The sequence below is a fragment of the Cupressus sempervirens genome, chromosome 1 (genome assembly GCF_028749045.1).
Source record: "Cupressus sempervirens isolate cs-2001-9-10 chromosome 1, ASM2874904v1, whole genome shotgun sequence".
NCBI classification, from domain to species: domain Eukaryota; kingdom Viridiplantae; phylum Streptophyta; class Pinopsida; order Cupressales; family Cupressaceae; genus Cupressus; species Cupressus sempervirens.
In genome coordinates this window covers 334,731,965-334,876,143 of record NC_143118.1, presented here as the reverse complement: position 1 = coordinate 334,876,143, position 144,179 = coordinate 334,731,965, and the positions used below count along the sequence as shown (strand labels likewise).

At 35.8% G+C, this 144,179-nt stretch overlaps 2 long non-coding RNA genes across 3 annotated transcripts; both read left to right on the top strand.

The window, feature by feature from the left end:
• The first annotated feature begins 54,776 nt into the window (after window positions 1-54,776).
• Window positions 54,777-55,426, top strand: LOC149577555 (uncharacterized). 2 transcript variants are annotated; one of them, XR_016353238.1, is made up of 2 exons: window positions 54,777-54,990; window positions 55,137-55,426. It is a non-coding gene; the product is annotated as an uncharacterized LOC149577555 (long non-coding RNA). The 2 variants fall into 2 exon arrangements; XR_016353255.1 differs by having other exon boundaries at window positions 55,129-55,426.
• Window positions 55,427-62,907: 7,481 nt separating this feature from the next.
• LOC149577554 (uncharacterized) lies at window positions 62,908-118,543 on the top strand. Its single transcript, XR_016353222.1, has 3 exons — window positions 62,908-63,053; window positions 63,435-63,586; window positions 118,234-118,543. It is a non-coding gene; the product is annotated as an uncharacterized LOC149577554 (long non-coding RNA).
• The last annotated feature ends 25,636 nt before the right edge of the window (window positions 118,544-144,179 follow it).

The following is a 144,179-nucleotide window of genomic DNA, read 5'->3' as shown; positions in this document are numbered from 1 at the left end:
AGGTTCTCAAATCAGGGTGAACCCTAGGAGAATCAATGTGGTCCATTAAAGAAATTTGAGATTCCAAATCATAAAACCCTATGAATGACTCATCAACCATGTTGGTTTGTTTGGCATAAATATGTATGACACAACTAAAAGAGAATCTCATTCATATTCATTAGATTCAATGCTTTGATCATGTGCCATAAGGTGAGCAATGTTCCTTCTGATTCTATCTCTATTAGGATCCTCTGCATTTGACTTGTCAAACTCTAGTTGCGTAGACATGGAAGCCTCAACATTATGATCATTGTTTAGTTCATCTTCACCCCAAAGAATGGAGTTAGAAGACACAAAGTCCCCATCTTCAAGAGTTGTAGTAGTGATAGGTTGAATTTTAGCTTCCGAGTCACTAGTAGTTGAAGATTCTTGATCATAAATAGCTAGATTGTCATCAACAACCTATCCCAAACTAGTAGTCTCCTTACTTTTGCATTCATTGGTGTAACTCGTGGGTTTAGTAAGAGCATATTTACTATATGTCAAAGGTCCATATCCTTAATAACCCATCTTTCTCAGGAACTCATAACCTTTTACGTATCTCTTAGGATAAATATGAGTGGTAAGAGTAACCTTTTAGTTGTCTCTTCTTCCCTATATATCAAATCATTAATAGCTTGGTCTTCCTTTTCATCTTCTAGGGGAACTAGGGACTGGACAAAAGTGCCATAGATAGTCATAGTTGACGATGAAGGTTTCATGTTTTCATATGGTTTCCCATAGGACTAGAAGTGTAGCAATAGAGTCAAAAGTGTATTCCCCATATCAATATTCATCACATTAAGCTTATTCTCACAACTAGGAAGCATAGTTATAGCCTCACTAGCAGTAATATTATTTGGAACCAAGGATTCAACAATAGTAAGTGTGTCGATTGGCATAACATTATCTCCTAGAATAGAAATTGTCGTACTGTTGAAAGAGAGCTTGATACATTGGTAATAAGCAGACAATATATCCTACATGTGATGTATCCAAGACTTTCCTAGAAATTTTTTATATGCAAGTGGAATATCAAGAACTTGGAACACAACATCTTTCTCAACAGGACCAACTTAAATGGGTAGCATAATTAAACCTTTGGAAGAGCATTCAACTTCACCATAAACCTTGATAGTAATCTTTTGTTTAAGGTTGATGGAAAACTCAAAAACACCCAACTATTGAACAACATTGAAGGAAATGATATTCAACATTACACTGTTTTCTATTAACACACATCTAACTTGGGTACGATAGATTTGAACTTTAGTATGGAGTGCAAGGTTATGTGGATGACTAAGTGCTTTATCATCTTCTTCATGAAATGTTAGGTAATGTGGAGTGAACATATGATTGACCATAGCTTGGAACTTATCTGCATCAATGTTAGTAGGGACACTAGTCGTACATATTGCTTTCTTTAAGATATCCTTATGCAAAGGGGTAACTCTAGCAACTCAAGGATGGGAATCTATGTAGGGGTATGTTGCAATTGATCAACAGGATCATAAGTGGACTTAGCGGTAGTAGAAATTTTCTTGAATGAGGAAGACCCCACTTGCTTAGCATGAGCTTGTTTGGAAGTATTTGTACCCGTAAGGAAAACCTTGGGTTCACTCCTAGTAATGATGTTTAGTCTTTCATTATGAGAGGACTTGGAGTTGTATTCCTAATCATGATTTTAGGCTTATGTTCATTAGCATGTTTCATTTGGGAGGAACCAAGACCCCTCAATTATATAACCTTAGTTCTTTCATCATCAATGTCATAGTTAGGCTCCTCATCATGTAAATGCTCTCATCAATGGGTTCAATCATGCCAATAACATTTTCTACGTTGGTGTACATATAATTGAGCTTAGCATTATTATTCTTCTTATTTTCATTTGATGTCTTCCCTTGCTTGTACTTAGGGAGGGGTTCCTTGAAATCCCTATGAGCAGAGTTTTTAACTAGCCCATCAACACCAACATTTTCTTTCCCAATAAGATCTTGTATAATGTCTTTAAGATTGAGACAATTGCCAATATTGTGACCTTTGTTCCTATGATAATTATAGTAGTGATATTCTCTCCACCAAGGAAGCTTAACAATGAGATCATAAGGTCTTTAATTGACTAGTAATAAAATGATCTTGTTAGCAAGCAATGTTTTTAGGATCACCCCGTAGGAATCATCCAAAAGAGTGATATGGTATTTGTGCTTACATGACTGTGTAAACTTAGGCTTGTTGGAATCATCGGCCTTTGTAGCCTCTAGTTGTTTAGTAGCTAGAATAGCACTAGCCAAGTTGAAGATAGGCTCTTTGGTTTTAGGAACATCAACTACCATGTCATTAACAACATACTTGTTTTTGTTCTAAGGTTTGCCTTTATCTTTTCCATTCCCATTGTCATTAGCTTTATCCTTGTTCAATATTATCTCCCCCTTCTTAACATCAACATCCTCTATGTGATACACACTCTCAATCATATCATTAAAAATGAGAAGCACTTTTTTTCTAAGATCATAATGTAGCTCGGGTGCAAGAGTGCAAACAAAGATGTCAATCTTTTCATTTTTAGGAAATTGTTGAGGATATCTAGATTGCAAATTTCTTCATCTTTGTGAATAAGTGACAAAAGGTTCTCCTTTTTTTTGTTTGATGTTGTAGTCCAACATAGTAATAGGATGTTGTATGTTATAAGAATAATATTGCATGAAATTTTGCACAAGCTCATTAAAATATTTAAGAGGAGGAGTAATCTTAGTAAACAATTCCATAGCCTACCCATTCAAACTCATTAGGAAAAGTCTCATAATATATGTGTCTTCATGCATGAAATCCATAGTAAGAGCATATAATTTCTTGACATAATCATGTAGATTCCCATTGCCATCATATTTTTCATATTTATGGATCTTGACATCTCATGGAAAAGGCATCATGTAGACACCCTTTTCAAAAGGAAGCACACATATGGATTCAATGAGTGAAGACTTAGGCTTCTCTTTTTCCTTGTTCATGCATGCAAACTTGTTTCTAAGTCTTGGAATTACTTCTTCAAGATATTAGTTTTAGTAGGTTCTCTCTTTTGAATGATCCTTTGAATATCAAAGTCATGGGGCATTTTCCATCCTCTAGAAGCCAAGTATGTGAAATATTGATCCTCATTTTGCTCTAAGGCTTTAAGTGCAAGTTTTTGAAGGTACTCATCTTGTTGGAACTTTATGAGGTCATAGTGAGTAATCTTATTGTCTACCTCCTTCCCATGTTGTGGTCTATGTGAAGGTTTTCCATGGTGGGAATTTCTAGGAAGAGACATATAGCCCTCAATATGAGACCTTGGAGTTCTAGGAGAGGTATTGTTGTCATTGTTCCCAAAAGTTACACAAGGATTGCTATATGTAGCGTTAGCATGTTAATATTCAAAGATATTAGTGTAATGATTTCCAAAGCCATGAGCATTAGCATTATGAGCATAGTCTTCCTCAAACACACTAGCATTCATCCTAGTGGCCACTTCTATTTCTTGTTCTAGTCTTGCTTGTTCATCTTAGTAAGCTTTCTTCTCTCTTTCCATTTATTCTTGTATAAATGAAAAGAACTTGTCTAAGTGTTAGTTTATTTATTTTTGATTCATAGTGAAAGACACACTATTTTCAACCCTAGGGGTATCAAGTGGAGTATCCTAGAAACTACTAAGGTCACTAAGAGGATCGTACAAAGCAAAAGATTTGCCTTCCTCTACTTCGTCAAAAATAGGTTTAGCCTCAAAATGTTGCTTACATGGATGCCTAGTTGGAGAGGTATTTCTTCAAAGCTAAAAGAAGGATGGCTTCCTTGACCAAGTTGGAACCTAGTTGTAATTGACATGTGAAAGATGGTTTTTAGCCAGTAAGATAACACAAAGCACTTGGAGTTCAAATTTAGAAAATCAAGATGTTCACTTGTCAAAGAGAGGTAGCGACGAGAGTGACTTGTAAAGCAAAGTGTCCAAGCATCTTATGACACTAGTGACTCAAGTCAAGAGCTAGGAAAGAATCCAAATAACAAGTAGATAGAGTAAATAGAGTGACAAATGAACAATCCTTCAAATCAAGTATGTAACCAAGAAGCTTAGGAGATCATTTTTAGCCTAAAACATAGCCAAATATGTAGATTTCAGACTAGAGAGGCGAGGTGATCAAGTATAGACTTCCATAAATCAGCCTAAAACACAGTCAAGGTCAAACTAAGAAAGTACAGAGACAAGGCAACAAAATTTAGGAAGAAGAACAATAATAGGACAACCAAGAATTTTGTATGATAGTTTCAAGGAAATAGTATGATAGTTTTAGATAGTATGCCAATTTTCAAATGATAGTATGACAAAAGTGTAGATAGTAGTATGATACAGTCTAAAAGGTAGTACGATAATATGTAGGGACCAAAAGTACTGTACAACACTTCTCATAACAATACTACAATGATTGACCAGTAGAGACAATTTGTGACTTTTGTAACTATAAGACCTATGTTTGATTGAGTTTTTCGATCAATTTGTGCAACATGACTATGATAGTAGAGCTTGTTGTAATGTTTGATAGAAATGTAGCAATTTTGAAAGAAATTTGTGATACAAACACATGTCTTCAAGCAATTGGACAAGGGACAAAGCAACCTTGCCAATAGAAACACTTGGGAAATTTTTGAAAGCAAAAATCTCTATGAAACTATTGTGTGTGTATGTTCAAATGATTTCTATGGGTTTAGCACACTCAAAAATACATTAAAGAAGTATCTACCTAAAGGACACTACTCATTACTCAATACCTTGGCCCACAACTTGATGCTTTCTTGCCTAACACAAAGTGGTTGCCCACAATAGATATTGGTTTTGTCATAGATGGGTTACCCACATCTAAATGAACACATATGGCGAGTCAAATTTTGGGGTGATTTGATTAGTCCACTAAGATTGATCCTTGCACCAAGATATTGAGCAGAAAAAATAGGGCTACCTCTAAATCCTAAGGTTTCTAGCAAGGCTTTTGTTCATAACACCCCTCTTGCACCTAATATGGGAAAGAGGCCTTGCAACCACAAGAGTACCTTAAGCATACTCATCTAGTGATTTCCTCATGCTCACAATCCCATAAATAATCTCAGTAAGTGAAGTCAAGTATTATGCTTTCTAAGGCTTTCACCTTTGTCTAGAAGTTTTGATTATAGTGGGTCAAATCAACTGGGGTTTGCTTGTTTCCAATTCGGTTTGTTCATATTAGTATTTTTCCACCAATATAAAACCCTCAAAGGTAAAATCCCACTAGTGAGATATAAAAAAGTGGATCCGCACTAAGGACGTCAATATTTTTGATTCACCAAGAAGGCAAAGAGAAAACTCTCCTATTCCCCAATGCTTCCCCCAAACATGCCAGGAAAATTAATTAAGACCACTAAAGAATGGAATATGACACCCACTTTCTTGAACCAATGATGAGTCAAGATTTTTTATTTACCAAGAAGGTAAAGATCATACTCTCCTATCAACAATGGATTAACCTTACTAATGGGTTTTAATGTGCCTATAAAAATGAAAGCAACTAGTAGATGAAAAAACTTGAAATGAAATGAAGACACATAAAAATCATTATATTTATTTTTGGTTGGGAAACCCTACAAAAAGTGTTAGTAGCCTTTTTATTTGTGATTTTCCTTAGTAAGGCAAGCAATTAGATAGACCCCTACAAAACAAACAAGGTTAGGGCATCAAAATGAACAAGGAAATTCAAAAAAACCCTACAAAACCATTGTTAGGACTTATTAGAAAGCCAATAAACTTGAGAGTGAAAGCTTGGAAGTACAAAAATATAATCTAAAAGCCAAAATGTACAAGTGAAATAGATAGAATGATACTTCTAGCTAACACAATGTCGTATGATACTTCCCAATATACCCACACAATACTTCTACCCAATACGACACTATGTATTTCAAAAGCATGACAATTTCCAGAAAGAAGAATGAAAAAGTATAGAACACCAGTACGATAATTAAATTGGCCCTCTATCATATCCTAATGTAGAAACTATCATATGATCACAAAGAAATTATCGTACAATACTTTTGGCTGCAAAAATAAAATGAGAACCTAAAAGTGCAAAAAAAAACAAAAACTAGAAAAAAAAGTTAAATAAAGATGTCCAACACAACAAGGGGTGCAAAAAATGTATACCAAAAATAGGGTACACTTCTGTAAACCATTACTTAAGAGAACCCATGGAAGAGGGAGTCTCCAGAAATGTCTTATAGCTTTCTATCTATGACATGCACAAGTTATGAGATGGTGGTTCTCAAATGAACCTAGCTAAAGCAACCCTTGCAAGGTACACCATAGAATGTAAGATTCAAAGAGTAGAGGCAAGGATGCCAATATCAATGAATCAAGATGAATGAAATGCAAATGCAAGATATTCTAAATGAAATGTAAGAGTAACCTAACAAATATATTAAGAGTTACAAAACAACCTAATTAAGCTATGTGATCTAAGCTAGAGTATAAAGGAAATCTAAGCTACAAAGTATGCCATGATGCAAGAAAAATGAAGACTAAGCTAGAATGCAAGATTTCGCCAAGTGCCCCAAAATCACCAAGAAAATCTGTAGCATAACAATAGCATGAGTGTGTAAGAGATGAGATAGTGAGGAGAGAGTCTCCTTTTAAACAAAAATGGATGGTAGAGATTAAGAGGAAAAATCAAGGGTGAAGAATGAGCATTGAATGATCCATGTACACAAGAATCTCATCTAAGCAAGATCAATGGTGGTGCTTAAGAGGCAAAAGATGTGTGGAGGAGAATAAATATTCCACCTAGCTTCAAAAGTGTGCACCTCATGTGAGACAAAAATGCCTTTTCTTTTATTTTTAAAATAAGAATAATGTTATTTATGTACACACTTAAGATGGGTGAGACTTTGGTGACTTTATTTAATTTAAAGGGAGCAAGTTCTTTTAATTAAATAAAAGACTAAGGATAAAACAATCAAAACATAGGTTATAATTGAATAAATAGAAAAGTGATGATTTGATCAAAGATAAGCAATGGATAAATTAAGAAAAAATACTACAAAGGAGGCTCATACTATAGATGACCAATTTTGGGTGATTACATTTGTCCCTCTTTAAATAATGCATGATTGATCTAGTAACACATTATGTCAAAGAATGAAGAAGCCAAGATAGTAGCTAATAGAGAGATCTGACTCCAAAGAATGAAAATCAAAGACATGGTTGATCCTAAATACACAATCGATAAGCAACAGGACTAAACATTAGGAGAAAGATAAAACAAGAGAAAATGGAAAGGTCAAGGATATGCCCTAGAAAGATAGGTAGATCAATATAAAACATAAAGGTCAAGAATATGATCCTAAGAAAGGGAGCTCATGGTCTAGATGACCATTTTTGGGTGATTATAGTATTAAGCTAAGAGGGTAAGTCTACTACATGCTTTAGTTGAAAGTTGAACAATGTAAATAAGAAGTATTGTATTTATGATGAGGAGTTCTATGCAATAGTTTAGGCATTAAAGAAATGAAGGAATAATTTGTTGCCAAAATAATTTATTTTGTATACTAATCATCAATCATTACAACACCTAAAAGTCTAGGGTAAATTGAATCAAAGGCACTTGAAATGGCTAGAATTCTTGCAGAGTTATACATTTATATTGAAATGTAGAAGTGGAAGATCCAATAGGGTTGCAGATGCATTTAAAGTAGGAGGAAAATTTTATTGACAAATATGTAGGTTGAGGTGGTTGGGTTTAATGAACTCAAGACTTTGCACCCTAAGGATCCTAACTTTGTGGAGGCTTGGAAGTCTTGCAAGGAACCTGTTACCCTAGACAGGACCAAGTGGTTGGATTAAATGATCCAAGATGGTATGTTATTCAAAGGTAGTTAAACCATTCCTTCCAAGGAGTTCCATAAGGGAGAACTTGATCAAAGAGAAACATAGTGGAGGAATGGTATAACACTTTGGTTGTGATAAGACCATTTTTATTGTTAGTGAACATCATTTTTTGCCTAAGTTGTTGCAAGACTGTCTCAGACAACTAAAGGAGTCAATCAAAATACTGGACTCTATACACCATTGTCTATCCCATCAAGGCCTTGGGAAGACATAAGTATGGATTTTGTTCTTGGGTTGCCAAAGACACAAAGGGTTAATGATTTAGTATTTGTGGTGGTTGACAGGTTTTCCAAGATGGCACATTCCATTCCTTGCCACAAGTGCCATGATGTAGTATATATTGCATTTTATTTTTTCAGAGAGGTGGCAAGGTTACATGTTATCCCAAAGAGTATTGTTTCATACAGAGATACAAAGTTTGTTGGGTATTTCTAGAGAACCTCGTGGAAGAAGTTGAAGACAAAATTGAAGTTCAGGTATGCCCATCACCCACAAATTGATGGACAAACTAAAGTGGTGAATAGAGGTTTGGGTGATTTGTTGAGGTGTTTAGTAGGGGATAAGTCCAAGGGATGGGATTTAATTATACCATAGGCTGAATTTTATAATAATTATGTGAACATGAGTACTGGTAGGTCACCATTCCAAATTATGTATGGGAATAGTGGGTTAGGCCATACTAATAGTTCCCACATTTCATCACGAAGAAATATGATGAAAAGTGAGAATTTCATTTTTAAGAGGTTTTGAAAATCTAACCTTCGAATGAAACCCCCCTAGGGCTTCATTCAAATCCTTAGGACTAGCAGTTTTGTTCAAAGCCCCTTGTGCCAACCAACATGTAGTGCTTTGAACGAAGCCTCTATTGCCACTAGAAAATGCTATAAATTCTGATTTTTCAACTTTTTATCTCATTTTTACTATGGCAAGTAGGTGGACTAGGGGCTTAGAGTGAAGTACGTGATGTCTTAGCTTGCATCAACATCCTAATCTAGAATTTTTGACCTCCTCCAAGCATCCAACATACCAGGTATGTACATTTTCTTCCTTTTTTGTATTTTTAATGAATATTTAACTATTTTTAATAAACATTTAATTATTTTTAATGAATATTTAGTTGTTTTTAATGAATACTTAGTTATTTTTAATGAGCATTTAGTTATTTTTTAATATATCTTAATTAATTTTATGTTTACACGTGCTCTTAGTTTTATTTACATAGATGAGCATTTTTTGATTATATTTGATAGTTTTGAATACATCAATAGTTAGAAAATATTCAAAAAAAAAAGTTAAAACTGTAGTTGGAAAAAAAATAGGTTTAGAAAATAAAAACACCAGGTAGATAGAAAAAAAAAAAAAAAAAAAAAAGGACTAAGTAGATAGAAAACAAAAAGGGATGCAACACTAGATGGAAAACAAAAAAAAAAACAAAAACCTAGGATGTCTAGAAAACAATTTAAAACAATCATCTCCCCTCAATTTTTCTCTCTCCTCTCTCTCTCTCTCTCTCTCCTCTTCTTAATTTCTCTCTCCTCACTTTTTCTCTCCTCTCTCTCTCTCTCTCTCTCTCTCTCTCTCTCTCTCTCTCTCTCTCTCTCTCTCTCTCTGTGTTTACTTTCTCTCCTTGTTTTCTCTCTCATCTCTCTCTCCCATCACTCTATTGTCTTTCTCTCCCCTCATTCTCTCTTCACCTTCTCTCTTTTTCTCTCTCCTCATTCTCTCCTCTCTCTCCCCTCCTTCTCTATCTCTCTCTCTCTCTCACATGTATTTAATTTGTATATATTTGTTTAAATGTTTTAGATATTTAGATGTGAAATTCAATATTCATTTTTTAGATGTATGTATTTAATTTATTTGTTATATATTCATGTATAATTAATTAATTTTGATGCACACATGTGTAGGATTATTTTAATTTATAAGATTTAATAAGACCTATTAACACCTTTTAGTTCACCTAATATGACCTATTAACACCTATTAACATCTAATACATGACCTGTTATGAAATAACACTGAACTAATAACACATAAATTCCTGACCTAATAGGACCTATTGTGACCCCTTAAGATCTTAGATTACTAATAGGACCTAATATGACCCCTTAAAACCTTACATTACTAATAAGACCTAATAGGACATATTATGACTTCTTAAGACCTTAGATTACTAATAAGACCTAATATGACCCTTTAGGACCTTAGATTACTAACATGACCTATCATGACCCCTTAAGACCTTAGATTACTAATAGGACCTATCATGAGCCCTTAAGACCTTAGATTACTAATATTACCTAATATGAGCCATTAGACCTTAGATTTCTAATAGGACTTATCATGACCCCTTAAGACCTTAGATTACTAATAAGACCTAATATGAGCCATTAAGATCTTAGATTTCTAATAGGACCTATTATGACCCCTTAAGACCTTAGATTACTAATAGGATGTAATAGTTCACATATTAGTTTTTATCCAATACATGTTCTTGTACTTGACTCTCTCTCTCTCTCTCTCTCTCTCTCTCTCTCTCTCTCTCTCTCTCTCTCTCTCTCTCTATATATATATATATATATATATATATAGAGAGAGAGAGAGAGAGAGAGAGAGAGTATGTACACACAGACATAGACACACACACACACACACACACACACACACACACACACACACACACACACACACACACACACACACACACACACACACACACACACACACACACACACACATATATATATAGAGAGAGAGAGAGTCATGTACTTAATTTTAAGTTAACATTTATTTTCCATATGTTACCCATAAATGGAATTGGATGATAGAGATTATGTACCCAGGATCATGAACAACCTATGGATCAAGGATAGGATCATGGAAAACCTTAGCCTAAGGATCAAGGATATGGAGAGGGTCAGGGACATGGGCATGAGAATGATCAGGGGTAGTGACAAGGATAGGGATAGGGTTAGGGAAATGGACAACATGTTAATGTATCCCCTATCCACCCTTGCACTCCTGATTTGATGGGTATATTCCAGATTTCCACCTCATAAATTCAATGACTCAAATCATCGATTGACAAATCTCATGATCATCTATACAAAGATATTTTTCAGTATATGTTGACTAGTCTTTAGGATCTTATTGATCAACTTAGATCATAGCCAACATTCACACCATAGTCTATAGATAGGATTCTTGTAGAGCTTAGAGCAGAGGTCTCAGGTGATATGTCCATAAAGCATGTTCAGAGCTTAGTTCCTAATGAGACTATTAAATGAGAGGTCTTTCCATTTCATAAGGGGAAAGCCAAGGTTGGGGGATATCAAGTTACTAAATCTGTTGTACCACAAATCACTTGTATGATTTACCCTCGATTCCTAGCAACACATGGTCATTATCCTAATAATAACCAAATACCATTATGGTTTGCCCAATAGTTATATGCAAAGATCTATTTGGGACACTACATCAACTATTTAGATCTTCCAGGATATTATGGTCAGGGACACATCAGAGTTTATGATTCTAATGAGTACCATCAAGTTGATCATGTTGCACTTGGTCATCATGCATTGGTGGGTGAGAGGACTCTATTAGCGACACCATTGATGGTAACTACTACAAATAGAGTTTTCATTGCTTCTCAGATAGAAGCAATTGATCAGATAGGACACATTGTAGCTACAACCAGCAACATTACATATGAGACTCTCGGTAGATATATTATGAGTAGACCTAGTCAACGTAGATCATCTTCAAAGGCATCATCTAGTACTACACAACCCATTGATGAGGTCTATAGAGTCACACGTCTTCCTACCCCAAGAGATATATATGGCCTTAAAGGAGAGAAGAGACATATAGATATGACATTGTATCCTCTAGATGATCTTTTATAGGCAAATTCATACATTGTTGATGTGTAGAGGATACCTTTACATGATGTCATTAAGGTGATTAGACTTTCACATAGGCCTATATTTTGAGTGACTCATGACATGCCATAAAATCATGCACATCAAATGACACAACACTTTGCACATGACTTTGGCATCGACAACTCTACAGAGGACTTTAATGCTCAACAGTCTAGCCCAAAGCACTCTACACAACATTCAGATGTACAAAAATCTATTGCAACTCCACCTTAAGGGATCTTATGAGTTGGAGGTATTTCTATTACTACTAATAGACTAGATGTTCTTGATGAAAAAATACAAGATTTGAGTCAAATTCATGTTTCCACTAAGATAGGATCATATATGGACATGTCATTTCATCCTATTGACTCTACACCACTTCCATCCCAACTTGTTACTCCTTTGCAGTCTTCATTATTACAGAGGATTGAGATGATTGGAGATGGATTTTATGCTGATGACACCTTAGTATGTGTCACTGATGACCCTCCTACTCCTTAGACCCAAGTATCTCTTTTAAACTTCTTTTTTACAATAACAAATTTCTATACACAAGCATATATATTCATGTGATGATATTTTCAAATGAATTATATATTTTGTAGGCACAAGTAGCAAAGCATAGTTCTTCCAATGTGGGCTCTGATCATGGTGGGAATAGAGATGTTATTGATGTGACACCTACTACTCATGGGGGTGCAAATCTGATGAATGCAACACTCACTAGTGTCAAGGTGATTTTTAAATAGGCTTTTAAATTAATTTGTACACATGTACTTGAGTCAATGTATTTAAATTTGTATAAATATTTTAAATTAGTTGCCATATATACATACATGTAAAACCAATATTTTGTATGATATTCATAATGATTAGCTCTAACCCTATGTCTGAGAACATCTTTAGTATTTGATGAAGGATGAGCATTATCATTCCAAAATGATATTATCGAAGTACCAAATTTTTTATTCTATCATCAATTCTATCACAACGAGGAGATTTACAATAAATTTCCCAATTTCCTTCCAAAGTGCTATCATCAAAAACCATTCTACTCTTAACATATTTTGATATTATTTTTCTACTAAAACCAATCTATGATAAAACTAGAGATATTTGTCTATTTCAGGGTATAGTGCTAAAAAAAAGGGATATCAACATAACTCTTCTAGTTATGGTCTTATCTTTACATTGACTTGTCTTCCCTACAAAGTTCAAACCTTTCTTAACATTTTCAATAATATCACTTTGCATGTTAGAAAATTTTCTCTTTTTGATGTTGTGCCTACACCTTACAATTTTAATGGCTCTTGATTTAATTTTTTCCCTAAAAGAACATGAGAAATTACTTGGGCTTTTTCTGTTGAAATTAAGTCAAGTTTGTTATTATTGACAACACTTATTCAGATTCTAAATGGTTACCGACTTCATTGAATAGTCTATAGTGTTTGCCATGTAATTTTGTAGCCACCAAGCTTTACAATTCCTACCAAGCATTCTAGTGGTTACTGAGTAAATTCAGGTAGTGAGAAGTCTTACAATTCTTATTGAGCAGTTCAGTGGTTACCAAGCTTCATAATTTCTATTGAGCTATCAGTTCATGTGAAGTGAAGTTAGTGTTAACCGAGCAATGAAATGATTAGTGTTTACCAAGTGCAGGCATGGTAAACATGGAATTTAGTTTCTACCGAGTGACACTGTATCTACCAAGCTGCCAGTGTAGACTGAGTTTGAGAATACTTTGAGATGATTAGTATGGACCGAGCTTCCACTTCTACCAAATGCATGAGGATGCTGAGTAATGACACTAGTGGACATCGTGTATCAGAACTTTACCAAGTCAATCTTCAGAACCTAAGTGTCTTCATTTGAGCTGACTTTTTAATATTGGTGTTAACTTGTATATTGGCCAAATTTGTAATTTTGTAAATTGGATTGATACATATCTATAATGTATTGTATCATATCCATGTGTATGCAAGTGTATAAATTGAGACAATGTGAATGGAATGTAAGCATGCGAATGTGAATCAACAACATACAAAGTATATTGTAAGGCCATATCAAGGAGCAATAGAGCCATATCTATTACATAAAGGTGATTAGTACTTCAAAGAATCTCTATCAACAAATTATTTGTGAGTCAAAGATCCACTATTTCATTCTACTAGGTGTACCAGTTCAAAATCCTCTAACAAGGTAGACTTAATTGTCTTTTGATAAATCTTTTCACCAAGTGCATACTTTGTTGTATGTTTGTAAAACCTTTAACAAGGTGGACTTGGCAATCCTAATTGCTCCTAATAGGGTAGATCATTAGAAGTGATCATTGTAAGCCTTAACATGCCAACTTTATGCTACGGTATTGAAGTTTTGTGGGTATCATCCCCACCCCAGTTTTACTTTCTATTCAGAGGGTTTTTGGGTCACCAAATATTGTGTTCAAAGTGTTTTATGCTTTCAGTTTCTCATGCATGTAGTAGATTAGATCTATAAATGATAATTGGATTATGCTATTAAGTTCTAAATTTGTTAAAAGTTTTGAGGTTATTAATTCACCCCTCCCCTCTTAGTAACCTGACATAGTCTTGAATATTTCCAACAATTGGTATCAGAGCATTGTGGTTCTTAGGATAAAGCTTGATAGCTTGAGGAAAGATCAAGGACAATGAAGATATTCAAATTGACAAAGCAATTGAAAATGAAAAGCTAGATTTGGAAATGGTCATTGCGCAACTCAAGAAAGCTAAGGAGCAACTTTCCCAATCCCTGAAAAGAAGGAAGAAACTTGCAAATCAAATGAATGATCACTAGTACATTTAAGAAAAGATTGAAGATCTTTTTCCTTCAAGCAGTTCAGATGAAGCAAACAATGCAATCAAAGAACTCTTACAGAAGAATGGTTCCCTACAAGAAGAAGTAAGGAAATTAAAAAGAGAACAAGAAATTTAGTCAATCAGATTGTGTGGAATCTTAGAATAGAGAAATAAGGCCAAAGAAGACTTGGATGGAAGGAAAATTGAAATTCAAAATCAATCCTTTTAGCATGAAGATCTTATAGATAAAATCTCGAATGCAAATGAATAAATCATGAGTCTGAGGTCTAAAAATGAAAGAATAAGAAATGATCTGAACTTCGAAAGACAAATCAATGAAAGAATAAGAAGTGAACAGAGATCTAAAAAGAAAATCAGTAAAATTTTTTTAAATGACCTAAACACTGAAAAGCAAGTCAATGAGAGAATGATGAAATCCCAAGCAAACATAAATCAATTGAATCAACAAAATGAGCAGAATCTCTATACACAAAAAGGTAAAGTAGGAATTGGATACAAAGAAGTTCGAACAAGGTACTCAAAGGAATCAAAGACACACTTGCAATCACTATGGTAAGATAGGTCATACATCAAAAAAATGTTGGAGTAATGGAAAAGAAAAATTCAATGGTAAATGTTACAATTGTAATCAACATGGTCACAAGGCTAATGAATGTAAAGAGAAACCAAAATTTGAATGCAAATGTCACAAATGCAAGAAACAAGGTCACAAGGCATCAAATTGCAGAACCAAGTCATTCAATCCAGCAGAGCAAATTGTGAAAGCAATATTTGGTTGGAACTATAACACCTAGTGCAGATGTCATTACTGTGGAAAATATGGACACATTGGCATGAACTTTGTTAAAGATCATACAAGGAAAAGAGATACCACCATAAGATGTTTCACTTGTATAGAACTTGGTCATCTAGCCAAGAATTGCATGAATACAGGTAGAGTTGAAGATGAAAAGAAAGCAAAAGTAGATAACATCAAAAAGAAAATGATGCAGCAATGGATTCCTAAATCCACTGAGGAAGCTAGTTCAAGCGATGATGGTCATGTCACTCAAGATGTGGGTGACTCCACCATTTCCAACTAGATTTCTAAGTAAGAACTGGAACTACGTTATCATGATCACATCCAAACAGTTCCAAAATTGAAAGAAAGCAAAGATCCAAAATAATATTCAAGATACAAGTGGATCACAGAAGATCAGTATTAGTTATCATCGAGTAAGGTTGGGTCATGGACTCTATTGAGCAAGGTTGGGAGTAACTAATGTTTGGTTACCAAGTTATGAAGTATTCACCAAGCGATCCAAATAGATAGTGGATGATAGTCTGTCACACATAATGATGTCATCATAGCTACTTTTGTACCAAGTGTTAATGACAAATTCTTATAAAAAAGGTAGCAAATTAAATTCATTTTTCACCAAAATCTTAAAGTGTTATTGCAATCAAGCAATTTTGAGAAAAATTTGCAATAATTTTTTTGAAGTTTTCCATAACCTACCGTGTAACCATGGCAACATCAAGTAGTAGTAGCAAGGCAAAGAAAGGGTTAGAAATGTTGGTCTGAGGAGTCAAATGGAAATCACCAGATTTCAAACTTATACCAGCAATTGCGGAAACCCTCGATCCAAATGGAGCACAATCGCAGTTCCCTCCTAAGGTACTACTCATTAAAGATATCCAAACTCATTTTAAGTGTGCAATTCAAGAAAATAGAACCCTAGAAATGGATGAAGCCCTAGGTGAACTGTGTGTGAATGGTGTTCTTAAACCCGAGCATAAGCACTTAGAAGATAAGGGTTTAACCCACATTCCCCACCTGCCTCAAAATTTCCAAATCAAATGGATCAGATACATCCTAAGCCGAGTTCATAGTGGTTAGTTATGGCTTGAGCAACCAGTTTTAATCACTAAGAAGATGATTCATTATATCACCGGCCTTCCTATGCTTTCCAAAGCCAAAGCTACTAAAACCCTAGGTCGGGTGGAGTTGGAAAAGAAAACCCTAGCTAAGTGGGATGGAAGAGGCATGAATATTAGTAGTGTAAAAAATGCAGAACTGAAATTCGGCATACATGTGATAGCTTATAAAACCTACAGTTCTAGTTGTCTAAATAATGTGTCATGTGAAGCAGTAGACTTGGCATTCAAAGTCGTAAAGAACAATCTATCATATGATCTTGTAGACTTGTTATTGAAACAGTTTAACAAAAATATGGAAAGTATAAGGACATCCAAGAACAATCCTTGCAAATTCGGTTCATTTTTTACATGTCTATTTTTCTATGTTCAAAATTTTTTCCCTTCTAAAGGTGCAGTCGTATGGAGAAAGGATATGCCTATTTTGTATTAGATTAATGAGTATACTATAGAAATGGGTGAGAATTTTGTCAGTATAATGGATAACTACTTTGATGTCTTCAAGGAGAAAATGAATAACAGATTTAGGATTCTTAGAAAATTGGTTGAAGATTACAAGGATGATATTTGTTTCATGGCAGACGGTGACAAAGTCTACATTCAGGAAGTTATACCAAGAGTTGTGTGGATAAAACCTCTTCCCTATGAAGTGAACATCGATGAAGCAAAAGACATAATTGAAGCCTTGATAAACAAACTTGTTGATCGAAAGGTACCACACTTTGGAATATATGATGAGGCCAAGGCAAGAATAGAGCTTGCAATCATGCCTCCATAGGTGGTTAACAAAGGGAAGAAGAGAATAGCAAAACTCAAATCCAACACACCTCTTTTGTTGACCGAAGGTAAAGGAGAAGATGATGATGATGATGTAGAGGATGAAGAAGAATTAAAAAAGGAAGAAGAACCAATGAAGAAGAAAGGCAAGGTGATCATCACCAAGCCACCCAATCCATCCACTGCAGTATTTACTAGGAGATCCAGAAAGAAAGGGAGTGAAGTTGTGTTTAGTAAGCCTCCTCTCACCTTCCAGGAAAGACTAAAACAAATGGAAGAAGGTGTAGGCTTAACCAACTTCAAATTATTAAAGTATGAGACTAAGACAGAGGCTGAGAAGAAGTAAGTTGAAGAATTGGTACTGACCAAGATGGGCAAAGGGAAGTATTCCCCTGATCAGGTAGCATCTCAGATTTCTAATGATCTATTAGAGAGATTGAAGCCAAGATGGGACTTAGCCATGCAAACAAAAAAAGTTATCTATGAACAAACCCTAAGGCAATTGTTACTGAGCATTACTAATGCTGAGGTAAAAGAGTCTATGAAGAAAAATGAAGACAAGATGGCTCTTAGATTCAATACTTATTTAATTTTGTTAAAAGATATAGAGCATGTAGTCAAGAATGCTACAGGTATGTGGAAGAATGTTTATCACTTGCATAAACAAAGTGACTTTCCAGTAGAAGTCAAGGATGATGGAAATGATGATGAGGAAGAAGGAACAAGCTTTGAGGCAATACAGTTTGACAATGAAGAAATTGAAGAAGATAAAGAGGAAGAAGCTACTAAGGAAGATAAAGAAGATGATGAGGAGACTAATCCTATAAGGATAATAGCTAAAGTCATTGCCTCACTTCCTCATTCTCTAGGCAAATCAACAGCTACATCAAGTTCAGAGATAGCTTCAAGAGGAAGAACCTACTAAGGAAGATAAAGAAGCTGATGAGGAGACTAATCCTATAAGGATAATAGCTAAATTCATTGCCTCACTTCCTCATTCTCTAGGAAAATCAACAGCTACATCAAGTTCGGAGACAGATTCAACAAGTTTGATTGTGACCACAACAAGTACATCAAATGTCCAATCACTCTTTGCTCCCTCAGAGTTTAGTGTATCACTAATGAAAGTGTCTACCACTTCATCTACCGAGTTGTAGCCTACCTCTTCTTCAGTTCCCAAGTCAGCATCAATAGTGAGTACAACATGTTCTACAATTTTGTGTTCTTTAGCAATAAGTACAGTTTCGAGCTCTACAATTTTGGATTCTACAATTTTGTCTTCTACATCTTTGGATACATCTATAAGTATATCAGTTTTGGATTTAGTAAACATTCCAGTCAGTATTCCATCTGTTGGTACTATATCAGTTTTTACTGCTAGTCCTACTATCTCTACTATTATTTCCATTATGAATTCTAACGCAGTATGTACAAAGGCAGTTGAACCCAAGGCTCAACCATGTATGAGACTTTTGAGTGGAAAGGAGATAGAGAAGGATATTGATCTAGATGAGGAGATTGAGATTCCAAAGTTAGATTTTGATAATGCTGCTATAGACCAATTGCAATTAGCTAGTCAACTCCTCCATAAGCAAACAATACAAAAGAAATTGAGAGAGGAAAGAGATAGAGAATATAAAATCATAGAAAGTGCTAAGAATATCTTGATTGAGGTGATAGGTGTTGAAGTTGATACTTCTCAACACATATTGTTTCAATTAGAAGAGGCAGTTCAAAAGTTCAATGAGGACTCTAGTGGTCAAGAGAAATTGATGGAGAAAATAGAAAAGAAATTTGATAACAAGGTGCTTGAGCACATTTCTCAGCAAATTGCTATTCAAAAAGTGGAGCTTTCCTCAATTTTGACCATCTTGAAAACTCTTGCACAAATGTAACATCACTTTTTGGAAAATTATGCAATGTTACCAAGTTCATAAAGGAAATAAAGAGAAAACTGACAAAGATTGATGGTGATCTAAAGGCTAGTGAATAGTAGTTGAAACTTGACCCGAGTTCAAGCTCTACACATCATATGAAAATTAGATTTGTGTTAGAGATGCAGGCAAAATTATTGAGAGAAGAAGCAAGGATCTAGTCTTCACTGATAGATAGTTAGAATATGATCCTTCCCATCATGGACACAATGTAGAAGCACATTGTTCACTCAAAAACATTGATCCATGACAACAACTTCTCAATTGCAGATCACATGATAGAACTTTTTGCATAAGAGTACATTGCTTTAGATACATGCAAAGTTTTGCAAGAGAATTGGGATAAGACTCTAGCACTAATACTTAAGGTACATTCTAAGTTTCTTTCTTACATTGGTGTCTCTATGTAAATAAGTTTTGAATACATCTTTGGCATTATTTTCAAAAAGAGGGAGAAACAGTACACATGATGGAGAAATAGAGTATATATGAGAAACAACAAGTATATATACTTAGTATGTATATTGTATGGGGGAGAATCATGCAAAGCAAAGCAAAGGAAAGGAAAGTATACATGATCAAGAAATAGAGAATATATGAGAGACAACATGTATATATACTTAGTATGTATATTGTATGGGCGAGAATCATGCAAAGCAAAGGAAAGGAAAGTATATACTTACAAAGATAAATTTTAAAAAATCTCAAAAACAATATACCAGTACCGAGCCAATATCACCCTGTAATGTATATAAGTTTTGGTTGATAAGTGTTTTTGTCACTAATGCCAAAGGGGGAGATTTTTGATATTAACTCAAGTTTTTTATTAGTGACAACACTTATTCAGATTTTGTATGGTTATTGAGCTCATTGAATAGTCTACAATGTTTGCCATGTAATTTTGCAGCCACCAAGATTTACAGTTCCTACCGATCATTCCAGTGGTTACCAAGTAAATTCAGATAGTGAGAAGTCTTACAATTCTTACAGAGTAGTTCAGTGCTTACCAAGCTTCATAGTTTCTACCGAGCTATCAGTTCATGCGAAGCGAAGTTAGTGTTAACCAAGCGATGAAATGATTAGTGTTTACCAAGTGTAGGCATGGTAAATATGGAATTTAGTTTCTAGCGAGTGACACTGTATCTACTGAGTCACCAGTGTAGACCGAGTTCAAGACTACTCTAAGATGATTAGTATGGACCAAGCTTCCATTTCTACTAAATGCATAATGATGACAATGGACGTCATGTATCAGAACTTCACCAAGTCAGTCTTCAAAACCTGAGTGTCTTCATTTGAGTCGACTTTGTCATATTGGTGTTAACTTGTATATTGGCCAACTTTGTAATTTTGTAAATTGGATTTATATATATATATATATATATATATATATATATATATATATATATATATATATATATATATATATATATATATATATATATATATATATATATATATATATATATATATATATATATATATATATATATATATATATATGTAATGTATTATATCATATCCATGTGTATGTAAGTGTGTAAATTGAGACAATGTGAATGGAATGTAAGCATGCAAATGTGAATTGTAAGGCCATATCAAGGAGCAGCAGAGCCATATCTATCACATAAAGGTGATCAATACTTCAAAGAATCTCTATCAGCAAATCAGTTGTAAGCCAGAGATCCACTATTTCATTCTAATAGGTGAACTAGTTCAAAATCCTCTAACAAAGTAGACTTAATAGTCTTTTGATAAATCTCTTCACCGAGTGCATACTTTGTTGTATGTTTGTAAAACCTCTAACAAGGTGGACCTAGCAATCCTAATTGCTCCTAACAGGGTAGATCATCAGAAGTGATCATTGTAAGCCTTAACAAGCCAACTTTATGCTGCAGTATTGAAGTTTTGTGGGTATCATCCCCACCCCAGTTTTACTTTCTATTTGGAAGGTTTCTAGGTCACCAAATATTGTGTTCAAAGTGTTTTATGCTTTCAGTTTCTCATGCATCCAGTAGATTAGATCTATAAATGATAATTGGATTATGCTATTAAGTTTTAAATTTGTTAAAAGTTTTGAGGTTACTGATTCACCCCTCCCCTCTTAGTAACTTGGCATAGTCTTGAATATTTCCAACATTTTTCAAGTGTTTTAAAATCATCAAATTTACTTGTTATTTATTTTTCTATCTTATTCAAGGCTCTCTTTTTGGAAAGACTTCACAATTTAATATTGTACCATCTGAAAATGGATGCACTTGCCTTTTTAAGACCTTTTAAACTCCCTCTCCATAATGCCTTATTTGGACCATGGATGTGCCTATGCTCGATCTCATTTTCTCCTCTTTTCTTCCTCTTTCCATCATGTTTCTCCTAGTATCTGCTTGAGCTTCTTGTGGCTCCCTTGACCTGACCTTTAGGACGAGGTCAACCTAGACTAGACTAGGTCAACCTAGGATGACCTAGTCCTCCCAAGTTGATATAGTGCCTAGTGATTTTGCATCTCGGGGCCCGAAAGACCTTAGGGGTTTAATTAATTTTATTTTTCTCTCTCATCGGCTTGTATTGTTTTTTGGCCTAAAGACTCATATATAAGAAGACTTGGAGGCTTCATTTTCATATATCTTTCAATCCAAGCTCTCATTTATCTAATCTCTTACTCTCAAGTGAAGGTTTCTACCTTTTTCATTCAAGGATTTCAAGTATTCAAGATTAATCAAGCATTCAAACAATGAGATTTCTATCTAGCATTGAAGGATTCTTTGCGAGCATTTGCTCTTCAAGATATAGCTTATTGTTGGCCATCAAGGGAGGAGATCTACATTTAAGCATTCACCATTTTCTTTATTGATGTACATTTATATCCATGACATCATGATGGGATTATGGTAGATCCATTACAAAGTGTGGTGATACCCTACATTCCTAGTTCGTGATCTATAGTACATTTACATACAAAATCCTTATTGACAAGGGTTTCAAGCAAGGTGACTCCTAAAATTTATCTTGTCTTTTAGTAATTTAGATTCACATTTATCAATTATGGTTAATTCCTTAACCTAAGGATTGATAAGGACAAGCCCTCATCAAACCCCAACCACAAAACCCTTCTTTTTTGTGTTTATTTATGGGATACCAATTGGAGCTTATTGATTTGGAGCCTACTTTTTGGGAGCTTTATGGAGAAGTCAATTGCAGGTCACCAAACTATGTCAACCTAGTAGAACAACATCCTTCCAAATTGACCTAGTTCTTTGGTGCCCTTTTCTAGAGAATTTATGGGTTTTATCCCTTTCGTCATTTTATTTTGAGATTTGTGGACAAATATTTACAAAGAGTTTTGATCTATGAGTTCTAGAGCTAAAATACATCTTCCTCTACACATTTCAAGGTGATTATTTCATATTTTATTTCTTTTCATATTTTTACCCTAGATCTATATTTTAATAGCGCTAATTGTATACGCATCATCTAATTTTACATTATTGAAGCAATTAGTTCAATTTCACATCCACACATCCTTATCAAGGGCCAAAGAGTACATTTCCTTGTATCACATTCTCTTTACAATTAGCACCCTTATTCCTTCGGATTCTAACTAAAGTAATTTGGATCATAAGTAGAATAATATTTTAAAATTCCCCTCTTTCCCTTCCATACATATTTGAATGGCATAGTGACCTAGAATTAGGGAGACCTATAATAATATTAAAGTGCCTCCCTTTTCCCCCTAAACATTTTGGTGACGCTAACATGAACTCTTTCTTTTTTAATGTTATATTGCTTCTTTTATTAGGTGCTTACCTTCTTTTGGTGAACCCGACATTGTCAACTCTTTCTTTTGTGGTGTTAGATTGCTCCTCTTCATTTTATTGGGTGTTTACCTTCTTTTTGGTGAACCCCCTTTTTCTTTCCCCTTTTAATCATAGAGTTAGATTTGGCTAGCTTGTGTGTGGTTAGATATCTTTATTACATTTGCATGGTTATATCTCATTAGGTTTTCCTTTTGTTCCTCTTTTATGATCTTAATTACACAAAGTCCAACCTATAACATTCCTATTAGGTAAAGTTGTAGACTCATGGGCTCCTTTGATCATGATTCCTCTTTTCTTCCTAGGACTCATGATGACACTCAAATTTTTACTCACGAACTTAATCCTATAACGGATCATAACTCTTCTCACTCATCCCATGATGATGATGATGCTTTAAGAGTTCCTCCTTCACAAGTTGATAAGTGTTCTAATTAATTTGATAAATTGGAAACTTGGCTCACTCAATAAAATTAGAATCTCGATAGTGTTGCTACTATTGAATCTCTTAAAAAGCTTGTTAATAACCATGATAATAACCTTATAGGGCGAGGGCCTTAGCTCAGTTGGCTAAATCTTCCCTGTTGTAGGGGGTTGGTCATGGGTTCTAGTCTCCTCCGTCCTCGTGGTACCGGTGGGTGTGTCGCGCCAACGCTACTGGTCACGTTAAAAAGTTTACCAGGTGCACTGCAATTTATAGGGGGGACCGTGTTGCACCGATTCCTGTAGTCTAAAAAAAAAAAAAAAAAAACCATGATAATAACCTTTCTATCTTATGTAGTATATCTCACCTTAATAATACTCGTGTTAAGTCTTTAATGGAATATGCTCAAGTGTTAGGATATCCTCCTCCTTCTGTAACCGTTGAACCTACTATTTTCATTTCTATCACTCTTTCTAACATACCAACATATGTTCTCCCACTTATGACTATTTCTACACAAGTTTCCACTCCTTTAAGTGTTGGTCTCCCTAGCCTTTCACCTCCCATGAGTGTTCCCCCTACTTCCATTGCTTCTTCTTTACGCTCATATAATTTGGTTCCTTTTACTTGTTTGAACCCTTTACTTGTTCCTTCTAATCCTCTATCAACATCCTTACATATTCCTTTCACTTCTCATAACTCTCCTAATACATCTAGCATACCTATGCCTACTAGCATTTGTTCCAATCTTACCATTAGTACCCTAGTTCAAACTATCATTGCTTTACAACAACAACTCTCTCAATTAACTCAATCTAAGTACGATATTCCTACATGTGATGTTGCTCATCCCCTTTCCTTAGATATCCTTTATGTTGTTATTCCACAACATGTTGAGGTACCTTATCTTGGGACTTATAATGGTAAGGGAGATCCCATAATTCATGTTAAAACCTTCCACACTATATGTAGTTATCTTTCTCATGACTATATACTTATGGATAAATTATTTCTGCATACTTTTAGGGATAGAGCCTTGCAAAGGTATTTCTCTCTACCTCCTTATTCTATTTAGTCTTTTCAAACTCTTGCTAATAATTTTATTCAACAATTTTAGAATAATATTGGTCCACAAATTTATTTAACTAATTTAATGCATTGTAAGTAAAATTTTAAAGAGAAAGTTATAGAATTTATTGGCTGATTTAAACATTTGTATGCTCAGATTTCTTATCATGTCCCTGATCATGATATTGAACATATCTTTATTTCTAATTTACAAAAAAGATATTAGGGATAAGATTATCCTTACTAAGTATACTTCCTTTTCACAACTATGTGAAGTGCTTCACCATTACCAGTTACAAGTGAGTCAACTCACGAGCTCTACTCCAATGGCTCCTATTTCTAATGATAAGAGTGATGCCACAAAAAATTCAAACAAGTTATCTAAACCTAACAATTTCATCCAAAAAAAATCTATAAATATAGTTATTGATCAAGTGACTACTACATTTAGAGGTACGACTACTTTTTCCTCTGTATATCATTCTAATCATTAGTACTCTCAATTATTTGAACCTTTGTCTAAGGTGATGACTAAATTCATGCTTGAGTTCTTAATCTTCCTCCTATTCATCCTATTGATCCTAGTAAACCACTACCTAAGTCTTTTGATTCAATTTTTTTTTGTTAATATCATCATTAACTAGGTCATAATACTCAAAAGTATTATGGTTTGAAGAATGATATTTAGGAGCTAATTGATTCTAAAGCTATATCTATTGATGCACAAGTTAATAATATGAATAAATATGTTGTGTTGCCTAATCAAAATTTTCAAATTTATACTAATCCTTTACCTTCACACTCAACGAGTTTTATTAATCAACCTTATTAATTTGATCACCATACTAATTATGATGAGAGGATACAAGAAGAAAATCATGTGGTTAATCATGTTGAATTAGCACCTCAACCTCAATTTTTTTGCCTGCTTGAATCTAAACCGACACCTACTATTATTGTTAGTATGTCTAATATGTTTAAAGCACCTAATGGTTCTCTTTACATTACTGCTAGAGTTTCTCATATTTCTTCTCATGGTACTTTGGTTGATCCTTCCTCTACCATGAATGTTATCACCTAAGAACACTTTTTAATAAATGATTGCATGGAGACACTTATGATTCAATTGTTGTATAGATTCAAGCTTGTAATGGATTTCTTTATCATCCTCAAGGTTCTATCACTTTACTTATTAATCTATTAGGGAAAGTTGTTTATACTACATTTTTTGTTGTTCCTACTTTTGATCTATTCAAAGTTAAGCTTGGTATTCCATGGCTTTCTTCGATGCAAGTTGTAGCTTCTCCTATTCATAAATGCCTTAAATTTCCTCATGGTGGAGACATTATTACTATTAATCATTATCTTTATAAACTATCACGTCCTAGAGATTGTGTTGAGTTTTATATTTATTGGCCATCTCATCCTAAAAAAATGCATACTCATTCTGATCATCTTTATAGAAACTATCAACAACACAAAGTAGCCAAGATCATGAAACTTAGTCTATCTAAGGGTTATTCTCATGTGCCTGTCTTTCCAACTTCATTTGCTCTTACCTTCTACATATATTCCCTCAACTACTATATCTGAACCGGTTGATGATCCTTCTTTGGAACCTATTGTGGTTGACCCTAATCCTTCTACTATATCTTATAAGACTATTCGTAATCAACATGCCCATCAACATCACAAGAATTGTCAAGATAAAGCTAAGATTAAAGATTGTTCTCTTACTTTTCAACCTACATTTTCATCTCAACCTTTACCTTCCTTTGATCAAACCATGCATGAGTCTTTGGAGGAAGATAAACAAGGTAATACTTTGCATATGGATAACCATGATGATTCTATTCATATTTTAGATTCTATTACGCTTGATATTGATGATACTTTAGATGATGAACATGTTAGTAGTGATAAAGAATTAATAAATATGAATAATTATTTTCCTAACATGCTTTCTATGTAGCTTACAATCACTCTTAGTAATGAACATAATGACTTCTAAAGTCCTTGCTTAGAGTTGGCTATGTTTCCTACTGTGATGGATGTTGTTCCTCTTGCGGGTTGCCTTCCTTCCCCTAGCATTTCAAACCAAGATTAGGGGAGGGCGGGGGAGGGGGAGTGGTAGAAAAATGCTTGATGTGGACTTCATTTACCATGATAGTCTTTGTGTTCTTGTGTTGTGTTTTCATTATATGTCTTATTTTGATTGCTTTAGATGATCCTTTTTTCTTCATTGAGCTCAAGAGGATTGGTACACCTCACAATAGGTGTATGATAATCATGCCCAAGGCCTTACTTAGGAATAGTTTATTCAATCTAAAGATTACTTCCCCCACCATGAGGTGCATTTATTTTGTCAACCCAGGGAAATATACTTGAAATGGTTAGCACGGTATGTGCACTAGGTTTCTTAAGGAGTCATTATGCTTATGTTTCAGGAAAGAAAAATGCAAAGAAAGAACCTACACTAGTGTTGCAGGAAAGTAACACACTTAACTCTTTACTTAAATGAATGCTAGAAATACAACTATACACTAACTTATATTTCAACTCAGACCATCCACTATAACTGCTCTTGCAGATGTTGCAGGAACACTCACAAAGTATGATGCTACAAGAAGTAACTTATAACCTCTACCTAAAATACTAGAAATGCTAGAAGTAAATCTAAACTACTCTAATTTAATCCACCTCTCAAGTGGCCCCCCTTGTTTGGCTTCTACTAATCTACTAACATACAATGTAAACCAAGAATTTCTTCATTATATTTCAAAACTCCTTACATAAGAACAATTCATAAAACTGTAAAACAACTCACTACATGAGTCAACAATGTTTTTCCATAAACTTTCTCTAACACCAAAATTTTCGATCCAATCCCTATAAATAGAGGATCGACACTTATTCTAAAACAAGAAAGAAAACAAGCTGACTACAAATCTACCAGAGAAGAAGAAGGAAATATAATAGCTCACGGTACAAGTAATAAAGTTTGGATAACCAATTCAACACAATAGTAAATGCAAAGGGAGTATAGTAACACTTCATCCTTGCATTCTTGGAATAATAGCTCCTCCTTTGTAACAGTTGTGTCTCCTGGTACCATTATGATTCTTCCATTGCGGCTAGGCTTTAATACTTCTCCTTGAATGCTATCGACCATCCTCCAGCTTCTTCCCTAACAAGTTAGATATGATGCAAAAATATTTTCAAATAAGCATAATCAAATTAAATTCAAATATTAGAACACACATTCTGATGTTTATATGAAATATTGCATTATATGTATAATAGTGGCAAAATATGACATAACTATCTACCCATGGGTTAATGGTTATATTTGGACTTTATCATATGTTAAACTAAGCATAAGTTCACAAATGTCTTGGTAGTATTAAAATTAACATAAAATATAATTAGCCTCATCATCTGCCCCCTACTAAGTTTAATTCTTGCCCTCAAGCATTGCATCTTTTGGCCATTAATCAGAAGTCTCCAACTTCAGTCCTCTCTCACTTGTTACTCCTAAAGGTGTAGTACAATCCTCTTATTCTTTCCCATACTTCCCTTCTATGATCCTCCTACAACCTATCAAGTCATTCAGAGTTGATGTCATACAAGGGCCAAAGGAGCATAGGTGGTTGCATTGTTAATGGACACCAAAGTTTTGGTATAGTCCGCCTTCCTAGCTATATGTATTTTTGAAGCTCGATGAAGGGCTACCTCTAGGTTGATAGGACTATGTGGCTCTAATCTTCTAACTTCTTAGGTAACCTGCCCCATCTACTTTTAACACCAGCCATGGCTCTTTGAAAGAAAAAATAAGGCATGGTATCTATTCTGTACATACCTTTATTCTAGCCTCAAAGACTTTCTTTCTCATCTCCTTGTGAACATCTCCATAGGTTAACCTGAACCAATCCCTAAGATTTTCTTCTAGTTTATTGCTCTTTGATCTTAATGGTAGGGATTTTGTTCTCTCCTCATCTTTGTAATTGTTCAATTGCCTATCATAATTGGTCTAATTATGTACCTAGGACATTAGGGCCCTAAGGTGTATATCCCCTATGCAAAGTAAAGGATTCCATTGAGTTTCTATAGGGATACTGAAATTGTGCACATTCAATTCACAGAGTAAATTTTACTACCATGATGAAAGAATTTGGTACAAACCATAGAATTCCAGAGCTGACCTGAATTTTGTATTTATATCTCTAAGGATCATCATGAGCTAGAATAAAAGGAATTTTTCTTTTAAACAAATGTTATAGATCCTAGGTGGTGGCCTACAAGTCATTATTTGATCAGCCAATTTAAGGGCATGATCCATCTTTTGCTTCTATTTTTCCAATTGGTCTTTTAAGTCTGTGATTTCTTCACCTTGGTCTATTATTACCTTCTTCATTTCCTTTTTCTCCTCTTTCGATAGGGTTTTTGTTAACACATGTTTATTATATAACTGAAAAAGAAGCATTTGTAAGGTAACTGGGCCACTTTCCTCTTCCTAGTTATTTTTCTTCCTTTGTTCCCTCCATGACTGTTCCAAGAAATTTATAAACCATGTTTACTTATAGGGTACTAGGGCAATTTTTGAACAAGCTAACTGATGTGTTATTAGGGCTTTTTCTTCTTTATGGCCTAGAATATCCTATTGACTTGATAGGGGATTATTTTGGCATTCATTCCTCTCAACCTTACATTCCTCATCAGGGTTTTGAGGAATGTCTGGAATTTCAGGTTGATTGGGGGAATCATCTGGGACAACTTGTACTGGGGATTCTTCATTAGATGGTTTAGGTGAAGTGGACTGGGTTTCTATAGACACTTTAGGAGTTTTCCCTCTCATTCTAGGGTGTCTTCACATAGGGGTTTCTTTAGGCACCATAGCCTTTTTCCTACTAACCCTTTTCGGTGTCTCTACTATAGGAATCAACCTTGTTTTCTTTTGCTTTGAGACTGTAGGGTTTCATTTTTCTACTGCCGGAGCTGAGGTTTCTTCTTGTAACTTCCATTTTCTCTTTGCTTGGGTAGAGGTAGGTACATTTCTCATTTGAGCAAGTAAAGGCACATTTTCTTGCACATTTTCAATTTTCATACCTTGGGTGCTTTGCTTAGTAGTTGTGTCAATGGGGATTGCATTATCTTCGCTGGGCTATTCATTAGGGGCATTATGAGGTTGTAGGGTTTTATGTTGGAAAAATTATATCCATGATATGAGAGAGGCATCCCTAAGAGATCTCTCTATGAGCAATTTGATTAGGGCATGGTGAGTAACAGAGTTGTCCTTCCCTTTATGGGTTTCCTTAGCACTAATGCATAACATATTGTATAAGAAATTGGGGACATTCACTGGAAAATTATGCCTTACATAACTAAGTAACTTAAAATGATGTGCATGCAAATATGAAAATCTTCCTTCATAGGCAAAATACTTGATAAAATGTATGGCCAACTCATTGTACGATAGGAGAAGAGACATTTATTTGCATCCTTGCTTAGTAATATCTTATGGAGGGTCACTTGGTATGAAAAACTAGGCCTTAGTTGATCTAGCATCATGTGCATTGGGGTAATGTTCTTCTACTGCTGGTTGCCTAGTTACTTCCACTATCCACTCCTCTATGGCAACAATTGATAATCCCCATACTGTTGCTTCACCTTCCTCAAATGTATGTATAAATTCAGTAACTGCTTCTTCATCAAACTCTATTAGTTTCAAGAAATATTTTAGCCAGCCACATGCATTAAATCTTCTTACTACTTCTACATCAGAAAGTAAAACACTATGTTCCACTGGTTGTTGTTGCTATAACTGTCCTCCTATTTGTGCTTACTAATTTCAACCTTTGCTCTGTTTGCACAATTACCTTCTTCCCTTCTATGAATTCAGACTCTCTCTTTTTTCTTTTTTCTGTTAAACCATGGACCCTTTTCACATTCTTTTATGTGAATTTCCATCATGAAAAATATCTCATGAGCAATAATAATGTGGTTTTAATGGAAATAAATCATAGATATGTGAAAATCGCTTCAAAAATTAATTTGGGTCACATCTTAGTCTGATAATGAGGAATTATTCGGGAACAAGGGTATGACACTTGACACTTGTGTACTATGGCAAATGGATTTTAATCAAACAAAGAGAGAGTAAAAATTTGAGGATCTTTAATGAATAAATATAAATTTCATTGAGAATTAGTAACCTTCCCTTCCCCCTATGAAACATGGACAAGTGTCCTCACTTGTCATACTTGGCACGAGGTACATAACTGACATAATGCTGCAACAATATATTTAATGCAGTAATAGATATAACCAATAAAATTTATGTGCTAAAAATGAATAAAATTTGAAAAGCTTATACCTACCAATTTGATCATTGCATATCCCAGATAAGGGTGGTGAGAGTCGAAGGTCAGCAATGACAACATACATCATCGAACTCATCGTGTTATTGAAAGCATTGTAAAATGATGACATGGAAGATGGGTGGGTGGTAGAGAAAGAAATGAGATGAGTTGAAAAAGAGGAAATTAGAAAGTGAACGAAGAATTTGAACTTTATGTGGACATAAAGTTTTTATTATGGGCATGCTCGAAGGAATTCTTATTGAAGAGCTGCAAGTAGAAGGTCAACACCTTCTACTGCAGGAAGTGTTATCTGTTGTGTGTTTGAAATCAGCTATTGAAATTGCTGCAGGAAGTCTTCTTTTGTTTAGGGCTATTTATACAATTTTAGTTGATGTCCGTTGACTAATAACTTGAAGTGTACTGGATCAATTGTGTTTAACTGGACAACTCCATTTTCAAATACATAGCTTATTTCATAGGGACCTAGCCATCGTGTATGTAGCTTGCCTGGTATGTCTTTAAATCTAGAATCATAAAGCAATGCCCAGTCACCAATTTGAAATTGCTTACTCTTAATGTGGGAGTTGTGCCATTGTTTTCTTTGCTTCTGTATGATTTATGTGTGTTTTAGGGCAGACTTGCACATTTCACCCAAAGAATTAAGATGCAATAAGCGCTCTCTGTGTGTTGCAGGAAGATCAATGTTTAACACTAGTGTTGTTTCTTAAATTTTTTTGTTCAAACTCAATATGTAGCATTGTTGTTTTTCCATATAACAATTCAAATGGTGTGAATCCTATGGTAGTCTTCCATGTTGTTCGGTATGCCTAGACAACTTCTAGTAGTTTGTTGCTCTAGTCTCTACAATGCAAATGAATTTTCTTTTTCAAGATGGCTTCTATTTCCCATTTTGTAACTTTTGCTTGTCCATTAGTTTGAGGGTGATATGGGCTTGATTTTTGGTGTCTGATATTACATTCCTTCATGAGCTTTGTGATCAGATTGGAAGTGAATTGAGCACCCTGGTCAGTAACAAGTTCTTTGGGTATGCCATATCGAGTAAAGATTTCTTCATATAGAAATTCAACAACTTTATGGTCATAGGCATGCTTCATGGCTTTGACTTTGACCCATTTTGTCAAGTAGTCAGTGCATACAAGGATATATGATTTCCCATTGGATGGATGATCTATTGGAACAATGAATTCCATGCCCCACTTGTCAAATGCTGTTAACACCATTTGTGGATTGAGAGGCATTTCATCTATTTTTGTTGGTCGGCCCATCCTTTGACATTTATCACACTTTCATGTATAACTGGTTGCATCCTTATGAAGTGTAGGCTAATATTAACTAGTTGTTAAAATATTCAATGTTGTTCTTTTTGTTGCAAAGTACCCTCCACATGGTTCATTATGACATGCATGTAGAATGTCATATGTCTCATCTTCTCTCACACATCTCCTCATAACTTGATTAGGTCTAGTATAAAATAGTATGTTATCAATCCAAGAGAAATGAAAGCTTTTCTCTACAAGCAACCTCTTTTCCTTGTAAGAGAAATGTGTTCGCATTTTATTAGCTGCAATGTAATTAGCAATTTTTGCATACCATGGGGTTTGAACAACAATATGAAATAAATGCTCATCTGGAAATGTATCATCTATCAAAGTAGTATCTTCTTCATCATGGTGGATTCTGTATAGATAATCAACTACCACATTTTCTTTTCTAGGTTTGTCAATGATTGTGATATCAAATTCCTACAAAAGAAGCAACCATCTCACTAACCTACCTATAATAACAGGTTTATTCATGAGATACTTAATTCTTGCATGGTAAATATGAAGGAATATGGGATAACTAGTTATGTAATGCTAGAATTTGTTTAGAGCATAAACTATTGCTAACAGTTCTTTTTCAGTCAATGTATAGTTTAACTTTGGTCCATGAAGGCTCTTACTGATATAGTAGATTGTATTTTCAAGATGTTGAGATTTTTGTCCTAGGACTACACCTATGGCATAGTCAGAAGTATCTGCATGTATTTGAAAGGGCAAAGTCCAATCAGGACCCCTAAGTATTGGTGCAGTTGTCAACAGTGACTTGAGCTCCTAGAAGGAGTCATCACATTCCTTTGTCTAGGCAAATTCAGCCTCTTTGGTACGCAAAGTATAAAGAGGACTAGCTATTTGACTAAAATTCTTGATAAACCTCCTATAATAGCCAGCATGTCCTAGGAAAGATCTAACTTCCTTTTTCTTGGTGGGAGTAGGAAGTGTGAGAATTACCTGTACTTTCACAGGGTCTACTTGGATTCCAGCTTTAGAGATAAAATATTCTAATACCACACCTTCCTACATCATTAGAAAGCATTTCTCATTGTTGAGAGACAAGTTGTGCTCCTCACATCAGATTAGTACTTTCTCTGAGTTCTTCAAAGCTTCCTCAAATGTGACACCAAATGTAGTAAAGTCGTCCATGTATATCTCCATGCAATCATGCGATATGTTAGCAAAGATGCTGATTACAACTCTCTAGAAAGTAGCAGGTGCATTGCATAAGCCAAATTGTAATATAGAATAGGAAAAGGTACCCCAAGGAAATGTAAATGTGGTCTTCTCTTGATCTTCTAGAGCAATACTTATATGATTGTATCCACTGTATCCATCTAGAAATGAGAAGTATTTCTTTCTAGCCAAAGTATCCAAAACCTGATCAATAAAGGGTAAAGGAAAGTGATCCTTCTTTGTGGCATTATTTAATTCTTTGTAGTCTACACATATCCACCACTTTCCTCCTTTATTAGGTACAATAACTAATGGTGATACCCATTTTCTATCAAAGATTGGATAGATGAATCCAGCATCCAAAAACTTATGTAACTCAGTCTTAACTATTTGACTCAATGCTAGATTTATTCTCCTTTGGCTGACAGAGTGGCAAGCTTCCATTATTGATGTATATCCTATGGGTGCAGAGTTTAGGGCTCAATCCTACCATATCCTTATAATCCCAAGCAAAGGGTTTTTCATGCTGATTGAGGAGCTTGGTTAACAATTCCAATTGTGATAGGGACAACTTGTTTGCATAGAGATTATGACCAAGGGAAAGTTCCATAGTAGTTGTTAATTCTACCATTGACACTTTTGGTACTAGACGTGTAGCTACTTCACTTGGTAGTAATTGGTCAATAGTTTCAAGGTTTACTGGGTAGACACAATTTTCATAGGTACATAGCTTTAAGACAGAACTTTCAAAAATATCTTTGGCCACTATACTAAGAATGCTCTGTACTACATCATCTTCTTCCTACATTTTAAGAAAATATTGCCTATGAAACATCATGAGCTGAGCTACATAATTCAATTCTTCCTCTTCATCTCCTAAATCTGGCCAAATAAGTTCTCCTAAGTCTGGTTGGGGTTAGGCAGGTGGATATAGCTCTAGCTTTCTTATGGTTTGACCATTTGAAATTGTCATACTGCCTAATTTGCAACTAATTTGAGCATCAGTGGTGGCTAACCAAGGTCTCCCTAATATGATAGGATAACCATCAAGTTTTACTTTAGGTGATAAGATAAGAAAATCAGTAGGGTATTCACATGAATCTAAAGTCACTATCACATCTTCTATGAGACCATCTGGAGTGACAGTTGAACTATCTACAAGTTGTAACACTATGGGTGTTGTTATTAAGCCATCCATATGTAACCTATGCATTGTATCTTTACTCATAACATTTATTGTTTCTCCTAGATCAACTAAAGCATTTTTCATAGCCTGTCCATTTATGATCAGATTAACTACTAGACTACCAGGATTTGAATACTTTGGTATCACTACCTTTCCTAACATGATATCTGCTAATTGTCCAACAACATGGATTTTTTGAGGATCTTTCTTCTTTCACCTCGACTTCTTAAGGCATACTTCCTTAATAGCTTTTCCGTAAAGAGGGACATCTTTGATAGCTTGGAACAAAGGAATTTGGATATGCATGTTTTTCAACTGCTCAACAATGTCAAATGTCTCTTCCTCTTGGGATATAGATTTCTCTTTATTTAGCCTATGTGGAAAGGGAGGATTCACGGTGGTATAGTCAGTAGTCCTATTGGGTACATCAGTTGGCAGGTTGATATTTGGAAATGTAGCTTCTAGAAGATGTGTTGTAGGATTGTCTACAACTTCCATGATAATAGGGTATTCTATTGTAGGCAAAGTTGTACCCAATCTCAAATGGATATTAGACACCTAGAGTGAATATGTAGGGCACTGTTGAGTATATGTAGTGTACATTTTCTATTGTTATTGCTTGTTGTTTGGATTTGGCTGAGACTAAGAAGGCAATTGGGTAGGCTTAGGCTTAGTATTATTTGCTATAGGAGGTGGCATTATTGCAAGTTGTTGGATTGGAGGCAGTAGTTGTGGGTTACCAGGATTTTGGTTAGGCCATTATGGAGGTCCCCTCCATTGGTTATTTTGCTGCCAATTTCCTTGGTGGTTGCCATTGATTCTACTGATTTTGCCATTGGTTCTTTTTCTGGTTAGGCCATTGGTGTAGTGCCTACCCCTACGTTACATTTTTCTATCATTGCCAAACTCCTTTAGGTCAATTTTATGTTTGATGATTAGTGACATTATTTTGAGATTATCAAATATTGTTTCAGATTCAGTTTTTATATGATGAGATCACTTAGTACTTTATATTTCATGATGATTATTCAATGTTTTTAGATATTGATGATGAATAGTTAGATGGTTTATTGTGGATACTTACCCCATACTGCATGTGTATGGTGTGCATGTTGTTTTCTTTATGTATGGCATTTCTGATGTGGTTAAGGAAGGGAGTCATAGTCACCTACTAGTCAAAATCTACACGATGCACCACTTCCTGCCATTGCCTATTTAGCTTAGAATGTATTGTGTATGTACATGCATGGATTTTATGCAGGTTGCAAGTACCAGGTATCGACTTCCCTGAATTGCCAGGATGAGCATACCCTATCACATTATCTCAATGGTAAGAGAGGGGAGATAAATTCTCAAGTCCAAATCCCAGCCTTTTAAGCCATTTGTCCCAATTGAAAATTAGGGCAAGTATCTGAGTCAATTAACCCTTTTGGTTTGATTTTGTATCTGTTTTGCTATGATGGGTTTTTGTATTTTACTTTATGAGTCTTTGGTGTATTTTCTATTAATTAAGTCTAATTAAAAGATTTAATTTAATGGAAAATTAATACGATATTTTAATATTTATTTTATTTAATTGATTGGGAAATTAATTAAATAAAAGAATTAAATTTGGAGATGAAAGTTATAAGTTTAAATTTGGAACGTGATGATATTTATTTAATTTAATAATAATATATTTAGAGTTCATTTTTAAATAAATGCTAAATAATATTATTATTTAAGTTAATAAATATTTTATCAATTAAGTTTCGAAAATAAATTTAAAAGTGGAAAAGAAATTAATTTATTAAAAATTTCATGATAAGTGCATGAGATTTAAAATTAATAAATTAAATTAAAAATAGTAAAGTGAATATTAAATAAAGTAATGTGTATTATTTATCCACATAGGAGTATGCAAACTCTTGTGAGTTGTCATGTTGACAACATAGGAGTTTGCACTCTAATCATGCACATGTTGTCTACACTTAGGAGTTAGCACATTATTTGAGCACATGGTGTCTACAACATTCTAAACACCTCATCATGTTTATCTTCTTATCGTGGAAGATATGTGCTTAGTTTTCATGCTTATCTCCTAGTTCTTTCTAGACACATTCTAGATGCATCTTAGAGGCCTTTATATACAGGCTCTCCTAGTGTGCATGGACATCCTCATATGCTTCTACAAGCACTCCTAGTCACTTGGGGGGGGTTCGGTTCTTGGAGGAATTGCAAATGTTGGAGAAGGAAGGAATTTTTGGAGAGGAGAAGGTTTTAAGAGGAGGAGCTTCTCTACAATTTTATGAGGCGTAGCGAATTAGCATCAATGTCCAGGTAGGCACTCGTGATTATTTCACATATTTTATTATGCTCTTTCTCTTCCTGTCTTCATCATGTCTTTTATGTGTGTATGAATAATTCTCTATGAATGAATCTTCAATTTTGTAATTCGGGCATGCATATTGTTTCATCCAGTTATGGGAATTAAAAATATATTGCAATCTTCCCTTAGTAGAGTCAAAATTTGGAAATTGATTTGGGTTTGGGTTCAAATTAAAATAGAATCTTACTAGTATGCATTAGTTTTATATGATTTATTAACTAATCTAATTTAATTTAATTTAATTAAGATTAGTTAATAGTAGAAGAAGTGTAATTAATTATTAGTCAGTTTAAGTAAATGGATTTTTAAATGAGGGCAAATTAAAAGAAAAAAGATATTAATAAGTGTTCAGTGGAATTAAATAATTGAATTATTAATGAGATTGATTTTACTTAAAACAATGAAGATTATTTTAAATAAATGATTGTCCTTGAAGTGTTTTAAGGAAATTGTAAACTAATTATTTGAAAGTTGATAAGTATTATTCTAATAATTTGAATAATGGGAGATGCTTCTTGGAATTATTCGTAACATTGATTTTTAGTGAAATAATGCGAATGATTTTATCTAAAAGTCAATGGGAACTAGTTCAATGATTTAAATAAGTATCTTTTGATTATTTTAGAATTTTTTTTTAAAATAATGGAGGGATAATTCTATGTTTTATTCGAAGAGATAAATAGTTGACTTGTAGATTAAATGATGAATCTTATACTCTTGAAATATACTTGAAACGAAATCTGAAACCTCATATTTGGCTTAACCATGTGATTGCAAAAGTAAACCAAAACATGTGTCTGTATCTTGTTTCTCTATTCTTTATGTGTTTTGGAGTTTGGGGTTTTGTCCTAAACCTGACCAGTCTTAGGTTATTACCAGAGGCTTGGGAGTTATGCGAATGTGATGGCATGTTGATGTTTTTATTTACTGATTGTTATTGCTTTTCCGTCTTCTTGTGTGAAGCTGAGGTGTATGTATTTGAGATACTTCACTTAACCATTTTTGAGTCATTGATCAGTTATACTTGGGTTACTTTGTAGTCGCCTTAATGGGATTGAAGTGTTTGATGTAATTCTTGATGATGTCATGTTGTGACATGTTTTGACTTGACCATTTTGGAGTCTTCGATCAGTATTACTTTGAGATACTTTTTGGTTGCTCATTAAGAACCGATGGATATTATGATTATCATTAGATGCTTTTTAGTTGCTTGTGGAGAACTGATGTGATTATTTCGATTATCTTTATGATGCTTTCCATTTGCGTGTATAGGGCTGAGCTGATTTTACGATTTGTGATTTCATGAGCCTAGGGTAGGTTATCTACTTGTAGTGTTGGGAAGTGGCTTGCAATGGGGGCCGGGGCCCTAAGTGGTTGTCAGGGTAACTCATTGTAGGTTTTTTTAATAAGTGAAAACATTACACTAAATGGGGATTAAAATGAACCTAATAAGATAATTGTATGTTCTCGCCCATGCCTCGAGTGCTAGTATAGGCTAGAATGGGAGTAGAGAGAACGCTTGGTTGCGACCTTGCATTCTGTAGTATGCCTCGTCAGTATAAGAGGATACTAGTGGCCACATAGGGATCACTAGGGGGTCGGGGTCTATTGAGAAACTACCGGGGTAACTCTAGCGTGATTCGTGTGATGACACTTTCCTGCTTACATAGTAAGTTTTCTACGTGTCTTTGTGTGCTTCTGGGAATTAGATGTCATTCTGTGTTAGAACCTTGAGTTAGTGTACTTTTAGGTTTCCTGGACTTAGAGAGTTCTTGTGTTATGTGATTTGTTATCTTGTGTTATGTGATTTGATATCTTGTTTGGGTCTTGAGACTATCTCCTCCAGTGCTTTCTTTGTTGGCATTTACCTTCATTCTGTTCTTGGATGTTATATCTTATGATGGATGTTATTTACTGGCATGTTTCTTTATATTGATGATTAGCATGTGATAAATGATGTTATCTACTTTGTAGGATCATCTTATGCTTTATTCTTGCATGTTAGATTTCTTTATGCATATGTTGTAGCATAGCATGTTAGATTTCTTTCTGCATATGTTGTAGTATGTCTTAGGAGTGACATCCCTATTATGATAATGCCAATGATCTCTTCGGTGACTTGGGTGTTACGTGCAAAGGGATGGCTAGGGCCCACGATGGTCTAATGATGCTATTGATGGTTGGGAGGAACCACACACTTAGTTAGTTGTGTTTTATGATAGATGGTTATCTTTTATAATGGTTGTTATATCTTTATTGATGGATGGATGTATCATGTATGTTTATGGTTTCATTTACTTTATTGCACTTGTATCATGGATTCGATAAGGATGATGTATCTTTATTTTTACATATGTATATTCTTTTAAGCTTTTCATACCCTGTGACATGTACAGTGGATGATTGAGCATTTCGAATTTAGTTGCCAAGAGGCATTCAGAAAAAAAAAGTATATTACGGACATTGGACTTTTTAAATTATTCTTTAATGTGGATATGGTAGTTGTTAGAATTAGTATTAATTAGATTAAATGTGACTCAATGTCTTGGGATCCTTAAGGAATGTAACCTATTATGTATGCTTATGTATGCTTTAGTTGTATGTATGTTATTGCTTCTGCTACTATGTGTTTGATATGAATGGTTTATCTTTCATGTAAAAAAAAATTGTTTGGCAAACTTAGTAAAATTTAGGTTAATTCTTTTGGATCCCTTGGTGGGGCGTTATAATTGGTTGTTTTGTTGGTTTCTCCACTAGTTATTTTGCTAGTTTTTCTAGGAAGGTTGGGAGTATTGAGAAGGATTCTGATAGCTTTGGTTTTGCCACTGACTATTGTAAGGATTTGAAAATTGTAAAGGATCTTGAGGCATACCTTGTCTTGAAGCCCTGGTTAATGTTGAGCAACAAAGAACACTTGATTGTTGTTCCCGTCTATCTTCATGTACCTTGTTGGCAAATGTTCATTCTCTAGGTTGGCTACTAGTTTACATGTGTAGTCTTGCTTTTGTTTATGACAGTGAGGATAGTACTCCACCAATCATGATTTTACTTTTGCATGCTTCTTCTTTGCAGTCATTGTGTCGAGATGTGTAGCGACATCATTTATGATGTCTTTCTTGAAATCTAAGAGTAGATTAGATATCTCAAGCTTTGAAATACCCTGACTAATCCCTTTAGTAGTTGTGGACTGATATCCTCTACCTTTCTTCATAGTTGACCTTGAGTAGTTAAGACAGATTTTCTTGAGGTCATCCCAAGAAGATTGGTATACATCACCGCCAACCATCAGGTCTAGTGCTTCCAAATAATTATCATTTACCCCTCTCAAGAAGACTAGTTTCTATGAATCCTCTACCAGTACATGTTGGGGGTTCTTCTACATTGTGTATAAAAAATGTGAAGCATAGTCTTCTAATGTTTTGTCCTTCTTTTGTGATATTCTAAAAATGTCATCTCCCCTTGGATCACTCCCCTTGCAGTAATCTTTGTGTTTTTCATGAAACAGAGTTTGCATTTCATCCCAGGTACCTGCTACATTGGTTGCTAAGCCCATGAACCATTGTAAGGCTGATTCTTTCAATGTTGCTAGAAACAACTTGAGCTTGTGGGCATCATTATTATAGTCAAAACTACGATAGAGTATGTCAAGCTCAAACAAGAAATTATCAAGATCCTCAGTTACAAGGCCATAAAACTTTGGAAGAGTAGTTGTGGGTATATTTTTGAGATTAGCATTGGTTATGAGGCTTGGGAGAGGAAATGGAAAAGTAGGGTGTGCCATTACTAGAGGTATTTGATTATGGGGTTGCTGCTAAAAAGGAGCATTGGCTACGAGATTATTAACAATAGGTGGATTTGGACTAGAGCTATCAAGAAAGCTAGCCAAGATTCTAGCAAAAGGCTAAAGACCACTTGTGTCCAAAGGTTTTGCTCTAGAGGAAGATCTTGCAAGGAAATCAGGGCTTGTATCCTCAAAAGGCAACTCAACTTCTTCTTCAATTTTGTCATTCAAATTAACAGACTCTCATGGAAGAAGTCTACCATATTCATCTCATTGTCTTCCTCTTTGATGCATGTAATTGAATTCTTCACACTTGAGAAGAAACTTTTTAGGACTCCAAATTTTCAAAAGCTTAACTAAAAAAACTATGACCCAAAAAGATGTTCCTAGCTTGACACCATCCTCAACAATGACGCCAAAAATGGTCCGCCTCACAATAGGTGTGTGATAATCATGCCCAAGGCCTTACATAGAAATAGTTTATTCAATCTAAGGATTACTTTCGCCACCATGAGGTGCATTTAGTTTGTCAACCCAAGGACGTATACTTGAAATGGTTGGCATAGTATGTGCACTGGGTTTCTTAAAGAGTCATTATGCTTATGCTACAAGAAAGTAAAATGCAAAGAAAGAATCTACACTAGTGCTGCAGGAAAGTAACACACTTAACTCTTTACTAAAATGAATGCTGGAAATACAACTATACACTAACTTATATTTCAACTCAGATCATCCACTATATCTGTTCTTGCAAATGTTGTAGGAACACTCACAAAGTATGATGCTGCGAGAAGTAAATTATAACATGTACCTTAAATACTAGAAATATTGGAAGTATATCTACACTACTTTAATTTAATCCACCTCCCAAGTGGGCCCCCTTGGTTGGCTTCTTCTAATCTACTAACATAGAATGTAAACCAAGAATTACTTCATTATGTTCCAAAACTCCTTACATAAGAACATTACATAAAACTACAAAAAAACTCACTACATGAGTCAACAATGTTTTTCCATAAACTTTTCTCTAACACCAAAACTGTCGATCCAATCCCTATAAATAGAGGATCAACACTTATTCTAAAATAGAAAAGAAAACAAACTGACTACAAATCTGCTAGAGAAGAAGAAGGAAATATAACAACTCATGGTACAAGCAATAAAGTTAGGATAACCAATTCAACACAATAGTAAACATAGAGGGAATATAGCAAAACTTCATCCCTGCATTCCTGGAATAATAGCTCCTCCTTTGTAGCAGTCGTGTCTCTTGGTACCATTATGATCCTTCCATTGCGGCTAGGCTTTAATGCTCCTCCTTGAATGTTGTCAACCATCCTCCAACTTCTTCCCTAACAAGTTAGTTATGATGCATAAATATTTGCTAATAAGCATAATCAAATTAAATCCAAATATTAAAACACACATTTCGATGGTTATATGAAATACTGCATTATATGTATAATATTGGCAAAATATGACATATCTATCTACCCATGGGTTAATGGTTCTATTTGGACTTTATCATAAGTTAAACTAAGCATAAGTTCACAAATGTCTTGGTAGTATTAAAACAAAGTATTAAAATTAACATAAAATAGAGGCAATAATTAGCCTCATCAAGGATAAAGTAATCACCCTGTCATATACATTCTTATATTTGTATCTCTTTCTTCTATATGTTGTATTTGTCCTATTGTTTGTACTTGAGTGATCTTGTATAATCTTCTTTGTTGGTTATGATATGGTAGCATCAATTCTTTTTGATCTACATGTTATTGGCCCAAAAAGACTCTTTTTTGTAACTCTTGCGTGCCTTTTCCTCCTTTGTGTCATAATTCTACTTCCTTTGGGGAATGATGATATTTTCATACTTAATATAATATTGCATGTTATCATATGATCTTACGGACCCCAAAAGTTAGTAGATCCCTTCGTGCTCTCTCTTTTGTTATGTGCTCATTTCACTTGGAATGTTTTTCTTCTTGGGGGCATCTCATAGTGAAAATGTTATTTTGTGGATGCATGTATGCTTTTGTTAAAACTATTGCTCCCGTTAAGGTGTTTCCAATCACTTTAATGTAGGGGAATACACTTTGTTCATCCTTTGAACATGGAATACAAATATGGATTATGTGTACAACTTGGAGTACTTCAACCTTTAGCACTTGGTAATATTTCTAAGGTATACCCAAATCTATGCATTATTATTTCATGTTTACCCTCTCTCGCTCTTTCATTCTAATATAGGAACTATTGATAGTTCTTGGGGGCTTGGTCTCTTGTTGGATCTCTCTCTAAACTATTGATAGTTAGGGAGGCCCGATCCTTATTTTTGGACCCTTCTTTTGACTACTAATAGTCTCAGAAACCTAGTCTTTTTTTTTATCCCTTAAGGACACACACATTCTTTTTCTTGGATTTCTTTTTATTCTTCTTTTTGGGAAATGGAGTTACCTTGAAGTTGAATCCCTTGATGGACTAACTAGCATACCACACACACTTACTGTTCCATTTGATTCATCTTCGATGAGTTAAGTAGCATGCCACACACACTTGCTATACTATTCAACACCAACCCCTTTGGCAGAGACCTTGCTCCCCATTTTTCTTTTCCTTGTGTGGTTCACAATAAGGCACACAAACCTTATTGAGCAAGTAACTACACCCCTTTTTTCATAGCGCTTATCTCTCTTATTATGAATTTGGATGTGATAAAGACTCAATTTTCTTTGGGGCTTGATGATTTCTTTTCCTCCTAAATCATGATAAGATTTGCTCTTTTGCTTTTGATCTAATTTACCATGAGTTTGAGGAAACTAATACTCCTACTAAAGTAGGGGCTAAATGTACTATCTGAAAATGGATGCACTTGCCTTTTTAAGACCTTTTAGATCCTTCTCCATAATGCCTTCTTTAGATCATCGATGTGCCTATGCTTGATCTCTTTTTCTCCTCTTTTCTTCGTCCTTCCATACTATTTCTCCTAGTATTTTCTTGAGCTTCTTGTGGCTCCCCTAATCTAACCTCTGGGACTATGTCAACTAGGTCAATGCAAGTTCACCTAGTTGTTGGGCCCATTTGTCGTTGCACCAAAAGCCATGACTATTAGTGAACATGGAACACCACATAATTAACCACCTGTGGGCAAGGAAGCGCATCACATCACCCAAAAATCTCCCCCTCGATGCACATACTAGGTGCTTACATGAGTCAGGAAGGCACCGAGGAGATTTGAACCCATGACTAGGCCAAAACCAGGCTCTGATACCAATTGTTGGGCCCATTTTCCATTGCACCAAAAGCCATGACTGTTAGTGAACATGGAACACCACATAATTAACCACCTGTGGGCAGGGGAGCGCGTTGCATCACCCAACACTAGTCCTCTCAACTAGACCTAGTCTTTGATGATTTTGGGCTTGAGGCCGGAAAGACCTTGGGGGTTTAATTAATTTTATTTTTCTCTCCTATCGGCTTGAATTATTTTCCTGCCTGAAAACTCATATATAAGAAGACTTGGAGGCTTCATTATCATATATCATTCAATTTATGATCTCCTTTATCCAAGATCTTGTTCTCAAATGAAGATTTCTACCTTTTTCATTCAAGGAGTTCAACAAGTATTCAAGATTAATCAAGCATTCAAATAAGGAGATTTTTATCTAGCAATGAAGGATCCTTTGTGAGCATTTCCTCTTCAAGATCTAGCTTATCATTGGACATCAAGGGAGGAGATTTACATTAAAGAATTCATCATATTCTTCATTCATGCACATTTATATCCATGACACCATGATGAGATTATGGTAGATCCATTGCAAAGTGTGGAGATACCCTACATTCCTAGTTCAAGATCTACAATACATTTACATACAAAATCCTAATTGACAAGGGTTTCAAGCAAGGTGAATCTTGACATTTATGTTTTCTTTTAGTCATTTACATTTACTTTTCACAATTATGGTTAATTCCTTAACCTAGGGCTTGACCAAGGTAAGCCCTCATCAAACCCCAACCACAAAACCCTTTTTCTTTGTTTTTTTGCAGGATACTAGCTATAGCTTATAGGTTTGGAACCTACTTTTTGGGAGCTTTCTAGAGAAGTTAGTTGCAGGTTACTGGACTATGTCAACTTACTGGAATGATGTCCTTTTTAGTTGACCTAGTCCTTCAGTGCCTTTTTTTAGAGAGATTTTTGGGTTTGTCCCTTTCATCATTTTATTCTAGATCTACAAATGAATATTTAGAAAGAGTTCAAATTTTCTAGTTTTGGAGCTAAAATACATCTTCCTCCATGCATTTCATGGTGAGACTTTCATATTTTATTTACTTTCATATCTTTACCCTAGATCTATATATTAGTTGTGCTAATTGTATACATATAGCATCTAAATTTACATTATTTAAGAAATTAGTTCAATTTCACATCCACACATCCTTATCAAGGGCCAAAGAGTACATTTCCTTGTATTGCATTTCCCTTTACAATTTGAATTTAGTATTAGCACCGTTCTACCTTTGTGTTCTAGCTAATCTAATTTAAATTATAAGTGGAATCAATATTTGGGAATTCCCCTTTTTCCCTTCCATACATGTTTGAATGGCTTAGTGGCCCAGAATTAGGGAGACCTACAGTCCTATTAAAGTGCCTCCCTTTTCCCCCTAAACAAATATTAGCAAGTAATTTCAATTTATCCACATCCATTAAAAGTAAATGTTCCGAGTTTATATGAGTGATATTTTACTTTACACTTGTAGCTAGTTTTATGTGGTCATCTATACCAATTTGAAAAACTGATCCTAACCCTTATCTAATTTCTATTGGTTCATGTCTTGAATTGTCATGTCCCAAACCTTCTCCAACATCTATTTTCTCATCTTGTTATTGATTGTTGTCAGCTACGTGCATATAAATGAATGGAATTAGAACATAATTTAGAAAATTGAAAATATACACATATGGATTAACATGTACATACCTTCTTTCTTTCGGTAACAATTTGCTATCATTTTTTCATGATTTCTTTATTCTACACCAGGTGATATATTTCTTGCAGATTTAATTTGTCTTAATTTCTTTTGTCCCATCTTCGGTGTTCACAAAACTATCAAAATATTTCAAATTATCTTTGAAACAAAAAAAAATCTTATTATTTACAAGTCTTCTTCCTATTTATTTGAATTCAACAAAATTCTTGGAGATTTCCTTGAATTACTTTTGAAAATAAAAATAAAATATTATTTATATCAATAATAATAATAATAATAATAATAATAATAAATTGTTGGTTGACAGGGCTTCGTACAAAGCCCCCTTGGGCCTAGTATTGTGCGGTAGGGGCTTCACACAAATCACATTAGGCAAAATGTGGTTGACATGGGCTTCAGTTGAAGCCCCCTTGGCCACAATATGGTGGGACAAGAAACCATCAGAAAGTGGCCTAGGGGGCTTTGAATGAAGCCCCTTGGATGACTAGGAGAGCACATGGGGAGGTTTGTGGGAAGAGGCTTCGCACAAAGCCTTCCCATGGGCTTCACTCTAAGCTCCTTGCGTGCGAAGCCACCAAAAATGAAGATTTTAATACAATCCCTTAATGTTCTATCAAATTTTTCCCTTCTGAGGGGTCAAACAAGGGCTAAATAGGTCCATATTCTGAAATTAAATATACAAGATTATTGTACTCTTAACAATATTTCCAATGACTATACTTTTAGTATATATTATTTTCACCATGATGTTTTATTTTTGGTTTTATTAAATATAGGTTTTTTGGCCATTTTACAAATCTCAGTTTGAAGCTTTGAAAAAAGTAGAAAATGAGAGAATTTTTTTTTCAAAACTATTTATTTTACCTTTCTAGCAAAATAAGGAAAACTTCATTTTGATTTATATAAGTCAAATTGTATCAATTAAAATCAACCTATGCCTAAATTATCGTTAATGTCACTTTACCATTGAATAAAATCTATATTTATTAATGAAATTGAATGAAACCAACTAGAGTTGCTAGGTATTGACGTTAACATTCTAGCATTGAAAGAATTTTGTCATAATCATATTTTTAAAAAAATGTCCTGTTGATCAAATGAGACATCATTCTTTGAAAATGTTGATTTTTCCTATAAACCACTTCTTGAAAGAGAAGGAAAAATGGACATCAATTAACATCAAAGAAAAAGTATTTTTAGAAACTAGAAGGAAACTAAAAATCACTAGTTTACATCATCTTCAAATTCTTTATGATTTTTTAGTAATATGCATCCGAAAGTGAAGTTTTTTTTTAAAATATTTGTTTCAATGTTAAACTTCACCAAATAGTGGGAAATAGTATTGTAGGACCGCACATTAGTCCAAGGACTGCACTAGAGTTGAGGAAGCTAGAGCAAGGAGGCATGAATAGTAATGAGGTAGAATACTTTGTTGAACATGTCAAGAACCTACATGACGAAGTGCATGAGCATATCACTAGGATGATCATGCAATATAATGTTAGGGATGATCAAAAGAGGAGACATAAGGAGTTCCAAGTTGGGGATTAGGTTGTGGTGTACTTGAGAAAAGAATAGTTTCTAGTGGGCACCTATAACAAGTTGAAGATGAAGAAATTTGGTCCCAACAAGATTTTTAAGAAACATAATTTGGAGAATGCATATGAGGTAGAGTTGCCAGATGGAGTCCATATCTCCCCTATTTTCAATATTGCAGATTTAATAGAATATCATGAAGATAGTATAGAGGAGGGGTTGGTACTTAGCCATGTCGAATTCCTACCTCTAAGAAGGACGAGATTGAAGAAATTCGAGATAGTTGTATATGAAGGAGTACTCAAAACATGCAATATGAGGAGTACCTAGTGAAGTGGAAAGGAAGATCGGTGGAAGATTCAACTTGATTATCCAAGGCAAAGGTTGACCATTCAGGTTTTTCTCAACCAACTGAGAAGTGTTTGAATCACTTTTCAACTTATGTTGGGTGTTTGATGCAAGAGCATCCAGTTATGTAAGGGCAATATTGTATCATCCAAAAATATGCCTAATGATAGATTATGTTTAATGTTTTTGTATTTATGAATACCCATTTGGGCCAAATAGAGATTCCAACTCTCATAATTCTATTATTACTTTTTTGGGTTAGTCTTTTTGTGCACCGTAAGATACACGCAAGTGTAGAAAATGGGTTATTTTGTTATAGAGCCATAATAATGAAGAGTTAGAGGGTTTAAGTTGGACGGGATGTCGTACTTGAAATTTCTAGTGCTCCATAAAAAGAACCGAGTCAAAAGGTTTCATGGTTTGAAAGATTATATTTTAAGTTGCCTGGAGACCTAAAAATTCTTCAAAGCCCAGTTTGAGGCACTAAACATCTTCCTACTATTGAAACAATTGATTAATTATGTATTGTCTTTGATGTTACACAAAATGTCATATCATCATCAGTCAGTGTATGCCGAGCTCACTAGGGCATTGAAGACAGTTTTCTGTGTTTACCGAGCATTCCAGAGTTTGCTTAGTTTAGAAGTTAGTATCTAATAAGTTCGCTTAGGCGCGAAAGGAAAGTCTATGGAAGATGAGTGTTAACCAAGCTCACTTGGTTAATGAAGGAAATGTTGGATGGAACCAGTGTTAACCAAGCTCACTTTGTTACTAAAGGAACTTTGCAAATATGTAGTATTGACCGAGTTCACTTGGTTAACACAAGAAAATCATTTCGGAGTTAGTGTCTACTGAGTAGGGTCGACTAACAAAGGATTTTCTTATTTTGGCATATTAAGTTCAATTGATTTATCTATTGGTTCTAGCCGACTGAGAAGATGAATACTAATTATTCTAAGTTGTATTCTAGCCAACTTGACAATATGAAAGGTATAAATATAAGGTCAAGTTGAGGATTATAATGTATGCATGCATGGAAGATAATTGAAGATTTAATGATGCTAAGAGGAAGTGAATCAAGAAGGATAAGCAAAATATCCTTAAGAAGTTGAAAAGACATATTCGATCAAGAAGGATCAAGTATACAAGCCATAATTGAGATCTATAATCAACAATTTAGTTGCATTAGAAATTAGGTCATGTCATTGTTACTCTCTAACCATTGTAGCAATGATCTAGATCTCTTAATAGAGTTGGCTTCACAACTATTTGAAAATCTTCTAACAAGGTGGCATTTCTATTGAATTGTCCAAAGACCTTTAACAAGGCCACTCCTAATAGGGTGATTAAATCCTCTAGCAGGGTCACACCTAACAATGTATTTTGTAACCTTTAACATGGTTGGCTCCTAACAGGGCTCACTTCAGAAGAGTGAAAATCAGTAACTAGTTTCAATTGGTGGTTTTTCCCAAATTGGGTCTCCACGTTAAAAATTTGGTGTCAAATGTGTTCATGCTACTTTTCTTATGTGTTTGCAACTAAGTTAAAGTAGTAGTAATCACAGATAACGTCTTAAGATTTTCATGTTAAGTATTTACTGCACATTTTCAGTATTTATTGAGTTACAACATTTTCTATGTGTTTGTCAAGCTTCATCAAAGTTAAGTTTTCAGAGTTTATTTTGTACTGACATCTAAGGGATCTGGGATTTATTTTAGTGGTAACTAATTCACCCCTCCCTCTTAGTTACTCCTCTTATATTTCCAACACCTACGACCCCAAAAATGGGGACTAGAAAAATTCATCCCACAAGTCTCTAAAGAGATTAGAGAGCTTTCCATAAATGTAAATGGTTTGTCAATCGAAATCCTAAATCAAAAGTTATGCCTCCTAGAAGTTGACTCTCTATTATCAAATCTTATAAGTTTGCACTGACTTCTCATTTGAATTCTAGAGCCTTCTATTTTGGCGATGGCCACTGAATGGCATGATGTAAAATGTATATCTAAACCTAAACCTAAAAAGGGTTACTTAAGGCCCATTCTTGAGATGTAAGGAAATGTTTAGTGGAGTTTGGGAGAAGGTATTATGAGAAGGATTTTTCTCCAGAATCTAATAATATTGTAGCCAATAAGGCATGTAGTTAGGTCTATTTTCGCTACAATGAATGTAATAGCTTATAATTTCAAATAATAAAAGTCTTCTTTCTTGTTGTCTTCATTTTGTCTCGAGTTGTTCCCTCATCAAAAAGGCTAGAGTGGATGAAGTGTAAAGGAGATGATGTGAAAGGGACTTGTGGCAACATTGGCATAAGAAGAAGATGATGTAGGAAAAATACCCTGTAGGAAGACAAAGAGCCTAAATGGATAATAAAATATGCTTTAGAAATGGAGCATGAGATTGTAGAAAAAGGATATAGAGGCCCTTAGCATAAAGGTTCAACAATAGAATGACAACAAACTAGGAAAGTTGTAGGAAAGTTTCCAAAATGAGAGACAATTGTGAGGGAAGTTGCAGATCCAAAAACAAGGCCAAATGGACTCAAAGTTGATAAGAAAGGGATAATTTTTTTATAAAAGTTACTTTTGGAGAGTATGCAATTAATTAATTTAACATAATATGTCGTGCAACGGAGAAAGTAGAAACTTAAAATATCATTAAGACATTATTCAATAGAATATAATCACACCATTTTCAAATCACTGATTACAAAATGTAATCACATCATTCTCAAATTAACTAATTGATTAAATAAAATCATTGTAGATCAATATGATATTTATGCATTTTACAAGATTGAAGATCTTAAAAACAAATATTTCATATTTCCATAATTGAACCTGGTTGAATTGATATGAACCGTTATTGAAGTTAATTGTATCTTGGCTAAATATGGTTTGTATGTTCCAAAGATATACTTTGATTATGTTGTATGAATGATCTACTATCAAATTGAATATATGAAATTCTTCAATTGAATTCCCTAAACTATAGAGCTTTAGCTGCTTATTGTCAAAGTTGCTAAACTAGAAAATCTTTTCCTTAGAGTGAAAAGGTATTCAAAATATGTATGTAAGTTACGCTATCTCCATTTTTCAAAATACATCTTTATTGTTATCTTTTCCATACATTCCCTTACATAATGAAAACTCTATTTTCTTTGTTGTCTTTGAGAAACATCATTCTATTTGATTGCTAGTTAGTGATGATTCTCTAATAGGGTGTACATAGTTATATACGATATTTGTTATTGTATATGACCATTACTCATTTTTGTATTATAATGCATTGAATTAAGAATAATAATGCTTAGGGTGAAAAATATCATATTGTGACCAATAACAACTCATGTTTAGTAGTCCGAGAATGCTACTAATGTTAATGAAATCAACAAAAGTGAAATTTACATAACAAAAAAGGAATTTCTAAAGAATCAAGAGGATGAACGTTAGAGGCCTTTGACTTTTTTCAAAGAGTAATAATAGGTATATTATGTTTCCTAGTTCTTGTTTTAATGAATATTATGATTTCAATTTTCTTGGCAACTCTTTCATCCCTTTAATGTATCTATTTAGCATACATTATAGTTGAGAGGTAACACCATTCTTTTTTGGCCACTTGTTACAAATATGGTCTGCATTATTCAAAAAGATAAATACAATGAAAATTATATTTAATAGATAATGTCTTACTCTAAATAGACAAATTTTATTAATTTCTAACCATCGGATAGATGTAGATTAGGTTTACTTGTGGGACTTTTCATCATGTAATAATTCCTTGGGTTATAATATCAAGTACATTGTCAAGAAGCACATGTGTAATATACCCATTTTAGGTTGAAGTTTCCACATTCTTAAGTTTATTTTGGTTGTAAGGAAATAGGAGAAGGACGAGCTAGTAATGGAATCAATGCTTTCAGCATTCAAAGTACCCACAAGATCCACTATGGCTTGATCTCTTCCTAGAGATTACTGACTTTATGTATTAACTCCCTACCTTTATGATCATTATGTCTTTTAACTTAGTAATTGTTTGTGTTCCTATGGATATTAATCATAATTGATTCCTTTTCCAATCAACACAAACATCATTTTATTGATGCTCATTTTTTTAATGAATCACAATAGAAAATACATATTGATTTTAGTAAGAGTATGGTCCACTTGATGATAATCTGCAATTCCTTTGCCTTGAATATTGGACATATCTATGTGACCGTGAAGTCTGTTAGTGGTCACAATATAGAAATATGATGAATAATATTTTGATTTCACCACCACCACAGATAAATATTTATATAAAGGAGTTTAAGTTTACAATTATGATGATGCACAAAGGGAAAAATAGTCATACCTTTGGATGTAATAGCGACTTGCTTATTATCTATGTTGGTTGACTTGTTAATTTTGATGTAGTTGTTAGGCTTAAAGAATATGTTTTGATGAATAACTTGATGCCACTCTTATTAGTATTAATATGGGCCATTGGAGTAGTCAAGTCGACTCACTTGTAACTAATCATGGTGAAGCACTGCTTAAAGATGTGAAAATGAAGTATACTTAGTAAGAAGAATCTTATCTCTAATGTCTTTTTACAAATTAGAAATAAAAATACATTGAATATCATGATTAGGTACAAGATAAGAAATCTGAGAATACAAGTGTTTAAATTTACCAATAAATTCAATAATTGTTTTCTAACATTCTATTTATAATGCATGTTAAATCAGTCAAAGAAATTTGAGGACCAATATTGTTATTAAATGGTCGCATTAGCAAGAGTTTGAAAATAATCAATAGAATAAGGGGAAAAGAGAAATACCATTGCAAGGCTTTATCCCTAAAGGTACGTGTGAACAACTTATCCATGAGCCTATGGTCATGAGAAAAGTCACTACATATTGTTAGGAAAGTCCTAACATGAATCGCAAGATCACCCTTACCATTGTAAGTCTCTAGATGAGGTATCTTAACATGTTGTGGGATAACAACATGAAATATATCTAAGGAAAGAGGATTATCAATGTCATATGTTGGGATGTTGTATTTAGATGAGTGAATTGAGCCACTTATTGTTGCAAAGTAGTGATGATTTGGAGGATTAGAGGGATTGTGAAGAGGATTGGAATATGTGAAAGGAATGACATTGTATGAAGGTAATGAAGAAGGTATATAAGTAGGAAGAATAGTCGAGGGAAGTGAAGGGTTAGGAAGACCAACACTTAGAGGATTAGAAACTTGTGCAAAAATATGTAGGAATGCTAGGAATAGTGATCAGAAGAGTAATAAATCTTGTAAAATTCAAATTTTATGTTAGATTTCTTCACATTTTCTCTATAGCCCTTCTCAAAATCCTTAGGAAGAATTACATAACATTTTTTCTTAACTGCACGCATACTAGCTTCTTGGCATACGGTATCCATCTACATTGTTAATGGTTGACAAAAATGTGTAAGTGCAAAGAAGCTTTATATGGCTACAAATAACTGCTTACTCAATAACACCTTATAGATGGTCCAACTATGTATATGATAGATAAGCTTAGTTAGAAGTTTAAAAAGGCTTGCCTTTGCAACACTAATTTTTTCAGCCCACGACACATAGTCTTTAAGGTCAACTTCATCAATAAGATTCATTTTTGTTATACAAACCTTTTCACACTATATGTTAAACATGTTTAGTACTCCCTACAACCCAAGAAATGATAGCTACAACAAATAAATTAACAGTTGCATGCAAATTAACACATACAAAAGAAATTGTCAAGCCATGACACAGTCTTCAAGGTCAACTTCATCACTAAGATTCATTTTTGCTGTACGAACCTTTTCACACTATATGTTAAACATGTTTAGTACAAAATCCCTACAACCTAAGAAATGATAGTTATAGAAAATAAATTAACAGTTGCATGCAAATTAACCCATACAAAAGGTATGTGTTTCAGACAAAAGACTTTGTCTAGAGACTTGCCACAAAATGGGGATTTCACACTATAAATTGGTGAACATAATTTTTTAAGGAAATGTTAAGATCATGCTCATAATTTCTTAGGTTTTTTCTTGTCGCTTGTTTGCATACTAGGAGGGTTTCTTTTTCCCTTTGCTTTTACTAATTTTAATCATAGCTTGTGTCGGAGATGTAGAACTTGAGACCCCAAGATGGGAATTTCAACTAGAGAGCCACAAATGTCATAATTATGTGTGAGTTTTCAAGGTGTCATACCATGCTTTATAAGACTATCACACTCCCGTAATTGTGTGTAAGTTTTCAATCAATTCCAAAAGCATAACAATACCAATTCATGGATTGTGGAAATTTTCTATTGTTAATGCTCTATGAGTACGGCAATCATTTGTGCCATGCTCTCATATTGTAAAGGACCAATGAATGACACTAAGTTGGTAAAGGTCCATGCTACCTATAATCTTATTTATTGAGGTCCCTACAACTTTGATATCCCCATATTGGATCTTTCTGAATCAATTTGTATCACGCACGAGTTCGAATGAATCCCAAAAATTGTATCCATATATTCATTTTCCTCAAATATTCTCATATGACTATATATACTAGATTGTCATATAAAATATGCTCCTCCCAATTATTAGAAACAACATGGAATGAGCACTGATTATGTTATAGATTATTTTTTTCAAATTTATTCAATCAGTCTCTTAGATTTAATTCTAAAAAATTTATGTGAATTAAACATCATATTAAATCTTGGGTTTTAACTAATAAATGAATAATTTCAGCGTTAGTTTGAAAAATAAATTCAATATCATTTTTATATAGATTAAATATCATATTAAAAATCTTACATTTTAACGGTAAATAAGTAATTTCGGAGTTTTTTTTTTCTCGGTTAGTTTTTTAAAACTGTGTGTGCTTTTTTAAAGTTAAATTCGTTTACAAGGCCTCTGGAGCGCGCGCCGTGGGCCAACGGCTCAAGAAAAAATGACAGTTGTTCTGCATATTACCGTTTGAAAAATCACGAGTTCAGCTTTTATTTGTGTGTGTTTTTTGGGTCCAATTTAGCGGCAGTTCTATTTTCATTCAGTCGCTCCGGCTTTGGCAGTTTTGATATTTATATGAGGAGCTCTCCTCTCTGTATCAGAAATTGAAGAGGGTAGTTTCATAGCATTATGGATTGTAAACCAGGAAATTTTTGCAGGAGATCTCTGGCAGGGTATCTGAGACTTTATCTCGAGAATTGCCACAAAATGGGGAATTCACACTACGTATTGGTGAGCTTAACTTTTTAAGGAGACGTTAAGATCATGCTTACAATTTCTTGGGTTTTTTCTTCTCGCTTGTTTGCATACTGGGAGGGTTTTTGGGTTTTCCTTTGCCTTTACTCATTTTAATCATAGCGCATGTGTCAGAGATGCAGAACTTGAGACGCCATGATGGGAATTCCAATGACAGAGCCTCGGAAGAAGAAGGAGTTGAACGTCAGAATTGTAAAGACAGAGCCTCAGAAGAGGGAATGAACTGGAGCATCTGCATCCTTCAAGCAATTCGAGGACTCGAATTCTTTTCATACATTTCTATCGGAAAGGTACATGGGTGGTAGTGTTTGTACGGAATCGAGGAAGGATTATTATAGAGAGCTTAAATCATTAATACACGGCCCTGTATCAGAATACCAACGATGTGCGTGGAGGATGATGATTGGCAACCCACAGGTAATAAGCACGCCATCTATATATCCTTTTGGTAAAATTTGAATTTCTACTATAACAAAGACCTTGCTTATGCGTCACTCTGTCAGTCTTAACTAATATTTTCCTTATATTTTGCAATTTTGTGACTTGATTGAACTTAGGCGAAAGAAAGAAAGGAATAGTTGTTTTCCTGGTAATTTGTAATGTCCCCTCTTTAGTTCGACATGGCATTGATCATGGATTTGCCTATTCCAGACTCTCGTAGGCAAATGGTGTGGAAAGAGAGTCAATTCTGCGGATCAGATAGTCATATCTTGCTCTTGAAGAAGTGTTAAGAGGTTATATTTTATCATTATGTGATATTGGGGCCCACATGTTATAATTTTAATTTGAGTTGCACTTTTTATTTTATAAAATTACTTTATTATAAAAAAGTGCATTATAATGAGAAATTATAAAGGATGTTTCTAGAAGTTCTAGCAACTTCTTAGAAAAGTGAATAAATAGAGGGCTGGGCCTCTCATTTGGACATGCTTGGATTGGAGAACTCTTCTACTTCTTCATTGTGAAGACATTTGTGGACTTTGGATCTGCAAATTATTCGATCTTTGGGAACGAATCACTCCCTTGGATTGGCGACTTTGAGGGTGTGAAATATCACCTGAATTGTTGCATAATTGGAGTTGGTATTCAGCCATCTCATTGGAGCTTATTGAGAATTCGTTGTTAGGGTTTGTTTTTGGTTGGAATAAGGATTTCAGATTTGCCCTATCATTGGAGTTATTTTTATGGTTTTACAGGGTTACTACCTAACCCTAGGCGCCCATTTTCCTTGCATTTGGGGGTCCCAAAACCCTAATATTATTTTATTTCAGCAGCCGTACAGGTACGGCCTGGTACGACCCTGCTAGTTTGGGCAGCAGCAGCAAATTAAGGACAGTTTGGGGGTGCGGTTGGAGGTCTTCATCAACGATTTGCAGCAAAACGTGGTGTTCTTCCATAGTTCTTCAAACCAGGTTCTTGCATTCTGAAATATATGTCAATTTTTGGGTAAATTTGCTGTCATACAGTCATTGTAATAATCAGTCCAGAATTGGTAATAAAATAATTTCAGAATTTATTGCATTGTAATTGAAATATAGTTCAATGGCTTTATATATATTGTAATTCTATGATTATATTCTAAAAGTATCAAATCTGAAATTACCATATTCTGAATATTGTTACTGTTACACGCCAAGTGTTTGACAAAATTCTTAAGTTCAGTTTGAGGGTTTCTGTGGCCTTTATAGAGAGGGTCATTACAGTGGTATCAGAGCTATAAGTCCTGCCATCTTGTGGAGGTCTTATAGGGAATTTGGAACAGCTGGATAGGAGGGAAAGTGTTTGACGAAATGTCAAAACACTAAAATCAGAGCATGCGACAAAGGCCTTATAATTTCCGCAATACCAAAGCAAGACAAGATAGGATTTCAGACCTGCAGAGCGAACAGTCTAGCTCATCTATCCAGGTGGACATAGAATCCAGTCATACTGACACAGGGGAGGTATTCTTTGATCAAGACTACGACTACAATATGGATAGAGGTGGGAATATTGGTCCAGATCAGCGAGAGGAGAGATTTTTACAGTTATTAGACACTTTGGCACAGGGACAGCGATTAGCAGAACAGAGAGCACAGGAACAGAACTAGAGAATGGAGCTTATGATGCAGATGATGGCTCGACAAATGGGGTTGAACGCTAACATAGGTGGAGGAAATAATTAGAATGGTCACAATCAGAATGGGAATAATCAGGATGAGATACATAATGGAGGCGAACAAATTGGGAACAATTTCGGTCATGCCCCCCAGCAAGCTAGAACAGTGAGTTCGAGGCCTATGATTCCTACGTTCCTTCCTAGAGCTCCAGAGCAGCCGGTACCAGAACCCCAGATCACTGACATACAGGATCAGCTAAGGAGAGATTGGGAAGCAGGAGGTCCAGATTTTACAGCTGCAATCACCTTTAGAGAGTATATGGATGTGCGGATGAAGCATATGCCCCGTGGACAAGACAGGACTCAGAACTATGAGCTACGAAAGAAAGTAGGCAAACTACAGTTACCATATTATGATGGCTCGGGGAAGTCTACAGCAAGAGCTTGGGTTCAAAAGCTTGACACATACTTTCAATTGAACCCTATGTCTGAGGAAGAAGCTATTAAGTATGCAGCAATTCACCTGGATGGGTTAGCACACGAATGGTGGCATCATGGTATGATCACTATGGGTCATGCACACATTACCTCATATGTGGAGTTTACGGAGAGACTGATTGAACGTTTTGATAAGAAAGATCCAGAACTCCATTTCAAGGAATTAGCCCAGCTTAAACAGTGGGGATCATTGGAAACATACATTTCAGAGTTTCAGAAACTTGCAGTGTTAGTAACAGATGTATCTGAACGAAGGCTATTGGTTTTATTTATGGATGGGTTAGTTGATCCGTTGAGAGGGTGGATTAAAGCTCTCAACCCTCCCACTTTGCAGGAAGCCATTAAGTAAGCTCGTGACATGGATTCCTCTTCAGCTTCAAAAAACAAATTTCAGGCAAAGAGTTTCCCTTCGGGAAAAGATAAGGACAGGAAACCCTTTCATAGAGAGGCACAGCTACCTAAGGAAGAAAGTAAGAGGCTGGACAAGGAGACACTTAATGACTTGCGTAGGAAGAAGCTATGCTTCTATTGCAAAGGCCCGTATGAGTACGGCCATGACTGTCCTATGAGGCCAAAAGGGAAGGCCAACCGGGCAATGTGGGCTTATTACGAAGACTCAGATTCAGATGGTTCAGAACATCATGATGAGGATCCTAATGAAGCAGAGGGAGAACAGGAGATAGACAGTGCAGGGCAAAGGCAGGAAACAGAGCTACATTTACAGGAAGCACGACTGTCTAGTATCCAGAGAGAGGGATCTTTCAGACTTCGGGGAGTCTTGGCTGGGCAAAAGGTTATTACATTGTTGGAAACAGGTGCCACGCATAATTTCATTGATGCACGATTCGTAGAGAAGCGTGGACTCATTACTGAGGAATTCGAGGGACTAAGAGTCAAGGTAGCTGATGGATACACTCTGCGTTGTGACAGGATGGTACGAGACTTACCTTTGCGCTTGAACAACTATGAGTTTAAGGCGGACTATCATGTGGTCAACATGGGTGACATGGACATAGTACTTGGAATGCAGTGGCTACATTCATTGAAGGTGGTTACCCTGAGATTAGAGGATATGGAGATACAATTCGAAATGAATGGTAGGATTCATGTGCTAAAGGCTATCCGTAATGGAGACATCAGGACTATCTCATTTAGGCGGCTGGAGAGATTAACTAGGCATAATGATATAGAGTGGGCAGCAGTTTGTACTTTGATACCTACACAGGAGGAGCAACATAAGGTGGAATATTATTGAACTGGAGGAAGGTGCTAAACCTATCATGATCACACCATATCGACATCCAAAGCGACTCAAGGATGAGATCGAAAGGACCATTGAGGAGTTGCTAGCTATGGGGCACATCCGACCTAGTAAGTCACCTTTTGCATCTTCTGTTGTTCTGGTAAAAAAGAAGGATGGAACGCTTCGAATGTGTATTGATTACAGGGCATTAAATAAGAGAACCATTAAGAACAGGTATCCTATTCCTCGCATTGATGAGTTGATAGACGAATTGCATGGGGCCTGTTATTTCACGAAAATTGATTTGAGATCAGGATATCACCAGATCAGAGTCCGTGAACAGGATATTGAGAAAACTGCTTTCAGATGTCATTGTGGGCACTTTGAGTTTGTAGTCATGCCTTTCGGCCTGACCAATGCACCTGCCACTTTCCAGTCCACTATGAACAGAGTTTTCCACCATCAGTTGAGGAAATTCGTGCTGGTGTTTTTTGATGACATTTTGATCTATAGCCGATCATGGCAGGAGCATCTAGAGCATTTGGAGACGGTGTTGAGCATTCTACAGAAGGAGTCCTTGTATGCAAAGGAGTCCAAATGTGACTTAGGGATGACCGAGCTGTTATATTTAGGACACATCATTAGTGCAGAGGGAGTGCGGATGGATCCTGAAAAGATTCGCGCTATTGTTGATTGGCCTCCACCAGAGAACCTTACACAGTTAAGGGGGTTCCTTGGTTTATGTGGTTTTTATCGCAGGTTTGTCAGTGGCTACTCACGACATGCAACTCCCATGACAGATTTACTGAAAAAAGGGGAATTTGTGTGGACTCAGAAGGCACAGGACTGTTTTATGAGATTTAAGGAAATAATGACTACGTGCCCAGTTCTAGCATTACCTGATTTCACGAAGCCATTTGAGCTTCAATGTGATGCATCTGGAGAGGGAGTAGGTGCTGTACTTATGCAGAATAAGCACCCGATAGCTTATGAGAGCAGGAAGCTCAGAGGCCCTGAGCGTTCATTCAGTATATATGATAAGGAGATGTTGGCCATCATGCATGCTTTGGCCAAATTCAGACAATATCTTGTGGGTAGCAAGTTTTGTATTAAAACTGATCATAACAGTCTGAGGCATTTCTTGGGACAGCAGGACCTGAATGATCGCCAACAAAAGTGGGTAAGTAAGTTGCAGGCATATGATTTTGACATCTCATATGTCAAGGGAACTCAGAATGTTGTTGCAGATGCTCTATCTCGAAGGCCACACCTCACTCTTATGGTTCAGATATCAGAGGATTGGCGACACTTGATTATAGCAGAGTATGCCAGGGATACATGGGCCTCCGATATAGTAGAGGGAACAGTGATTGATACCAGATACACACTTGTGGATGATTTGATCATTTACAAGAACAGGATTTACCTAGTCTCAGGATCGAAGGTTAAGCAACTGATTATGAGAGCACTTCACGACTCACCGACAGCAGGCCATCCCGGGTACTTCAAGACTTACAAGTCAGTTTGAGAGCGGTTCACTTGGAAAGGGCTAAAAGCTGATGTTTTGCAGTATGTTCGAGAGTGTCTTGTTTGCCAGCAAAACAAACAAGAACACAGCTATCCGGCAGAGCTCCTACAGCCACTTCCGATTCCCGACAGGAAGTGGGAATGCATCTCCATGGACTTTATCACAGGTTTGCCCAAGGTACAAGGACGAGATTGTATTTATGTGGTGGTAGATAGATTAACGAAATATGCTCATTTCTTTCTTATCACCACTACACATTCAGCAGCTTAGGTGGCAGAGGTTTTCTTTCGGGAGGTTTTCAGATTGCACGGCTTGCCTCAGAACATTGTGAGTGATAGGGATAGCCGTTTCATGAGTCACTTTTGGCAGGAGGTATTCCGGTTATGTGGCACGGAGCTTACACCCAGCACTAGCTATCACCCACAAACCGATGGTCAGACAGAAATTGTGAACAAATGGGTGGAAGGGTATTTAAGGAATTATGTGGCAGCTCAGCAGCGAGCTTGGGTCAGATGGATATATCTCTGCGAGTATTGTTACAATACTACATATCATATGACTATACAGATGACACCCTTCATGGCACTTTACGGTTATGAAGCACCTAGTTTCTTGGATTTGTTGTTGAGCGACAGCCGGGTACCCAGTGCAGGTGAATTATTACAGGAGAGTAAGGATATAGTTGCTACCCTCAAAGACAATATTGCAAGAGCTCAGAACCAGCAGAAGCAGTATGCAGACCAGAAGAGAACTGAGCGTAGTTTTGAGGTAGATGATATGGTTTACCTCATGTTGCAGCCATACAGGCAATCTACTCTTAAGAAGAGTGGGGCAGAGAAACTTAAGCCACGCTATTATGGACCATTCAGGATTATCAGGCGAGTTGGTGAAGTGGCTTATGAGTTGAAGCTTCCCGCAGACAGCAGAGTGCACAATGTGTTTCATGTGTCACGCCTCAAGAAGGCGTTGGGTCAGAATGTGGTGCCTTCTGCAGTATTACCTCCTTTAGACGATGAGGGAAAATTGATTTTAGTACCAGAATCCATCCTGGAGAGCAGAGAAAAGCAGCTTCGTAGAAGGGTGATCAGAGAATACTTGGTTAAGTGGAAAGATTTACCTGTTGAGGATGCTACTTGGGAGGGGGAGGCTATTTTGCAACACCCGGCGTTGAGATTGCTTGAGGCCAAGCAATTTCAGGAGGGGCGGACTGTAATGTCCCCTCTTTAGTTCGACATGGCATTGATCATGGATTTGCCTATTCCAGACTCTCGTAGGCAAATGGTGTGGAAAGAGAGTCAATTCTGCGGATCAGATAGTCATATCTTGCTCTTGAAGAAGTGTTAAGAGGTTATATTTTATCATTATGTGATATTGGGGCCCACATGTTATAATTTTAATTTGAGTTGCACTTTTTATTTTATAAAATTACTTTATTATAAAAAAGTGCATTATAATGAGAAATTATAAAGGATATTTCTAGAAGTTCTAGCAACTTCTTAGAAAAGTGAATAAATAGAGGGCTGGGCCTCTCATTTGGACATGCTTGGATTGGAGAACTCTTCTACTTCTTCATTGTGAAGACATTTGTGGACTTTGGATCTGCAAATTATTCGATCTTTGGGAACGAATCACTCCCTTGCGACTTTGAGGGTGTGAAATATCACCTGAATTGTTGCATAATTGGAGTTGGTATTCAGCCATCTCATTGAAGCTTATTGAGAATTCGTTGTTAGGGTTTGTTTTTGGTTGGAATAAAGATTTCAGATTTGCCCTATCATTGGAGTTATTTTTATGGTTTTACAGGGTTACTACCTAACCCTAGGCGCCCATTTTCCTTGCATTTGGGGGTCCCAAAACCCTAATATTATTTTATTTCAGCAGCCGTACAGGTACGGCCCTGCTAGTTTGGGCAGCAGCAGCAAATTAAGGACAGTTTGGGGGTGCGGTTGGAGGTCTTCATCAACGATCTGCAGCAAAACGTGGTGTTCTTCCATAGTTCTTCAAACCAGGTTCTTGCATTCTGAAATATATGTCAATTTTTGGGTAAATTTGCTGTCATACAGTCATTGTAATAATCAGTCCAGAATTGGTAATAAAATAATTTCAGAATTTATTGCATTGTAATTGAAATATAGTTCAATGGCTTTATATATATTGTAATTCTATGATTATATTCTGAAAGTATCAAATCTGAAATTACCATATTCTGAATATTGTTACTGTTACACGCCAAGTGTTTGACAAAATTCCTAAGTTCAGTTTGAGGGTTTCTGTGGCCTTTATAGAGAGGGTCATTACAGTGTTTGACAAAATTCCTAAGTTCAATTTGAGGGTTTCTGTGGCCTTTATAGAGAGGGTCATTACATAATTTTGGACTCAAATGGGCGTTCATTTAGAGTGAGGCCTTTTTCATTTGCTCTTGTTTTCTTTTAAATTACATTTCATTGAAATCAATTCAGATTTGAGTTCAGGAAGAGGGGAATTGCAGTCTAACAAGATTAGATTGATTGTTTGTTGCAGAATTCAGTGGGTTGTTGATTTGCGTATTCCTCATCACTCATATCTTTCTTGAGGCCAATCTTCTGTGAAGGAATGTTGTGTCTAACATATGGGTGCCTCTGATGTCTATCAAGTGGCCCAATCTAGAGGGCATCGCAATCACATTGCCAAAGGTTGGTTTTAGCATAATTTGATTTTGTAAAGATTATGTGCTATTAAAATTATATTCAACTTAAATTCAAAGGAACCAAGAATAGATGTTCCCAAACAACAATGTGATAGGTGATGTAGATTGTGAATATGTTGTGTACAATTGTGATTTTCATTTAATCGTAATAAGCGTATGCTTTTGTTAGGGTTTTTGTTTGTACTTATTTCCGAAACCCTTCAAATGCATTAAACATTCACATTTTATTAGGATGAGTGTTTCATTTAGATTTTATAAACCATAATAATGTTACTTTTAAATTACATTTCATTGAGATCAATTCAGATTTGAGTTCAGGAAGAGGGGAATTGCAGTCTAACAAGATTAGATTGATTGTTTGTTGCAGAATTTAGTGGGTTGTTGATTTGCGTATTCCTCATCACTTATATCTTTCTTGAGGCCAATCTCCTGCGAAGAAATGTTGTGTCTCACATATGAGTGCCTCTGACATCTATCAAGTGGTCCAATCTAGAGGGCATCACAACCACATTGCTAAAGGTTGGTTTTAGCATAATTTGATATTGTAAATATTATGTGCTATTAAAATTATATTCAAATTAAATTCGAAGGAACCAAGAATAGATGTTCCAAACAGCAATGTGATAGGTGATGTAGATTGTGAATATGTTGTGTACAATTGTGATTTTCATTTAATCGTAATAAGCATATGCTTTTGTTAGGGTTTTTGTTTGTACTTATTTCTGAAACCCTTCAAATGCATTAAACATTCACATTATATTAGGACGAGTGTTTCATTTAGATTTTATAAACCATAATAATGTTACATGTTAAAAACTGAACACTGACCTGCCAAATATCATTCAGTAGTCCATATATCAGATCAAAAGATTATTAACTGCAATAATTTATACTTTGTTCTTAAATTATATTCCTCTCATATAAATATATAGGGTCAAAATTTCCATAAAATTGCTGAAAATATCCCATCCAATATGTTGGAAGATAATGTAAGAAGCCAGCTTGTAATTTAGAATCATAACAAGATTAACAAGAGCTCTGTAGAGCTATAGTCGTGCTTCAAAGCATTATAGTAGTTGTTTGAAGAGAAGAAAAATGGATGAAGAGAAGAAAAACTGATGTAGACCACATTGTGTAGACACTACTTTCCAGAAACCTAGTGAATTATTTTTGTAGTTGATAGTAATGAAAGAGATTGTGTTGTTGATATTTATATGGTAGTAATTACAGAAAGAAATGTATTCATTTTGTTGTTGACTTGTATAGAAACATAGACCCAGCAAATTTAGATGTGTCTTTGATAGAATGGTTACAGGACTTGTTTTTGAAATGTTATTTATAGCAACATTGGGACCCATATTTGCTTAAAAATTATAGAACATGACAGATTATTAACTGCAATAATTTATACTTTGTTCTTAAATTATATTCCTCTCATATAAATATATAGGGTCAAAATTTCCATAAAATTGCTGAAAATATCCCATCCAATATGTTGGAAGATAATGTAAGAAGCCAGCTTGTAATTTAGAATCATAACAAGATTAACAAGAGCTCTGTAGAGCTATAGTCGTGCTTCAAAGCATTATAGTAGTTGTTTGAAGAGAAGAAAAATGGATGAAGAGAAGAAAAACTGATGTAGACAACATTGTGTAGACACTACTTTCCAGAAACCTAGTGAATTATTTTTGTAGTTGATAGTAATGAAAGAGATTGTGTTGTTGATATTTATATGGTAGTAATTACAGAAAGAAATGTATTCATTTTGTTGTTGACTTGTATAGAAACATAGACCCAGCAAATTTAGATGTGTCTTTGATAGAATGGTTACAGGACTTGTTTTTGAAATGTTATTTATAGCAACATTGGGACCCATATTTACTTAAAAATTATAGAACATGACAGATATCCACATGACTAAGAGATTATCCTTGTATGAGCATTCTGTAGTGAGTGCTGAGTCTCATACGGTTATTTGTTGATTAAAAATACAACGAAGTGTCTCCCGGATACGAATTGATAAGTCACATTTTCTATTCTTACATTCTGGAGAACTCAGGTAAAATTATTCATAGGAAGCAGCCACACAAATTAAATAGTGCCTAGGAAAATTGCATTTATAAGATAGTTTGTAAAGAGATGAACAAGGATACTACAATCCCACTGTTTTCTATCTGAAGTCTACTACATTTTTCCACAATATTGATGAATATCAAAATGCACATTGTAATTTGTGATGGATAATAAAGGCATCATTGGCAAAAAATGTCACACCAATATGTTAAAGTGACGTTGTCATTGGCAAGAAATGCCACAATTGTGAATGTAACATTGTTACCAGCCACTGGCCACTCCATTAGTCTGTTGCCTTAGAACTGTAGGATAGGTATCCATTGTGAAGGTGAATTCTATCTCCAGTATTTGTAGCTTTGATAGAAGGCGCACACCCATATGTTAAAAGTGGCGTTTCCATTCATGGGCATGATCAGAATACCTCAAAGTATGGTTGGCTTGAGGAAAATGATCTCTGTGTCACTGTAACTCTTCTTATCTCATGTATCTTCTCCAAATAGTTATTAATCGATGTAAACTTTATGAAACTATTTTTGAGAATCAAAGAGATTGAACTGTTTATAGTGCAAAGCCTAATAGACAAAGTAAGACAACTGACTAATCTTTTTTAATAGAGTATAATAATTTTTTCACTTGTCATGGCACCTTAACCGCAACATTCATGGTGTTCATGAAATCTATGAATTGTAGCTGCCTTATAGTATTATCCTTGCGCCATTTACACATTGATGGTGGTACTGATTCTAGACGGGCAACACAACATGTGAAAGGAGTTCAAGGATGTGGCAAATACTGCTAGCCTTTTTCCAAATGGCATATCCTTGTCCTTTGTATAATAATTAAGGGACCACCACAAAGCATCTAAAATAAAAATGAGCATATGCAAGTAAATTTAAAAGGAGAGAGCTCTGGCCTTACCTGTTCCAATTAGCGTAGCCCACTTTACTATAGCTTCTCTCGTTGTACCTTTGTCTATGTTCCCTTAGCCCAGCTTCCTGCCTAGACCTGCCTTATTGTGAAATGGAGAAATCAGGATCGTTGAGTTATTATTGAATTCAATTTCAAAAGGCAGGAGGGAGAGAGACAATGAGAAGAGGGGAAAAAAAGAATCTTTAAAATACATCAAAATCTCTCATAAATCAAAATCTCTAGCTTTACTCCATAAATTTCCAAAATATTTCTGCATTTTGAACTTTTGCAGGGGCCGATCTTAGTTATAATAAATAAGTTCTCTGACATATTTGGAGGGACTAGAAGGATGACCATGACTAATCTGAATTCAAACCTTTAGAATCATTAAAGCAATCTTACAGCTCATTACGCATCAAAAAGTTTGCCGTTGTTTGTCAACGTGGATTGTGTACTGCATCACCGGATCCAGTTTCCCAATTCATATAAAAGAGGCTCATAATACCTATAATGTAATAGCTTTTACATTGGTCATCAACTGTGTGTTCTATGTTACACAGAAATCCTGAGAATCCCCATCACATTCATTCCCCTATTTTCCTCATTTATTCATTCAAGGTGATCCAACTGCCACTGTCTCCATAGAGTTATTCACAAATTCTTTGCCAGTCACACTATGTTTCTCCATCGGGAAGAAGGCGGTCTCCAACTGATGAGGTTGAGTGGCCTACTTAAACACCATCTATTGTAGATCAGTCATGATAACTACCTTAGCTTAACTGAGGAATTAAAAGTATAGTAGGTTAATGTAGATTTTCCTTTTATTTTGATATTTTCTGTGAATGATCAACTTTCAGTTGTGCATGCTTGTGCTTACTATAGGATCTCTCTGCTACAATTTTTTTTGTCTCATTTATGCATACACATCATCTTCCAGCATTTTCCCAATAACTTCCCTCATAATTTTTATCAGTTGGATGCATCTTTCAATTCTTATTTCTTCAAGACTAAATATGTTGTCTCATCTCATGCATTCATCAAAACAGCTGCAACATCTGTATTTCAAATCTGATGTTGTATGATTTATAGGTTCTTTGCCAGTTGTGTTGTACATTTCTAAAATAGGATTAAAAAGATCTCCAACTGATGAGTTCAAATGCCCCACTTCAATGCCATTTGTCATGAATCAGCTTCCATAGCTACCTCTGAATTAAAACCGAACTAGATTTATGGATATTTCCCCTCTGTGCAATACCATGAAAAATGACTCTCAGTTGTGCATGCACTTTGTACTGTGGGATACATCCACTTCAGTTTTTATTTTACTGTCTCATTTGTGTATGCTAATCATCTTTTTGCGTTTTCACAATAAATTCCTGGTAACTTTTTGATCATTAGATGCATCTTTTGGTACACATTTTTACAAGGATAAATATGCTACCTCAACCTATGCATTCTTTAAAGCAGTTAAAACCAAAGTAACCAGAAATCCCTCTGCCCTTCCTTGGCCGATCCCTGTATCGATATTTGTATCTGTATCAGATACAAATATGATATGGGATGGATACACATTGGATTCTCTACCCACATATGCCCAAAAATCCTTAATGTTTCCACTGTGCCAAATACCATGTGATTTGATTTTTCAAAAAATTGATGTAAATCTTCCTCAATTTAAAATAAAATTCAATCATGCAACTTTTTTAGTTAATGAAATGTTTTTCTATTTCAGCTAACCATTTTTTTGGGTTATTTTCCAAAGCAACTTTTACCATTTTTTGAATATTGTAAATATTTAGATTAACTTAAAATTATTGATGTAGTAAATATTTGTCTATATTGCTTTTGAAGTAGTGAAAATGTCATGTAATATATGTGTTTTTTCATGAATTTCATATCCAACCAGATCCATACTAGAGGTCTTAAAAAATGGCCGTATCTGTATCCAATACCATAATCGTATTTGTATCACTATCCATCCAACTTTGGTTGCAACAAATGCACTTCAAAATTGATGCTATGTTGCATAGTTTATAAATTGAGAATCCGTGATTGTTCCTTTTTTGTGATTTTCACGTACTTGATGATGGGAATTCTAGATTTTTTGTCAATCTCAATGGTAGGTGTAGATGGAAATAGTCCTTTTGATGAATGCTTTCCCTCTTAGAGCAGTATCATCTAGCTGCAAAATTTCAATAGAAGGTTAAGCTGTATAAAATCTTCACAGAGTCTTCATATCTTGTACCTCTTGTTCTCCCTTCATTATATGAATTTATTTCATTAGAAAATTCTGCTTTAATGAAGAAAAGTCAAAAAGGTACCCCACACATGGAAAAAAGAAAAGAAAGAGATATCTCAAACAAGGAAACTTCTGATCCACTTTCAGACTCAACATTCCTACAGTTAACAACTTCTACCCAATAGAATCAGACTCAATATTCCAATAATCAACATCTTAAATATATCCTTTAATGGCTTGAACCTAAGCCCCTTTCACAGCTCTTATCCATGAGGGGTCTTTACACTTGTCAAAGTCTCAAGAATGCATCCCAAATCCAGAATTAAATCCTCTTAAAATGAGTATTCTGGCTGCAATATTTCATAAATCTCCATATAGCTGTCCTTTGGTATGTTTTACTGATTTTTAATCTTATGCCATTTAGCATGCTACTCTTTCTTTTGACCACTGTCATTGTTCACTATCATATCATTTTAAAAGATCATCATAAACCTTACATTATGATTCTACCTTTTGGAAGTGTTATAAATTATAATCATTGCATCATACAATGAAGATTGTGCTTCCATACACATTTAACAGTACTTATCCAAGTAAACTGTGAACTTCCTTTATGAACAAAGTTTTTATAACCTCCTAGTTGGTCAGAGCTTAGAGCTTTGACTTAATGCATTGTTCATCTTCATGGATAGAGTTTATCCAACTGTTGAAACCTTTCTGGGCAGCCTTCACAAGGCTGATCTGTTAGCCCTATTTTACAATAGGCTAGAACTTTTTTTGCTTTATGCCTAAAAATGCTAAGCTTTGCACTGGAAGGGTTTTATTTTCCTTTGATATTACCATGTCATAAATTTTACCTAAGTATAAAACCCCAAGTCTATCCTGTGTTTCATATTAATCCTCCTATGTTTTTAATATTTCGGTCCATGTTTTGGCATTATCCCTTTTGTCCTTGTTTGCAACTTCGCATGTGGTATAGGGTTTGTGTTGAAAAATGTTGCAAAGTAGCAATGTGCTTTAGGGTCGTAACATCTCGTGTGGTGTAGTGATCTCATGTGATTGTGACTTTTCTGTGGGCTTTGGTCTTATGATGTTAGTGGCCGCAAAGTAGTGTTGAATGGTTTTTTTATACAGTGCAACTTCTCCACTGTCAAGTGAATGTAACATCAAATATTGCAAAGTGGCAACATCGTGTTATTGACGGTTAATGTGACTTCTTTGCGGTTAACTCCTTAACATTGTTTGAAGTGGAGATGTTGTGATAGGCTAAGGAAAGGGTAAAGTGCTAGTTTGTTGTGGGTTGTATAAGCCATGGTTAGATAGTTGTGTTGCTACAAGAATGTACTCAGCGTGACTTCATAAGATAATGAATGAAGCATGCCTGTTGCCACGTGGACGAAGGAAATTAAAGAGTGATTGTAGATCAACAACGAACATCATTGCTTGTCGAATTGTGTGGGGCATTCCTTCATGGTTACTACGTGTGTTCGCAACGTTCTAAAAACAATTAGAATTTTAAGTTGTGACATTGCGATGAGTCCAATTTGGTGTTGAGCACAAGATCTCCGGTTTAGTATGGCATGATGTATTCATTGTTGTGATGTTAAGAAAAAGCTTTTAAAGCATGGCATAAATGATATTGTTGTGATCTCACGATTCAAAGGGAGGCGTAACTTCGCGAGTTGAGCCTCAAGGTTAAGAGAAGGGGTTGCGAAGCTATGCAAGGAAGGAGATGTCTAAAGTGTGAGTTCACGACTTCCTCAAATGATTCAAAAATAACATTTGCGGAGTAGAGACTGCTTGTGTAAGCTTGACATCGCAAGGGCATAGATGATGGTGTAGTTTAAGGTAACAAAGTTCTGATCGATTCTAAATTGTTAGGGTTTGTAGTTAGCACTACATCACAATGGTTAGTGTTTACAGTTTGGATTAGGTTGTGAGGTTGCGACAAGCATGAAAGTGTAGAAGTGTATCTTCACAGAGGATTAGAAGATTATAAAATGAACTTTTCCATGGATGGGATAAGGGTTAATGAAGCAGTTGAGTGCAACAGTGAAACCTTTTAGTTGAAAAGTCATATAAAGATCATGAAGGACAAATAGATGGCGTCCTGTCCAATAAATTAATGCCATGTTGACAGGAGTACACTTAGGTACAAATGCCACCAAAATTTGTGTTAAAACGAATTTTTGAGAGATTTTAAAAGGGAACTCACGCACGAGGGAATTTATTGCAATTAATGCTCTTACTAGCTTGATAAAGGCTATTCAATTGTCCATAAAAATAGCCATTGTAAAACTTATAGAGCCAAAATACTTGCAAAGATGAAATTTTTACAGAGATTCATAGAGTTAATTGCTGAATTAAAAATGACAGAGCAAGGCACACCAAAAGATGAAGTTGAAGTAGAAGAAGTTCCAGCACTTGCAAGCCAAACCAAAATAAAGAAGCCAATTGTCTATGTGGAAGAATGGCTAGCATTGTTTCCTAAATTCTCAAATGCATAGTGTGTTAATACACGAGTGGAGAGATTAGTATACTTTCTACAGAGATGCCATAGTCCCAGATACAAATGGAAATGAACTGTTCATGTTATTCTACAATAATATGTTGAAAGAGCCTCCAGCTTCAAACCCGTGGGAGAAAAATTTAGGTAAATTGATTGTACCAGAAATATTTGTCGATGTGGATCTTGTTAAAGCTTACAACCCTACTACTCACTATTTTCACAAAAAGGACTAGAGTATATTATGCATATTACGGATAATTTCCAAAGAAGATTGACAAACTCATGCCATTGGAATATTTCTATAGATACTTGCAGATCGCAATTTTTGGTGTGCATTAGGTGCTGGGTATGGATAGGTCCATGAATGCAACTGGTGATGTTTATGTGATAAATATCCAGGATTAGTATATGAAAATGGGATATGTTAATGTGAAACACATAATAAATGTGACGCACAATGAGATTATGATTGCAAAAAAATGGAGAAATGGAAAATTTCAAGTTCCATCATTATTTACTTCTCCTGCATTTGATCCTGTATACAAATATTGGCGATGTCAACCCATATTTCATTTAGCATACTGAAGAGGTGGGAGAGCCACTCCCTGTGCAATTGTGGACTAGGGTATGGAATCGTTTTAATCCTTACGCTAATTCAATTTCATTTTACAATGATTTTGTGTTTTCAATCAAGAATGCGCTAGGTTGTAATTTGGAAAGAGTCCCACATGATGTGAGGAAATTACTTAGGCCTAATCTGTGTTATGATGAGGTTTGTTTAGATCATTTTTATTTTGGAACAATACTATATTGAGGGTATATGGGTGTCCACAACCTCCTCATATTTTGCCAAAATATGTGCTCGAAAGATTAGGGATTATTGAATTCATGTGGCAATACATTTTGATGGATAGAGAATATTTAGCTCTCAAAGGTGAAAAAAAACATTCTTATGTAAGATAGGAGACTTCACAATTGGTTAATATGCTATTTATGAAATTTGTGAGTTGCCTTCTGTTGTTGCTAGAACCTATGATCCCGAAGATGTGGTTAAAAATGCATTTAAGAGATATGAGAGGTTATAACTTCCCTCTAAGCAAACCATTATGGGAAGAGGACATGATCATAAATTGTTTGTTTCAGAATATTTGTAGAGATAGGACCTTGAAATGGAGAGATATAATGAGGGTGGAAGCAGAGATGAGGAAAGTTGATCTTACATTCCTAGGGTTTTATAGTGAAGAGATATATTTATATAGATTTAATAAGTGTATTAAAACTTATCAAGAGATCATGGAGCAAATGCTTGAGGTTCCTAAGCAAGAGGAATGAAGGGTAAATCCTACTTCCCCTGAACTTGGCATATTTCTTGAGGAGGAAGAACGACCTGAATCATCATCATGGGCTCAAAGCTGTCCTAAGCGACAAAAGTTAATTGATATACCTTAGAGGGCTAGAGAAAAGGCCTTACAAATATTGCTTGGCAAAAGCCAATATTTTGCTTATTTATGACATCTTTTTAATATCCCAAACCATAGAGGATGAAAATGCTCCTAGTGAGTTGGAGCTGGCTATTAAGATGCTGAATGACATAATCATCCATGCCCAAGAATTTTTGCAGCATGATGACTTTGTTAAAACTGATGAAATTAAAAGTTTCTTGTTTAAATTAAATAAGAATGAGTTGACTTTGGCATTGCAACCAGGAGAATCAGATGAGAAGGTTGTTGAACTTGTGGGTAAGTTGCAGGCTTATGGCCCTAATAGTGAGATGTTGACTATAGAGGAGGCCAGAGACCTGATGAAGAGAAATGGAATGTTATTATTCCCTGGATGGGATTTGAGCTCTTCCTTCATGTTCAATCAGATTACAAGACAAGATAAGTCAATATCTTATGAAGCATTTGGCCTTGGAGGCTTGCAAAGAAGATCTGGTTATAATATAGACTCAAAAACTATGGCAGTTTGGAGTATTGCCCTAGAATCTAACAAGCCAAAGTTAATGGAGGTAAAAGACACAACTCAAGGAAGTGTGATTTTCTGAGGTGTGCAGTCTACATCTAGTGGAGAAGTCTCGGGTTTATTGAATGCAGTGACAATATTGAGTCAAGACAAAATGGATCATATTGAAGATCGGTTAGCTCAAGTATTCAAGGATTATGTTGCAACCAGAAAACAATATGAGGAAGAGCTGAAAATGAGCCATGTACAAGAGAAGAGGGTTGAAGAATTGGAAGGAGTAATATAAACTTTGAAGACTGTTTCCAGGCCTCTAACAGAGATGAGTGACAAGGAGGTGCAAACAAAAGGATAGGAGTTGACATCAATGGTGACAACAGGTCAATTTGTAAGCATGGAAGTTGATACAACAGATCTAAGAAGAGTTGCAGGGATAGATGCAATAAGAGGTATGCTACACGAAAGAATAAGATATTGAAAAATATTTCTCAGAATGTCCATAGCATTTTCATGTCTCTCCAAGGTACAGAACATCAGTGTTCAGAGGCCTTATCTTTGTTAACTCCTTTGTTTAATCAGCGGGGTCCTTATACACAATTCTTTGACAAGTTAGTTCCAATAATGGCTCAAAAGGAAGAGTTACCAAGAGAGATTATTACCACAAGAAAAATGCTTGGCAGGGTAAAAGAGCTATATGGCTTATTCACTAGCAAATTGCAAATAGTGCAGAATAAGATAAAAATTCTTGTTGATGGTATCCAAGATTTTGTTTCTCCTATTGTTGATGCTGAGGGAAGTTTAAAAGAGTGGTAAGGATGGTCCTTATATCCTTTGATCAAACTTTGAATAATGAGAAAGTTGCCTCATATTTTGATGGAATTGTTGATGTGTCAGTTTTCTATGAGGTTGTTGATACATTTAATAAAGTTGATGGACATGAATAAAGTTGTTGCTGATACAAGGGCCATCACCAATGCCAGGTGGAACAAAAGTCTGAATGAACTAAATATGCTTAGAGATGCTACATGGCTAGATGACGAAAGAGACATTATTGTTGGGGAAGCTTTAGCAGAGATAGAAGCTTTGCCTGCTGGAGACAGTGAACATATTGGGAACAAACCAGGAGGAGCTGAAAGAGAGATGGCAGTCATCAGAATAGGATATCTTAGTTTTGCAGTTCACTCGCTATAGATATGCCTAGGTTACAAACAAAGAACTTATCTTGAAGATCTGCGCTTTTAAGTGTTCAATTTTTGGAACTGTGTCTTGTACTCCTTTCTGTTGTTTTGTCTTATATGTAACAAGTCTTGTGTCAAATAGAAGTGTAACATGTGCCATTTCCTTCCAACCTAAAGCTTGTTGCAATCCTTGTTTATAAAGGAATTCCCAAGGCTTGGAAGAGGGGTCTAAATTTGGAAGAATGATATAGCTTGTTTCCATTTTAAGTATGTCCAGTACTGTGTATTGCGGTATTTTTGATTTTGCTCATGAATGGAAGAAAATAGTGTTACAATGGTTTGAGTCCATCTTGAGTTACTTTGATCCATAGATCTGATACTTTAAATGTATCATTTGAAGCAAATTAATACAAATGAAGAAGTCATTGGAGTTGCTTAATTGGGATCTCATCTCTTCCCATTTTGTTCTTTAATTTTCTGTGATTAAATAGCAAGTATATTGAGTTTCAGTTATAATTCATCTAGGATTATACCCCATCTCATGTTTTTCTGTTAATCTAATTTATTAAAGTAAATGTTTAATGTGTTATGAGGGAATTGAAGGGTTTCATGAGAAGATATTGATGAGTATGAGATCTTAATTGTGTATTGGTCTTATTCAAAAGTGAAGGAGTAGATCTGAGGTTATAGTGTCAGATTTATAAGTAAAAGCCCAATATATAAAACACCAATCATGGTGGGATTCTGAGCAGATATCTAGGCTTGCACAACATTCAAATCTTTAATTAAAAAACCTTTACATTTAATCTTGTATTTTGGCTCGTAAAGAATTTGCCCATACTTGACTTAGGAGCAATTGAATATGAAAGATTAGTTGTCTTGCATCTCTTTTGGTTTATTTTAAGTTAGAAGAATTAAGGGCAACCATTTGTTTAATTGAGATTAATATTTGTGTATTGTTATAAAAGAAGTGGAAATTGATCCTAGGTAAATCCGCCTGAACTTTGTAGAGTTCCAAGGGAAGGAGACTATTTTGTCATGTCAATTGGTCCTATTGGTTTGATTGGGTATACTTGTCATGGTTTGTAGCTATATCCTAGGTCTATTCCACATTCCAAAAGGTGATTGAAATCCTGTCAAATTAGGAGCCAACAAAATGGTGACTATATTAGGGACATGATGACATATGTATTAGATCAGTGTCCTTGGGTCATGTGATAGAGTTATTTTCCTTTGCATTGTAGTGTCGTTTGATCAGGTTGATTCATGTGGTTGAATTTTGGTATAAGTATATTTTATGTTAGATTGGGCTAGTAAAAATACTCACATTCTTCATGGGATTGGGGTTTGCTCCTGTTACTTTGATTTTTGTCAAGGTTTCTCATTAGAAAAGTCATACTTCCCTTAGTGGGTGGCGACTCATTCAAGGTTTCTCAACTAGTGTTTGGTTTATATTTTAATAAAAATGTTTGACAAGAAAAAAAACACAAGGGCCTACACAAAAGCACATCCTGAGGTCCCACTGCAAACAGACCTACCCCAGGGTAATTGAAAGAGTTTTCCTAAGAAAAAGGGAGAATTTAGTCACGCTTGGAAAACTAGGGAAAATGCTGGAATTAATCTTCAATATCAATTTATAGAAGAGTAAGAGTTCTCATTCTAGATCTGAGAATATTGGTACATGGATGGACTTTTCAAAACCCCTATTCAGGAAGAGAGGATTTACCAAGATAAAACAAACTCATCCATTGGAGATGTTTTTAGGTAGAGTGTTTCAAAAGGGATGGATCAACATGGGAAATCAAAGAGTACAACACCTAGTGGATCTCATCTTGAGCAAATTCCTTTTATTGAGAGAAATCTCATAGATATCAATGATACTATAGAATTAGAAGCAACTACAATGAATCCTGATGACTTCTCTATTGAGTTGGATATTCTCAGAAAGAAAGTTGCAGAAGAAGATGCCAAACCATATACGTTTGGAGAAGGAAAAAGAAAAGATAACCATGAATGCTCTCATAGAGAGAGAAAATTTGCTCAGAAGAATTGCATTGCTGAAAGAAAAAACAAGAAATTAGAAGAAAGATCTGCATTGTTGCATGCAGATTTATTTGGTGATGTTGACATGTTGAGATCTAAGATTCAAGATGTGGAGCGTGCTTTGTAGGAGAAAGAGGGACTTGTCATAACACAAATCCATCCATATAAACCAATAGATGAAACTAGGGTTGAAGAAAGTACCACAGAGCCTACAACTAAATTTGTAGATAAAGGAAAGCAGAAGGTTGTGGGTATTCAGATAAATGAACCTGTGGTGACATCAAAGGGCACTCTTACCATGTCCAAAATTGATTTGGAATCAGGAAACACTAGAAAAGAGCGTAAAGACTGAGAATGAAGCTCAAGCAGCATAAATGAGAAGAAAGAACCAATTCCTCAAGTCTTCTTCTAGCCTTGTTGTTGGACAAGCTGCATCTTCTCAAGGTATGTCCTTTGGTGTTTCTTGTGGTCTTTTAACCACTAATGTAGTTATTTCTCAAGCTGGCCCCCTAGTTTCTTTTGCTGCAATAGGTCAAAATGTGTCTCGATAGCAGATAAATACTAATCTAGGGATAACAACAAATACTGCTGGAACAAATGCTTGTGGTAGCTTAGGTTTTCAAAGGAGACCCGTATATTTGGAAAGATATAAACATACAACCTTTGTAGGAATTCTCAAATATCCTAATCCTATTTCAAATGAGTTGAGAGATAAGGTTACAAAATTTGCCAGTAATAATGCTGGTAGTGGGGAGGAGCACCTTAGAAAGTTCATTGATATGCTAAATGACTATGAGTTAGAACACGAGGACGTAGTTGTGAAATTATATGTGCATTCCGGATTCCCTCACAGAAGATGCCAGAGATTGGTTTCGGAGACTCCTTGATGATAGTATTAGTTCTTGGGATGATTTTGAGAATTGCTTCAAGGAACAATATGGAGATAATCCCAATGCTGGTTTTGTGTTTAATGAGTTTAACAACATCAAGAAAAACCAGAATGAGTCTACCTTTGCTTTTAATGTTATGTTTTTAAAAAGGGATGTACAAACTCTTCCAAGTCATGAAGCTAGATGAAAACGCATGCCTGCCAACCTATTTCAATGCATTTGATAGCAAAATGACATATATAAAAAACAATAGAAGAGCCTTAGGAAAGTTGTGGAGAAGGTATGACGATAAGCTGTTTGGTTGTCAAGGGAACAGAGAGAGAATGACAAGCCTAGTGGAAATAAAAAACCAGAGGAAGACAAGACGGATAAAGTCTAGAAAATGCTGAAGGATATGAAACCTGCTATTGGTAATACTAGTAAAGGGTTTGCTAGTGATAAACCATAGTTTGGTAATAAATTCAGCAGACAAAATAGTTTACAGAATTTCCCTTACAACACCCAGTGGAAGGATGGTAAGACTATTACTAATACTGCTAAGGGTAATAATGAGAAGGCCACCTTATCCATTGTAGAGGAATTCAAAAATATTGTAGAGGATGTCCCTTAGTGTATGGCTTGTCAGTCTCTTCATTCCTCTGAGTATTGTGTAGTTGCTGAGTTTATTGTTGCATCCCAACAAGCTGAGCTAAAAGAAGTTGCCGAGGAAGAAAATCTAGACAATGTAGCCTATAACCTGGTGAGTTATTATAAACATGATGAGGACTCTGATCAAAATGCTGATCAAAATGAGTTAGAGTAGGATGTAAGTAACTAGAGAGATAGTTATGAAGCATTTCGTTAGCAAGCATTTCCTGATAGTGATGGAAAAATGGATGATAGAGCATGTAATATGGTATCTGGTATAGAACATATAAATTTGAGGAAGCCATCAAAGGAAGAAATTGATAGAATAACAACAAACATGGTGGCTCAATTGTGTAAAGCACTTACAACTTAAGAAATAGAGTTGTGAATTGTGATTCTTGTAAGTCATCCAGAATATTCATCAAGGATATCACTCATAAGATTTTTGATGCAAACAAAGTTGAGGGCCCATTGGTGATGAAAGTAAAGGATGTAAAGATGAAGAAATGGGAACCTTAGAAAGTCACAATAGCTCAGAATATTGAGAGGAAGAATGAAACTCAAGAAGTGAAAATACCTGTGGTAAAGATCAACACACAAGTTGAGAGTTTTGTGGTTCAACCTAAGGAGGATAAAGGTATGCTTTTTGAGATTCCTCCTTATGCTTCTGTAGATATATTATCCATGCTTGCAAAGATCACTCCTTTTATCTGAGATGTTTAGGATAGAGGAACACAAAATAAAAGCCTTAGCATGGTTAGGAGTCTTTGGAAAAGTTGATGACTCTCAGGATACAAAGCTTCTAGGAGGCAAAGTAGAAGTGTTGCATGTAGTTAAGGAAGATGAGGGGATAGTATCTTAGATTCCTCCCATTTATCTTGATAATTTTGTTGTTGCATATATTGAAAATATTGATCCATTTTTTCTGAGCCTCATTATAAATGAGAAAATAGTAAAGAATTGTATGATTGATTCAGGAGCCTCGAACACTATCATGCCTTTTAGAATAATGGAGTCCCTAGGCTTAAAAGTTCATGGAAAATGTTGTGCCCTTGAATCTAGGGAAGCTCTTGCCATATGGACCATTAGTGCATTATTGTATAAATTGGCAACATATCTAGAAAGTGATCTCACCATGAGTGTACTAGTATTAGATATTCCCCCTCAGTATGGAATGCTGTTATCTGGAAAGTGGAGTGCTGTCATGGGAGGTAGCCTACAATGTGATCTATCATTTGCTACTTTGTTGTGAAAGTAAATAGAGAACCAAGAGTTATACATATGATTGAGGAAAACATAGATAGTAATGCGACATGTTTTCTAGATACTAATATAAATGCTTTTAGGGCGGAAGTCATTGTCTTGGAAAAGGAGAGAACGCCTCCACTTGTGACACAAGAAGCTAAGAGTAGCTCCTAGAAAGGAGATTTGTGGATCATGTATTTTGATGGAAGCAAATTCTAAAGAGGGAGCTGGTGCTAGAGTAGTGATCATTTCACCTGAAAAGAAAGCTTTCAAATTTTCCTTTTCACTAGATTTCACATGTACAAACAACATTGCAGAGTATTCTTAGGCTCGAGACTAGCTGCAAAACATGGAATTAAATGTTTACATGTGATTGGGGAGTGAGGGCTAGTGGTGTTACAGAGTAGGATGTCATATGCATAAAAGAACAAAAGGCTAAAACAATACATTAATGCTGTTTGGGATGAAATTGAAACCTTTGATGCCTTTGGCATCACATGGATGGATAGAACAAATAATAAGAAGGCAAACCTGTTAGCAAATGTGGTTATCAAGCCAGACGATATAACCTTTGTAGGGGTATCCAAGGTTTAGGTGTAAACCATGCCTTCAATCCTAGACAATATTGAAAGTTGGCAGGTGTTTGAAGATGACTTAGATATCCTCAATTTTCTTAATTTTGAGGGCAAGTATCATGGTCAAGAGTTAGATTATAGTACACTGTGAGGGAAAACCAGGCCTTCAAAATGAGTAACCAATTTAACCAACGATTTCCAATTTACTTGAAGTCTTGATGGCTAACTAGAATATTTAAAATTAACAAAATAGGGGATGCAACAAAGGCATTGAAGGAAACCAAAGAAAAGTTATGTATCAATTCAAGAATATGCTTCGTTGATGGAAGTTTCTAGAAGATTTGAAGCATGAGCATATGTATTTTTCTTTCATTCCAAAAGTTGATAAAGAGGATTTAGAAGATGTTCCAGTAGAAGTTGAAGATTTGTTGAATGAGCTTCATGATATTATATTTGATAATGTACCTGATGGATTGGCACCAATGGGAAAGATTAGTTATCAAATAAAATTTTAGGAGCCAATTTGCCAAATAAGGCAGCCCATGGAATGACTTTAGTAGGGAGTTGAGTTGAACAAACATGTCCAAGAGTTGTTGTAGGAAATGGTTGATTCGGCAAAGTTTGAGTCAATGAAGTAGTGACACCAAAGAAAAAGGGTGAATGGAGGATGTGCATGGATTCTCGGGCCACCAATAAGATAACTTGAGTCGAGCTGTGTACTTCATAAAAATAGATCTTAAGAGCAGATATCACCAAATCAGGGTTGGATACGAAAATAAATAGAATGTAGACTTTTAGACAAAGGATGGCTTGTATAAGTGGGTAGTCATGCCTTTTGGGCTAACGAATGCACCAAGCACATTCATGCATGTTGGCCCCCTTTTGAGTTGCCCTATTCTTTTTTAGCTTCTTGAAGTCCGATTTCTCAATCCTTAAACTGTTCTACCTAAAATGGACATTTTATTATTGTAATTGAATTGGGTTCAACCAAGTTCAAAATGGTTCAAACGTTTCCAAAGTTCATCCATTGCATAACATAGTCTTAGGTTTATGCATACTTCGACCAGATTGAACCAAGGTGAACCATGTTCCTCCAAGTTCAAGAAGGTTCAAGGGAGTATTGATGACATGTAATTCCACCCGAAAGGAGAATCTAAATGCTAAGGTGATGGGGACAAACATGATTCGATGGGGTGCATATGTAATCTTGGCAATGATTATGGAAAAAAATGAGCTATTAAAAGGGGGAATAATCATGATTAAATAAGGCTGCATGACAATGTGACAAGTAATTAATATTTATGCTCCCAAAGGTCATATCGCCTTTACTTCACATGGGAACTGGATTTGGAAATTAAATCTTTCAAGATTTGGCATGAGGTTAAGTTGGTTTAAAAAAAGCCTTAGTGAATTTATCTTCTCATTTAGCAAGAAGCAAGTAGCAGAGCGTAGGAGGTTTTTCTGGGTTGTCATGTTGGAGTATTGTAGCATGTTCAATTGACAAGGTGAGTCCCAAAATCTTTCCTTGTTGATGAATTCCATATTAAATTTGCATTTCTTGTTTGTAATTAAGGTAGAACAAGTAGAATGAGGTCAACATTTTATATTTTTAATAATGCCCGAGATTTAGTTTGCCAATCCTCGATATACGAAGATACTTCCCTAGCCAATTTTGATATATAGGAATTCAAAAGAAGTCTTAGGAATTCAACAGAGAAACCATTTAGCAAGGACATCGTTGAAAGTGGTCTTATAGAGGCTGTTATGTTCCCTTTAGTAATTGAATGCCCAAAATTGATAAGAGAATGCCTTTCAATACAAATGACGCAAGGCATCAATGCATCTACAAAGATGATGGGGAAATATTGTTGTCCATCAATAGGGAAAATTCATCTACGTTTTGAAGATTCCAGAGCAAGATATATATTCAGATTTTAACCCCATCCTATCTGCTAATAAATATGAAAAGGATAAATCTGCCCTTAAAAACACCATAGCTTGTAGTTGGTAGCTTAAATTCCAAAAGGGAGGTTCCATACTACCAGCACTGTTCACTGCTAACCACATGAAACCTTATGCAGGGGACTTGGAGTGTTCTTGCATAAGGTTAAAGGGTCAGATTCTTCTAAGTTTTTCTTTGGGTGGAAGTATTTCTTAATATAGATAATTCTAGAAAGGAAGCAACAGATTGAGCCATGGAAGAACGACTAAATTTAGCTCGTCTCAATTCAAGAGACTTTTACATGTCATCCTACTTGATTTATTGTCTTGCTTGTACTAGGGAATGGGGTAGGTCTACCTCATGAACCGTGTTCCTAAGGAATTAATTTATATGAATATTACGCATTAATGCAAAGAAATAGAGCTCTGAAAGACTCTAGAAGACCGAATGCCATTTTCACAAGGAGATTGTTGTTTGAGATCATGGGCATGGTGGTCAAAAGGATTACAAGTGAAGCAAAGCAATTTATTAGTGCTTGTGGAAGTTATTGTATTCAATTTCAACATTTCACCCGTGTTGGTGTAGAAGGGTATGAAGGAAAACCTACCAAGTTATTTTAGCAGAAATTTGCAAGAAATTGGACATAGTTGTTAAGAAGTACCTGCCTAAAAAAGAACATGATACTCCTTTCCCTTTGGAGCTAGGACTTTATTCTTGCAAAACTTTCTCAGATGTTGTGAGGAAGCTAGGCAAAGCTTTGATAACAAGGGATAAACCTGCCAACATTTGAGTCTCGCTGATCAATTTCAGGCTACGAGTCACCTAGACAACTATTGGGAGGATTGGATGAATGAATTTGATGTTAGAAAGAGACATTGAAGTAGGTTCAGCCTACAATGGAGCATATGGTTAGTGTTGGATGTAGGTTCGGCCTACAATGGACCATATGGTTAGAGTTGGATGTAGGTCACATACAGAGCGACAGTGAAGAAGTAATTGATGCTCAGTTTGAAGAAGTAAATAACCATCCCCTCCCTGAAGTTAATTGGGCTAAAGATGAAAAAGATGATATTGAGACAAAGACATCTGGTGTCATGTGGAGAACCAAGCTGTGACTTAAACAAAAGAAAGTGGAGGGAAGCAAAGATTCTAGAAGATTAAGTCCCACAATGAACAACCAAATCTTCTCTGTTGACAATATTTTTTGATGCTAATGTTAAATCTTGTGATGCAAGTAAGACCCAGCAAAAATCTAAGGGGTCCTCAAGGAACAAAGAACCAACAAGTCCAATTACTGTAACATCTCTTGCTTGGGTAACTAGGTCAAAATTGAAAGCATACAAGAAGAAAGGAACGAGAGCTGAAGTAGTGATAGACTTGGAATTAAGGGAAACAAGTGGAGAAGAAGAGGAACAATGCCCTCAACCCATGAATCCCATGAACACCCCTTTGAACTCAGATGCAATGGCCATGGTTAATATGAATCAGTTGAAGCTGCTTGTAATAGCCTCAACTGGTTATAACTTAGGCAACACCAATTTTCTTTGCTAATCAGATATTTAAAACATTTCATCCAACACTTGTCCTGGCAAGTCTTTTAACTGCTATTCTTGTTTCAGTTTGTATTGTTTTCGATTTGTATATTGCAAATGGTGTTTTGAATACTTATAATGATGCAAGACTGATTGACAATGTAATAGGAACCATATGCTATCTAGTTTTAAACTTTCTAATACACGAGTGATTGAAATGAGTTCTATAGTGAGTTGACATTTTGAAAAAGACTTCCCATGCATCCTAGGAAACAAAAACATTCATCTACAACAAAGGGTATTTTGACAAACACTTCGCATGCAATGTTCAATATATGGAATTTTATACAAATAATTACAATGCCAACATTAGCTATAATTGGGTAGTGAAAGCATAGCAATTTAGATGCTTTGGCTATAAAGAGATTACAGTCAAATAGAGGAACTCGTAGGTGATTGCGGAAGGCATCCAATTTGTAGCAGAGCAAATATTTACTGGCGGCCACATTCAACTCCAAGCAGTGTGCCAACTGAAATGGTCTTGTCACTGCCTCTCATTTGCTTGTAGGAGAACATCAACATTAACAAGCCATAACAAGCCTGTTATAGCATCCAATCTCACAACCTGATGTGGGTAATATGCAGCAGGAATGATGCTGAAAATCCAAATAGAAACCCTCGTTATGACAGCTTGGTTATTGCAGAAGCTGGGCATCAATAATTTGCAGCAGATAATCGACCAGATTTGGTGGCAATTCAAACTCATGACAGCGTGAGATTATTTCCCGAATCACTGCAAATAACACTGCTCCAATGAAACAGGGTGGGTATGAATTAAATCAGAACTTATTGCCATACCAGGGCAGATCAACACAATGGGAAGATGCCGGAAAATATCTCAGTGAACAATTCACTTGTCAGCCACAATTTAAAATAGTAGAGAAGTCACAATCTCAGATCCAATCCATTATACATCAGCAATGGATGGAAACTTGCAACTCAGAAATCCTCACAAGAGATAATCAAAGGAAAATAGACAATTGGGTGAATGAATTGCTGCACCTTTCACTTAAAAAGCCTCTTTCTTTATACTTAGGCACATAATATAATTTATTAATTTCCTTTGGCTCCAAAAATGGCATAAGCGTTATCATCTTATTGTCATTTACAGAGTTGTGTTAGTGTGATTTGATCAAACTGCTAGTGAAAACTTCATTTTCCTTTCAGTTTTGTCTCAGTTCTGTACCTATTTTGTGATAAATGCAATACACAGGTTGTAGGTTGTGTAGAGTAGATGTAATGTGTTCTCTATTGTGAAAGATTCATTTTCCTATACTAAGCAAATAGTCATTTCAACCATTCTGCAAAATACTCATGTGCATGCATGTGAAAGGCAAGTTGTGTGAGTTTAAGCATTGTTTTGTGGTTTCCATGTGTTAAAGTTTCTTTGAATATCATATTCGAATTCAGGTGCATTACAATAGTTTAGTTTGTTCTTTTCTGTAATCTTTCTTTTCTCGTGAGTTTTAGTGAAGCATCTTATAGGAACCAGCCTAGAAATTGGAGGTCTCACTTGAGTTGAATGTCCCACATTGAAGTGATTCCTATGTTATGCCAGAAATACTAAACTCTTTCAATTTAGCATAGTGCATAAACTGTGGTAGTTAACACTAATATTACCAATGTTGTAATATCTATGTGTTTATCCTTCTTAACTAAGAGGGAGTGTTGAGGTTTTATAACTAAGTCGGATAAAAAAAATTGGAGATATATATCTAATATATATATATATTATTATGATTATGCAATTCAAATTATATGTATATATATTCACTTAATATTTATTATTTAAATAATAATTTAGTTGCATATCAATAATAATAATCTGACTTAATCGATTACATTAATTAAATTGTATGTTGACTGATTATAATATTTCCATGTTGACCAAATCGATTGCATTACTGTAGGTTCTTATGTAATTGAGGTTGACGTGAGAGTCGCAACTTGATGGTCATGACTCTACGTTGAGTCACTTCCATCGAGTTGTAACTCTTCGTCATCCTTCCTAATAGGATGAAATACTTGCAATCTAGATCATATATTGAACACGTATTTCAAATGTCTTCTTACGGTGATCAAGGTGCAGATACAATCGACTTACTTGTCACCAAATATTGGATACTCTCTAAATTGTTTTCACTGCAATATTTCAGGAGTTTTCTTATAAAATATTGAACAATATTAATATCATAAGATATTGATAAATTGTATGAAGCTCTCGTGTACAATCTGTAATAACCTAGTTCAGTTATGCTTCTAGCAATACCACTTATCAAGACATTTGACATTTCCACTCTAAAAACCCTATGGATGCTCCAACAAAACTATGTATGCCAGTGAACAATGTTTTGTGTTTTTTATGAAATATACACTTTTTGAATTTTTTGACGATATAATGGGTGCAAGGGAAAATACTATATATTATTATTGTCGGAAGGAACAAAGAATTTATCAAATTATCATGAACCAATTTTCAATATTCTATTAAACAATGAAACTTGATTTTTTCAGTAGCATAATCCTTTGTGCTGCTGGTTGAAGCAAGACTTCAAAATAGTTTGAAGGCAGCAGCATTCACCTTCACCAACTTCAACACAAAACCCCCAAAGTCTCAATCGCACAATTCTAGAACAATTGATGTGGCTGCAATTGCTAATGGCAGGCAAAATGGTAATGATTTCCAACTCCAATTTGAAACAAAGAATGCACAAGTAGATTGCAAGGTTAACTTCAGAGTGCCATGTCTGCTATTGTATTACTCCGCCCAATTGCCAATTCCGTGATCCGTCCAACTTGTTGTTTGGACGTCCAAACTTACGATGATCCCATATGCTGCTCCAGAATCGTAAACCTCAGCCAGCAATATCCCCAATCGAACTTAATTCAATTGCTAAGTTTTGTAACTCAATTGAAGTCAACTTCTTGCAGAATAACAGTCTCCTTAGCCACAGTAATTATAGTAGGAGAATTCGACAATTATTCACCTCAGCTCAATGGTCAATGAAGATCTCAAAAATTCTTCAAAATGCCAATCTTCCAGACACAGATAATCACAGATAGGAGATTTAACAATGAAATCACTATACATCAGCAGTGAGTTCAGACAAACTTCAGAATCTCAGAAACCCTTATACTTCAGCAAGGGCTCACAATTCAAAACCCAGGAAAAAGCCACAAAGGGAACAAAAGCAAATATATCTTCAAGCGTGGCTCTCCCAATGAAATGAGCTCTCATTTATAATCTTTCGTTGGCCAAAGTTTCCTAAAAAACTCCACTTCAGAAATTGTGGAAGTTTTCCAAAACAACTCAACACTTGAAATTTTCCACCATACTTTTTAGAAATATCTCTTAATGTCATTGTTATAATAATATAACTATCATTATAATAAAATATAAATATCATTATAATAATGCAACTTGATAATTATTGAATAAATAAGAGCTCATGCAAATATCAACCTTATTTACTGCAGGTGATGATCAATTGCCAAAACCACCCACTACACTGCCAAAAATAGCAACTGCCAACAATAGACTTACTATAAATAGTAAGTTCACAATTGGGACCCCCAAAACACCCTATTAGCTCACAAGGATCGCTATGATGAGCTAACTCCATCAACTGCATAGTCTTGCCAAAAACGGGAACATTACAGTCCTCCCTCCCCGAAATTGCTTGTCCTCAAGCAATCTGACATCATACAAAAACCTCCACCGGGATTCCATAAGAAGCAAGTGATGTCCTTGTCCTCATTGGACCAATTGAATGCCAATACCATCATCAAAACCAATAACCTGACCTGGTGATGTATAAGTTGGAACATCAGTAACAGACAAATCCATAGATCTCAACACACTCTCCTTCATTATACCTACCCAATCATCTTGCAGACAATCCAGCTTAGGTTCAAACCAACTCTATACCCTATGCAAATCCTAAACATGTGAGTCAAATACCAAACTATAAATACTCATCACAATATAAACTCTATCATTAGTATGATCATCTTCATCGACATCCTCATGCTGTTGTGATGACTCATCCTCAATCACATCAGTGTAAACCCACATACCACGATTCGCTGCTCCCTTTGGCCTTAATGTGCAAGTATGACCTTTAGAGAAAGGTCCCTTGCACCAATAGCAAAGCTGGCGCCTCCTCAAATCCTCTCTAGAAGTGTCATCAGATCTCACCATTGACTGGCCCATGTCCTCAACAACTGGTGGGGGCTCATCATTAGGTGGAAGAGCAGAAGATTTCAAAGCAACTTTGTTTTGAGAAGAGCACTCCAAGTCTCGTGCCTTCCTCATCGCTACTTGTAGAGAAGATGGGTCCAATGACTTCACCCATCCACAGAGTGGCGTAGTCAATCCCTCGATAAATAACATCACTCGTCTGCACTCCAAAATATCATAAACCATGATTGAAAGCCTCTAGAACTCACTGATGTAACTCTCCAATCCACTAGACTGCTTTGGTTGAGCCAACTCACGGAAGTACACCTCTGAATCCTTGCTATCAAATTTCTCAGTCAGGCGATCCACGAACTCATGATAGGAAGTGATCTGATCATGTTGCAAAGAAACTAGCCCATGGTACCACTAGCCATGGGCAGCTCCATCTAGATGCAACACTCCAAATCTAATAGTTGTTGATGCGAGTTTTGTATCACTTACATAACATATTAGCAATTGAACATTTGATACGAAGTATCAAACATACAATTCCTCTCTTGAAAAGTTATTGCTCATGAGACATGAGTATAACTCCAATGTTCCTTACACCGTTGGATACTTGCTCAGTTTTATTGATGTGATTCGCTAGTAATCACATAGGCAGCCTTACGCTGTTCATTCAAGGATGAATTTGGTGGAATGATGGTGATGGTGATGGGTTTGTGAAGGCTAAATGATGTTGATGAAAAGTGATGGTGGTGGAGGGCGAATGGCTATGACTGGTGTTCTTCTAACTATCTTCTCCTAAGTTCTAAGTCTTAAATTACTTGCTATCCTACTCCTACTCTTAGGAATGGAAGGTTAGCAAATGGACGGGGATTGAACCTAATGAGAGCTGACCAGCAGCCTCACTTCCACAAGTGCAATGATTCAAAGGAATAATAAACTACTTTACCACACAAGGCTTCCCAACCAACCGCTAGGATGCTAGTGGTCTAGTATTCATCCCTATCAAACATCTACCAATGCTACCATGCAACTATCCATCTACTTTAACTTCACTTAAACAACTTCAAATGCAACCAACTTTAACAACTTGAAAGAAAATCTAACTATGTGGAAGTAGAAAACATGCAATAACACCCAATGTTCTTAATCAACATGCAAATCGCAACAATGAAGAAGAGAGCAATTTTGGTATTATCTTCGCAACAATTTCTCCAACACTTTACAAATGAGAGCAAATGGCCTTATATAGGGGCCAAAAATACAACGGACGGTGGAGATCAAAACAAGATCAACAATCCAGATTGGATCCTCAAAACCCTAACTAGGGTTGCTACCCCATCGGCCAATGAGAAGTTGCCACCTCATCAATAGACCAATGAAAAAAATACAAAAAGTGGCAACCAATGAGAAGGCACCAAAATGGTGGCCAATCAGAAATAGACACTTGTCCTATTCTAGAAGAAAGGGAAATTCCCACTTGGGCTTACATCAAATGATCTTCTAATATAAATCTTCCCTTTTCTTTCATTTTCTTAGCTAAGGCAATGAACTTAGCTAGCCTTTCGTTAACTTCTTCCATAGGAGGCCAAGGTGTGTGCTTTGCCCTGAGTTCCGTTGGCTTCGCCACGCTGCTCGCTGCTTGTAGTATCCTTTGGTGATCCTTCTCATATTCTTTCGCAAATCTGATAAAAGCACTGAGAGAGGAAAGGGTGCCCAAATGCTTCTTCTTGATAGCAACCTTTCCCAACTCATCCAACCTCGATCCAAAATTTGTCTCATTGATATCCTCTTCTCCGATGTCTTCAAAATCAAGGGCTGCTCCGTTGTCGCTCATCATGGTCGTAATGGAAGTGTCGATGCTTGGGCTATGATGTGCAACTGCCTTTTGTATATCCTTTTATTGTACCGTCATTAGTATCGGTTATTCACCTCATTTTCAAGAAGAGGGGTGTTTTGGGCATCATATCCTCTTTGTCTTTCTTAGTGTTTGTCTGCTTGGGATTCTTACTTGCACTAACATCCTCCATGCTCGTCGCCCTATTACGGGATGGTAGAGTGGTGGACCAGAAGGCAAGTAGAACCAAGGGAAGCAATCTTTGGACTAGAATGAAAGAGAGAAATCTGCTTAAGGACGTCTTTCAACTCTAAATGATTTGAAATTACCTTTACTAGTAGCCAAGGGGGATTGTCCTTCCTTTAGTCTATCTTTCATCCGTATCATGTCCACTATACCGATATTGGTGTCAGTTATTCTCTTCATTTTCGAGAAGAAGGGTGTTTTGGGTATCATATCCTCTTTGTCTTTCTTAGTGTTTGTTCGCTTAGGATTCTTTCTTGCACTAACATCCTCCATACTCGTCGCCCTATTATGGGATGGTAGAGTGGTGAACCAGAAGGCAAGTAGAACCAAGGGAAGCAATCCTAAGACTAGAACGAAAGAAGGATGTCAGCTTAAGGACCCCTTGCAACTCTAGATGATGAAAATTCACCTTAACCAATAATCTTACAGCGACTTTTCGGAATTAGGACTTGACCTTGAGAACTTCAAATCCCTTGCAAATCAGAAATTTATCATGCAATTCACCTCCAAATAAAATTACCCAACCTAGGACAAAAATTGCAACCTCTTGCAAAAATCAGAATTTTATCTCCCACAAAATTCGCCAAGCAAGAAGAGTGCAGATCTGCTCTTGCAAAATCACCAACGCCTTGAGAAGTGAGGAAGAAATGGGAGAGAGGCCTCCTCTTATAACCAACTTTCTTACTCCCCCCAAGCTAGCCGACTTGGACCTTGGGAGCAAGAAAAACAATAATTAATGCAAAATTATGGCCCACAATTAAATACTTAGCTAAATATTAATTTTGCTAAAATGAAAATTGCCTTTTAAAATTGCCAATTAGTTCTAAATTGCAAAAGGAAATTAAATAGTGCCTTGGAGATGTTAAATATTTCCATTTAATGAGGATTTAGTAATTAATACATCATTAAAAATGGATTTTGGCTAACCAAAAGCCATTTTTTCAATATAAATTACCAATTTCATTAAAGGCAAAAAGTTTTCAAGGCAATTTAAATCTATTAAAGTCAATTTTTTTGCAATTTTTACCCAAATTGATTTTGCTATGCCAATAATTTTTTTTTGACAAAAATAAAATAAAATTTCTTCTAGAGCCAAAAATCGATTTTTCCAATTTAGCCTCATTTCAACAAAATTAAGATTTTCACCAAAGAAAAATTTGAGATTTTCCAAAACTTAAGTCTAACAAAATTTTCCTTTTGAAAGATTATTCAAATTTACACAATTATATCTGGATTTTTCAAAAGAAAACGTCTAAGTACAAATTTACAATTTTATCCTGCCAAATATTGCTCTTTAAAATTTTGTCTGTCCTAAGGATGAAATTGGTGGCTCTGGAAAATCATGCGAAGCCGGGTGAAAATAAGCTAAGTCTCTCCACATTTGTCCTGAAGGTGCCAAGGTGTGAAATTTTCAAAACTCAAAATTTTTTGGACAATCCAAAACTTTGCCAAGACGACTAAAAAAAGGGGGGTCCCCAAAGAATTTGGGGCAATGGTGTGAGAATCTCACAACACTAGCCAAAAGCCATTTTTTAATATTAAATTACTAATTTCATTAAAGGCTAAAAGGGTTTTCAAGGCAATTTAATCCATTTAAAGCCAAATTTTACAATTTAAATCCCAATCGATTTTGCTAAGCAATTTTAGCATTTTAACACAAATAAAATTATTTCTCTAGAGCCTAAAAATCAATTTTGCAATTTGACTTCACCATCACAAAAATTAATTTTCTTCACCAAAAAATAATTAAGATTTTCCAAAAGACCAAATTTAACAAAAAATTCATTTTTTGAAAATTATCCAAATTTATCCAAATAATTAAGATTTTCCAAAAGACCAAATTTAACAAAAAATTCATTTTTTGAAAATTATCCAAATTTATACAATTATATCCAAATTTTCAAAAGAAAATGTCTAAGTACAAAATTCACAATTTTATCCTGCCAAGTTGGAATTAACTTCGAAATTTGTTTGGCCTAAGGATAGAATTGGTGGCTCTAGAAAATCAAGTTTAAAAAATTGGGTGAAAATAAGCTAAGTCTCTTCCATTGGCCTGAAAGTGTCCAAGGCTCAAAATTCTCGAAAAATCAAAATTGTTGGACAATCCAAAAATTTGCCGAGGCGATCAAAAAAAGGGGGGTCCCCAAAATTTTGGGGCGATGGTGTGAAAACCTCACAACAATAGTGTCCACCTCTGACATAGGATGCAAAGCCAAATATGTGTCAAGCTTATGATCCCAAACTCGATCTATAATTCTCCCAGTACCATCGAAATGCTCCAACATCATCTTACTTGCAGCTTGCCGTAACTCAGTCTGTTGAGGTCATTGTCTCTCAGGTGTTGACCTCGCTCTGGAATGCTCCCGTTTTTGAGTTAGGAACCTATCAAAATTCAGATGATCTTTAATAGCCCGTGGTAAAGCACCTCACTCTATAAAGTGTGCTAGCATGTCATCAGCAAAAGGAGCAGCCTCAGACTCAAGATTGAGCACATCCATCTCAGGTCTCAGAAATGTGGGCCTCTGCGGCCTAACATGAGTGCCAATATGTATGTCAGCTGTTTCAGCTAATCCATGATGATCCTCAACTTGAATCCGATGTGCATCTCTGTACCTATCACCATCTTAGGTTCTATCCTCGACTTGAGATCTATGAGAACCAACAGAAACATCTCGAGTTCTCTCCCTACTCCGTCTCGAGGAAGTGCTATCTGCTACAGATTATTAGACAACTGTTGCAGTACACCTGTTATTTGTTGTTGTCCGGCTGCCAAGTTCCTAAATGTCTGCATAGCCTCTCTGTCAACATCAACATCTCTAACTCTGGACCCACTTGAACCACTTGGACTACTAACAGAACCAAACTGAATCTCAGGTTCACCTTCCCTAGGTGGAGGAGTACGTCCTCTTTGAGTGTAGTGCATACTCGACACAAATCTCCTATCATCATAGATGTACCTTCTATTGCCATTGAATAGGAAAATGACACTTCTTATTAAAGTCGGCTTGTTGAAACTCCAGATCAAGGATGTTACCGTCATCTTCAACTTGAAAATCTAAAGGAATCTCCAACATGTTGAGATCGATTATTTTCTCTAGGGTTAATCTTCATTATGTCAAGCTCTGTTCTCATATCAATCCAGATGTCCTCGATGCGATGAACATGTGTGTAAGCTCTTTTCATTTGAGAATTCATTTTTCGGTAATCAAAATCGAATTTGGCCTTGAACTTCTTCAAGGTGATCAACTGCAACTCTGCTTCTATGTTCTTTGCTTTGGGCACAAAATTGATTGAATAGTTGCCAATCGTCAAGGGTTTGGCTGAAGTAATGCCAAAACTTGGCCTATGCATAGCATGCTGATCACATTGCACGTCCATAAGTTGTGTAGTTAGCTCCATCAAGATGACTCAATCTATAGCATACTTAGGTAAGATATACTATTCACTTTTGAAATACCCAACTCTTAAGTATATAAAAGTTGGAAATTGAATAAAAATACAACTGTATTGATTCACCTTTTCCCATGCTGCATCAGATACTCTCTTAATGGATAACTGTTTATCGAATAAACACAGGAAATGCCCAAAGAAGGCATCTTGGACTCTTCTGTAATGAAATTTACTATTTGCCAGAGTGACTTGGTCATAGTAATCCCAAATAGGAATTTGAAGATGATCTCCCTTAGTTGAGAGACTAGAGAAAGATCCCATGGCAGCAACAATGTAGACAAGATAGGAGTTCATGTAAAAAGGTGCTAACGTTCCCATGTTGACTAACTGCTGGCAAAGTGCAGTGCTGATCAACTCTCCCCAAAAGATGTATTCTTTGTTTTTCATGATTTGAAAGATGAACTTGTACATCCATGACTCGAAAACAGTGGAATCTTTGAGATTGCAAACTCTGCTGAGAAGGATGATGAGATCCTTGTACTCTTGTTTGAAATTAGAATGATAAATGGTCGTTGACCATCTTGAGAAGTTGTTCCTTTTATTGTCTAACTAGTATTGGTTGACATACTTCTGATAATCATCTTTCTACGCATTCCATCATGCCAAAGATGATTCTTTTGTTAAATCTGCACACTCTGCTTTATGTGGTACTTTTAAGATTTGCTCAATGACCTTTGGAGCAAGGCTAATGACAACCTTGCTGTTAGTGTCCTTGATAGTGTTTGATTTTGGACTAAAATGTCGTGCACATCCAAGAACAAAATTTTCATGGCTGCCATAGGAAATGTAGACACAAAGTGAATGTTACTTCTTTTGATGTGCTTCATCTCATGGCCAATAGGAGCTTCAACTCTTTGCGGAAAATCAGCCATGTCCACATGACCAATCATTGTGTCCATTACATTGTCAAGAATAAATATGACTGATGATTGAGTTGCATGAGCCAACTCTATTGTATTGATATTTCATCTTTCCTTTGGATTTTGATGATGAGGGCATCTCTTGTGTTTGCACTACAACACAAAAATCCCAAAACATAAACACATCATCAGAAGGAATCACCATACAAGTTGATTTGCGATCAGCAACAAAGATTCGGAAACGGATTGGAGACTTTGTAGATCCGATGAAATGATCTCAAAAAGAAATTTTATGCATATGCAGTGAATGAAGATGAAATGAATGGGATGCAGAATGAAGTGTTATGAAGATGGAAAATGGAAGATGGATTGAAATGAAAACACGTGAAGGTGGAATGCATGGGAATGTGTGCGAATGAAGATTGCTGATTTTCGAATGTCACTTAGGGTTTTCAAGATGTTATTGCATAAAAATGAGTACATGTAAGTGCAACATGTAACGGGAGATGAAAGGTGAGATGAGATGCGAATGCGGATGGGAGATGAGCTTTACATGCAAGTGCGAATGGAGGATAAGGTGCAAAGCATGGAAAGATGCGGAAACATGTATTTGCTTATGGAGGCGCGAATGCATATGGAAAATGGAAGAGGGATAATGAACTTTATAGTCATCTTTGTGAAAAGGTGAAACCAAAGTACATGGAAGATGAAAATGACATCTTTTTTACTTTTCAAAAAGTGACTTTTAATCAAAATTGGGGTTTTGAGATGCAATTACACGTATTACTTGTCGTGTAATTGTGCTGTGCGAATGGATGCGAAAAGGGAGATGAGTGTGAATTCAAGCGGAAAATGGGATTAATGCATGTGTAGATTGTGAATGAGATGGAAAACTTGTAATTGCATTTATCGGATGAGATGCAAAGTGTTGTGACATGGAAGATGGAAGTGAAACATGATGATGCTTTTGCATGAAGTGAAACAACAAGAAGTTCTTGGGAAAGAACTTGTAACTTCTCCAAAGTGGAGAAAACCGACAAGCAAGCACAAAGCACAAAAACTCAAAAGAAAAATGTACCTTTGGAAAGTGACTCAAACATGTCAAGATGCAAAGCGCTTCAACATACAAATTCGAATTTAGAAATTGTGGAGAAACCAAAAACAAGAAAATGAACAATTTCGTCATTTTTAAAGGGAAAATGCACTTTCCATAGCAATGATTTCAACTAGTGGCAATTATCAAGCAATAATGTGCATAAAGTCAGCAAGATAAGCACAAATTAAATAGCAATAAAGAATAAGTCCATTTACATGAGGATTAAGTGCCAAAAATGAAGGAAAAAGATGCTCCAATGTTGAGAATGTCTTCAAAAACACTTCCAACTTTGCAAATTCGAATAGGAGAGGGCAACAAACAAGGCGGCTTTGGAGGAAGATGCCAAAACGTGCCCTAAACTTGCTCTAAAATCCAACGTTTTTGGATTGCATGTGCTATGGGACATTTTTGATGAAAAATGTTTTTCTTCAAGGCAAGAGATCTAATTGTTTTGGTGTTTAAACACCAAAACATTTACTATTATGCAATGCAATCATCAAAAGAGACCAAATCGATTCTTTTTGGAGCAAAAACGTTGGTAAAAAATGATGTATTTTGAAGTTTTTCTCAAAAACGTGCCCTAGGATAGAGCTTAGGAAAATGATTTTCAGCAAGCAAAAACGACCCTATTGGAAAAGATCTTGTGCAAAAACATCAAGTAAATCTCTCACAATGTGCAAAATCGGGTTCTTGGAGAGCAATGCATGTGTTCTTCCAAAATCAGACCTTTTAGGAGGCACAACATGTTTTAAAATATTCTTTTGGTTGAAATTGCACCTTTTGGGGTGACATGCAACAAGGTTAATCAGACCTTTTAGGGTGCATGAGACATTTTAAAACATTAATTTGGTCAAAATTGGACCTTTTTGGCAGGAATGCATATTTTAAGTGAAATCTCATGTTTTTGATGCAATGACATTTAAAACTCACCTGTTGATGTAATGACACCAAAAGGTCCACTTTTGATAGCCTTGTGCATTTAAGTTGAGCTTTATATGTAGTGACATGTAAAATGTCCACTTTTGATGGATTTTACATGTAATTGCATATAGAATGTCCACTTTTGATTACTTAAAGTCATTTAACAAACATATCAATTTAATTTCATTAAAATGTTACTTTAATGGGACATAAACCATATTTATAAATTATATTAAAAATATAATGCATAAATGTCATTTAAAAAATAACATTTAAATGAGCATTTGATTTAAATATAAAAAATTAAACTGAAACTATATAGTTTATATAGTCACTTTAAGTGAAAAACCAAAAAGTAACTCAAGTTAAAATTATAACATAAAGTGCACTATATTTACTTTAAGTGAAAATTTAAATGATAAAGTAACTTAAAAACATAGCATAAAATAAATTTAAGTTATATTTTTCAAAAAGTGAATAAATTAAAAATATAACATGATATTTTTAATTTGTGCCATTGGCTAAAAAAGGTCCACTTTTGAGGCACTAAAATGACCATATCTCTTGACTGACATCTCCAATTACGCTCTAATTTAGACCAAAAAGAAGGGGAAACCCAAAGCCATGACATGAGCAAGGCTAAAGGACTAAAAACCAACAAACACAACTCAAAAGCAAAGAAAAGGACGATGAAAGCTCCAAAAATCAAGCAAAGGCTCGACATCAAGCGAAATGAAAAAGAGTTGATGAAAGCCTTCAGTAAAACAATTTGATATACGAATTGAAGTCGATTGATTGATCAACATTAAACAATTGAATATCGAATTCAACTTAGAGATACGCTAAATTAGTTTGAAAAAGTTTCATGCTATTACCTGCATTTTGTGGTGACAAAATGCAGGACAGTAGTTTTGCAGTGTCCACTTAGAGGCAAAAATCAAGTTCCCTTGGTGGTCCCTTATCACTCCACATCCCACTTGCTAGACTTTATTAGCTGTGCCCTCAAAATTCAACTTATGCCCTATTGGGCTTGGAGCGATCCATTTTGTTCTCTGTCTTTTGATTTTCTTGGTGTTATCATAGTTTTTTTAAATCTCTGGAGGGAGTTTCCTTTAGTTACCAATTGAAACATAAGTGAGAGTTGGCGAGTTTTCCATTCAGTAATTCAGACATTATTACTAAGCAACTTACAACAATTGTTCACCACATTATCCGGAGTGCTTTCTGAGCCTCTGAAGATCCTATTATTTCAGTTCTTCCATATACTCCAAATATGTGGGGGAATCAGCTTAGTTGTTTAATGAGCGGATGATGAGAGGGGTGTTGCCTGCCATCCACAAATTAGTGGTGTTATAGTGGAGAGCCCGTTGAATATTGAACTTCTCTAAAATCCTTTGCTAAAGAACCATAACAAAGGAACATTGCTGAATAGATGATTTATAATTTCCTCGTTAATTTTACAAGGACACATTTGTTTGGCATTTGGAATCCTCTTCCGATTAGATTATCTTGCTTTAGAGCAGTGCCATGCATAAGAACCCACCAGAAAAAATTTAAATTTTGGTAGTAGCTGTGGATTCCACAATTTTTTCCAAACATACAAATCCCTATTGTAATCAAGCATTTGTTTGTAAGCTGATTTCATAAAGAAATTGCTAGATTGGGTTACCTGCCAAATAAATTTGTCTTCATTGTTTGAGAGGGGAAGCCACATGTTATTGAGAAGGGATTGAAGCTGCTTGGCCATAGGTAGAAGATCAGGATGATAATTAATTATCAAGGTCATGTCCTTTCATTTTCTACACTCAAGCACAATGTTTCATAAAGATGAAGCGACATCCTTATAAATAAGAGGATGACCTAGGTAAGTTCCAGGTAAGTTGGTAAACTGACACCCTAGGATAGGAATGACTTTAGCTTGTAGGCCTATCAGAGTATTGAACAAGTATAGTCTACTCTTATCATAATTAATACATTGCCCTGAAGCCGACACATAGTCGGAGAGGAGGTTGTTTCACTGTCTAGCCACCAGCGTAGAAGATCTACCAAACAACAAGGTATCATCCACAAATTGTTGCAACATAGAAGGAGAAATGGTAGAAGCCGCTTTGATTGCTTGTCCCTGTGGCAACAAGTTGTAAAACGTTAAAACTTCAGCAATCGTAATGAAAAGGTAAGGAGAAAGGGGGTCCCCTTGCCTTAGACCCTTTTTAGCCTTGATGAAGTCCCAAAGAAAACCATTGACCAAGACAAAAAAGTGAACAATCTTCACACATTCTCTTTTCATATTTATCACCCACTTGTTAAAACCAATTCTTGATAGAGTTTATACAAGAGAAACCAATTAACTTTATCATAGGCTTTAGAGATGTCAAGCTTAAAAGCCATTCTTGGGGTTCTCCTTCTATCTATAGATTGTACAATCTCATGAGTAACAATTGCAGCATCAATAATTTATCTACTTGGAACAAAACCTTTCTTAGTGGGGCTGATAAACTTAGGAAGAAGTGGCTTGGTTTAGTTGATCAACACTTTGGACGAGATCTTGTAAATAGTATTTCTTAAGCTTATGGGTCGGAACTTCACCATACCCTTCGGGTCTTGAGATTTAGGCACCAACACGATGTAAGTGTTCAACTTTCTCAGTGGCTTCCTAGTTTTGAAGAAATCCTTCTCCGCACACGTGATGTCAAGGCTGATTATGTCCCAGAATTCTTAGCAAAAGTAAAGAGGAAACTCATCCACCCTTGGGGGCCTTATAGACTCCCATGGAGAGTGCAACTTCAGGCACGCCATTAGGCGAGATTGGGGCAAGAAGTTTATTTTGCATCATGTCATTCCTACCCCCACTCTCAACAAACAATCAGATAATGAATTTAGTAGTAATTTGGCCCAATTGTGCTTCATCGCTGACCTCTTGCCCATTCTCATCAAGTAGGCACTTGATAGTGTTTCTCCTTTTATGCTTACAGGTCATGCAGTGAAAGAAAGAAACATTTTTGTCACTCTCCTTTAGCCATTGTATTCTAGATCTTTGCTTCCAAAACATTTCTTCCTTGCATAGTTGTTGCAATTAGCTAGAACTGAAAGACTTTGAGCTTTAGTTAAAAGTATTTATGTATAAGTTCGTGGGTTTTTAGTAAAAGACTTTGCGCCTTACTGTGTCTTAAGATAATTAAATCTATCTAGATGGACATGGAGATAGATTGGAGGGTAAAGTATGTGAAGATATTGATATATCAGTATCTTCTACCTTATTTGATCAGCCATTTGTTGAGGTGTTTAGCAAGGATATCTCATTTGTTGATGTGTGTGATGATGATAAAATACATGATTTAGATCAGGAGGTGAGCATTGTTGATATAACTTCCTTTCATAGCATGGATTTTGATTTAGAGAGCTTGCATGAGTGCCATGTGATGGAAATTTGTCATTGATGTCAAATGAACAATGAGATTGATGTAAAATTGTCATTTATGCCAATAAGGCAATGAGTAATATTCAAGAGAAAATCAAAGATTAGAGCGACAAAGAACTATAAAACTAAATTTGGTATCAAGTAATAAATTCAACAGCAGCAATGATGATTATGTGGAAAAGATTATGTTTGTAAAAACAGAGATATTAAAAGTGATTGTATCAGCATATGCCACATAATCTTTATATGACATGATGGAAGAGTATGTCAACAACAAGATAAGATAAATTTCGCAATGCCTGACAAAAGGCCAACAAAGGGCCCAAGAGACTGCAAGAAACCAAGCAGCAACCTTGTACAAAGAAAAGGCACCAAATAATGCTCAGGGAAAAGCAAGGCAGCAAACAAACAAAGAGCCAACAAGCAAAGAACCAAGAGCCAAGAACTAGGTGATTAACCAACCAAGCCTAGAGGGCAACTAATTGGTTCGATCCACCAGGAAGAAATTAGTGTTGGTCTAATGAGCCATAGTATAGGAAGTGCCAAGTAGTCTCTGAGCTCTCTTGATGGTGCTAGTAGAAGCCATGCAATAAACAATCAAAAGAAGTGAGTAATAAAAAGAATGAATATTATCGGGAGACTTATGCATTTACATAAATTGGTGAATAACACAAAATAAAAAGATAGACTATTATTAAAGCATCAAAGATGAACAAAGTATCCACATGACAAGAAAAAGACCATACCAGAGACAATCAAAGTATTAGAGAGCAACTGCACAGTATTGTTCAAAGACATGCTTGAACAATTATAAATATTGATGATCTTGTCAGCATTTAAATGGAAGAGAATTTACATGTCAAGGCTCGATAAAATAAGCATTAGTGCCAATGATAAAAGGAAACCTATCCCATGCGATAGCCTGTATATGCAGATAATATTAGAAGGAGCATATTCAAATATGAACATCAATAAGTTATAAAGAGCTAAGGAGTGACTATAAAATGGCTCGATAGTTTTCTGAAATAATTGATTGCAAATCATGGAAAGATTGTGGTGGAAATATAGGCGATGGGTTGATTAATATAAGCAATGGGATTATAAATTTGAATGGCATCAAATATTAATAAGGAGTGAAGGCTGCGATAAAAACCAATGACTAACAAAACTGAAGTATAATTTGGTTTCAGCAATAACACAATAGTATCTGTTTAATTAAAAGCATCATGTAGATTGGTTATACCATAGATTTCCAGAACATTTTTTCACTATATCAATGATCAATACGAACAATACCATATAACATGACTATTACCATATGAATAACAAATTAATACCATATGGATGCAAAGAAAAATAGTTTTCTTTAATTCTTCCCAAAATAGTTCATACATCTTTCATGTTCAAGAGTCCTTAAATATATCCTGGGTTGGTTAAGAAAACTAACCGACACATCCCTTTGCTACCTAGCAGCCTGAATCCCCCTCACTAACAATCCTTAATCAAAACCATATGATACTAATGGTTTATTATGACTCTACATTATCCCCCCCCACAAAAAAACAAAGTCGTCTTCCAATCAACTAAACAAAATTAAGTAACAAATCTACACTTCTAAGTAGGGTGGGAATATGTCCCCGAACTAGAGGTGCATTGTTACCTTAAGAGCTGCAAGTCTCATTCTGTTGCCAACTATTTGGCTCAGGCTGTATGAGGAAAGCATAGAAATTCTGACCCTCATGAGATCATCTGTAGAGGAGTTGTCAAAAACAGGTGAAAGCATGGAAATACTGACCTGCATAAGATCATCTTCTAGTATGCCAAATTTGACAGAAGAAAATGCCCCTTTTTTCATGTACAACTTTGACAATAGGCTTTCAGGCCTCAACTTTCTCCTATGTCCATATCCCAGTTGTATTGACATACCTACAGTTTGAACAAAATTCTGTATTAGTAAACATTCTATGGTGTCGAAGTAGGTAAAAATCAAACTGAAAGTATGCATAACTCTGGCTAAAATTCAAGATTTTTTTTTGTATTAACATGATAAATGTAAATCTGTTTCAAATGCCTTGGTAACCCAACCCTAGTTTGGCACTCAGCAGAAAGTGTTATTTGCTGTGGAGTGGGGTAGTAATGGCAGTTGTACGAAGTCTTTCCTCTCTTCCAATTATTCAAGCCTAGAATAAAATGCATAACTGAGATATATCAGACGAACAGTAAATCAACAAAAATCATTTTGTACAGAGATCAAACAGAGTATCCTGCTGTTACATTTAGGTGCAAGCATTTGAATAGACAGGCCAAAATTGTAGGAAGAAAAGATTCAAAAGAGAAATTTAAAAGAGTAAGTTTGGACAAAGAGTTTGACTGGGTGAGGTCTCTGATATCAGGATCTCCAAGGCGTTGTAAATTTGGAGGGCAACTACACCATTGCGCCACTGAAAATGACCCAAAAATGTTGATCTATCAAGAAATGATCATAAAATCTCTGTAATAAACCTTCTTGTTGCAGTAGTGGAGATTTTTCTAGATAAGATAAAATAAGATAAGTTTATTAATGTCCAACACGAGACCACAAAAAGGGTCTAAGGGACTGAAAGCATAGAACCAAGAAGACTAACAACAACAAGAGCACCAAACGGTGTCTGGGAAAGAGCAAAACATAAGCGAAAAAAGAAAGCAAAGGAAAAGAAAAAACACCACCAAGACAAGGGCTAGGGATCCTTCCTTGGTGTAAAGAAGTCAATCACAGAAGGATAAGGCCAAGGGTGATCTAGAATCGTAGTGCATCTCTATAAAGAAGGTAGCCACAAAAGAATAAGAAAACATTTTTAATGGCTAAAGGGGGAGCTTCCTGAAAGCTTGACTTTACAAATTTCATAATTTTATGAGCATAAATTATTTTCTGTTTGCCCCAACGAATGAAAATTGAGAAAAATCATGTTTTAAAATTATTGAAGATTAAATATTCTTGCTCAACTATTATGTTGTGATGCCTTAAAATTAAATATTTGATTTTGATTGGTTGTTTGACCTTATCAAATAACTAAATTAGCCCTGAATGATTCCATAAATATCCTGTCGTAGATAGGAAATATAAATATATAATAATAATAATAATAATAATAATAATAATAATAATAAAAAAAAAAATATAAATATAATTATTATACATGGTTATATATTTAAATACCATAGTATGAAATATGATATAAACAGAAAATAAATAAATGACAAATAATTAAATTTATTAATTATTAATCAAAATAATACATATTACATTAAGTGAATAAGAAATATATATTATAAATATAATTAATGACATAATCATTAGCTATGAAAAGACACAACTTTAAAACATTAACTTATATATGCGGAGAACCAACACATAAAAATATATGAAAAGAAGTTTGATATTTCTGTAACTTTACAAAAGAAGAATGAAAGATCAAGGAAGGGATGTTACATATATATAGATTATCTTATAAATATATATATTATAAAATGGAAAGCATGAGATAAGAGGGTAATGTGTACAAATTTAAAGCAATGAATATAGCAGACTAAAAGAAGTAAGCATAAGCAGAGTTGTGGAATAAATGTTTGAAGAGGCTAACAATGTATCCACCACTAGTTGAGTAAGCAATGTTACCAAGATGGAAAAAGAGTTTGTACATAGTAGGTTGGTGCTCATGAAGACGAGCAATGAAAGTTGCTATTTCTAATAGGTCGGTGCTTGCGAAGTGTGGGAGTTGGTGCTCTCAGTGGGTTGGTGCTCATAAAATATAGAGTTTGTAGCCTCTAGCAAGTTAGTGCCTACTAAACATTGTTAAAAACCAAGTTTATATAAAGCAATTATCTTGCCATGGTTTTTTCCCATATTGGGTTTCCAAATAAATATTATGTCATTGTGTTTGTGTACATAATTGTTTATGTCAATATTTGAAGTTTTTGTGCGGATAAAGTTTAAAATTGCAAAAGCTATTATTATACAAATTCACACCCCTTCACTACCTCTCGACCCACCTTCTCAATATACTTGTGTGCTCTTCAACATGTATTTCATAGACTTCAGTTGATTGGGAAATCAAAAGGGGATGACATAGTCATGCTATAACCATTGAGCATCTTGACGTTGCTCACTAGATGTTAGCCACCTATGGTAGGGGCAATCTTGTGATAGATGAGCAATATGATGGCAATCTTTCCCTTACAATGTTTTATGCACTTTGTAAAGCGATCAATAGAATGAAGCAAAACTATTTACAACTATTGGTTGAGAAAGATAACATTCTTCAGTGGGGTTGCACTAGTTGTGGTGTGCTAAGGTGAAATGAAGAGGAGGTTAACAAGTTCACTCATGAACTTGAGTTGACTGCAGAGTCGGAGAGAATCTAGTAGGCTCTTCAAGAGTCACAATCATGGTTAGAGGAGGTGACTGTGGAGTTGAGTTGAGCTCATTCTTTATTAGCTACAGTTATAGTACATAATCCTACAATGGTATTTGATGATGACCTTGTATCCACAAGTTGTAGTGATGGATGTGTCGAGGATGTGGTTACATCCATCATAGTTGCAAGAGTAGTTGTTACAAATGGGATGAGATCATCAGTAGAGAGTAGTAGAGAATTGCATGTTGCGCCTGGTTTCTCTAAGGGCGGTGTCTTGACAGATCATACAGGGCAGATTTTGGTTAGTTCTTGTGATGCAAAAGTGGATTCAGTAGTGATTTGTGTAATGGTTCACGACACTACTTCATCCTCTTCACAAGACATATGTAAAGTATCATCTAGTTGGAAGGGTGGCTCTCAAATTGGGTTGTTTCCCTATTTTGGAAACAAATATGTTATTTCAGTCGATTTTGATCAATGCTTTGTTGAGCCAAAGAGTTAGAGGGATCGATAGAAGGTTAATGGAGAGAAGGTTAATTCAACCTTATCTTACTTTGACTGCACGCATAAGTATGTTGAGTACCTTCTTTGGAGAGAAAATTTTGAGAGACAATATGAGATCAGGGTTGGTACTCGTATGCGTAACTTGGGATTCACGCAAAGAGCTTTGAAGGAATTTAAATTAGAATATATGCACTTGATTCATGATAGAGTATGTTATTGAGTTGATGAGAGGCTTGGTAGGACACCTTTCCAATTAGCTATTGAAGGCTTGAGGTTGGGGCCACCTTTTGATTCTTCAGTTGTCATTGATGATCCCATGATCGAGATCGAAGCTTTTTATCATAATTTTACAGTGAGAAGTTCTCATCATTTCTCTTTTGATCCACATGTAGGGGACTTCTAGATACGTCGTTGTGGATTGGCTCTAATACTTTACCATCCTTTGTAGGATGGGTCCACACCATCTCTAGTAGATGGAGTGAGTAGTTGCAAGTTGGTTAGAGACTACTTGCAGAGTCAACACATCCATTATATTTTAGTAGAGTATGGATATCGTTGTTGTGATATGACACCCTAGGGAGTTCCTATCTTTGTAGGACAATTGGTTTCATACCTATGGGGGATTGAAATATTGTTGAGGGAGATTTGGTGTAGCAAATGATTTTGGATATTCTTACCACCTTGTGATGGATGGTTGTGAATTTCGTCTATATTGAGATCCAACTAATGGAAGAGTTAGCAATGTAGGGTGGATGTGTACAATCGAGTTTCTTCTCCATTTGTAGCATGGTGGCATTGGGACTAGTTTAACAAGGCTGAAGCCTGGATTTATTCTTCTTGGCAGGTTTTAATTCAAGATTTGGGATCCATACGTATTTGTTTGAAAACTCTTTAGTGTGTTGTGGGGTCCTATGTGTGCATTAGGATTCCAGTTTGAGTTCATTGAGCTGTATTGCAATGTGTATATGGTGTGGGTTATAGGCATTTTACTATTTATCCTTGTATATATGATTTATTTTAGATGCATAACTTCAGTGCGAAGAGTTTGGATAGATGGTTTGTGGTGCCACAATTATTTGTAATAGTTCCCAGTCTTTCTTTGGTCTTCAAGATTGTGGAGTTTTGTTGTAGTTGTAACAAACAATTTCAGGGATGACAGATCGTAATGTTCCCATTTTTGCAAGCATCAATATTTAATGGATTAGCTTATCATTTGATCCTTGTAGACTAATGGAGTTTTTCAAAGTGTCTAGGTGGCAGAGTTGGAGGCTGATTCCTACTCCAGAGATTAGGGATGTTTAGGATTGCTCTTCATTTAAGTCAGATCGACACACTTACTAATTATAGTAAGTGTCTATTCTAGGTAAGCTAGAGTTGCCAGCTATCTATGTGTGCATTAGGATTCCAGTCTGAGTTCGTTGAGTTGTATTGCGATGTGTACTTGGTGTGGGTTATAGGCATTTTACTATCGATCCTTATGTATATGATTCATTTTAGATGCATAACTTTAGTGCAAAGAGTTTGGATAGATGGTTTGTGATGCCACAATTATTTTCTCAGCGTTTGATAGTTCCCAGTCTTTCTTTGGTCTTCAACGTAGTGGAGTTTTGTTGTAGTCGTAAGAAACAGTTTCAGGGATGACGGACTGTAATGTTCCCATTTTTGCGAGCATCAATATTTAAGGGATTAACTTATCATTTGATTCTTGTAGACTAATGGAGTTTTTCAAAGGGTCTAGGTGGCAGAGTTGGAGGCTGATTCCTACTCCAGAGATTAGGGATGTTCAGGATTGCTCTTCATTTAAGTTAGATCGACACGCTTACTAGTTATAGTAAGTGTCTATTCTAGGTAAGTTAGAGTTGCTATCTTTAGAAGTCAACGTGGATAGTTTGCTAGCAATGTGGAATCGGGTTATCTTGTCAAAGATGTAACTTACATACTTACTGCTTATAATAAGTCAGTTATGTCATGTTGCTATTTTTGGAAGGGGATATAGATGGTAGACTCAAACAATGAGTATCAAGATTATCACTGGATCAAGTGGAGGATTTGATGAGATATTAATTGATAATTAATAAATAATTATTTTATACTTAAGTAATAATTATATTAAAGTTTATAAGTAAGCAACGCCTAATGCATTAAATGATTTTTTATAAAACGCTTTGGTACCTAATTAGGAAGGAATTATAATTAAATATTATGATTTGAGTGACAACGAAGCAAATATGTTGTAAAAGCTAAATCAGAACAAGTTATTCAGAGAGTGAACATGAAACATGCATCCATTTCTCCTTAGAGATTATAAATACATTCAATGCAAAATTTAATTCTTTCTAGATGCTTTATTACTGCTCATTGTCTTGCTTCAGGCTAAGAACCAAGGCTATCAGAAATTGTCTTCAAGAATTGTTAATTCTCTTAAGAAATTAAGGCACTCTGAATCTGTGAAACATTAGGTGATATTGTTTAAATGACGGCGGGATATGATGACCATGGATGAGCTTTGATGGAGGGTTTCGAATCACATTTTCATTGTTTCACCATTGGCAAAACTACAACAGCAATCATGAGATTACATGACATCTACAACATATAGAGGCTGCATGGAGGATATGCTTATTGTGTTGTCCCAAGGGAAGACTCATGGCGTTGAGTATAGACCACACCAAAGTAATCTAGTGTGGAAGTTAAGGGTTTGAACTTGGGAATGTGAAATGGAATGATCAATGCCAAATTAATCAATACAAACTTGCCTGTAGTTAAGGGTTTGGACATGTGAGTGTGAAATGGAATGATCAATGCCAAACTCATCAATACAAACTTGCTTGCAACTGATTTACTAGCTAATTTAATATTTGGATTTTCACTAGATTTCACATCATTGTTGGTAAATATTTTTGATTAAGAGAAAATAAGTTTTGCAAGGGCCTTGAAACCTTGTACAAAAGAGGACTAAAGATTTATAACATTACAACCCATAAGGAGAGACAAGACAAAACAAAACAAGGCCATCCAGAAGACAGAAATCTAGCGAGGAAATATAACAGCAAAAGGATAAGACCCAATAGACAAACAACCAAGGAAAACACAAACTCCAAATAACACACATCCTCTAACCCAAATTGTTTAGAAGCTCAACGACCTCCAACTTGAGCTTATCCATCCTCTCAACTGCTTGCTTGATTTTCTTGATCTTTGCAATGACAGTAGAAGCCATCTTCCTAGTGGTGGATCTGGTTCTCTTACCCGAACCAGTCTGACTATCAACTTGCTCCTCCTTATCATCCAAAATCTTGACAATGGCCTTGTCCTCAGAGGTACCCTCCAACTTGCTGATGAGGATTTTAATGTGCTCATTAGAAGCTTTCAAGATCTTAAAGCTTTGATCAACGATGCCTTTGAGAGTATTCTCAATGCTAGAAACCTTGCCATTTAAATCTAAGACTTTGGCCTTCAACTTGTAAAAGGCAACAATATCTATCACAGACCCCGTATTCAACCCATCCCCCTCAATACTATCAGTCTCCTTCTGATTATTTACCCTGCTCTCAAGGGCATTCATCGTACCATTGATATCATTGATCTAATGAAATAACCACTTGATTGACCTAAAATTATCCAGCATGCTATTCCTAGCGTAAGGACATCCATCTTTGGTTCTTTGCTAGAGTTGCTTAGAATTAACACTGAAGGGTCAATACATTGCGTGAGATCAACACCACCAATCTCCTTACCTGTAATAGCTAGGTTCAACTTCTCTTTAGCAATTCCCAGCTTCATTGTGCTGATACCTAATAGGGGAATGAGAGTGGTTATCCATAGAAGGCTCTTGGGAAGGTTCTAAGTGAATCTCTTTGGTGACCTTCTTAGCCTCTTCTTGCGGAGTCTTTGACACAACTTTCTTTTGTTTTTTGTTTTTCGTTGCAGGTGAAGGGAAGCCCTTTTTCTTTCTGCAGTTGTTCTGCTCTTCTCTATCCGTCTTCTTATCCTCTTCCTCTTCATTGTACTCCTCGTTAGAGGAAATAATCACTTTATTTATTTTTCATTTTTACCTTTCGTTGGCAATCTTCAAGGGACACTTTTGTAATGTCCCCGATTTTGGAAAGTCTACACAGTTGATGGAGTTAGCTCATCATAGCGACTCTCGTGAGCTGACAAGGTGTTTTGGAGGTCTTAGTTTTGGACTTGCTATTTTTGGTAAGTCTATTTTCGGCAATTGCTGTTTTTAGCAGTGCAGTGGGTGGCTTCAGCAGTTGGTGAATTGCATTATTATAATAATGTTTATATTATTATAATAATGTTTATATTATTATAATAATGACTTTAAGAGATATTTCTTAAAAGCAAGTTGGAAAGTTTCTAAGTGTTGAGTTTTTTGGGGAAACTTTCACAATTTTTGAAGTGGAGTTTTAGGGAAACTTTAACCAATGAAAGCTTATAAATAAGAGCTCATTTCATTGGGAAAAAGCACGCTTGATTATATATGTGATTTTGTGCCTTTGTGGCTCTTTCTTGGGTTCTCAACTGTATGTCCTTGCTGATGTATAAGGGTTTGGAATTTCTTTTGCAATTTAGCTGCTGAGCTATAACTAAGTTGCCCAACTTCTCTATTGTTCATCACTGTAGCTGAGTAGTGTTTTTCCACTGCTGAAGTATAGTGGATTTGTTGTATTTCTCCGATTGTAATCACTATGGCTACGAAGATTAGTATTCTGAAGAAAGTTGATTGTATTGGTTACATATTGGCAATCGAGTTATACATTTCAAGGTATTAGTGACTACCGTTTCATACTAGGAAGGGTTAGCCTCTAAGTTTTCCTTCAACTTGACGTTGAGCCTGTGGATTTACTTTCTTTGTTTGGAGACATATACGTGGTGGGCGAAATTGTATGCAAATGGCCATTTGATTGCAACCGGCGGTTGTTTGTAGTTGGACGTCCATTAATACCTTGCCACAATTCGCATTTGGTAAATTTCGCACGAACTCTGGCTGTTATAATAAAAGTCTTTGCCCTATATAGGACGTAATCATGGAGGCGTGGAGTTGAAGAGTTGCATTTGATTCATAATTTGGGTTTCCCTTCAACCGACAAGCACAAAGAAGTTACTTTAAGGAGAAATCAGGTTTCATAACTGAATTTATTGTGGCATTGATCTATGTTAATTGTATTTCTTTTCTATATAAATTGTGAATAATGCTGGAGTTATGTGTCATTATTTTTCCTGCACTTTTAATGTATTCTGAAAATTATTCCTAAATAAACAAAGAAACATATCAACTTGTTCATTGACACCAAAATTCTATCAGAGCATGCATAGAGTTTTTACAGTCGTATCAGAGTGTTTTCTTGCTAGCCTACAGGAATTGGGCTCAGTTTGGTCAGTTCTTGGTTTAAAGTGCAGTTAGTATTTGATTTGATACTTATATCATCGCTAATGATATGAGGTTTGTGTTGGGTATGCACTACACTCGAAGAGGACGTACTTCTCCACCTAGGGAAGGTGAATGAGAGATACAGTTTGGCTCTGTTGGTAGTCCAGGTAGTTTAGGTGGGTCCAGAGTTAGAGATGTTGAGGTTGATAGTGAGGCTATGCAAACATTTAGGAACCTGGCAGCCGGACAACAGCAGATGAAAGGTGTACTACAGCAGTTGTCTAATACTTTGCAGCAGATAGCACTTCCTTGAGGACAGAGTAGGGAGAGAGCTCGGGATGGTTTTGTTGGTTCTCATAGATCTCAAGTCGAGGATAGAACTCGAAATGGTGATAGGTACAGAGATGTAGATTGAGTTCGAGTTGAGGATTGTGGTGGATTAGTTGATAGAGCTAACATACGTACTGGCACTCATGATAGGTTGCAGAGGCCCATGTTTTTGAGACCTGAGGTGGATGCGGTCAGTATTGAGTTTGAGGCCACTCCTTTTGTTGATGACGTGCTTGCGCACTTTACGGAGTGGGATGCTTTACCACAGGCTATTAAAGATCATTTGAATTTTGATAGGTTCCTGACTCAAAAATGGGAGCATTCTAGAGTGAGGTTGGCATTTGAGAAACAACGACCTCGACAGACTGAGTTGCAACAAGTTGCCAGTAAGATGACGTTGGAGCACTTTGATGGCACTGGAAGAGTTACAGCTCGAGCTTGGATTCACAAGCTCGACACATATTTGGCTTTGCGTCCTATGTCAGAGGTGGACGCTATTAGATTTGGAGTGTTGCATCTGGACGGATCTGCCCATGACTAGTGGTATCATGGGTTAGTTTATTTGCGACATGATCAGATCACTTCCTATTAGGAGTTTGTGGATCGCCTAATCGAGAGATTTGATAGGAAGGATCCGGAGGTGTACTTCCATGAGTTGGCTCAACTGAAGCAGTTTGGTGGATTGGAGAATTACATCAGTGAGTTCCAAAGGCTTTCGGTCATGGTTTATGATATCTCGGAGCGCAGACGAGTTATGTTATCGATGGAGGGATTGACTAAGCCACTCCATGGATAGGTGAAGTCATTGGACCCATCTTCTCTATAGTTAGTGATGAGGAAGGTGCGTGACTTGGAGTCCTCTTCTCGAAGTAAAGTTGCTTCGAAATCTTTTGCTCTTCTGCTTGATGATAAGGAGTCCCCTCCAGTTGTTGAGGACAAGGGCAAGTTAGTGGGGAGATCTGATGACACTTCTAGAGAAGATTTGAGGGGGTGTCAACTTTGCTTTTGGTGCAAGTGGCCTTTCTCTAAAGGTCATACTTGTATGCTAAGGCCAAAGGGAGCAGAAAATCGTGGTGTGTGGATTTACACTGATGTGATTGAGCATGAGTCATCATAGTAGCATGAGAATGTTGATGAAGATGATCATACTGATGATAGGGTTTATACGGTGATGAGTATTTATAGTTTGGTATTTGACTCACATGTTCAAGACTTGCATCGGGTACAAAGTTGGTCTGAACCTAAGTAGGTTTGTCTGTAGGATGATTGGGTAGGCATAATGAAGGAGAGTGTGTTGAGATCTCCTAAGGATTGGCATGTTAGTGATATTTCGACCTTTACATCACCCGCATAGGTACTTGGTGCTGTGTTGTAGGTCATGTTATTGGTTTTGTTGATGGTTTTGGCATTCTGTTGGTTCAGTGAGGACAGTGACATTACTTATTTTTTATGGAATTTCGGTGGAGGTTTTTGTATGATGTCGGATTGCTTGAGGACAAGCAATCTTGAGGAGGGAGGACTGTAATGTTCCCGATTTTGGCAGGTTTACACAGTTGATGGAGTTAGCTCATCATAGTGACCCTCGTGAGCGAACAGGGTGATTTGGGTGTCTCAATTGTGGACTTGCTATTTTTAGTAATTCTATTTGCGACAGTTGCTATTTTTGGTAGTGCAATGGGTGGCTTCATCAGTTGGTGAATTGCATTATTATAATAATGTTTATATTATTATAATAATGTTTATATTATTATAATAATGACTTCAAGAGATATTTCTTAAAAGAAAGTTGGAAAGTTTTTAAGTGTTGAGTTTCTTGGGGAAACTTCCACAATTTCTGAAGTGAAGTTTTAGGGAAACTTTGGCCTTATAAATAAGAGCTCATTTCATTGGGAAAAAACACACTTGATTATATATTTTATTTTGTGCCTTTGTGGCTCTTTCTTGGGTTCTTAACTGTATGCCCTTGCTGATGTATAAGGGTTTGAAATTTCTTTTGCAATTTAGCTGCTGAGGTATAGTTAAGTTGCCCAACTTCTGTACTGTTCATCACTGTAGCTAAGAAGTGTTTTTCCACTGCTGAAGTATAGTGGATTTGTTGTATTTCTCCAACTGTAATCACTGTGGCTACGGAGATCAATATTCTGAAGAAAGTTGACTGTATTGGTTGCATATTGGCAATCAATTTATTATACATTTCAAGGTATTGGTGACTGCTGTTTCATACTAGGAAGGGTTGGCGTATAAGTTTTCCATCAACTTGACGTTGAGCCTGTGGATTTACTTTCTTTTTTTGGAGACATAGATGTGCTGGGCGAAATTGTATGCAAACGGCCCTCTAATTGCAACCGGTGATTGTTTATAGTTGGACGTCCATTAATACCTAGCCGCAATTCGCATTTGGTGAATCTCACACTATTGGTGAATCTCGCACTAACTCCTGGCTGTTATAATATTGTCTTTGCCCTGCATAGGGGGTAATCATGGAGGCATGGAGTTGAAGAGCTGCCTTTGATTCTTAATTTAGGTATCCCTTTAGCCGGCAAGCACAAAGAAGTTACATTAAGGAGAAATCAGGTTTCTTAACTGAATTTGTGGTGGCATTGATCTATGTTAATTGTATTTCTTTTCTATATAAATTATGAATAATGCTGGAGTTATGTGTCATTATTTTTCCTGTGCTTTTAATGTACTCTGAAAATTAATCCTAAATAAACAAAGAAACATAGCAACTTTTTCATTGGCACCAAAATTCTATCAAAGAATACATAGAGTTTTTACAGCTTCGAAGAGGAGCCCTTACCTTTGTCTTTGGTGGTAGTAGCCTCAAGGTCCTCAGAGTGCATGCCTTCACTATCCCCCATCTCCAAAAATTCCTGTTGGGAATCAGAATCTTCATACTCTTCCCCAGACTCCTCTTTATCCCAAATAGATTTCACCTTTGAATGGACCTTAATATATTCATAAATAAGAAGCATGAAGCCATCATGTAGAGGAGGGTTAATAATCACGTTTTCCCTAATCCCATTGATATTGGTATTCATAGAAGTGTACAGATGAAAGGGAATTGAGATTTTGATAGAATGTCTACAATGATTCAAAAAGACAAAGTGATTGGTGCAAATACAGGAAAATCTTCTGTCTAGAGTGACATAATAAACAATGGCTCTCAACACAAACCTCCAAAGCTTCTTTATGGAACTAGGAGGTTAATAATTCTTACCGTCCTTAATCAAAGCATCGTGTTTCTCATTATCTTTAGGAAACTCTTCAACAACAATTTCAGAAATCTTCCTATCTCTATAAAATTTCTTCCCCATGATGGTAATTTCTGTGACCTGGGATATGAGATCTTCCGCAACAATAACACTCCTCCCAAAGACATCCAGGGTCCCTTCAAAGTCCCTTCATTCTAGCTCCTGAGGAAAATCTTTGTAACATCAGGGTTTCCACCATGCAGCGTCTCCACGAAGGGCGTCAAACCTCCATCATGCAAAATCTCCCACACCTTGGTTCTTGTCTGCCATTTCTCAAGGCTCAGAGGCTCCCTACGTCTTCATTATCCACCCATATTTTTGTTTTGCAACTCACACAACAAAAATCCAACTAGAAAATGAAGCATGCACTTGTCAAAAAATAAACTGGTTGTCAATGAAAAATGAGAAGGCGATCAAATTCACCCAAAAAACATGTGAGCAAAAAGGGAAATCATTACAATGCCTGTCACTGCAATCTATCAAATGCCTTGTAATCATAAAACCTTTACCTTGAGGAACCATTGGCATCATTTGGAATAGTGCCCTGTTTGCCATTTATCATATCATAATTAATACTTGAAATGAGCTTTGTAGGGAGGGACACATCACCTTGCCAACTCATCTTTTGATTGAGTCTCACTGCCACATTAGCAATAGAGTCAGCAGTACTGTTGGATTCACGATATACATGTGATATAAAATAATTCTCCATAGTGCTAAGGATGCATTATTTTCTTGAATTATATAATCAATAGTCCATGAAGGTTTTGATATCCCCTTCAAGCAATTGATAAAATTTTTTGAATCACCCTCCAGCCAAAGATTAGATATACTCATGTCCTTAGCCATTCTGGTGGCTTGAAGAACCACCATCGCCTCTGCATAGTGGCTGGTTTGCTTTCTCAAGGGAAGTGCCACCGCAGCAAGGCATTGGCCAAAGTGATTCATTAACACTCCCCCACACCCTACCGACCCAGGGTTTCCCTTAGCTGCCCCATTAAAGTTAGCTTTGCAACAGTCAATTGGAGGAAAATAGTCACCTGCTTTCCCTTCTCTTGCAATTAATAGGATTTGCATTTTGCATAGACTCAATCACCAAATTTAGGTTAGAGAATCCACCACCAATACAATTAAGGTTTTCCAGGATAGCATTTTCAATCTTGAAGAAGGCCACCTTAGGGGATAAGATAGATAAGATAAGATAAGATAATAATATTAATGTCCACAAAAAAACCAACACGGTTTATGGGACTGAGCATACAAATAGAAGAGCCAACTAAAGCAGAAGCCCTGTTTCTAACCTGTTTCTAAATATCCTATTGTTGTGTTCTTTCCAAATGCCCCATATGATATGAGGTTGAGATAAGGCCCAAAAACATTTGAAATCTTTAGAAAGGTGGAAAGGAAGGGACCACTGGACAAAGAACTGAGGCAAGTTAGAGGGAAGGATCCAGCAAAGGTTGAGCTTATCATTGTTGATAAATGTTATTTTAGTCGAATCCCAATAATTGCATGTTGTATGCAAAGATTTTATATTTGCATAAATTAGAATACCATTGTCGGATTGGGGAAAAGAAGAGTTATTATGTATTGCTATAATTGTGATTGCAAAATCATTTAACTACAAATAACCAAATCTTGCAGACTTAGAAATCAGAATTTATTCATCGCATGCCAACTGTTTTATGAAATGTCAAACATACAAAATTGAAGCAATTTTGTGTTGTTATAGTTTGAACTTGCACAGAAGTTGTACTTGCCATGGTAACAGATTTTGTAGCAGAAGAATTGAAGCTACAGTATTAAAAATTTACAAAAGTTTCTTTTCATTTCAATATTTTTAATTTTTGAAACTTTTGTAAGCTGTTGACCTGTGCTGGTTTGAGCTAGAAAAAATGAAGGTCTTCAATGAGATTTTCTGGGAATTTCTTGGTTGAAGCTTTGACACAAATTCCATCCACTATAACAGATATTTTGAACTCCTACCTAGAAAAGTATTGAAAACACCTCATATTTCTGCATATTAGTTTTCTCAAATGAGGTTTTTGTTGTTTTTTATATGCTCCATTTGGAAATTTGAGGCCGATTCTGTTATATATTGAAGCTTTCTGTCATTATATCTTTTTATATGCAAGAAGATGTTGAAGAAAACAGGGTATGAACACCCATCTGTTGGCTGTGTATTCTGTTATTTTATTTCTCTGTGGCTTTGTGGGGAAATCTCCTTCTGTTGGACATTTCTTCCATTCATTGCAGGATACAAACCCTCTTTCTCATGCTGTGATGTTATGTTCTTATCTAAAATCTGTATGCAGGTATATTATAGATGTCCTTTTCTGTGATGCATTATTGTAGATGTCCTGTTCTTTGATGCATTTTTCTTTTTTATTTCCAGCCAAGTAAAAACGGCCCAAGGTTTTTTTATTTTCCATCTGATATGCTGGAATACTGAGGGTTTGTAATATCCTTCTGAGGCTTTTGCCACATAACTGTAGCTAGCATGGCTTTTGTAATTTTAGAACCCTTGCTGCACTTTACGTCCTCTACCTGCTCTTTTAATGCTTTTGAGATGAGATCTGAAGCAGTTGGCAAATCTCATTATAGCATGTTTTCGTATTGAATGTTCCTTGATGGGCTTCGACACCCTTTCTTGAAAATCTTATGCTCTTGACAAACTCATTGACCTTGGTGTCCTTCTATTGACATTTAAATGTATCATTATTTCTTTCATTTTCTGTAGCTTCATCATTTCAACTTTGCACACTGTTAAGTGCATGCTGATTGTTGATATGTTCCACTTTTTAATAAAAGTAAAACTCATTCTTGTATGAGCTATTGAAGTGGTCATGTAACAGATGTGGTAGCTATTATGTTGGTAGCTTTTGTCATTTGTGCAAGTTGAGTTCCCCTTTGTGATAATGACACTAATGATGATGTTGCACTTACTATAGCTGATGTTATCATTTGTAGCTGCAACTTGTCTTGAAGCAGATAAATATTTGACTTGATTCATTCTTATTTGATACGAAGGATTCAATAAATTTGACCTCTATGTTTCTTTGTCCTTGTCATTTCAAAATGCTGATCCTTGATGACAGAGACACTTCTCTGATTCACCTGCTTGTTGAGTGTTTCAGGATATGGTTACTGCCTTGAGCATGTCTGCTATGTCCTAAGATGTCTTGAATCTGACCAAAGTGTATTGGGTATGGCAATACTTGACTGCTGCTTAATTTTAGCTTATCTTGAATACATAACAATTATTCATTTGTGAAAAATAAGCAATATTGGAACTCCATTCATGGTAACAGTTTCCTCAAACTCCCTTGAATATGATTGTCATTTTGAAGATGCATCTGATTGATTGAATGAATGTGTTTTTGTACAGTACATTTAGGAGATATTTGACATTTTTAACTGTGAAAACATTAAACAATGGACTGTTGTATTCTGCAATTTCATTGTTTTCTGAGTCTCCAGATAGGTTTCTTCTTGAAGACTTATTTCCATATTGTTGTCACGTGTATCCTTGCAGTTCATAGCAGGAACTGTCTTCAGTCTCATTTCCCAATGATGGGCATGGTTGTACTACTCCTTGAAGAATGATGGTCAATTTAATGTACGACAAGAATCATGTTTAATGTAAAATTGGTATAGCATTATCTCTTTGTTATTACTATGACACTGATCTAGTGATGCTGGTGATTGATACTCAGCATTCTTTCTTGTTATACGTGCCCACATAGCATTGAGTTGTTGCTTTCAATAAATAGTGCATCTTTTTATTGCTCAAACATTCCACAATAACATACCATGTTGAATTGCTGACCATTGTTCTATATAGTTGCTCTTAATACATTCACTGTACTACTTCAACAATAATAGATACCATATTACTATATTCAGATCAGATATCATGGTTGCTCCAAATTGGTAGTGATTCTTCAAGTACTTTGGCACTTTTTTCATTAAATGAAAACTTCTTCATACAAAACTGGAACTTGTAATTTCCATAAAGAAAACTGTTCTTGCACTTGAGACATATTATCTTATAGATGCATTAGATACTGTCGTTGAAGAATGATGGTCAATTTAATGTACGCCAAGAATCATGTTTAATGTAAAATTGGTATAGCATTGTCACTTTGTTATCACTATGATACTGATCTAGTGATGCTGGTCATTGATACTTAGCATTCTTTCTTGTAATACGTGCCCACATAGCATTGAGTTGTTGCTTTTCAATATATAGCGCATTTTTTTATTGCTGTAAAATTCCACAATAACATACCATGTTGAATTGCTGACCATTGTTCTATATAGTTGCTCTTAATACATTCACTGTACTACAACAATAATAGATACCATATCACTATATTCAGATCAGATATCATGGTTGCTCCAAATTGTAGTAATTCGTCAAGTACTTTGGCTCTTTTTCCATTAAATGAAAACTTCTTCATGCAAAACTGGAACTTGTCATTTCCATAATGAAAACTGTTCTTGCACTTGAGACATATTATCTTATAGATGCAGTAGATATTGTATTGATGATACGGGTCATCTTTCATTCACTCTGTGATGGCTCTTTGTGTTTTCTGATTTCTTTGTGTAGCTCTTTGTCTTTTGTCTACTTTCCTCTGTAATATCACTGTTGCTTCATGAGTTTTTTTGCTATTGTCCTTGATCATTACTTTTCATGGCTCATCTTTCATTCACTCTGTGATGGCTCTGTGTGTTTTCTGATTTCTTTGTGTAGCTCTTTGTCTTTAGTCTACTTTCCTCTGTAATATTCATACAAAGCAATATTCAGTGTGGCACTGCAGTGTTAAATACTTTTTCTTTACTTCTGATATCTGCCCTGCAATGTGCATTTGATGTTATGCTGATTTGTCACTTTTACAATGACTGTCTTAAATCATTTCAATGCACGTACATGACCACTGTCTTTCAATGTGGAAACAAGGCATCTCTATTGCTACTATGGGATCTTTCTGTTGCAAGTTATAAAACATTTGTCCCTTGAATCTGTAGCATGCATTACTTGGAGTGCTTTTGTGATCTATTGTCTTGTAACACTCATAGCTATGCTCTGTTTCATTATACTGCAATAATATAGCAGACATATGTTCAGTTTTCTTTGTTCTTCAGCATGTTACTAATTTGTATTCATAACATTATTGTAGCTGATGGAAATGAAACAAAAGGTTTCATGCAATGAAATACATGTCCCTTTAATGTTTCATTTGTGATCCTATAGAATGTTGGGCTGAACCATTGTGGGAGCCCATCTGATCCTGCGTGGTATAGGATAGACGCCTATATCTGCACATGTGAGGCAAACAAGTTAAATAAAAATGAGCATATGAATCTTGCTTTTTCAGACATCTGTGACACAAGCTCTTAATATGCATAGTATTCTTGTACTCTAGGTTTGCAAATGCATAATATCTAGTGTATGATGACCTGGAATTGCTTAGATCATTTGATCTAACAACATTTCTTTTCTCAGATGCAGGCAGTTTAGGAGCAGCAAGGAGACAAAAGCTAGATGCAAGGCAAGCGAGAAGACTAGAGACAGACAAAGCATCTTAGGACAGACTCTTCGTTCCGGCAATGATAAGTCACCCTTCACTACCTATGCACTTATTTTAAGCATCTTCAAATGTACAATGTACTTTTTCATCTGGCTAGTAATGGTTAATCCCACGACTTGTGTGAGACATTATTCATTTGAGTCTTCAAAAATGATTACTTTTTTTGAAGATCCTTTGCACTCTCTCCTATGCTATGCATTTGAATAAGCAATTTAACATGTTTAATCTTTTGTTCTTTTCGTTATGCACATGAATGCGATTTAGCTGAGATAAATCTTATTAAGCAGAGACAAAACATACCTATTACTTTTCATCTAAAACATACAGCCTTTTATTTTTCATCTAAAACATACGACCTTTTATTTTTCATCTAAAACATACAAGCGCAACCTAATTGAGCTTAGTAGCGAAAATTGATAACAATAACTTAATTTATTTTTCAATTCAAATCTTCAATAAATTGCTTATGATTGCATGGTAAAATTAAAGCATCAAATGAAAGATATAAAAGAAGCACCATAAGACCAAGAGACTATGGACACGAATATGATGTGGATGCCCAAAACGGGAGAAAAACACAGTGAGTAATGCTGCTAGGATCTACTGTCCTAATCGAGCATCATAAATCTGAATCCAATTATTATAGTTTTAGGGCACCTGCCCAGGAAATCACCCAACACTTTTAGTCTCCAAACTATTAGTGCTTTATGAGCCCCCATTCAATCAATCTGAGCAACAACTTGGTTACAAGTTACAGATTATTGTTAAAAAGAACTATATCACAGCAGCTCAATTACAATATTTGTGTTTCCTTTTATGCAAACATAAGTGAATTAAGATTCTGATTTACCATGATAAGGTTCCTAGTTCCTCTTCAAAATGATTCCATTCTTGAAACAGTATAATTCCTTTCAAAACTAAATCCAAGCAAACATGATCAGAAAATTGTTTGCAAATCAACCTCATACATCTCAATGCTTGTGATAGTTGTAATATTCTGTATGAACAATTAATATCAATCTGAAGAAAGAAAAATAACAGATTTGAATTTTGTCTTGAAAACAATTGAATCTTTGAGAATAATATATCTGTTTTAGATTACAAAACAATTTTAATGTTGAACACTTATAACCTCCGCAAGTCATATAGTTTCAGATCAACTTGCTGGAACTTCTTATCATCTTACTTCCATCAACACTCAGAACAATAAACACACATGATTTTTAATGTTTACAATAGATATCAGCTTCTTTTTCTGAGCACTGCATGCTTCTATCGATGAGTTTACATACTTATGTAGAAGACCAAAGAGGTTGATCGTTTAAAAAGTTTGTTGGCTAAAACTTTTGTAAGTCATCGAAACAACTTACAAAATTATGACTTTAGGCAATGGTGCAGTGAGACTTCTCTCTCCTCTCAGTGATAGGGGAGACTCCCTTCTTACTGTAGGTGGCTTCAACAAGAACTTTTACAAAAAAGGTTGTTCTCTTAATCAATTCGTCTTTTTTCAAGAATGATTTGCACACAACTACAACTTTCCAATGTAACAAAAAGTGCCTTATTGCTACAATAATACCGGTGACCCTCAAATTCATGTAAGAACAACACCATGAGTTGCAGTTTACTTTTATATTTTGTGGCATAAGAACAAGAAATCAAAGTCTCCTGCTGTTATCCCGAATTAGGATTCAAGTAGAATAACCAGTAAGACACAAATTCTCTTATTGGGTACTTTCAAATATAATAAAAACACTTACAACTGAAACCCAATTCCTTCATATCTAAATAATAGCATCCATTACTATCTATAACAATTTGTTCTTTTGAAACACAAAGTCTTCAAAAGTTCAAATTGGCTCTTGTTAATGTTGTAGATTCAGTCAGATTAGTTTGAGCAAGAGATTAAACTGTTCTTAGTGATTATGTTTACCAATTGAACATTATTAGCAATAATTAATAATTATTAGTTGATTCATACATACATACATACATACACACACACACACAAAATTATTGATATATACATATTGTGTAATGTTATTGACATCTAATAATTATTAAGTAATGTTATTGATCAAGATAGAGACATGTCTCCTCTACTCATATATATATATATACATTCATAATTGCACTTGGAAAACACACCCATGACTAGAGTGGTATTACATTTGCAAAAATCTTTCTTCAACATGGTATTACAGCAGATATAAATTTCTGGGAATTTGTATGAATTCTTTTGGTTTGAGAACGATCTAATATATATATGTGTTTGTGTGAGCACACACACACACACACATATATAGACACATGTACATTTATGTATACACAATCACACACATATGTACATGTGTATATATGTACATATGTAATATATACATATGTATACACAGTTTGCAAACTCTTCGAGTACACTTAGAGTTGCCGAGTACTCCCAAGCTTTTTTGTTGGGTGAGTACTCTCAAATTTAACTCTCGCGTATTTGTAGATGTAAAAAAATGTAGGTAAAAATGTTGATGCAAGGAAAACATCGGATTTGATGCATTTTTCACATAATTTTGGTGCTATAAAACTACATATTTTCTCCATTGAAATGTCATTTACTATTTTAATACATTTTGTAAATGTATTCTACAAAACAATATATGATTTTTTAAGAGATTTTAAATTTTAGGACTTTATGAGTTGTCGAGTTTTTTGTGAGTTTTTGTTGAGTTGAAAATTTTGGGCTTGCCGAGTACTCTCCAAGTCCGAGTTTGCAAACTGTGTATACATATGTACATATATACACATGGACATATATATACCCATATGTACATGTGTATAAATGTACATATGTATACATGTGTATATATGTACATATATATATGTATGTATGTATGTATATATATATATATATATATATATTTTCAAAACGAAAGAAAAGGCAAAAGATTCCTTTGGCAAAAGAATTATGTTCAGCCCATTTCTAAATTGATTTTATTTTCTTCTGAAGAAAGCTATGGTAGTTCAACGTTTTTGAGAGAAAAAAGTGTTGCAAACACCTAAGATTCTTCAGTCATCTGTTTATGATTTTTGTCATGCTTTGAGTTTTGAATATTTGGATGTTTGGCAATCCTTAAGGAGAGAGCATGCATGACAATTGTGTTTTCTAATGACGTCACAGATAGGAAATCATGTAATTTTTAAGGTATTAATAGGAGAGAAGAGAGATGAAGTACACTCTTGCATGTTTGCAGATAAAACTGGCCAACAAAAGAAATATTGCATGAGTATGCAGGGCCAAAGTTTTGATGAGGGGAAATTGAAGAAATTGTTTTCCCCACACTTCAGCATTCATCTTCCCAAACTCTTCTACATGTATGATATATATCCTGATGTGAAAGGGAAAGGCGCAAAAAAGATGCAAAGATTGAGCTTAGAGAAACTTTCAATCACACATGAGTGGGTATAAAGACAACTTCAGGATTCATTGCCATTGATCTTCCCTGCTTATGTCGTAATGGGTATTCTAAAAGGGTTTAAATTTTTTTGAGCATATGTATTTCATTAGTGCAAAGCCAATTTTTGCTATCTTTGTATGCATCCTCCCAACCTGTGCAAGGGTAGAGAAGATTGCTTGCTGGGAATAATTAAAAAATCATGTATGATTTTGGTGCAAAGCTGCCAACTATAATGTCTCTTTCATGGTTCTATCTATGTGGAAGTCAAAACTGCATAGTAGCATGCATTTGTGTTCATCCAATTCAATGCATTGCCTTGTAACTCATCGCTGGTAGTTTGCAATATAGTGTAAATGCGATGCTAGGCAACTCTGCAACATAGTGTCTATGTGGTAGGGTTGAGTAGTGTTGTGGTCTCACAACGCACATCCCATTTCTCCTAGAAATGGGGCCCCTAGTAAATTTTTGCTTACCAGGCTCCTAGTCTAGAGCTCGGTGCATTTTTGGACTCCCTTAGGAGTTTAGGTCAAACCCTAGTATTTGATTGGGGAAGTCCGGGGGACAGAGACTGGAGAAAAAGTGAATTTTTTGAGCTTACATGTGCTTTAAGTGCGCATTGCACCTCCTTCCTGAGATGCGCACATGCATATGTGTGTAGATTTGGAGAGTGTGCACTAAGCCCGGGTATAGACCTCGAACCTCGGACCCCTTACCTTCTCTTCATTTTACTCCTCGCCCCCTCCAAGATTGCACCTCCGCACAGTTGCAAACTGCGCTCCTCTGCCAAAAATCTCCTATGCATACATTAACAAGAAACAAAGGTTAGCAACCTTCATGAAGGTGCTCACGTGCACACCTCCATGAGGTGCGCACGTGTGCACCTCTGCATAACAAAAAACCTAAAGAACTAATGTAAGATTCCTGAAGAAGGTGTGCATATGCTCACCTTCCAACACACAAAGACATAATGCCTAATACAAACATGAACTCTAAACTCTTAAGGCACTATGAAGTTGCGCACATGCACACCTCCACAAGGTGCGCATGTGCGCACGTCCGTCCTTTTGGAGAAAAACTTAGCTTCCAGGGCATTTTGGGGGGATGAAATTGTTTTGTTGCATTTTGACTATTTTGACCTATTCTTGGAATTAATTAGAGTCTGTTTTAGGTTAAATTTTAACCTTCCAACTAATGTTTGCCTCTCTTATGCAAATAAAATGGTTTCCTCATCCTCTTCAATGGTAGAAAAGATGGCTCTGAAACTAGTCGCATTTAAATCTCAAGGGGCACCAAGGAAATAAAGGTTTCAAGGTGGATACGCTGAGATCAAAGATACATAACTCAAACATATAGATTGGAATGCATTCCTCACAATTTGCAATAAACCTAAAGAAAGATCTGCAATGGTGTCAGCACTCATTCAGTCAGGCCTTGTCAATGCATCATTACATCCAACATTAGTTCAGTCCTTTGAATTGATAGTGACCCTTGTAGAACACTATGTGACCAAAGAGGAGAGATAGTTGTGGATCTTTGACCTAAGAACATTGAGAAGGTATTTCACCTTCCTAGGGTGGACCAATATCTACGAATAACATATGATAGAGTAGAACAATGGTACAAGGATAATCTGAAAGAAGCACAGCTAATAGTGCAATCCTCCTTCCTCATTGACAGAACACTAGTGGGTCATCGAGTAGGTAAAGTTGACATGACAAGGGGTTATATGAAGGATGATATCAGGTATGCAATTATGTTATTGAGCAGAGTTATGGGAACTCCCAGTAGTAGGACACCTTCAAACCTAGCTGGTCCACTTCATTGAGAACTTCAGAATGACAAAGATGCTAATTGATTGGGGTACCATCCTAAGTGAAAACTTGGCTGAGAAACTAGTAGGTGTCAAAATCGACCCACGTTTCTACATGACATCATACATAGTGTATCTACTAGCGGCTAGAACCACAAACTACCCAGGCCTTCAATATTCAGTTTAAGACCTTCGCCTATCTTTGGGTAGTTGGTACTCTACTGTGCCCAAAGAAGCTCCCAAGATACCCATCTGATAGGCTCATCCTGCTGTAGATTGCACACCAACTCACTTTTGCATATGATAGAGTGAGAAGACAACATAAGAAGACATGGGTTTGGCCCATCACAATTGGTGCTTTCGAGGTGAAACAAAAGCAAGATATTATCACCTTCGATTCTGAGTGGGATCAATATCCCTTGGAAGAATACAACTTCCCTCGCCCCTACTTTGACAACATTGGCATGGTACAACACTTGGCAGGAAAGAATTGTACATGAAGATGCGTTGAAGGACCATTGGATGAACGTTGTAGATGACAATGATGTCCGTATAAGGGACTATTGTATGATGACTCTATATTTAGCAGAACATGTATTGAAGATAAAGATCCCTCTTAAGGTTATGGAAAAGGATACTGAAGATGTCATGGATCCATTATATAACAAGGATAAAATTTACGACCGACCAATAATGAATGTTGAGATTGGGAGGGATGAAAGCAGTGATTTAAATCATCGGGCTAGTCACATAGTCTAGTTGACAATGGAATGGATCAAGAAGCCATTTAGATTGTATCTATTTCCTCAGGTCATACCCCTACAAGCCAAACAAGGCCGATCAAAGGAAAAGGTGCAAAAGTCACTGTACCAACCTTCTCTGCTCAATCCCTAGTAAGGTTGGAAACAATTCATCAACATGAGCGGGAGGTTGAGTACTTTGGAGCTGACAAGGGCACAAAAAGGAAGAGAGTATCTTTGTAATGTCCCCACTTTAGCAATTGATCAAGTGTGTGTGCATTAGCCTAGTTCTACATGATCCCGAGGGCTAACAAAGGGTTTAAAGGGTTCCTAGAGTGTTTTGGCCTAGTCATCTCTAGTTTGGGCCAAAACAGAGTTGATTTATTTAGTCTTAGGCATACTTACTATTTTTATTAAGTCAGCAGGACATGGAGGAGGCTAATTTTGGTGATTGGATTTGACACTCCTCGGCAAGAGCTTTCTGACGAGCTATCACTCATGTTATTTGGAGTCCGATAGCTAATATATTTTTATGCTTGAAGTATTATTAAAGTAACATTTAATTTAGTTGTAAAATATTAAAGTATTACTTTAATATTAAATTTTATGGGAATGTGTGCAAATCAAAAGGGTTGCCTAAAGGGAGACATAAGTAAATGTTTTAATATGTTTTATATTGCACATCTTTTATCTCACATTGCTCATGAGAGTTGAATTGACCCTTGGAGAAAGAATAAAAGGGAGCGTTAGTGGCTTCATTTGGAGGTTGAATATGAGAAGAAAATTGATGTGTGAGTTGCAGATCCGTTCTTGGCATTAGAGGACGTCTATCCTCTCTTGTGACATTCTAGATGTCATTCCCTTGGGGTTTGGCCTTAGGAACTATATTAACACGCAGATTGGGCGCATTTCCAGCTATAGGTGGATTGGGTGTTAGCTCATGTCATCCCCGCTTCTTGTCCGATGCTTATGCCATTCTAAAGGGATGATTTTATGAGGATCTTGGACTGATTGAAGACAAATTATACTACAGCAGCACTGTAGCGTGACACTATTCACATTATTGTAGCGTGACACTATTCACGTCGCTGTAGCACGTCACTATTCATATTACTGTAATAGCAAGATGGGAAGTCATTACTGGAAAATTATGTTATAATGCTGGAGTAATCAGTGAGTTGAAAAGTCTGCTATGTATTTGATTTTGTTAGTTTGAAAAATAATATTATTTCAGCAGTAGTTCAATCTTCAATTTGCATATTATTATAAATTCTTTCTTGTTCATGTTATGTGATTTGAAATCTATGCAAAGACATAAAAACAAACAAACATTTTACTTCCAGAGCCATAAAGGGGTTTAAACATTTAATGGAGAAATAAAGAGTTGGACGCAAATTATTTGGCTTGATTCCTACCAGTAGTTGGTTTAGTTTTTGGGCATTTCTATTGTGCCCATTACAGTGGTATCAGAGCCTTTAAGTCTTGCCATCCTATGGAGGATGTATAGGGAATTTGGAACAGTCGGATAGAGGGAAAAGTGTTTTACAAAATTTCAAAACACTAAAGTTAGAAATAAAATAGGTTAAGAATGTATGTTTGAGGATGTGACAGAGGCCATTAACTTCCGCCATATCAGAGAAAGAAAACAAAGATTTAGATTGATAGAGCGAGCAGTCTAGTTCATCCATGTAGGTGGACATAGAATCCAATCATATAGACACAAAGGAGATATTCTTTGAACAAGACGACAATATAGGTGGCCGAGATGATAGGAACACAAGATTAGGCGTAGGCAAGAATGCCGGTCCAAATCAGGAGGAGGTAATGTTCAGATGGTTACTGGGTACGTTAGAGCAAGGGCATTATATGCAACAGGAGCAGAATAGGCAAATGGATATGATGCTGTAGCTTATGACTAAACAGATGGGCGTCAGTACTAATCTAGGCGATGCAAACAATAGAAACAATGATAATAATACTAATGGTAATAATGATGGACAAGGCAACAATAAGAATGGGGTTGATAACTTTAGACACATTGCACACCCAGCTCGGACAGCAAGCATGAGACCTGTTCTACCCACATTCCCACCTAGAGATCTGATTCAAAAAGTGAATGAACTGTAGATTACCAAGTTACAGGTTTAGTTCAATAGGATCTGAGAGGCTGGTAGACTGGAGTTTCAGGTGGATATTTATATTTCCTTCAAAGATTATATGGACTTGAGGATGAGACATATGCCTAGAGCAAGAGGGAGGAATCAAAACTTTGAGCTGAGAAAGAAAGTTGGAAAAATTTCTTTACCCTACTATGATGCTTCGAGGAAGATGACTCCACGATCTTGGGTACAGAAGGTAGATACATACTTGCAGCGGAATCCTATGCTTGAGGAGGAGGTTATCAAGTATGCGACTATTCATTTGGAGGGCCCAACGCATGAGTGGTGGCACCATGGCATGGTAACATTGGGACCAAGAGGCTCATAGAGAGATTCATAGAGATGGCATGGTAATCGAGTGCCCAAAGCCAAAGACATGTTGCAGGATAGTCAGGATATCCTGAGAGCGCTCAAGGAGAACATACAACAAACTCAAAATCAATAGAATTTGTATGCTGATCATCATAGAGTAGAGTGCAATTTCGAGGTAGGGGATATGGTGTATTTGAGAGTACAACGATATAGGTAGTCATTGCTCAAGAGGAGTGTAGCAGAGAGGCTGAAGCCTAAATTTCATGGGCCCTAGGGTGATTCGCAGAGTGGGTGAAGTTGCCTATGAGCTTGAGCTTCAAAAGGGCAGCCAGGTGCACAATGTATTTCATGTGTCTAGGCTTAAGAAAGCCATTGGTCAGAGTGTAGTTCCTTCTATAGATTTACTCCCTTTGGATGGGGAGGGGAAGCTTGTGTTAGTAACTGAGGCTATTCTGGTCATCAGAGAGAGGAAACTCAGAGTCGGTATAGTGAAGGAGTATTTGGTTAGATGGAAAGACTTGGTAGAGGAGGATGCTACATGGGAGAATGAGCAGGTTATTCAGTAGGCTGGACGAAGATTGCTTAAGGACAAGCAATTTCAAGGGGGGCAGACTGTAATGTCCCCACTTTAGCAGTTGATCAAGTGTGTGTGCGTTAGCCTAGTTTTACATGATCCCGAGGGCTAACAAATTGTTTAAAGTGATCCTAGAATGTTTTGGCCTAGTCATCTCTAGTTTGGGCCAAAACGAATTTGATTTACTCAAGTGTTTGACATACTGCTTTTATTAAGTTAGCAGGACATAGGGGAGGCTAATTTGCTGTTGTTCGGAGTCTGATAGTTAATATATTTTTATGCCTGAAGTATTATTAAAGTAACATTTAATTTAGTTGGAAAATATTAAAGTGTTATTTTAATATTAAATTTTATGAGAATGTGTGCAAATCAAAATGTAAAATTCTGAACTATCCTTTGACGGAATTACTGAATCGTAATGTTAATATTCTTGCCTTTGTATTAATGATATTTCAGTTTCTACAAATTCAGATTATGCATAGCAAAATAGCTTTGAAGGGAATAACACATTGCTCAAAAATGCATAATGATGTATGCAAAAGTTTATTAACTTGTTTGCACAACCAAGGAAAACAAAACGAATGAACCTGATTTTGAGAGGCAATTTGATATGCTGAAACAAGCGCCCTTGTCCAAGATCAAACCTCAATTGGAAATGCCACAAAGGTGCAGATAGATATCCGTCCAAATACCGTAGGCAGCTTACAATGCCAATCACATGCCCAAACCGTTGGTTGAGCTGTAGGTTAAACATGTGCACAACCAATGCCCCCCCCCTCCTCATACGTGATCCCAAACGCAGGCACCAGTGACGACTCACGCTGGTGGTGGAAGATCTTTCACGCGGGCGATAGCAAAATGCAGGCCCAACTTGATTGTCGTCCAAACCCAATCACATACTATGGCTGAGAAATTCTACCAGGACTAGAACAATGCCTCCAAATGGTGTTCGACATTCTTCCTAAGCTTAATTTCGATTCCCCAGCCGACAAATATCAAAATTGAAGAGCAATTCAAATTCTCTTCCGATTTCTAGACTATCACCTCCAATCAATCTCCAAAATATAGTATGAACAACTAGGAGATTCGCCAATCGTTATACCTCAACAATGATTGCTGCAATTCACAATACTCAAAAATCTCACAGAACCCTTCAACAAAGAATTCAAAAGAAATATATAATTTTCAAGATCGTTCTCCTAGCCACAAAAAATACATTAGGAGAATGTTGGCCAATTGTATACTTCACCACAATTGTTGAGAACTTCGTAGACTTAAACCCTTATACTTTAGCAAGGGAATACAATTCAGAACCCAGGAAAAAGCCACAGAGGCACAAAAAGAAAATATATATTCAAGCGTGATTTTCCCAATGAAATGAACTCTTATTTATACCCTTTCATTGGCCAAAGTTTCCTAAAAGCCTCCACTTCAAAAATTGTGGAAGTTTCCCAAAAGAACTCAACACGAGAAACTTTCCAACACACTTTTTAGAGATATCTCTTAATGTCATTATTATAATAAAATAGATATGATTATAATAATGCAACTTAATAATTATTGAATAAATAAGAGCTCATGCATTACCAAAAATAGCAGGTGACGACCAATTGCCAAGCCACCCATTGCATTACCAAAAATAGCAACTGCCAATAATAGAGTTACTAAAAATAGTAATTTCACAACTAAGACCCCAAAAACACCCTGTTAGCTCACGAGGGTCGCTATGATGAGCTAACTTACTAAAAGCCAGAGCATCACTAACCGACAAATCCATAGGAAATCTCAATAGACTCTTCGTCATTATACCTACCAAATCATCCTGCAGACAATCCAGCTTAGGCTCAGACAACTCCTTACCTGATGAAATTCTTGAACATGTGAGTCAAATACCAAACTATAAATACTCATCACCATGTAAACTCTATCATCAGTATGATCATTTTCATCAACATCTTCATGCTGCTTTGATGACTCATCCTCACTCACATTTGTGTAAACCCACATACCATGACTCTCTGCTCCTTTCAACCTCAATGTGCAAGTATGACTTTTAGAGAAAGGCCCCTTGCATTAATAGCAAAGCTGACATCTTCTCAAATCCTCTCTGGAAGTGACATCAAATCTCCCCACTGACTTGCCCTTGTCCTCAACAACTGATGGGGACTCCTCATCATCAGGCAGAAGGGCAGGAGATTTCGAAGCAACCTTGCTTCGAGAAGAGGACTCCAAGTCTTGTGCCTTCCGCATCGCTACCTGTAGAGAAGATGGGTCCAATGACTTCACCCACCCATGGAGTGGCTTAGTCAATCCCTCCATAAATAACATATCCCGTTTGTATCATAAACCATGATTCAAAGCCTTTGGAACTCACAAATATAACTCTCTAATCCACCAGACTACTTCAGCTGAGCCAACTCATGGAAGAACACCTTCGGATCAATCCTATCAAATCTCTTGATCAGACGATCCATGAACTCCTGATAGGGAGTGATTAGATCATGTCTCAAAGAAACTAACCCATGGTACCACTAGTCATGGGAAGCTTTGTCCATATGCAACACTCCAACTTTGATAGCATCCACTTCTGACATAGGACACAAAGCCAAATATGTGTTGAGCTTATGAATCCAAGCTCGCGCTGTAACTCTCTTGGTACCATCAAAGTGCTCCAATGTCATCTTATTGGTAGCTTAGTCTATAGAGGTCGTTGTCTCTCAGGTCCCAACCTCAATCTAGAATGCTCCCGTTTTTGAGTCAGGAACCTGTTAAAATTCAAATGATCTTTAATAGCCCGTATTAAAGCATTCCACTCCATAAAGTGTGTCAACACGTCATTAGCAAAAGGAGCGGCCTCGGACTCAATACTAACCACATCCACCTTAGGTCTCAAAAACTTTGGCCTTTGCGGCCAATCATGAGTGCCAATATGTATGTTAGCTCTGTCAGCTAATCCATCACGATCCTCAACTTGAACCCAATTTTCATCTCTGTATTTATCACCATCTCGGGTTCTATCCTAACCTTGAGATCTATGAGAACCAATAGAAACATCTCGAGCTTTCACGCTACTCCGTCCTCGAGGAAGTGCTATCTGTTGTAAAGTATTAGACAATTGCTGTAGTACACTTGTCATCTGTTGTTGTCCCACTGACAAGTTCCTTAATGTTTGCATAGTCTCTCTGTCAACATCAACGTCTCTAACTCTGGACCTGCCTGAACTGCCTTGACTACCAACAGAACCAAATTGTATCTTAGGTACACCTTCCCTAGGTGGAGAAGTATGTCCTCTTCGCGTGTAGCACATACCTGACACAAATCTCTTATCGCCACATGGTACCCATAGGCCCACTCCCGCTGTGCTGATGGAGATAATGATCCGACCTCAATCACATAAGACAATCACCCATGGCTAACACACACGTCAAGCAGAATATGTTACCAACATCTACATGCCTATGAAAAGAATGTAGTACATTAGGTCACTAGTCAGATACTCTATGGGATAACTATATAGGGACTCTAGTGGAGTGCAATTCGCTTGGCATCAAAAAACCCAATCTGTGTGGTGTGAAAATGAACTCCCTTGGGAGGCCCTTTGTATCGCACCCTCGCACTAGCTCCCTCGGGACACTTCGAGAATGTGCAGGTGTGTACTTATTACATTTCATTAGCCATTAGTTATTTTGGTTATCACTTATTAGAACGTCTTCATGTTACCTTGTCAACCCTTTTGGTCCGGGGTATATGAGAGAAGCTACTCCACACATCTACCTTACATACCCATGCTCATCAGATGATGAGTGCCCAAAGGCAATGCAAGGTTTTAACCCAACCCCCTAATGAACAATCCCTCAACCGACCTATATCCAAGAGTTCGAGTCTCACAAGATCCCATCATATGCACACGTAGAAGCTCGTGTGTGGGCACAACCAACTTCACAAATACAATCAAGTAATACCAATGCAAGGGTTGGATATGAGAAGTGCAACAATGATACAAGTATAACAATCTCCCTCAATCGACCTATATTCCAGAGAACAAATTCGAAATGAATCCCAATAATGCTATAAATCACCATGTATCATGAACTCATTCAATTGAATTATATCTGGGTGGGCACAACCAACTTCACATATATAATCAAGTAATACCAATGCAAGGGTTGGATATGAGAAGTGCAACAAAGATACAAGTATAACAATCTCACTCAACTGACTTATATCTTGGAGTACAATTTTGACATGAATCCCAATAATGCAATAAATCACCAAGTATTATAAATTCCTCAACTAGCATAAATATTGGAGTATGGATTCTACACGAATTCCAATGTCCATGAAGTAGAAGCATAACAAGAAAGGAAACATGGAATACAATCCATTTCCATAATACAAGAAGACACTGCCAAAACCCAATCAAATATGGGTAGCACGTAAAATGAGGCAAGAATAAAAAGCCCAAAATTCAAACTTGTCAGATAAAAACCAAATTGAAACCTGAACTCAAGAATATGGTCACGAGACCAAGGGTCCAATAAAATTCACTAAACAAGCTTAAATTAACAATCTGGTAAATCGAACAAAAGACCCAATCCGCAGATTCCAATATCAGGTTATGATTTCAGATTGGAAACAAAATACTTTGGAATGTTCTATAACCATTCCGATCTCATGATCCTAATCATTGAGGCAAAGGCTACATAATCAAATCTTTAATTAAGCCAAACAGAGAAAAGGGTGAAAACATGGCGCAAAAAATGAGAATGCTAAAAGCACCCAAAATTAAAATATCTTGGAATTCGATGAATTCAAAAACCCATTGAGAAAACATACGTAAATTAAGGAAAATCAAATAAAATTTGATTTTCAAGCAACCATATAAGAGTCGATAGCATAACAATGCCAAAACTTACATTTCTAAATTCCAACAAAATATAAATGGTCACCCCCATCCAATCGGGTGGTAGAAATGCATAAAAACGGAGTGGAACACTAGTTCTCCACTCCCTAACATTTAGCAATCGAAAGAATGGATTAAAACAAGCTAAAAACAATAAAACAAGAAAACCGTACCTTGCAGCCAAAAGGGCAAAACGAGCAGTACCGCTGTAAAATAATGGAGCCGTTAAATCGGACAAAACGATCATCATAGCAGAGCAATTCCAATATGAATCCAACGAGACTGATCTCGCAAAGATTCGCAAAGCCAAACTCTCGCAATGAGCAAAAGTTTGAATTCTCACAAGAGGATTTTGACATATTTCCTCCAATACCATGAAATAGAAAAGTGAGGTGAGAATAAACTGACTTTTTAGCCAATATATTTATTTTTATTAGGTGACATAAATTAGATCATTAACATAAAATGATCTAATTAGCTCCTTTAACCCAAATAAATTAGACAACTCCAATTGCTTGGAATTCAACTACGATAAATTAGCCAGTAATTAAAATAAAGATTAAATACAATAATTAAAATCTCTCTTAGCCAATAAAACAATATTTAAATTAATCTTTTTCGTGATAATTGCGAGATCCTAAGTGCATAGACACGCTCCCGGGTCTAATCACATAATGCATTATGAATCTGGATTTACCAATTATTCGAGGGTTAAAATAACATAATAAAGATACTTCACCTATACAATGACTATTAACTCAACATGAATGGTCTGATCCCCAACTCCATGTGCTACTACCAGGGATATAAGTCCTACACAATAGATATATAGAATTAAGTGTGGATGCACAATATATCATAGCCGAAGTGTTAAGTATATAAATCATGTAATTAAGACAATTAATTTCATATAAATAATCATTTAACATAAGACAATCACTCATGGCTAACACGCACACCAAGTTGGATATGGTAGCAACATCTATATGCTCATGAAGACAATGCAGTATATCAGGTCATTGGTTAGGCACTCTATGTGATAACTATGTAGGGACTCTAATGGAGTGTAATTCGCTTGGCAATGAAAAGCCCAAGCTATCTGTAACATGAAAATCAACTCCCTTGGGAGAACCTTCACACAACACCAAGCTTGGAGAATGTACAGGTGTTCACTTAACATATTACGTTTTATTACCCATTAGTTATTTTGGTTATCACTTATTAGAACCTCTTCACTTTACCTTGCAACGCTTCTGGTTTAGGTACACGAAGAAGCCACATACCCATGCTCATCACATGATGAAGTCTCAAAGGCAATGTAAGTTCGCAACCCAACCCCAAATGAACAAATTCCTTAACCAACCTATATTTGGGAGTTTAGGTCTCGCAAGATCCCATCATATGCATGCACACGTGCTCGTGTGTGGGCATAACCAACTTCACAAATATAATCAAGTAATACTAATGCAATGGTTGCATATGAGAAGTGCAACAATGATACAAGTATAACAATCTCGCTTGACTGACCTATATCTAGGAGTAGAAATTTAACACGAATCCCAATAATACTATAAATCGCCAAGTATCATGAACTCACTCAACTGGCCTAAATCTAGGAGTATGTATTCTACATAAATCCTAATGTCCATGAAGTAGAAGTATAACAAGAAACAAAACATTGAATACAATCCATTTCCATAATCCATGAAGATAGTACCAAAACCCCAACTAATTATGGGTGGCACACAAAACATGACAAGAATAAAAAGCCCAAAATTTAATCTTCTTAGATAACAACGAAACTTAAACCCCAACTCTAGAAAATGGTCACGAGACCAAGGGTCCAATTAAATTTAGTAAAGACTCAAATTCACAATCTAACAAATCCAACAAAACACACAAGTCTAAATAATCCAATATCAAGACATGACTTCAGATTGGGAAATAAAATACTTCGAAATGTCCTATAACCATTCCAATTCCACAATCCTAATCATTGAGGCAAAGGCTACAAAATCAATCCTCTTATTTACCCAAACAGAGAAAAGAGTGAAAACCATGACACATAAAAAGAGACAATGCCAAAAATGCCTAAAATTAAAATCTCTTGGAATTTGACAAAATCAAAAACCCATCGAGCGAACATGCCCTAAGTAAGGAAAATAAAATAAAATATGACTTTCAAGCAACCATGCATAAATCAACAACATAATAGTGTCAAAAACTTACATTTCTAAATTCCTACAAAATAGAAATGCTCACCCTCGTCCAACTGGATGGTAGAAATGCATAAATACAAAGGAAAACACTAGTTCTCCAGTCCCTAACATTTAGCAATCGAAATAATGGATTAAATGGTCTAAAAACAATAAAACAATAAAACCCTACCTCGCAAACAAAATGATAAAACAAGAAATACTGCCGTAAAATAATAGGACCACCAAATCGAATGAAACTATCAATATAACAGAGAAATCCCGATACAATTCCAACAAGACCAATCTTGTAAAAATCCGCTGAGCCAATCTCTTACAATGCACTGAATTCTCACAAAAGGTTTTTGAGAAATTTCCTCCAAAACCATGAAATAGAAAAGTGAGAAGTGAAAATAAACTGACTTTTTAGCCAATATAGGCACTTTTACAAAGTGACATATAAATTAGATTATTAAAACAATATAATCTAATTAGCTCACTTATCCCAAACAAATTAGGCAATTCTAATTGCTTGGAATTCAACTATGACAAATTAGTTGGTAATTAAAATAAAGATTAAATCAAATAATAAAAATTCATCTAAGCTAATAAAAAAACATTTAATTTAATCTTTTCCATGACAATTGGAAAATCCTAAATATATAGATAGGCTGATGCATCTAATCACATAATGCATTATGGATCCGGATTTATCAATTATCAGAGGGTTAAAATAACATAATAAAGATACATTGCTCGTACAGGGATGATATTGATTCAAAATGAATGGTCTGATCACTAACACCACATGCCACTGTCGGGGATGTAAGTCCTGCATAGTAAACAAACACAATCAAGTGTAGGTGCACAATATATCATAGTCGTAGCAATAAGTACATAAATCACGTAATTAAGGCATCTAATTAATTTTATTTGAATAGTCATTTAAATAACCCATTTTGCATAAGTTACTGAAAGAGACAAGATGAATATTTGTAACACTTAAATCAATAAATCCAATATGGATAACTCATTTCCAATTATTTTGAGCATTTAATAAGGGAAATAAGGACAATTACTCAACACTATAAATGCCACTAAGAACGTACAAATCAACATGGTCAAACACATGAGTAAACCCTGTTGCAGGAACCTAGTCAAGTGGAGGAAAACAAACAATGCATAGTGCAAGCATTGTTCACATCTTAGGGTAATCATAGAACAACATCGTAATACCACATGAATCTATGTAAACACTGACACGAACCTCAGTGAAACTATCTAGTACATGATAATCTCATAATTTAGGCATAAGCATAATCAACCAGCTAATGCAACAATATAAATCAAATCACTACAAAGGCGTAGACTACTCATGGGTACCAATCATGATGACTCACAAAGCAAGATCATCAAGCTTGCATCCATAAGGACATTTACAAAAATCGAATGGGCGAGGCACTACATGAGCTAGTGGAGCACTCGCTCAACTTGTAGCAATGAAGATGAAAATGTGAAATGCTTGATGGGCGAGCTACACACTTGGCAGTAGTTGTCTTGGTGTTGAAATGATCTAATGATCCAATGTTGGACTTGGCTTGTAATCAAATGTAGATCATTGGTCTCCTTCAGTCAATGCCTCTACTAGACTACAACAATTGGTTCGCTCAGTGTCCTTTGGACAATATGGAGCCCAAGTTAGATTGATGTTTCTTCACTACTTGTGGAGTTATGCAAGATTGAGAGGAGCCCACAAAGATTAGAGTGGGTTGGTGGAAACTGCTTGAGCGGATGACTATGTTGTTGAAGTTGGATCCTGTGTGGGTATAATAGAGATCTAGCTCATTTCAATCACTTTATTGTTGTATCCCATCTCGAGATAGTCTTATGAAAAATAAATTGAAAAGCGCCAATGGGAAACATGTCATATGTTGGGGCAAGAACAATAGTTCACCACTAAAGATGACACTTTACAACCCTCTAGCTGGTTTGTCAGGAGGAAGACAATTCATTTATGGACTCAAAGTTGACACTTTGTATCCTATGTGCTGGAGGAGCAACCAAACAGGTACATGGCCCTCTAAGGAGGTGCAAAGCATTCATGTGGAATCTGCTTGGATAATCTTGCAATATGAGAGCTAGAGAGCTTTAGTCAGTCTTCCTTCTCTAGAGGCACGAGTTTTCTAGCTATAGACACATCCAATGTTGTGACATGTGTTATTAGGGAAGATAAGTTTGATAGTGGATTGTTGAGGCAATGTATTAGATTGTGATTTGCCCTTACAGCTTTGCAATCTTGGATTATGTAGTAATCGACCCTTCCTAGTAAATCATTTTCTCTTCAATGTGAGTGTTCTTGGCGTGCCAGATTTGATGACGCTCTTGTCAGGCAGTCTGTGCAGATGATTCACATGAACCTTTCTAAGCATACCCATTATTGAATTCACAAGAACAACAATAGCTGAATCTTCTATAGCAGAAGCATATGAATATAATCCTTACAAAATTCTAGGGGTATCCTATTCAACCGTATGTGTTGGCCTGCATTTTGTCATCACAAAATGGGGGTAATAGTACAAAACTTTTCCTCTTGAGTTTCATATTTCTCTGAGATAACTCATTATTCGATTGGCAAAAAATGATCAAATCTCAAGCCTTCTTGACAAGAGAGTTATCAAATTTGGCAAGCTGAGAACACTCACATTGAAGAGAAAATGATTTAAATGGTCCTTTCTCTGCATATCCATTATTGAATTCACAACAACAACAACAATTGAGTCTTGTATAGCAAAAGCATATGAATATGAGCGTCACAAAATTCTAGGGTTATCCATTTCAACCGTATGTGTTGTCTTTCATTTTGTTATCATAAAATGGAGGTAATAGTACAATTTTTTAATTATTGAGTTTCACATTTCTTTGAGATAACTCATTATTTGATTGGAAAAAAATGATCAAACAATTGTCATCAATCCATATAGAAGGTTCTCATCAAGTCTTTTTTTATTTTTTCAATTTGTTTGCCAATACTTGAGACCTTAAAAGTCCTTTTTGCATTTTTAAGTGTTTGTTTTGATTGTTTTAATCTTTTTGTTTCCTTCAACCTCTTGGTTTCAATCAATATGTAATGTTTTGATGTAGTACAAGGCAGGAGAATCCCCAAAGGAGATGTCCTAGCCCCCATTAAATAACCACACAACGAAAACACAACACAAGATACAAGACTTGATACCAAACTCAATTCTTTATTCATAAAACAACAATTTACATGCAATGTGCCGGGTTGTAAGGCCTTCCCGGTTACGGCCAAATACAAAGCAAGTAATAGTTTTGCAAGATCCCTCAAGATCCAACCCAAACCCTAGCTAGTCTAGATTTGTAGCACAACAACACTATGGTAGAAACCTCCAGCAAGATCTAAACTTGTGCTCACAAGCCACCAAGCAATCTCCTTGTTTGCTAACCCGTAGGTGCTGACTCTTGTCAACTTCGCTCCTCTCAGCTACTCCATGCTGAACTGAATAATGATCCTAGACTCCATAGGACCCCCTTACTTATATACCCAACTAAGCCACAAGAAAACCTAGTAAGTTACAAATTAAATGAACCCTTACATTAAATACATATTTAAGCCACATGTTGGCCTACAACAAAAAATTATATACCAAATGTCTTAGAAGGCTTACAAGACCCATTAAATACACGTAGGACAAATAACCAAGACCTAAAATAGGTCTAGACAAATTCCCATGATCGTTCCACATCACAATGTCACACCTTACATACTAAATGTTGCATCTCTCTCCAAAGGTTGCATGCAATCGCCATTCTAGAGTTCGATTTGACTCAAACTTGCATTTCAGGGGCATTGAAAGAGAAATAACACATACAATAGCACATTGAGATTGCATTTTTGCAAAGACATGCATGTAAATGCATTTGGGGCTCATGTTTTTACGTTCTAAAGAGAAAAATGCCTCATGCATTGACATATGAAAGGCACATTTTGACCCAAGTGCTCAGAGACTTGTGTTTCCAGCTTGCGAATGTGCATTTGAAGGACGCTAATTGGAGTTTGGATGCATGATTTGCTATCTGAAGACCATGTTTTTCAGCAATAACACCAAAAACATTTCATTCTTGTGCACATGGAGGGCATGTTTTTCACCCAAAAATGTCCCAATAGATGTTTTTCATCAAAACATTTTTGTGTCAAAAGGTTTTCTAACTTACATTTTGCCTTCTACATATAAATGTGCCCAAGTATTTAAGCATGGAGATTTACATTTGCAACTTTGAATTGGTCAAAATCCATTAAGTTGTTGCTTGCAATTGCATTTGAATGTGCATTTGAAGGAGGCATTTTGGAGTTTGGATGCATGAATTGCCATGTGAACACCACGGTTTTCAACATTAACACCAAAAACATTTCATTCTTGTGCACATGGAGGGCGTGTTTTTAACCCAAAAATGTCCCAATAGATGTTTTTCATCAAAACATTTTTGTGTCAAAAGGTTTTCTAACTTACATTTTGCCTTCTACATACAAATATGCCCAAGTATTCAATCATGGAGATTTACATTTGCAACTTTGAATTGGTCAAAATCCATTAAGTTGTTGCTTGCATTTATTTTTGGAGAACTTGATTTTGGGGAAGACTTGTTCATTTCAACTTCTCTTTCCTCCATTTTTCACTCATTAAGCGTAAGTAAGTAGTGTTGAAGGAGGGAGAATGTTGAAATCAGATTGATACAAGTATGATAAATGTGTTTCAATCATTGTTTTCTCATTGATGTCAAACCTGCTTTTTGCTAGTAAGACAACTACTTATATGATTCAAGTACTATCACTTGTTTGATTGATGAAGAGGATTTGATAAAAAAGATGGAACAAAAGCACCTAGAGGAAAGGTTGAGTTATGATATAAAAGAGGAGTACAAGAATCAACTAAGATAGTGATATCATAGTGCATTGATAATCTGCTTAAGGTTACAAAGGGCGGTTACACTAAGAAAGTTCAGAAGAACAAGTTAAACAAAGTGTGTCTGCCAAGCTTGACCGAATGGATAGTAGGTGCTAAGCAAAGTTATTATAAGCCGAGCAAAAAATCAGTTGGAGCCGAGTAAAAGTTCATTTTAGTGTATGCCGAGTAAAGTTTAGTTGATTCCGAGGACTAGTAAACTTTAGTTTGTGCCGAGTGATTTTTTCAGAGGATGCCGAGCAATGTAGTATGTGCTTAGCATCAGAAATAAGTTAGAGTGTCAGCATTATTAGAAAGATAGTGAATTCGATGGATTTGAGCCAATAAATTTGTTTTCTTGGATTATGTGAACTAGGTGGAAGATAAGATTGATGAGTTGGTGGCATAGAATTCATGATGAATTGTGTTGAGGTGAATTCAAAGAGGATTGAAGGAGAAGTTTCTAGAAGTGATATGGAATGAGGAGTAGATTCATTGAATCCTACCTAATCTATCCTAACTCTAAATTGGACGATGGAGAATGAACGACAAAAGATCTTAATTCTCTATTTATAGGGATGGCTGGTCAAAAGCAAGGGTTGTCATGTTCGAGAACCTAAGGAAGACAAGGAGTCAAGGGTATTGCTTCATCAAGTGACCTAAGTGAAGAGTCTGCATTGGCATGTTAAGAAAGAAGGCTTAAGGGTACGAATGCTTGAAGGGTGAACAAGCTATCAATGCTGAAATGTGTGAAAGCCAAGCAAAATGGAGGACTGAAACAAAGATTTGTAATCTAGAAATGGAGTTGTAAGTTGTAATAAGATCAAAGCCTTGCTGTTAATCTCTAATAATTGTATTAGTCTAGGGTAAGTCCTTTGGATTAAAGTTGGCATAACAATCATTTGTAAATCCTTTAGCCGGGTGACATTCCAAGTGAAGGGTCTAAAGTCCTCTAACAAGGCTCACTCCTAATAGGGTGATTGAAATCCTTTAACAAGGTCACATTTAACAGTGTGTATTGTAACTTTTAACAGGGTTGGCCTTTGACAGGGCATCACTTCAGAAGAGTGAAAATTAGTAGCATGTTAATCGGTGGTTTTTCCCAAATTGGGTTTCCACGTAAATCATTGTGTCAGATGTGTTGTTGAATCTGTTATGTTTCATGATTACATTTTTGAAATTTGATTTGATAGTAACCGACAAGTGTTAAGTGATTGCATAATCTTATGGATGCATGCATGATGATAAAAGTTTTATGGGTTCACTAACTTGAGAAAAGTTTTATTTATACATCTGGACCTTCACCCCCACTCTCAGTTATTCTAAAAGAATTCCAACAAGTAGAAGATTTCAACTTTGCTTGTATTTCTTGCTCGCTTTGTTCTAATGTTGCATTATTTGGCCCATCTTTGACCATTTGTTCAAAGACATGCCATATCTTTTGCATTTTTTCTTTATATAAGATGAATCCTTAAAAATCCTCCAAATTCAAAAAATAACTACATATAGAAGATCCTTTTGATGTTTGTCATGTTCGAGTCAATAGCAATAGGTATGTTTTTGTTTTGTACTTAGTTTTGCTTGTTAGTATGGTTGCTTGTTTTGATTTTTTTTGGAAGAAAGTTGAGAATTCCTACCAAAGAATGCAAGTGCATCCACATCCTTTCACCTTTCATATTTTCATGACAATACATATTTCATCCATTTTCCAACACATGCGATTACATCCTCTAAACTCAATTACATGTTTACCTCAAGTAATTATAATTACTACATGTTATTATCTCTAGAAAATCCAATTTTGGTAAAAGGTCACTCTTTTAAATACCAATGATGTCTTTTTGCACACAATCCTAAGCGTCTAGCTTGCATTCTTGGCCATATATACGAAAGCCCATCATTATCCACATGCAATCCATCCAAGTCCCATTTTGATCCTTTTTGTACAAATACATATGCTTTTTGGGTCATTTCTAGTTATCACATGTGTTCCATGAGTATCTAATCAATACTTTGAACACCTTGTTCCTCATAGATCTACCTTTGCCAAATCAAAGACTAATGTGTTCATGGAGCCAATCCCTTCAGACGATGTATTTACTCTTTGGATTTTCCATGTTATAGCACAAGACTGTTCTGTACCATCAAAATCAAAGGAAAGATGAAACCTAATCCATGATCCTTACAATGCCCGACCATCTCCTTATAAAGGCCTTCAAGAAGCATCTAGAGTTTTACAACAAGCCAACAATACTAATTAAATAATTATTTAATTACTTTATTAATTTGAGTCCTATGTTAATATTAATTAATTAAAGGTCCTTTATTTTTTTATTTAAATTATGAGACCAAGTGACTAATTAATTTACATTAGAAATTTGGGGACATGACAAATCCTCCCCGCACAAGATTGCTTGCCCTCAAGCAATCCCTAATTGAACGAAATGCCACCAACTCCAGGATCCCAAACTAATCGCATAGACGTAATGAGAGAATTGACATCCAACTGCCATTGTATCACACTGTTGACAAAATTCTGTTGCCACTCTGGTATAAACATTGTCGTGTTCATAGTCTTCGAGATCCCAAACATTGCAATCTTGAAATTCATCATAGTAATTCATTATGATCGCCACCTAAAGATAATATACTTGGTACTCAAATAATGGTATTGCCTACACTTCTAGCTTCGTGATTTCATTTATGTGACTCTAGCTCATTACCCATATGCTCAAGAAGCTTTATAGCCTTGTTCTCCTTCGACATAGTATGACAGTATTATGAGGACCCACTTCGACATTGGCTCAGTTGTCATCTTGTTTTAGATCTGCTATTTTGTCTTATTCCACAATTTCTCCATCATCAATCTTATTTGAGCCATCTGTGATTTCTTTAATCTTTTGATTCTCTTGAGACCTTTGTTGTTCTCCATCTCAAGTAACAATTAGAGCCTTTCGCTTGTCCATATCCTTTGATGTTTGAGTGACTTCTTGTTGCCACTTATCAATCTCTTGCCTCAAACCATTGTTGAAGAGTTTATTGTGCTAAGATGACAAATACTAAATTCATAATTCTATATAATCCTTCAGAGATATGTCTTCCCATTCACCCATCATCCAATCTTATTTGAGCCATCTGCGATTTCTTTAATCTTTTGATTCTCTTGAGACCTTTGTTGTTGTCCATCTCAAGTGACAATTAGAGCCTTTCGCTTGTCCATATCCTTTGATGTTTGGGTGACTTCTTGTTGCCACTTATCAATCTCTTGCCTCAAACCATTGTTGAAGAGTTTATTGTGCTAAGATGACAAATACTAAATTCATAATTCTATATAATCCTTCAGAGATATGTCTTCCCATTCACCCATCATCCAATCTTGCTTGATTTGTTTCAGCGTCTCAACCAAATTGGGTGTTTTAAATTCCCGTCGCTCTGTTCAAGGCCTTGTGCCCACCAAGAGGTTGAGTGTTTCCTTTGCCAACTTTTGGAGCCTTTGTTGAGTTCTTTTTAGCTCTCAGTGCATCAACCAACCCATCACTCAGTGCCATGATCCAATTTCAATATTCGATAGGATAGCAAGATCGCAAGCTCTGATACCACTTAATATTCCTATGCACGCCCCTTTTTCATTTTGGCAAGATTTCGAGCAAAATGATATAGAATTTCTCACACGTGGTAGGAAGCTATAGATTTCCAGTCCATTCGATGATGAGAACCAAGTTGAGGGTATAGGATAATGGGTGTTCATATGATGTAGGAGAAGTATGAATGTCTGTATGATAGGGAGACAATCCATACGATGGAGTGGATATGGCCTTAGGGTGGTGTAGGAGACAAGATGACGTCTGGTGGTGTGAAGGGTGGTTGTACGACTAGGTACTAAGAGAGATGTATGATAGTGTTGAAGGGTGGCCATATTCTTAGGTAGTGATGCAAATAGTGATTCACATGAAAGTCATGAATATTGTTTCCCTGATGTAGTGACGCAAATATATATTTATATCTAGATTTAAATAGTGTTTCTATGGATGACATATACATCGGAATTGATCCAACATAGATTATATGTCTCTATGAAATCTACACACTTGGTGAACAATAGGAAATATCAAAATGATATCTCCAATGGCAGAATAGGGTGGCGTTAAACCACCAAAACTGCAACGACACAATAGGGAGGGTCTTCCACCTCTGAAACTGTACACAATGATTCCTCAGCCTTTAGCCTCAGAAAACACAAAGACAAATCAAATCTAATCCATGATCCTTACAATGCCCAACCATCTCTTTATAAAAGCCTCCAAGAAGCATCCAGAGTTTTACAGTAGACCGACAATACTAATTATGTTATTAATTTGGGCCCAATGTTTATATTAGTTAATTAAATATCCTCTTATTTTATTTAAATTTTGGGACCAATCAATTAATAAATTTATATTATAATTTGGGGACATAACGCATACCTTTGATTCGAGATATCTTGGGACTTAATTGGAGATGTTAGTCAAAAGATATCAAGGTGTAAGTGCCTAAAAAGTGGGGATCGCAACTTCAATTGCATATTTAAAATATTGACCTTATATTTTAATGTTGAGTTGTACATTTTGAAAATATAACATAAAATCACTTTATGTTATGTTTTTAAGTTACTTTTTTGACGTTTAATTTATCACTTAAGTGATTTTTGTCATTATAGTGCACTTTATGTTATATTTTGATATTGAGTTGCTTTTTAGTTTATCACTAAGTGATTTTATTACGTTATAG